Here is a 144,179-nt window from a genome sequence, read left to right on the forward strand (position 1 = left end):
GTTACATTCACTATTGAATCTAGTACTAAGTACTAGGATAGTGTTACATCTAAGATTTCTTATTGAAATGTTACATTTGCTATTGAATCTGAAGCACACATTGAGGGCCATGGGACATGTACATCCTGAAACTAAATATTCATGTAATTCTTATAATGCTAGTTTACTATGTTGATTTCACACTAGTGTAATAATTCTAGAGTAGTAGATTTTGAGGTGGAATTTTCTTCAGTTTTTAAGCTTTTTCATTCCATCTTTTAACTGCAAAATAAACTCTACAATTCCTGCTAGGCAATTGTAAATAGACATCTGTGATGCAGATCTGCCTCACAAAGTTGGGTTGGTGATACTTCCATTGGTGGGTTTTTCCCCTAATACATCCATGGTTTAGTATAGCCCAGAGAGTTGGCTTTCTGACTGAGTTACAATGACACAGTAAACTGTTGTGACAAAGAACGGCAGTGATATAGCAAACTGTTCTGATGAATGACATTTATTGTCAAGCCAAATAGCCAAGTCTCTCTAGACTTTACTTCTATAACTCTTTATCTCTTGATTATTGTCAAATCATATTAGACTGTATTGTAGGGATTATAAACACAGTCATGTTGCACTGCTACAATTTCAGCCATGTCTAGAGTACTCATCTATCCTTCAATACTGTCAAGGGCATTGTTGATGATAGGTAAGGTCATGATTAAACAACCAATGAGTTCCTCTGAGACAAAACTCTCATGACAGCATAGACATGGGATGTCATCATTTGGGCCTAATGTTTAGTCTAGTCAAAATCCAATCAAATTATTCTGCTAAACTAAACATTGCTGGAATATTTTTATATTGTGGATATTTTGCAAGAAGGGATGCGACCTTGGTCATGCAGGGTAGTCATGGATACGTGATCTGTGATGCACTTCGTATCTCTTAATAGGAAGTCAGAAATAACTCTTTTGATAAAGAAAGATTTCTTCTATAAAATAATTACCTAATGAGAAGGACCCTGTATGGTTATTGATAATAAGTACATATATACATGTGTTTTGCTGTCATTGTCTTAAAGTTGTACATGTATGTTGTCAGCCACACATAAAAAGGGAATTTGATATCTTTTTCACATCACTGCCTCAGGGTCCCTAGGGTAATTGATCGAAGATTTAGGTCATGTTGTGTTCAGAGAGGACTAGAAGTAGAAATTGAGTTGTGCTTTACCCATAGTGCAACACAATGGCTTGTAAATCAACAGCCTGGGGTCGTAGGTCAAGCTTAGTGTTTTGTTTTGTGACTTTCATTGGGGACATTAAAATGTGGAGAGATGCACAGATGATACAGTAAGTAAATTGTTTATGATGTACGACAGGTTTTACCCAGTGAAGCTGAAATTATAAAATTGTGCAAGACGTTCTGAGATGTACAAGAATAACATGTTGAGTATGATATACAAACTGATGCCTGCATACTGATTTCTTCATCTATGGAATATGATATTGTATGTTATTTTTATATTTAGAGAAAGGGAGATTGTTGTAAATATTTGATATATAGCTGTCTTTGGTAGATCATGATTGTGAGTAAGGGAATGGTGTAAAAGTCTCCAAAGAGGAAACAAATTTGATCTACACGACTACATATAAATATGCCAGACTACATGTACTACTAGTAGCACGCTTTGAGATTCTACACATGATCTATCATTGTTCAATACACTAGTTACTTCCATATGGTGGACTTCACAACTCATAAATGCTGCATACCTACACATAGCAGTTTACAAAAGCAATAAGCATTCCTTGATATCCTGCCTTCATTTTCATGATCTTTCCCACCAAAATTCTACGAACAAAAATTTTCCTTTTTTCATAACTTTTTGGAGCATATTGACTTGGTCTTAAACTGAAATAAGAAATATAATCTCCATATATGAAGTGATTCCAAAAATTTTGTTTAAGAAATGATGTTTTGCTTGGAAACAAGTTTTTAAAAAATTTTGACAAATTTTTGACAAATGTCAGATATAGTGCTGTATAGAGACAACTTTAGATTATAGACATATCATAATCTGCTGTAAATTAGGACAAAATTGTTGACTTTCCACCTACTTTTTTTGACATCACAGATGATGATTTCAAAAAATGAAGGAAAACAGCGTTTATATAGAATGGTTGACTTTTATACTTCAATGTGTACAGATTGTATACAGCTGTTGTTTAGCTTTCACCAAGAGGTCAATCCCTAATATGTTAAGTAGTGGAAGTAATCTCATCAATTTACAGACTATGTGAATAGCACAATAGTAAGAACCCTTTTAGTTACCAAGGAGATGTGTTTTGTTTGTCTGTGGATGAGTAACATATGTACATATGGTATGACTAGCTCAGAGTAGATTCTATTCCATTGTAGCATATTACTTGTACCATGGCATTGGTATAGCCATATTTAGGTATAGATGATATGATAGTGTGTGTATTTATGTGTGTGTATGTATATATGTATATGTATATGTGTACCAACCTTGACAATCCCAATTTAGTTGTCTGAAGATCGCTTGAAGTGTGAAACTCTGAGTAACGACTTATTACATCCTTATTCTTTTGAATTAAGTATATATACATGTATATATATATATGTATATCACAGTATATCACTGTTCACAGTGGCATACAAATACATACACAAATATATACATTCATACATATGTATATATATACACACAGATCTGATGCATATCTCTATGATAAATGACTTGCAGTAACTTTCATTTACTGATGGATGCTATGGGGTAGAAAATACATCTATCTTTAGTACAGTGCCTACGATATCTATCTAGTTACACAAAAAGACTACCTGACATTCAGATAATCTCCTACCCTGACATTTCATTTTCCGGTTCCACAAGATTACTTGGACATAAAATGTCAATTACAGTCCAGGGATCGCAATTATTTGAAAAAATCCATTTCCTGATAGAAGGTATTCCTAACTGTAATTAGGAAAATGACAGCAATTTATGTTTCAATTGGCTCCGATTAAAAGGTTAATATATACTCCGTTTCTTGAATATCAAAGTACATGTTTATTGTAAACCTGGACATTTTTGCTATTAAGGTCAAAAGACTTATTTTCACTTATTTCACTAGACATAAAACCGTAAAATTAAGTAGTAACTAAAATACATCCTTGCTCGTACATATATGTAAACACAATGTATCAGTTAAGTCTTTGACATCCAGCTGAAAACTGCAAAAAAACATAAAATTTTTGAATGGTGAAAATATCTCTGTTTAGAGTATTGTGTGAGTTCTACTTTACTACTGTACATAGGGATTGAATGTTAGGTATTCTGTTGAATCCAGATAGCTGATCTGAAGGCACTAACATCCATAGTGAGGGTTTAACTGTAATACAAATAATTCTGGTTTCTTTCCAAGTGAGTAAGGACATTGACTAGACGTGATGTGTGAAGATAAATGTTGTGTAAATCATAATATGGATTTTATTGGAATTAGACTAAAATTGACTTAGTCCAGAGACCTGCCCACATGTATCTGACTGGACATGCTGGTACAGCACATGTATTCTGGTGTACAACATTTACAAGCCCATAGACATAATATGTCCACATCATGTGACAAGTATCTGACTTGACATGCTGGTATTCTGGTGTACAACATTTACAAGCCCATAGACATATGTCCACATCATGTGACAAGTATCTGACTTGACATGCTGGTATTCTGGTGTACAACATTTACAAGCCCATAGACATAATATGTCCACATCAAGTGACTTGACATGCTGGTATTCTGGTGTACAACATTTACAAGCCAAATACTCATACTGAGATAACCATGGCTCTTGACTTACATACAGTTTTTAGTTGTTAGAGTCATTGACAAAATTTGAGAGCATCTTTTTAAAATCACACCGTAATCGAGGAACTACATTTTCTTATATAACGCCTGTAGGCAATATAAGTGTCACCTGCCAGGGAAGTTAGTATCCTGGATGTCCAACTTCCTATCAGCATTAATTGACAAGATACAATGTAACATGTAATGTATTGTAGCCCAGAGACTTGGCAATCTGAATTGAAAATATTGTAGCCCCAAGACTTGGCAATCTGAATTGAAAATATTGTAGCCCAGAGACTTGGCAATCTGAATTGAAAATATTGTAGCCCCGAGACTTGGCAATCTGAATTGAAAATATTGTAGCCCCGAGACTTGGCAATCTGAATTGAAAATATTGTAGCCCCGAGACTTGGCAATCTGAATTGAAAATATTGTAGCCCCGAGACTTGGCAATCTGACTTGAAAATATTGTAGCCCCGAGACTTGGCAATCTGACTTGAAAATATTGTAGCCCCGAGACTTGGCAATCTGACTTGAAAATATTGTTTGTAGAGCAGTTTTAAGCCAATATGATGAGTCAAATAGCCCTGACCCTCAGCTATATAAAACAATCCCAAATCCTTACAATAGATGTTTGGACATATAAAGGTTATTTTTGCCAGTGATGTTGTGTATCATGCAGCCTTTCACTTGTGAAAATACATTAGAAATTGGATATACATGTATAGCATCAAGAGTTAAAAAAGTGGATTTTATCACCTTAGATCAGATTGACACCCAAATATTTTATAATCCAAGTTATCCAAAATGTCACAACAGTGTTGAACCATATATCACTATATGTTTGTATATTTTGTATCATATAGTGAAAGTTATTGAGATATAACTAGAATATAGAAAATTACTCAGAGTAAGTGCACATTTTTTTGGCACATTTTTAGAACTCTGAAGAAGGGAAAATAAGTTTACCATAAAATGTAACCCTTGCAACAGAAATGGAGAAATATAATTTATTTCAAAATTGAACCTTGGTAGTTTTAATTTCAAATGACTTTGAGAGTGTGAAGTTGAAATTCATGTGATTGATCTATATTGCAGGCTTCATTTTAGAATTGTGTGGATATTGACAAAGGTTAAATCTGGTTTCATATTTAGTCGTATAGTTGATACGCCAATAAGGAAATGGATTGGCACCTTCTAAGAACAGCTGTTATATAGATAGAATGGCTTGATTTATAACGTGTCATTGTAATATCAAAACACAGCACATAGGAATATTGTGAGGCAATATTATTACTGTAAACCTGCACATTTTTACTAGAGACGTATTTTTGCCTATTTCACTGGATAACAAAAAAACACAAAAATAAAAAGTAGTGACTAAAATGCTTTCTTGTACATGAACAAAATTCATGTACATTTTGTACTAGTCCAGTAATTAGTAAAATTAGTCTTTGAGAACAAGCTGAAGACGTTAAAATTGCAAAATTTTCTAGTGGTTAAAATGTCTTGGTTTACTGTCAGACCACTAAGAGAATTCTTTTAGTAGTCTGAGGTTTACTCTATTTGATTCTTGTGTTTCTTATCTCAAATACATGTAGTGCTTCTTTTGTGACACCAAAAGATGAAAAACACACATTTTTTCCAAACCAAAACTTTCACCTGGAAATAATGACTCCTGAAACATGATGGCAATAAAATGATATTCATCAAGATAGAAATTAAATTTTTTTTTCATTTTCAAACAAATAATTGATCGCCATGGTTACATGGAGGAACAGAAATTAAGTATGTTGTCCTATGTCTTATACAGCTGTATTTGAACACAATGTGTAGACTTGTTCAGCATGTTTTATTTATTACGTTGCTTTTCTTTTATGAATTTTATAGTTTGTGTGGTGACATCAAGACTGGCTGCTACTACATGTTCATCATCTACAAATAGGAACATTATGTTGTGATTTAGACTGAGATTATTTCCACAGATAGACAATGTTTTTTCCAAAATTTTTTGAGTGAATGAATATTAGAAACATATAAATATATCGTTTTAGTGTTTTTTAGGCAAATTATTCGTAAATCTGTAATATTTTTTTGAAAGTGTTGTAGACTATGAGTGTTATTCTGTTAGTGTCTGTATTTTACATCTACATCGATATGTAAGACTCCGTGACTGCATCCATCATAAAACTGCTGGCTGTCTTTGTGGTGCTTTGAAAGATGCAGCATCGTTATTTTTACATTAAGTCAGTGGAAAATGTGCTTTGGTTCAAGAGAAAGTTAAGACTAGAACATTGATGTTTGTTCTTATATAATAAAATAACACAATAGTCCTGTCCTCAAGTGGAATTTGGAATCTGTTAAAAATTGAATTAAGGTCAGTTCTTCTGTTCCCACATGCACTAAAAATGGTTTTTAGCCATTTATGTTGAATCAGTTCGAAATCACCTCAAGGGGTGGGATAGTTTCAAACCAATACAATACAAAAAAGCAAAAGTGAATTGATGGAAAATCCATTTCTCAGTTTTTTCAGTGGAAAGAAGTCGATTTTGAAGCAATTTAACAGAATCAATTAAATTTGAATCAGTTGCAAATCAAATCAGATAGGAACAGGGCTAATACATATATTTGTAATCAATCTGTGTCTCACAGATGTCTTAGAGAATTAACATAAAAAATTGTAAGTTCTATATTGATTTCATGATTCAAGAAAAAAAAAATAAGTTGAAGGAATGTACAGAACTGTCCTATAATTGCATACATGCACAGGAATACCTTTTCCATTCAATTTGTGCAATAAAATTAACATCCAATAGTTGTATGGCCTACTATGTTTACATGAAATGCCAGGGGAACTGGAAATTTGTTTGTGGATATGAACTATTAAGTAAAGAGGTCCTACAACTGTTCTTATCAAATGATGAATTGTAGTATACCTCAGAGTCCACTTCACTGTCTAAGTGAGAACCCCTATAAATCTCTGTACTTCCAACATGTTGTGCCAAGAGTTATTAGTCCAATTCAGTTGTTTACTTTCCCTGTTTGTAACAGGTTACGTTCGTTCACGGTCTGGTGTCTGCAGTTGTATTAATCCAATTCAGTTGTTTACTTTCCCTGTTTGTAACAGGTTCCTGTTCCTCAATTTGTCAATGCTTCATTGTCGACAGTTGTAAGTGTTAAATGTTACAAAGTGATATATATAATAAAGCATCCCCTAGCTGCTATAAAACTGTCACTTTAGTTTTGTGATTGATACTTGTATTACAGCTTATCATAAAATAACAACTTCTGTGCAGCTTGGATTTGAAATGTGATCCAAACACTACTGCTGCTAAAGTAATTAATACGTGTAGTTTAATTTAGAGTATAAATATCACTTTGATACTGATCTATGAACATGTAAGAACATATTTATAGGTACTGGGATTTTATTCAACTCCCAAAAGTCATCAAGTTATGATATCATTGACAGTACTTAACATAAACATGATAAATTGTCTGTTTGCTGCACTGTTGAGACACATCGTTAGCTGGTCATACCTCCTAGCCCTATAGTCTGTTTGCTGCACTGTTGAGATACACTGTTAGCTGGTCATACCTCCTAGCCCTATAGTCTGTTTGCTGCACTGTTGAGACACAACGGTTAGCTGGTCATACCTCCTAGCCCTATAGTCTGTTTGCTGCACTGTTGAGATATATCATTAGCTGGTCATACCTCCTAGTCCTATAGTCTGTTTACTGCACTGTTGAGATACATTGTTAGCTGGTCATACCTCCTAGCCCTATAGTCTGTTTGCTGCACTGTTGAGACACATCGTTAGCTGGTCATACCTCCTAGCCCTATAGTCTGTTTGCTGCACTGTTGAGACACATCGTTAGCTGGTCATACCTCCTAGCCCTATAGTCTGTTTGCTGCACTGTTGAGATACATTGTTAGCTGGTCATACCTCCTAGCCCTATAGTCTGTTTGCTGCACTGTTGAGACACATTGTTAGCTGGTCATACCTCCTAGCCCTATAGTCTGTTTGCTGCACTATTGAGACACATCGTTAGCTGGTCATACCTCCTAGCCCTATAGTCTGTTTACTGCACTGTTGAGATACATTGTTAGCTGGTCATACCTCCTAGCCATGGTGAGCGAAGCGCAAATTGCACATCACAAATTGACAGGCTGTTGTCATCACTCATTAATATTCATTTGGTACAGCTGATTCAGTTTTGACTATGATATACAAATATCCAACCAGGACTCCACCTCCAGTCTATTTGAACTAAAATCACATGGGGACGCCACGATGTCATCATGTTTATATGAACGCCATAGTCGGGAGCACAGATATCTGTGCTCTTTAGATATGAAAGCAAGGGGCTTGACTAGACTGGGGTTGTAGTACATAATATGGTCCGTGTCAGGACCTAGACTACAGTATGACCAGATAGTGCTGTATCTCAACAGGCTATATTATAAAACCATAGGCCTCATAAAACATTCTACAGATGGCACTGCCAAAATGTGTTATTTATGACAGCAATAAGATATACTGTGGCTTATGAGTAGACTATAACTGATATCCTTTCATCATTTCATCACTGTTACTGTGACTACTAAATTTCCTATGTATATGCAGGGATGTAGAAAATAGCCAGAAGGGGAAAAAAATAAAATAACCATGTTTCAGTGATAAATTCCAGCTGAGAAAATTCTAAACATGGAAAAATAATTCTGAAACGTCGATATTTCTATCAAAATTTGGCAAGAATGGTGAAGTAAAGGTCACACAAAGCTATATTGAAGTCTGTAGATAAGATTAACGTGTCTTGCATCTTGACTTTAAGATATGCATGCTGTGTTTCTCAGCTCTATTACGATAGCGTGATACAAATGTCATATCTTACAGACAAGATTGCATCCATCTATCATTTAGCTCATAGCCGTGCCATGTTAACTATAACAGGATGATGTTTCATTTAATTGCCTTGTCAAGACTCTTGGCTATCTATCCTTCAACAGGCTTACTTACAGTATCTACATGTACCAATTTGTATTCATCGTGAGAGAGGGGATGGGTGGGGAGATGGGAGGGGGAGGGGGTGGGGCATCTCAGTGTACATTGTACCTGACCACATCAACTGCCATTGCAGTATATTATATATCCCATAGCCTGGTACTCTGTCTATTTGTTATTGTGGTAGTGTTTGACATTTATCTTTGGCTGATATTATTGTTAGATATTTATAAAGAGATAGTAGTTTGGTCTGTAATGTTGTGTCTATTTTTTTATGTCGTATCTCCATTTCTGTATTTTTCTTCACATTATTTCTGTAAACACATGTGCTGTTGAGTTGAAATCTGAAGTACCCAACTTTAATCTCACACCTAATCTGTAGGTTGACTTCCCAGTAGAAAGATTAAACAAAGTTATCACCAACTCATGATATTGTGAGTTTTCTCTGGAACGAGTTTTGAGGTCAGAGGTCATTTCGTCATTGAAAAATATGACAACATGGAAGCCTTTGCGTTGTTTTATTTAGTCTTTTAGAAAATATGATATCAGATCAGTTATTATCCATTAATTGACAAAAAACACTTTATTGATGTTACAATAGGACCTTTACTCATGGAGTCAAAATTGTTTTGGAAAAAACTTGTTTCCAAACTGTTTTGACTGTTGTGAGTACAATGTAGATATTTTCATTTTGTATCAATGCGTTCATTCTCATAGTTTATGAATGTGTTTTTCTCATTTTCATTCTTTTTTATTTTCTGTTTTCTTTCTTATAGATTCTACAGATTGTACATTCAACAATGTCCTCGGACATTAGGTAGACTTGACCATTTTGTTAACATTGTTTGAAGAAGAAGAATTGAAAAAATAAGATCGTGACTACAATTCCAAGGGAGATGATATTGAAAAAGTTTCAACGAGCGTTTAGCAACACTCGGGTGAGGTGCGCCACCCAACCAAACATTAAGAAAAGTATTATATTCTTGCTTTGTCTCAGCGTTGCATCGCTATGGATACTAGCAATTTATGTCTCAAATCCTAACTTTCACCATGGAGTTAATCGTGACCTTCACCCTGAAATCACTTGTAAGCTCCATCCAAGTGGACACAGTCGACAATTCAGTAACCGGGATAGACATAAACCCGATAACAGCTCAAATAAAAAAGCAAAAGCTCTCATCTTTGTGGAGAGCCAATACTCTAAACTTGGTCAGGATATTGTGACTTTACTAGAAGCAAACAGATTCAAGTATCATACAACTTTAGCAAATGATAAAAATCTGCCAACTTTGACAAATGTTGGTCAAGGAATCTATGCTGTCGTTATTTTTGAAAATCTTGAATCTTACATTTACATGGATGACTGGAACCGAGAACTGTTAGATAAGTACTGTCTGGAATACAATGTAGGAGTGATTATCTTTACAGCGGTCCGTGAAGAAACATACTTCCAAGCACAAGTAGGAGACTTGCCTCTGTACATACATACTAATCTTGGACTGAGAGACTATGAACTAAATCCATACAGTGATGTGTTTTATCTGACCAGACCAGGAGAAACTGTGTTCGGCTACCTACCAGGTGATGACTGGACTGTATTCCAATTTAATCATACTACGTATGAATCTATAGCGTATGCTAGGACAAGTACAACAGAGTATGTCAATCTGGGATATTCTCAGTTACTTCATACTACGGTTCTGCTAGATCATGGCTATATTGATGGTATTCAGAAAGTTTTCTTTGGAAGCGGTTTTCGTTTTTGGCTTCATAATTTGTTGTTTTTGGACAGTGTTTCGTACCTGTCTCACGGTATACTTAGTAAAACCCTAGACAGGCACTTTCTAATAGACATTGATGATATCTTTGTTGGAGCTCAAGGTATCAGAATGAAAGTCCAAGATGTAGAGGTGAGTGACCTTTATCTTATGACTTCTGACCCAGCATCAATTTTAGCTAAGAATCGTTTTGACTTTTCAAAAACAAAAGTAACAGTACAAGTTGAAAGAATTATTTCTGAGGTGCATTCTGTATTAATTATTCATTCAGACATGATTCAGTTGAATATATATTCCTTTGGGAATTATACTTTGACCCATTTTTTTCTCCCCTAAGGCATTGGTCAAGTCTCAAGAGATGTTGGCATCACAAATTCCTGGATTTCATTTCAATCTTGGATTCTCAGGAAAGTTTTATCACTCAGGTATGGATGAGGAAGATGATGGAGACGATGCTATTATACAATATGCACACAAGTTTTGGTGGTTTCCACATATGTGGAATCACATGCAACCTCACTTGGCTAACAATGAAACTCTTCTGAGAGCTGAGATGATAAAAAACAGACAGTTTGCAAAGGTAAGACTATGTACAAATAATAACCAATCTGTTATTTAGATTTTATATTTCATTTAGAATACTGGTACATAATAGAATTGTTTTGGGAACCCAGATAACAGAAATGGGAAAATGTGATAAAACAAAACTGACAATTTTTTGTACCACAGTTCTGATAAGAAACTCAGTAAAATGATAGTGGAAACTTTTGGAATTTCATCTACTTTCTGCACTGAGTAGGTGTAGGAAGAGTGTGTTAATTGTTATTCAATGTTGATATGTGTAATTTTATACATGAAGTGCAAGTTGATGAGGAACACCTGTTTCTTTTGTTTTTATGAATCATTTCTCTATTTGAACTGAAGGGGGCTCACTTTATAGTTGATAGGCGATAGTGTGCAAGAGTTATAAGGATTCACCTATGTTCCTCAGCAGTGTTGTGACCATTGTCATAAAAATATAAATATTTTTATGATTTAGTTTTAGTATTTTCTGTTTATTTCTTTGTTTGTATGTTTATTTACTTTTTCAGTTTTACTAATATACTTATATTTTCATGAATAAAAAAGATTTTTTCTATTCATCTTTTAAGATTAACGACCAAGAACAATGATGAGTATGAATAAATTATATTTATATCTACATACACTTCATTTCTAGGATCATGATATTCCAGTAGAAACAAACTATTCCGTTGCTCCTCATCATTCCGGTGTTTATCCGGTACATACTCAGTTATATGAAGCCTGGCGGAAAGTATGGAATGTTCAAGCTACAAGTACAGAGGAATATCCACATCTGAGACCAGCTATTAAGAGGAGAGGCTTTATACATAGAAATATAAAGGTGAACAAATAACAAACAAACAAAGCTATAAAGATGTAAAACTGACTTTATCAAATTTTTTACTTGGGGCCAATCAAGGTTTCAAATAAGTACATTTTATCTTGACTCCGGGTCAAATGTACTTTAATAAAACCTTGACTAAACTATACCTTTGTATTTCTTTGATGATATTGGAAATACTAGCCTGGTGTTGTAAGTACAGTTGATGGACGGACAGAAAATAAAAAGATAACCTGAGACACAATGTTTTTACAATTAGTTGAAGCCATTTATTACATACACACATAACATTTAAACTAAAAGTTAATATTTTAATTAACAATACAAAACAAAAGAAAAGAATGGAGACAATGCAGTAAATGAAAAGCACAAATCATGCTGACCATATTGAGTGAAAAAAGACAATGTAATGAAAACTGTTACAACCCAGTCTGAGTCAAAATAATTATCTTATCTGAATTCTTTAGAAGTGACCATAGCCACTTTGTTATTTTTTAATGGGTACTTTGGTTTTCAATCTTATACAATTGCTTGATTTGGTCTGCAAAATTTTTGGAATGGTGGTAGCCTAGTTGATCCTCTGGACTGCATACACACATTACATGATTTTTATATTAAACTGACTCATCTCTTCACTTTTGTACAGGTTTTACCACGACAGACTTGTGGTTTATTTACACATACTATTTATTTGAATAAGTACCCAGGAGGTCGGAGTAAGTTAGACAATAGCATTCATGGTGGAGAGTTATTTCAGGCTTTTGTAAATAATCCGGTAAGTTGTGATTTGTTACTTCATTCAGACGATTGTTCGATATTATATTATACCATTATATAGATGGCACAAATCGTGAGATCTGATTGGTCTAGACATCGAACTAGCGTGTCTAAAATGAGCGATAATGCACAGTTGCATGTGTCCAAATTTAGATATTCACTGTTCGTCTAGAACGTTGTAGTCCATGCAGGGATGGAGGCGCAAATGAAACCAGAAAATGTTGCGTCTTATCTTGTTTCCGATATTTTCAATATACTGGTATAATATAATAGCGATAAACCACGCTTGGGAATGGTATACCACTCGGTTTTGACCAGTGAACTCAATATATGCACTCGCTATCGCTCGTGCATATATTTCGTTCACTGGTCAAAACCTCTTGGTATACCATCCCCGGGGGGTGGTTTATTGCTTAAATGTTCAATTAGTGCAGCCGTTTTTACGTTTATATCAGCTCTTCAATACCATTAAACTATCACTGTCAGGGGTGAGCATATAATGTTGTGCTAGAGTAACCACTTTGACTATACGATGGAGATGATCGTAGTGATTGTAATGTGTATAGGAAACTAAACTATAGTGAAAGTGACTATACGATGGAGATGATCATAGTGATTGTAATGTGTATAGGAAACTAAACTATAGTGAAAGTGACTATACGATGGAGATGATCATAGTGATTGTAATGTGTATAGGAAACTAAACTATAGTGAAAGTGACTATATGGTGGAGATGATTGTAGTGATTGTAACATGTACAGGAAACTAGACTACTGATATTGATAAGAGTAACATTTCTGTTTACTAATTATGTTCTTCATTTTCTCTTTTCTTGACAGATAAATATTTTTATGACTCATTTGTCTAACTATGGTAATGATAGATTAGCGTTGTATACATTTGAAAGTGTTGTCAAGTTTCTTCAGTGTTGGACCAACTTACAGTTGAAAACTGTACCACCAGTAGACTTAGCTGACAAGTATTTCTCTTTGTATCCAGAAGAGAAGGACCCAGTTTGGCATGTAAGTTGTAAAGAGAGAGAAGTAGAGGGGGCAGTGTTTACACCATACTGACCAGTACAGGTCATGTAAGTTGTGGAAAGAGAGTATAAGGCAGTGTTCACTGCTAACTAGTGCTCCAAAGTAGTACTTTGTGTACTGTTCACCATAGTAATGGTAATTGTCATTACCTGTAATAGAATTTTGTCACATCATGTAAATAACGATCAATTTCTTTGTTGACACTCTGACTTCCACTCCATGCATTACTCATTACATTACTGTAGGTATACATGACGATCTCAGTAAGTCGGCCTAAAATGTTTCTTCTAGAAAACTGACGATTTAGAATTGAATGTGACTATAGTTTACTATATATAGTCTGAAGAGTCCCTTGCTAAGGTTCACTTTTCTTAGGAATTGTGTATTCAAACATAATGATGCCATTGTTTTTATGTTGTTTGCATAATTTATTTACGTGTTTATGGTCTGCATATGAATTCGTTTATTTACGTGTTTATCAATAATTGTTTACTTTCCTGTTACAGAATCCATGTGATGATAAACGTCATCTAGGAATTTGGTCAAAAGAAAAATCTTGTGAAAGACTTCCCAAATTTTTAGTAATTGGACCTCAAAAAACAGGTAGGAGTTCCATTGTTGTCTTGACTCTCACAGCTAGATGTTGTACTGCCCTCATTGGTCTTGATCTTGAAAGGGGTTTGCCAATGTGTGAGGTGCCCCAACATGATGTACTGCCCTCAACAGTCTTGATCTTGAAAGGGGTTTGCCAATGTGTGAGTGCACCCCAACATGATGTACTGCCCTCATTGGTCTTGATCTTGAAAGGGGTTTGCCAATGTGTGAGGGCACCCCAACATGATGTACTGCCCTCAACGGTCTTGATCTTGAAAGGAGTTTGCCAATGTGTGAGGGCACCCCAACATGATGTACTGCCCTCAATGGTCGTGATCTTGAAAGGGGTTCGCCAATGTGTGAGGGCACCCCAACATGATGTACCCTAAAGACTATCTCACCTTTTGTCACTGAGAAGCTCAGCAAGTGTTCCTTTTCTGACACCGTTCCTTCAATTTGGAACAGTCTTCCCCACAATCATCGTTACTCTCATTCTAAGTCTTCCTTCCACTCTGCCCTTAAAACGTACCTACGCATGTATTTTAACTCTCACTCATTTACATACTTCCCTCTACATCCTTCCATGTTTTCAAATTGCTTCTCAGTATCCTCGCATTTTGTAAGTAGTTCTGTGTCTACACCTGGAGCTCTTTGTATAACAGGCACGCACATTATAAGTTGTCTTTACAGACTTGGCAGTATTTAACATTCACACTTCCTGATTATAGCAATGCCATATTCAGGACTGATGTGCAATCACTGCTGTTCATAATTTCATTCATTACTTGTTTTGTTTCTTTCTCCAGGGACCACAGCTCTGTATACTTTTCTTAGTATGCATCCATCCATTTATAGTAATATTCCAAGTACCAAGACCTTTGAAGAAGTGCAGTTTTTTAATGGCGCCAACTATTACAGGGGTATTGATTGGTTAGTACAGAATCACATGATAATCATATGATCATTCAGTCTGATTCTCACTGGTCAGCAGATGCTCAAATCATGTGACAATCACATGATTAACATTACATTCTCACAGAACCTGATTTTCATTGGTTGAAAGCTTGTCATCTATACTATAAATTACTATTCACAAAGAAAACAATTTTGATCTGGTACTGTTAGATATACTTTTTTGAACCTTGTTTGGTGACTTTAAGAGTACATTTTACTTTCATAGTTACACTGTCAGCATATCTTATGTCTTTGTCCATTTCAAGGGGTGACCTAAAACCATAGCTAGAAAGTAAAGTCTAGAAACATGTTTATAATTCCTTGTATAAAGTTCTTAGACTGGTACTGATATTGTTATTATGTTTTGTTGTATTTTAGGTACATGGAATTCTTCCCACTTCCTAGAAATAGTTCTACTGATCATGTGTTTGAGAAAAGTGCAACATATTTTGATAATTCACAAGTACCTCTCAGAGCCCATGCCCTGCTACCTCGTGTTAAGATAGTAACCATTTTAATCAGTCCATCCAAACGTGCATATTCCTGGTATCAGGTGAGTACAATGCAGTCTGTACACTAGACTGTAAGATATGTAATGTTATTCAGCCCTATAACCACCGTAAGATATGTTGTGTTGTTCAGCCCTGTCAGGCTTCTAAACCACTGTAAGATATGTCGTGTTGTTCAACCCTGTCAGGCTTCTAAACCACTGTAAGATATGTCATGTTGTTCAGTCCTATCAGACTTCTAAACCACTGTAACATATGTTGTGTTGTTCAGTCCTATCAGACTTCTGTGAGTGTTAGGTGATAGCATGGGACAAGTTGTATCTTACTGACTATCGGTACACCTGATGTGAAACTAATTGTACGATAAATTGTTAAAGGCCAACATGAACTGCCCCCGCCACAGAAATGTTAATAATGATGTTTTCTACTCAGTTCACTATTTATTCAGAGACACACTATATATGAAATATGAGAGCCATTTGTGTCATTTTCAATGTAATGGGGAAAACAGGAGCCATGCTCCTTATGTTAGTTTGAATTTCCCACATTTGAAAATATATACCAGTATTATGTGTAAATGAAGATTGTTTTATCTTGTAGCATTTGAGAGCACATGAAGACCCAGTAGCCTTGAATCATAGTTTCTATGAGATAGTGACAGCTAAGGAAGGTAGTCCCAAAGCTATTCTGGATTTACGGAATCGTTGTCTACATCCTGGCATGTATGCTGTACACTTAGAACGATGGTTGTCTTACTACCCTCCTAATCAAGTAAGTATATAAATATGAACATAACTGAAAACGGGATGGTCTCAACAAAACTCAAGTGTATATATATATATATATATATATATATATATATATATATATATATATATATATATATATATATATATATATATATATATATATATATATATATATATATATATATATATATATATATATCCCCTTTACATTGAAATATATATATATATATATATATATATATATATATATATATATATATATATATATATATATATATATATATATATATATATACTTTAAGTTGAAATCAATATAATATCTATGATATGTTGATTTCTGTCTTTACAGTTACTGATATTAGATGGTGATATGTTGAAGAATGACCCAGTGTCAATCATGAATAAAGTTCAGCGTTTCTTGAAAATCAAACCATATTATGATTACAACAAACATCTCAAGTAAGTACAAGTATGATATGTAATAAGGGATGGACGGATGGATGGATTTTGGATTGGTTTATTTGTTAATGAGTTGATGAGTGGGTAAATGGATTTTGGATGGGTTGAATGGTGAATAGATGGACAGATGATTGAGTTGATAAAGTGGTAGATGGTTAGGTGGGTTGGTTGGTGGGTTGGTTGGTTGGTGGGTTGGTGGGTGGGTGGGTTGGTTGGTGGGTGGGTTGGTTGGTGGGTTGGTTGGTTGGTTGGTTGGTTGGTTGGTTGATAAAGTAGTTGGTGGATTAGTGGATGGATGAATACATTTTAGAAATGTAAAATCAAATCATATCATTCAAGAAAGTAAAAACTGTTCCCTGTGATTCTTCTTTTCAGATTTGACAGCAAGAAAGGTTTTTATTGCCAGGTAATGAGTGAAGGAAAAACTAAATGTTTGGGAAAGAGTAAAGGTCGTTTTTATCCCCCAATGGAGACACTGGCACAGAAATACCTACAACAATACTACAGAGCACACACCATAGATCTGTCTAAGTTACTAACAAAACTTGGACAAGCAACACCACAATGGTTAGAAGAAGAACTCAAAGAAATGTAGATGTCAATGGATAGCTGCAGATGAAGTCAAGAGGGGGTGTGATAATTTACAGAATGGCAGATGAACTGATGGGATGTGACACTTCATGGAATGGCAACAGATGATATGAAGGGTTGGTTGAGACACTTCCTAGAATGGCAGCAGATGAAATGATGTGGTGTGACACCTCCTAGAATGGCAGCAGATGAACTGATGGGGTGTGACACTTCCTAGAATAACAGTATGTGGAATGAAGAGATGAGATACTTCCTAGAATTGTGGCCAATGAAGTGAAGGGTTGTGACACTTCTTGGAATGGCTTCAAATGAAGTGACAAGTGCATAGATGAAGGAGATTTGAATTCTGCAAGATCAAGGAGTTGTGACACTTCCTGGCACAGCTGCAAACTGCCTAGAGAAGGTGAACACACTATAGGACAACCATGGATGTATCCATGAAGGTGTGACACTACAGAGCCTGACATCTGTCAGTGACCATGACAGTGTTGAAGTGGAAGAGTTTGAAGTCATAGAAACAACTAATATATATGTCTCTCCACAGACAGTAGATCAGAATGTGTATTATGATGTATGTAGAATGAACTCTTTGACATATCACACTAAACAAAACACTCAGTGAAACAAATAGAGGAGAATCTAAGGATTGTAGATTTTTAGCAGTGAAGTAAACCAAACAAGAGATAGAGATAGACAGCATGTAAGAATGATGAATTTGTCAAGAGTAGAGACTTGGCATAGATAGACATCGTTGTTACTGGTAATCATTTGTTCAAGCTTTTTATATAGCAAAGGTTTGGGCAACTCAATCTACTATATTTTGATTGTTCAGCAAAGGTCCATCCTTCCGAGATACAGGTCGCAAAATGTCTGGCAGAACTACAGAAAAAGTTGGTTTAGAACAATAGAATATTCCTATCCAATTCTTATAGCCACTGATATGATATCACTAATGTGCGTACCAGGATTGAAAACCCTGGCATTTAACATATAAAGTGGTTGTTTTGTACATCCAAAAACTATCACAATAGCTTGTCAGCCATTTTTTTTCATCTAACTGCCACTGTATAAATAAGCCATACAGTTATATCAATACAGGTGAAAGGAAAAGTTTTTAGAGATATTTTGATTTAAAATCTTTGATGTAAAAATAATTTTCATTATTATTAATCAGTATTTACTTGTATTGTTAGTATTAATGTTGTCTTGTGTTTATAATAGAGGAACTTTATCTAACCATAAATATTGGACAGACATGTCTATGGTCTAACATAAAATTAGAACTTCTAGCTTTGAGGCGAGTCAACACAAATGATGTGGCAGCTTCTGAAAGCCCAATCCTATAATTCAAGGTTGATGACATTTTTTTTTTACAAAATTGCAGAGTAATAATATTACTTTATAAATATTACTCTAACAATATTTCTATATTTATGGATGATTTTAACTCATGGGTAACAAGCCACAGAAAAATTGAAAATTTTCCAGAATAGTTGTAGAGTAGTAGAGTGCTAGGAACATCTTTTATTGACTGGACTCTGAGGAAATACTTGGGTTTATATTATTGCAAATCCTGGTATAATTCCAATGGTTTTCACCATCCATATCTAAATAGTGTACTTCTACAGGGGATGTTGGGTTGTTATTTGTAATCTCATATAATGGAGGGTTGGAAGTGGGATGAGGGGTGGCAGAAGTTGGTATGTAGGTTTAGAGAAATGTACAGTTTTAACATATTAAGAAATGATGTTTTATTATCTGAATCCTATTTTGGTACACATACACATATCTAAAATGTTTGGTGCTACAAGATTGTAAGACGGACATGGTACATGATGAAATACGAATGATACAGAAGTACTACTGTGGGAAAAGTTACTGTAGACATGCTGGAACAAACTCAGTGGAAAGCTACTTTTGTGACCAGTTTAAACCAGATCAGACCACTTTTAACTGGTTGACACCATTGATGATTATCGTAACATTTAGCAATATGAAATTTCATACCTTCAAATGCCTAATGTTGGTGGCGCTATACTGCAAGCAGATGGTGTAGAGCGCCACCAACGGCCAAACATTGTATTTGAACTCTTTCATTTGGATGTTCTAGCCCTTGGATCACATCAGCTTTATAAATGTACCACTATAAAATAATAATATAACCATAATGTCATAATGATGAGTTTAGTATGTGTCAGATACATCATGTTAGTCTGCCCTCAATGGTCTTGTTGGCTGATGATTGAGGGCGCCCTGACATGTGGTTTCTTACAGATGAGTTTATGACTGTTCAGCTGTCCATGGTAACTGTTCTACAGTAGTATGTATGATGGATGTAAGATAACTGAAAGGGTAGCTAGCTATAACAACTTTTGTTTTTAAAATTAATAATGGCATCATTTTAACAAATTTCTGTAAGAGGAGATATATTATCTGCTTTGTTTTCTAGTTCTTTTGAAGCACATGATATTCATGCTGCTAAGTATATTATTGAATATTATGGTGCTTGTTCTGTGTCATTTCTGTGTAAGATGCTCATCAAGAAGTTTATACTGTAATGAAAGATTTAAAAACTGAAAGTGGCCAAAGTATATTTATCTATTGTATTTGGAGTACAGTATGAGAGAAGTACTTTAAACTTTATTATTAATTGTTACAGAGAAATATGTAGATCAAAGTCTTTCCATAATTTCAATTTTGTGCATAGGATCCTCTGGTCCGTCTGTCTCTGTGCCAACAGGAACGAGTGCATAGATGTTGTCAACCGGTCAAAATCAATTATTCTTACATGATTCAATATACACGTGTAATCTTGCCAGTTTCAAATTGGATGAGTTTAGATAGATGACAATGTACATCAGTGTGGTAGAGAGACCTATGTGGTAGAGAGACCTGTGTAGCATAGAGATGACCTATGAGGCAGAGACCTGTGTAGACATAGTAAACAATGATCCAGTTACAAATGTCTCTGTATAACATGTGAGATAGGATCACTGTATAAAAACCAACAGACAACAAAATCAACTCAATTTCATAATTGGTGAAAATCCTCAGATTGAGATGTACATTTACTGATACACATCTCTACCTTGTATTTGTCATCTGATCCATAGTAGATCCATTTGGTGTTTGCATTCTCAAATCACAGCAGTCAAAAACTAGACAATGTATTGGTCTTATACAAAAAAATCAATCTTTACTAGGGTCCAAACAACAAGGTACAACACAAAGACTATATCTTAACCTATCCATGTGTTGAAACTCAGACTATAATCTAAATTGTTCCATTTGAGTGATAAAAATGCCTCAAATATGTGAGAAAACACAGCTATATTTTGTTGTAATGACTTTCAGGACATGGATAGGAAGATTGTTATTTGTATTCATATCACATTTTTCTGGGTTTTGTTTTGCACTTTCTCAGAGAATAGCATACCCTTCAGAGTTCACTGATACTCAATTTATTGTTTCAGGACTTTGAACTTCAGTGTCCTGTCAACAATAACTGAGTATTTACAAAAATCAAAAGGTGTAAACTACAAAACGAAAATATCCTTCAAATGGAAATTCATCTGTGTTGGTAAACCATAGTATTGAATTTAACTTTTGTTCCAAACACAACTTTAACATTTTACCTGAAATTTTTGACTGCACACTTCAGTCTTTGTCAACAGACTGACCCAATATTCAGTACATGTGATCGTATGGACATGTTAGCCTAGTAATGGTCATAGGTGCCTGGAAGTATATATATCATCCTCCGTCTCTGTTTAATGATGGTATAAGTGTCTGGATGTAGATGGATTCTTTCACTCCCCGTTCAGAATGTCTAGTTTCTGAAGTGTGCAGTCAAAAATTTCAGGTAAAATTTTCAAGTAGTGTTTGGAACAAAAGTTAAATTGAATACTATAAAAATATTTTAATGGCTTTGAGGGTTGTTGGTCTGGCAAATAGTTTGTTTCCTTAATTGATATCAGTACAAGTAGATTAGTACATTGTAACTGCTTTGTTGTCTTTATGTTTTCTTTGTTGCACTATCATCATTTTTTGTGCTGTTGTCTTGTGTCTTCCCTGAATTTGAGATATTTTCACCTTCAGTCCTCAAGGCCCAGATCTGGAACAAGAAAACAGAAAAGATCACCTGATCAAAATATATTTAAAATACAGAATTCAGTTCTGCTTGAAAGTAAAAACTCAAAAGACGTCATGATTCAGTAAAGCAAAGATAATATTACATAATGTTCAAAATGATAGAGAAACTTACCTGGACATAAGCCTCCGATAATGTGATCATCTGTGGTAGAATTTCTGTGACATGAAGATCCTGTATTTCATACCACTTACCAGAGCCCTGAAAATTAACACACACAATATATTTTACATGGAACAGATTTAGAAGACATACAACCTGCAAAAATACACCAATATGTTTGCTTGAATAAAGTGAACCAAGGGAAGACTTAACACGCAGACAAAATTAGGTAAAAAGAACAATACAACTGATACAAGAACAATGGTGGGTGTTTCTGATATCGGTGCACATGACATTTATTATCAGTTTGTTTATTTCTGTGGAAGTTACACTATAACAGTATTAGTCAAACTCAATTGTTATAATGTAGCATTCTATCTGTAAACAGAGTTATTGGATGTGGGGCTTCTGTGGTGTTTATACTTTGATAAGTTACTGACACTAATTATATTGTATGTCTTTGCATAAATTTGTCTTATTCCTGCTTACCATGAGCAAGCAAATACACTGGTGTTATATACTATAGTAAGAACAGTACTCGAGAGTACCTTTTCAGTATGCAGCAAAATCGAGGCCCAAAGAATACACCCAGTTTGTGCTCGATTAAATGGCTTACCTTATGTAATATATGAACTCTGAAAGTACCCTTCCTAGGATCACCTTCATGGACAACGTTAGCCATCAAGTCATATACTGTATATTTGTGTCTCTTTTGGACTTCAGGATCTTTAACCAGGAATTCACGGAAATCTACATTTCTGAAATGGACAAGGAAAGAATACTGATACAAGTCTCTCCACAGGGATATTTCTAGAAAAATTATGATTAATATAAACTGCATCAGTGTGCCCTCTAGTGATAGACAAATTTTGTTGTTGCAAGTTAAAATGATAAAAACTAGCATTTCTTGTGAGTCACCACATAGTAAGAGATAGGGGAACACCAAATTTGGTATGTCACAAGAAATTGTGTGCGTCAATGGCATGTCAAACTGGCTTAGAGGGCACACTGACTGTGCATGAAATAATAGTTAAAAGGGATGTTTAGAACAGTAGCCTCTTTTTACATATACAAATGTACACACTCAAGTATTGTTGACAGCCTACATTATGCTCAAATGAACTTTTAAGGAAATATTTGTGAAGGGCATTGGATACAGTCCAAGCAGCAAGGAGTATTTCACAGTTACTGTATTTCAACATACACTGTAGATAGTATGGAATCCATGACACTACAGCATTTCATTTCCTAACATGACTTAAGTACAGGGAGGGCATCATGGACTACAGACCACATGAGTACTTACTTGACTGGAAAATTGACGATCGTTGGATTCTTCTCAACAAAGAATATGTTCTTTGTGAATCGCTTGATGTACAGTATGAGATATTTGGGAAGATGTGTAAGGCCAAATCTTTTCATGGTGGAGTCCTTGTATGTTTTATATTCCTAGGTAGATGAATTACAACAAAACATGAATTAGCAGAAAATAATATTACACCCCTATGGTGAATGACAACAGAAACAGGGACACTGGCCCACCAAACAAACGTCTACAGTTAGCTGATTACATTGCCACCTAGTGGTAAGTTGTAACAGGTGAACAGCATTCTGGAGAGGACCGCTATACAGGCCTCGTCATACTGCCACCTAGTGGTAAGTTGTAACAGGTGAACAGCATTCTGGAGAGGACCGCTATACAGGCCGCGTCATACTGCCACCTAGTGGTAAGTTGTAACAGGTGAACATGTTTACCACATAGTCAAAGAAACCACCATCTTCTATTTTGGTGGGTGATTACATAAATGGTTTGCTACACTTGTTGACTCCACCTACCTTTTCAGAAATGCCATCAAATTTACTAAGCAGTGTATGTAGAGGTACTTGTATGATATTTTGATCTCCACCTACCTTTTCAGAAATGCCATCAAATTTACTAAGCAAAGTATGTAGAGGTACTTGTGGTATGATATTTTGTTCTAACTCATCTTTAAACAGTGGTGCTGGTGGTATGTCCAATGTCAGATATAGAAATGGCGATGTTGACGTCTTCTCTATAGATGTAAAGAAAATCAAAATCCATAGTCAGCTCTTGTCATGACATGTAGAATTACTAGACATGTACCGACGAGTGCACATACTAGTGGTAGTTTCACTGCAGTGCAATACTGAACACATTATTGCATACCTGCATGCAAATGATATACATTCTAGCTAAATGAGTAATTATGAACCAAAAGTTGTTCATGCAAGTGAGTAAACCTCCAACTGTTAGAATGATGTAAACAGAGTATAAGTTAGCATCCTGATATGACAAATATATCATACTTGAAATTAAAGGGGCACAAGCTGAGTTTATACATATTTGGGCATAGTTTATCCATACTTGGGCATAGTTTATACATATTTGGGCATAGTTTATACATATATGGTCATAGTTTTTCTTAGTATTTTACTTACTGAAGCATACTTATCACAACTCACAATTGACTGAACTCAAACCTGGTATTACGATATAACCTATAAATGATCTGATGACGTAATTTATTATACGTATCAAAAAATGTTCATGTAATCCCTATTATGCAGTTGACTGTTCTAATAATGGCAGAAGACAATCATGATTTTATAGAAGACATGCATTGACATTAACATTATACTGGAATGTAGTTAAGTATTGTCACTTGAGTAAAAAGGTTATCAACTCAGCTTGTACCACTTTATAAGCCCCCAATAAATACTAATTATTATTGGGCAGAATTCTGTGATTGATTAACAAAGACATGATGTTAATGATTATGTGGGTGACTTTGGATGAATGTGAAATTTCATCTCAGGACCTCATTAAACTGGACACGAGAAGAAATTTGAAGCCATGACAGCCACTAGACTAATATCTTATCCAATATACCTTGGTATTCTTCACTCTGTAGCAATGCTTGTTTTTCAAGTTCTTCTACATCAGCTGGAGGTAACTTTCTTTCAAAAATCTTCATGGCTCCTTGGAATGTCTTATATAGAATACTACTGTTACGTTTCTTACCACCATTTAAGGCTTGGTGAAGTGTGTTCAAAAACCAGGACATAAATTCCACTGGGTCACCTGACAAGGAAAGATACACAAATATTTGATTTATGAATGGAAATAGTAGCTTGCTACTGAATGTCATTTTGTCTCTGCAAATACCTTACAACCTACTGAATTAAACAGAGACCATACAGGGAAATTAAAAGTTACTTTCACAAACACACATACCTTGTTCTGTAATCTGAAAGGTCTTCTTACTACATAATACTACAGCTTGTAACATTTCATGTGGACTGACGTGAGCTTTAAAGTTCCTTGGGTTCCACATTTTCCTCATCAACTCTCCAAATCTTTGTGACAATAAAATAAGTATGTCTCCTGGTGGTCTCTTGATGTGGGCGTAGTTTTCCTCTCGTAGGAAGTAATTCCTTAGTGGAGGAACATGTGCAAATGCCTGTAAAAAGACGACAATACAACATATATTAGATTTCATTACCAGCTGGTTATGATGGAATTTAAAAATATATCATAGATCTTATAGTTTAGGATATCGTTAATCAAAGGCACATCGTCCAGGTAGGGATTTCCTTATATCAAAGGCTCAGTTCAAATCACTATTAAAATTTAGATGTGAAAACAGTATAAAAGAGATACAAAACTCTGTTTTAACTCAGCTCTGTCTTTTGGAATGTTTTCCTATGTTTGCAAATGATTTTGTTTTGGCCAAGATTTAATATGACATAATATGTAGGTACATGTGACAAAAAGTGTTGTTTTTTGTAGAATAAGTAACAAACAAACAAACCAACATTTGAAGCATTGATATGTGGTATACTTACATGTAGTACTACATTACAGTAGTCATTAGCTTTGATGTTATTGAGACCAACAACTCCAGGAAGGTACGTACTACCATCATATGCTCTGGATAACTTGGCAGTCTTATCTAGATGGGTGATGTGGTCTACAGAAAATGTGGGTTGCAGTACATACTGTAAAGAAAATGACAAATTTGATTAGATAGGTCTAGATGTGGGATGTGTTTGCCTGAAAATACACACTTCAGTCACTTTAGTACACATGATAAATTTTCAAAGGTGATAGATAACCGAGTTGGGTTTCCTAATATTCCTATTGAAAATATTGATTTCATTATTAAAATCAAGGAAATTTCAAAATATGATTAGATAACTTGATAGTATTTTCAGCATTTTTTGCCAGAGATCTTGGTCACCGTTGGTGGAGGGTCTATGGTTTTAGTACACATCAATGTAAATTTCTTAGTAAAACTTGGCAGCCTGCTGTAAATGTGTAATATCAAGGTGCATAGTAGATCCATTCTTGTCAACCACAGAACTGTAACACAAAAGATTCCCTCCACCCTTCCCATCCTGTAAATCTTCTAGAACTTTCTCGCTCTGTGTAAGCATAAAGTTAAAATAATGATAGAGCTGACAGAACATTGACAGAGAGTTTAAGTCCTTACCTTTATGTCATCTAAAGATGAATCTATCACTTCATAGTTGTCAGGTAGGCAGTAAAATTTAAGAGTATGTAGATTTAAAAACACATGATGATCCACTTCTACACTATGTGTGTAGGCGTGTGATTTCAATCCTCGTCCTGAAAGACAAGATAATCTGATCATTTACACTTGACACAATTAAAGTGACCATATGGATGAGGAGTGGGCATTATTTTTGGACTTTTAATTTATGAAACAATTTTATCATGGCTTCCTACTTGGAAAATCGATGTAAAACAACATGGACCAAGTTTGTGTTTGTGGCTCAATACATTGCAAAAGCTAAATAAATTTTACTGGTGAACAATTATATTCTTGCAAGTTGGAGCGTATTTTTCCACTGACGTACGAAAAACTGAACATGATGACACATCTTGTACTGTGCCATAGAGAGGGCAGTGCTTTTAAAATTTTTACGATGATACACTCCTGAAGGTATTTTAATTTATCAGTTTTGTTTTGAATATGATGATATCTTACCTTGAAAATACTTTCCACACACCAAACATGCATATACATTAATATGGGATAAAGACACTGAACATAACTTCTCAAAATCAAAATCAAGCACATTTCTGTTGAAGAGAAAACAGATGTATAAACAATTAGTGAAAGTGGTGTTTTATAGTCTTGGCCAAATATTCTACTCTAATATTGATGCATGCAAAGCTTTGTGTTTGAAAGCAAGGAAGGTTAATGATTCCAAATGTCTTCCTGAAACTGAGGGTAATCTTTACAAAAGTATTTCCTGACACAAACACAAAGAGAAAGTGTAGTGATGTGTAGTCCATTGTCTATGGCAAAAATATCTGAGTAGCTTTATATAGTAGATCACACATATTGTATATATTGACACAGATTATCTGTGATATTGATATCAATAGAGTGAAGTATTGTTTGATGTTTGCACTCCTGTTAACCATGACCTCAAACACTTTGTAAAGAACGATAAGGTAAGAGAGTGAGTACATATCTTTCAGTCTGATCTGACTGGACTGCACTTTTAGCATTGGTTTGGTCTTCCTCAATGTTATCAAAATTGACAAACAAATTGTACAATTATTGCAGCTACCTACCTCTGTATATTGATAACCAAATTTGAATTCCTAATGTCATATTTTGCTGATTGGACTCACTCAATTCACAAATTAAGCAGAGATAGAGAATCTGTGTTTGGGTTATTTTGAGTAGATGCTGGTATGCTGTGATGAGTGTTTTTATGTTATGATTTAGTGACAAAACACATACCTGTTAATTGTATCCAAATATGGACAGTTCCTACTATCAAACGACTGTTTCTTGATGACTAAAAGACAAAGTTTATATTGATATTCAATCAAACATAATATCAAAATACTAAACAGTGACAAATCAATTCTCTCATTCCTTCCATCATTGGTACACACACAAAATTCACGTTTCTTGCGCCATGCCAGTGAAATTTCCCACTGTCATATCTTCAAATATGATGACTTCTAAGAACAACATCAACAATAACATAGGGTGAGTTCAAGATAAAACGGTTTGCTATCCTTTAGCTAAATGTCCACGTCGCTGGCGCTATACTGCGCAAGCTCTCCTAGTAAATGAAACCTAGCACAGTTACAGAGCAGCGACGTAGACATTTTAGCGAACATTTAGCAAAACGTTTTTTTCTGAAGTCGCCCAGTAACCGGCGAGATAACTGCATGGGTTCTGTGAAAAGCTGGGTCACGATAGAAAGTGATAAATGCAAAGTTATGAGTTATGCAATTTTCGTGTGGTGCTTACTATACCCGTACAAATAACTAGTATGTAATGTTTCGACTTTCATGTTGTAAATGCTTCTGTACCTATGCGAGTTTCACTGTCTCCGATCTCTTCTTCGACCAAAACACGTTTCCTCTTCTTTGAAGCCATTTTGAAATGCTGTGTGCTCTACGTCATCGCTTTCGGGGCATAACACAGTTTCAAACTTTGGATGAAAGTTTCATTTCCGATGCAAACATTGACAAAAATTCCTTTCAGCTGAGACACTTGAGAAATGCTTCTATGCTAAAACGTCGGAGAGTAGACTATTTCATACAATATACAGAGTTACGAGACAATCTACCAAAAAAGCTACAAAGGTCAAAGGTGAGTGCACATTTCCGGTATTTTTTCAAAACGAAAATGGCGGCTGACAAGGGAGAAACGAGAACCGGCAAAATTGATATGGGACACGGTTTCATGAGGCATATAGTTAAGAATCAGGTGGACCGGTAGGTGTGAGAAATAAAAAAAGGCAATTTAATGATATCGAGGCTGTAGAAACAGGTTTGTTACTGTCCAAATACGAGAATGCAAAACTAAAAGAAAACAAACATTCGAACAAAGTCTTCAAGTTCAAGTCATGATTTCCTGTTTATATGTGTGATACAGGAAATTGTTATGGCTGTCAGGGAATTTTTCATAGTAAAGGCGCTTTGTTTTAACTTTTAATGTTTAAATATGCTAAAATTCCCTTACTACAATTATTGCAGCTAAGTAAGTTAGAGCATACATCTATGGTTAGAGACCACGTTGGCATCCGGACTAAGACACAGTTATCTTGTATCGGCGTAAATTTTATTCAGCTTTGGTTGTTTCCCAGATATATGAAGTGGTTATTTTATGGCCATTTCCAGTTTGATCCCATCGTCGCAAACCACGGCAACGTTCTTAACTAGCCTCCCACTTTTATTTCGAAATGTAGTGGTAGAAATAATAACTCTGGTTTGCGAGAATGGTTTGATCCTTGCCATCACAATGTTATGGGGTAATATTCAGTGTGAAAGCATAGACTAATAAGACACTGTAGATGAAGTTCCTAAAATAAAGGGATTTAATTCCTCTTGAAACATTTTTCTGTGTGTATATTTGAATAATATATATATATATATATATATATATATATATATATATATATATATATATATATATATATATATATAACTCGGTGAGTATCAATCTGCTATAAGACAGTGCTCTATACCGCAGTGGCAGAGCGTAATAGTTTTGGTAGTACTGGAACTCTTTCTTGGGTGTAACTCGGAGTTTCACGCATATTGCGATGATCGCAATATGCGTGATGTCTGATGATCGCAATATGCGTGAAACTCCGAGTTACACCCAAGAAAGAGTTCCAGTACTACCAAAACTATATATATATATATATATATATATACAGGTTTTGAAAATTTGTTCAAATTTTCAAAACCTGTATATAATTCGCTCTACTACCCGTATTGAGCACTTTTATGTGGTTTTATCTACATCCAGTCAATTATATATATATATATATATATATATATATATATATATATATATATATATATATATATATATATATATATATATATATATATATATATATTTTTTTTTTTTTTTTTTTTTTTTCTCCCTTGAATTTTAATGATATTGGGTATAATGCTTTGTAGATATGTAAATCATCCCCTTTCATTTTTCTACCCTAGAGATGACTATGACAAAGAAGTCAAGCTTGCTAAAATGCAACAAAAACCACATCGTCGTACTCCAGGAACTGGTCGGCCAAAGAAACCTGATTTGGCATATTACACTCCGCCAAGTAGAAAAACAGGTGATTATTTGACCTCTTGACCTCACAACTAGAGATAGGAATGTTGTATTCAGATACCACTTTTGTAGACAGGCTATATCAGATACCACTTTTGTAAACAGGCTATATGAGATACCACTTTTGTAGACAGGCTATATCAGATACCACTTTTGTAGACAGGCTATATCAGATACCACTTTTGTAGACAGGCTATATCAGATACCGCTTTTGTAGACAGGCTATATCAGATACCACTTTTGTAGACAGGCTATATCAGATGCCACTTTTGTAGACAGGTTATATCAGATACCACTTTTGTAGACAGACTATATCAGATATCACTTTTGTAGACAGGCTATATCAGATACCACTTTAGTAGACAGGCTGTATCAGATACCACTTTTGTAGACAGACTATATCAGATATCACTTTTGTAGACAGGCTATATCAGATACCACTTTTGTAGACAGGCTATACCAGATACCACTTCAAGGAAAGAGAAGTGAAGATACTTTCATTACACTATTCTTGGACTATTCAAATCTCAAATACTTTCTTCTTGCTTGAATTTCAGAATGTACAACAGACTGTCTTTTCAAACTTGAATTTGAGTCTGATTCTGGAGAAATATATGACTTTGAGGTTATCAAGGTACTGGTAAATATTTGCAGTGTGTAATGTCCTCTGTGTGTGTGTGTGTGTATGTATGTATGTGTGTGTGTGTGTGTGTGTGTGTGTGTGTGTGTGTGTGTGTGCGTGTGTGTGTGTGTGTGTGTGTGTGTGCGTGTGTGCGTGCGTGCGTGCATGCGTTCGTGCATGCATGCGTGTGTGTGTGTGTGCGTGCATGCGTGTGTTGTGTGTGTCAGGGTTTGTATATAAACAAGTGTTCAACCATGGTTTGTAGAGACAGTCTCTAAATTAATCAACAAGTCTACTACTGAATAGGGGCTCAATTAGAAATCTAATGTGTTGTCTTATTGTGTCCACTGTCATATCTCTCATCACTTTGCCACCTTGTATGTTCAATTTAGGGAACATGTTATAGCTACATTTGTGATATCAGATGCTTGAAATAATACATGTAGTAATCTGCAAATGACAGGAAAATAGTATACTTTTCCAAGACATATTCACATTTTGATATCTTATAAAATCATCTCAACAGACTGTAGACTTAATTCCAGTTATTGGTTGTATTCATATAATCTACCCATCAAAGTGTATTCAGATGAGATTGTATCAAAGTACATGTTATGACTATTTAGTCGACATTGACTGACCTGTGACCTTTTTTCTCATATGACCTTATCTTTTCCAACCTTTGACCCCTGACCTTTGTATTATATTTCCCCATATAACCCCAGGGTGAAAATGCTGCAGTTATTGCTAAGAGACTTGGTGATGAGATTGGCTTGGATTCAACTCTTATAAAAGCTTTAGAAGTGAAAATTAATGAAGAAATAGAGAAGAGAAATGATAGATGATGAACATCGAATGTCTTGCCATGCCAAGATAATGTTAAGCTTTGGTATATCATTCAATGTCAGAACAATTTCGTCCATGTTTTAAGTCCAAGATATTGTACCGGTCAGTCCATGTTTTAAGTCCAAGATATTGTACCGGTCAGTATATTTGGGATGTTTTATCTCTCAGATTCTGGTTAGAAGGAGAAAGTAAGATTACTTTTTGCAAAATTTTGTTAAAAAGTAGGTTATGGCTACAGAAAGACACTTTTGCCTTGTTTACTTTTCTGGTAAAAAGAAAGTTATAACTACACATGATGTTTATGTATTGTAGATTGCTGATTATGTTCACAAAATTTTACAAAAAAGAAATTTCTAAAGTGAAGTACAAATGTCTTTCATTGTCTTCCAAAGACAAAAAGGTTTTGAATTCCAAGGAACAAAGTAAGTTATTCATTTATTTATGACTCCTAAGTGCTTATTACCTTTAGATAAATAGTCATGAATATACAGTGTTAATTAGTTAATGTTTCATTTTGTAAATATGTTCTCAACTCACTCACTCCATTTTGAAAATATGTTCCTTTCATTTTCTAAACATCACAGGGATGAAGCCCCACTAGATAAAATTGTGTGGTTCTGATTATGCTCAATTTTAGAATAGGTGGGGGTTGGCAAATATTTTTATTTATTTTTATGTGCGAGTCAAGTGTCTAGTTCAGGTATGGTAGTTATGTTTTCTGTTGTTTTCGATTTGGTCTCTGTTTTATTTGTTTCTTCTCCACTATTTGTTGTGAGACAATTTTCGCAAAGTCATCACCATAAATGAATGTCATCCAGTGCAGTAGTTTGTATGGTATGCTGTCATCCAGTGCAGTAGTTTGTATGGTATACTGTCATCCAGTGCAGTAGTCTGCATGGTATACTGTCATCCAGTGCAGTAGTCTGCATGGTATGCTGTCATCCAGTGCAGTAGTCTGCATGGTATACTGTCATCCAGTGCAGTAGTCTGCATGGTATGCTGTCATCCAGTGCAGTAGTCTGCATGGTATACTGTCATCCAGTGCAGTAGTCTGCATGGTATACTGTCATCCAGTGCAGTAGTCTGCATGGTATGCTGTCATCCAGTGCAGTAGTCTGCATGGTATGCTGTCATCCAGTGCAGTAGTCTGCATGGTATACTGTCATCCAGTGCAGTAGTCTGCATGGTATACTGTCATCCAGTGCAGTAGTCTGCATGGTATACTGTCATCCAGTGCAGTAGTCTGCATGGTATACTGTGATGAAATAGTGCAAGGAGCAAGACCGACCAATGATAGCCTACCTGCACATTTGAAAGACTAGCGCTCCTACACTATTTCAGCTATCCTAACTGTAGCCTACCTGTAGTCTTAAAGGACTAACACTACTACGCTATTTCAGCTATCCTAACTGTAGCCTACCTGTAGTCTTAAAGGACTAACACTACTACACTATTTCAGCTATCCTAACTGTAGTCTACCTGTAGTCTTGAAGGACTAACACTACTACACTATTTCAGCTATCCTAACTGTAGTCTTGAAGGATTAACACTACCACACTATTTCAGCTATCCTAACTGTAGCCTACCTGTAGTCTTGAAGGACTCACACTACCACACTATTTCAGCTATCCTAACTGTAGCCTACCTGTAGTCTTGAAGGACTAACACTACTAAACTATTTCAGCTATCCTAACTGTAGTCTACCTGTAGTCTTGAAGGACTAACACTACTACACTATTTCAGCTATCCTAACTGACATTTTGATTTTAGAATTTTCAGAGGAGCGAATATTCAAAAATCAAAATAGCATTTAGGATAGCTGAAATAGTGTGGTAGCATTAGTCTTTCAAGGTGGTCCACATCAGATAACAACTGTGTATTTATTTTATATCCATTTTGTATATTTGTATTATATGTTCTATGAAAGTGTAGCTTATTTTTGTTATTTGGTGAAAGAAATTTCATTCATTCATTCATTCATTCATTGTCTGCAGGTAGGCTAGGCCAGTGAGGTACGTGTCACAACGTAACTTAGTCTACCAATGCAGTAAATCATGTAATTCTTGCATAGTGCTTCATCATCATATTACTTTACTTTGAACACAGCTTACAAACTTGCATTTGTATATTTATTTTTTAAAATCTGTCTCGTAAAATGGCAGAAAATATAAAATTTATATTTGTAAATGAAAAGCCGTGAATAAAGCTACCTCAGTGTATTTGTATATATTTTTACTGTGTACAGTACAGATGCTTCTTTCAGAACCTAAATGCTTACATGAATGGAATTTTTTTGCAAGTACATGATAATTTGACATCAACAGGGTGGATGTACTGTATTTTCAGTGAGGAAAATGGAATATATGCGTGTTTGTTACAATATTGAGATGGAAATTGAATCTAGGATTTTATGTTGTGGGGTTTTATCAACATAACTATACAAGCATGTTCTCCTTACTCATATGGTGTACCTGTCCAACATTTTGGAGAGGGAGTGGTTGTTGTTCTAGTAACTACCTAGTCAGACACTGGGGGCGCTGTTACTGAAATCCTAAATGAATGCCATTATATTATAACACTGAGGGCGCCCTTATTGTCCCTACATGTATGGATACAGATTGGGGGCTTGTGAATCATCACATGTACAGAATTTCTCAAGCAGACTTGCAATACTGCTTGTTGCATCATTTAGGAGTAAATAGAATTGTGGCTCCATATGACATCTTAGTTAAAATCATTTGATGTGTACAATTGTTCTGGAGCTGTCTATCAGGGGTCAGAACAAGAATTGTCAGCTTGCTTCTCTGATATAGGAAAATAATCAACATTTTCCATGTTATTCTTTTCCAGGATACATAATCTTAATTTATTGGAATTCAGGGTTATTAACAAAGCCCACATGGTGGGGAAAACAGGACCAAGGAGCACAAAAGTAAAAGAAAAATGACTTGTTTTATTTGAACAAGAAATGTACAGAATTTATACAGGGTTCTACAAAATGAAAATACATGTATTAGTATCAATTCTACCTAAATTCACTCACATGGCATTCATATGAAGATTAATTATTTGACAGGATATGTCTATCATGACGATTATTAACAGTGGCTTAATAACTCCCTAGCTCTACTTAGATGATCACAAGTTACTCCCTAGCTGTAAACAACTGAAGAAAAAACGGTTGGTTCTACATTGGATTGCTCACAAGTTACTTCCTAGCTCTATATTGTTGATCACAAGTTACTGCTAAGGTGCAACAGCTCAAAATGTTCCAAGAGAAAGTTACTCCACAGCTTGACAAGGACAAATGAAGAATTCATTTCAGAATAAGTCACACAGTGTCAATTTTTTTTGTGTCAAAAGGACCAAGTGATGACGTCATTCATCAATATAAATAGTTGTTGACATATATCACTTATAAAATGTCAGTTTTGTAAGTTCACATACAAAGATCAATATCAGTTATCATGTTTAGTCGTCATCTTCCAACTTTGGTGCCAAGTAGTACCTGATGTGGCCCATGTCAGCAATCTTGTATTCAACAACTGCAAAATAACCAGACAATTTGTTAGGGGTGAATGAAGAGGCCATCACGTCTTGAAGTAATTTGGAAATCAATCATTGATAGTTGATGTATAAAACAAATTTGTTAGTATTTCACAAGATTGCAAATATTAGTGCCGTTTTTTGGGTGAATTAAATATTTTATTTGAAATTACTTCTTTTATGACAACTGTGAAATAGATGATTTTTTTAAAATTAGTGTTCATATCAAGTTTTTTAAAACATATGGCTGGGTGGGGGAGGAGAGAAGCTGGACACTTAAACAGTGATATAACCTTCACTGAGTGATAACATCATGTAGTTTGTAGATCAGATGCTGATGTTAACTTGTTGAGGATGAGAACTTTTTTCAGACTTACCTAGGGGGACTTCACTTGACATGGATAGTGTTACTTGAGGTGACAATGGTGTTGCCTTGGTAAAGAAGTTCAAATAACGCAGTGCAAAGGTCAGCTGAACTTTTTCTTGAAGAGTGATGGATACCTGCAAATTAGAAAATGCCATATTTGAAATTAGTTGAATGAAATACACATAAAAAGGACCCTCCAACAAATATGCTGCATCCATAGATTTGAAATGTGTCTTAAAACATGCCATCTCAAAATCTGTGTAATTTCCTTCAATAAATCTACTTGTGAAAATCCTCATCTTTGTTATCAGAGAAAAAGCCACTCAAAATGCTGAATGCAAAACTAGGTTTTCATTTTTTGATAGTGTAGTGGAGGTATACGGACTTAATGACAGTACATAATGAACGACAAAAAAAGAAAAGAAGAAAAATCAGGTTAAGCTTACTTGTTCCTCGTCTTTGTCAACACTAGTATTTTGTTTCAATGTAATATTGCCTGTACCGAGTTCACCGCTGGCAGAGAACTGTACACCTTCCTTGTTGCAGGAAATAATGACGGAATCTCCAATTTGACTGAGATCCCGACAAATTCTTTGGAATTCAGCTGCTGGCATTGTAATAACTGCACTATAATCAGTCTCCTGTTGATTTGATAAAAAGATAGATATCACAATAAGTAAAACTAGGCATGAAATATTTGACTATCTTCAATGTCAGACTGCTATAAATTGTAATGGGTTAAACAACATTGTAATTTCTATCTAAGGTTTGTGGAGATCTATGGGTTGGTAACTGGTACTGTGCCTTCTAAGCTTACTTGTACACCAGAGTATTTATCCTATTCACTAACATACAATGCAACTAACAAGAAAATCTACTCCAGTTTTTATCATTTTGACTCACCATAAAATAATGTTTTTTCACAGCATTCACACTGGTATCCAAATCTATATAGTCTGTGATTGTACAGTTCAAGATAGGTTGTGTATGAGAAGGCAATAATGAATGGTCAGATCAAACACTTTGTAGCATTTCATTCCAAGACAGTACTTTATTTCTGTTTGTATAAATAATATTCTTTTATATCTCAATCTCGTAATGTTGGGAAAAAATGGTGAAAGTTTAGGGAAACAAATATATACTTACAGGAATACCTAGATGTTCTACATCAATGTCCATTAACTTCAATTCATAGTCGGATACTTTTTCTTGGTTTGGTGATTCAAACAGGAATGTGACTGTGTCTCCATTGTCAGGTGATTTAATTGTAATAGAGTCATCATTACCAGCACACTTCAATATCTTTGACATACTGAAATAACAAAGTTAAAACTCTTCAATTAGACACTTTTTCAAGTCCAGAATACAAAACTCAAAACTAATTCTAAATACAGAATGACTTGAGTAGACATAACATTGACATTCAAAAATGTTTGGAATATTTTCTTTATTTGGTGACAAATCAAAATAAAAAGTTTTGATCTCAATATACTTTTGATATAAAAATCCTTGTTTCCAATGATTGATAATGATATCATGTGTGGGGGGGGGGGGGGAGAAATTATTTCCCTGCTAGAAGCAAATTGTATATACTAAAATACATACCTTCCAAGGTTCATTCCCAATGTAATATTTCTGTCACACCTGAAGTTCTGAAATCCATCACATTTTAGCAGCAATGAACATAAACTAACGTGACTACTGTCCATAGCTTGCAATGACATACCTGAAATAGACAACATTAACAGTTTCAATTATTTTTGTTTACTTAGATGACAGATGTCGGCTATTCATGCTTTTCTTTCTATACAAACCGCTTCACAGCTAGCTGAGCTTTTGTTACTGAGTAGTACAGTTATCTATGCAAATGAAGTGTATAACCTTTGACACATAAAATGGCGCGGAAATCCAATGTCAAATTCCTTTCACGACAAAAGAACTTGCCAGCTGCTTCTCGAGCGGATTTTTTGAAATGGTAGAATTTTGAAGGCAAATAAGAGAACTTGTAATATCACTTTTGTAATTAGAGTTTACGCCAACTGAAGTAATTGCAGCTGATATCCATTGCGATTAATGGCGTCGATTGACACTGGGCAGGAAATTTTTGCTTCGATGTGTACTTTGAGGTTGTTTTTGTTCTAAACTGTAAGTTGCAAATGTGCAGCAATAATCACGTTCAAATCCTGTCTTTCAGATCTTTACCTAAAGGCGAATTTTAGTGTATTGCAGTAATCACACGGTGATCGTCCTTACAAACTAGTTGATTTTTTTTATCGCAATAGTGTACCGCCTTCTCTTGCAACGAATTGTTAGTTCAATTTCTGCGTTTCAGTTTTAAATACTCGCACTATGAATAACAGCACATCGTGATCTTACTACCCGACCACCCAGATATGCACAAAAATGATAAATTTGACCAAACTTACCCGTTGAAGAACAATCCCAATTGCCATCGACAACTAGATCTTTGACAGCTTCCAAAACTTTCTTGAGGAGAGATCCCTGTACCAATTTAGCCTCAAACATTTTTGACTGCGATTCTAAGATAACAATGTCAATAAAAAAGAATTCCTATATATTTTAGGATTGATTTTAGACCAGATGATCGTTGATTTTGACAAGAATTTGAAGGATGGCGGTAGATGGATCTTGACACTATTCTCACTATGGCGCAGTTGTAAATAATGACGAAGGAATAGCGCGCCAAGTAAATCAAATGGCGGGAAGTGGTGCATATGATTATATGAGGTCTCCTGATTGGTCAACCAGTACTAATAATAGCACATGCCTGACGTAGGGGTGAGTCATCAAAACAAGAAGGGACAGGCATGTGAAAATATGCTTACATTCGCATAAAATCAAACGCATTGTAACTGCTCGTATAAAATACGTACAACATTTTAACATCATGTTATTGTAGATATTGTGTAAAAGTCACATGGATGAAAGGAATATTCATGATTTCTACAAACTATCACAGGTGGACGATGCCAATATTTTGCAGGCGGGAGAGTGACAATGGTGCATCTAGCCCCATTTACTAATGGTATAGCCAGTTCTTCCTGAATCAATACATTTCAGCAAACAAGTCTTGGGAAGGAAGAAACACTGAAATAATTTGAGTTAGTGTTAAAAATCATAAAGTATATGTATAGTAGAACACTCTTCACAATGCCTGTAATGGTAATGATGTAGGAACATTACAGCGGCCGAGGCCTAGCCTAGCCGACGAGCAAGCGTTAATAATACTTCCGGGTAGCCCGGTACGTGTGCTGTCAACAAGTCCATGGTCCATGCATGGAAATACTGCGTCTCGGCGGCTATGAAAAATATCTTTATAGGCTGTGAATAACACAGTAACTTTTATAGTTGTAGTGAAAAGTGATAGTAATAATAGTAACGTAGAGAGAAATAATGGGTACATATATGTAGTCTTTGGTTTTCTCTTAAGTTTAGGGCAGCCAAATGAAAATGCCCAACAGATATCGTGTATCCATGATGTGTCCATATTTTTTCCTCTTTCTCTAAATGTGTCCATATTATATTTATAATCCAGCAAGTACCAAAGAGTCAGTTTACAAAGACCAATGCCCTATTTATTTTGAAATACTTTAATTGGAAAAATCTTTTCGGAGCTAATTTTTCACTGAGTTGTGTTTTTTTTTTGAATGTCCCTCATCATAAATATTGAAGAGTGTTTCGTACAATCAGACCACTAAGAGTAAGGCTAAGATAATTATCTTATTGATCAGAGCTTGAAGTAATAATCAGAACATACGTTGGCGAGCGACACTCTTTTTTCGACGTCGATGTTAACCTTGCATGGATATTGTCAATCAGAGTTGTCAATTTGGTATCGTTTGGATAAACTGTTAATTCTAAGATTTACTACTGAACTGAGCGAGGTATCTTCCTGTAACCCCTCTACTCATACTCCATGTACAAAGGAAGCAACTTACCAACTCGTCATGTAAATACATGCACGTGTATAGAAGACTGTATTTTATTAGTATGCCCATAATTTACACTGTAGTGTAACACTAAGTTTCTATATGGTGTGTATGAATGAATGAATAAATGAATGAATGAATGAATGAATGAATGAATGAATGAATGAATGAATGAATGAATGAATGAATGGGTGGGTGGGTGGGTGGGTGAAAGAATGAATTATAGTTAGTTTCATATGCCTTTTATCTAAAATAACAATTCAATCACGTGACAACCTTTTGATCCGAACAGTGATGTATCAAAATGTACATTGGTTTGGAGGGTACACTTTGGAAAATGCTGTTTTGAGGGGTATACTGCTGGGGTAACTGTGACTTTGGCCTTCGCCAGTGGGGGGGGGGGTGCGAAAACCAATTTGCTCGGCACTATTAAAATCTTCGACCTCGGTGATCATTCCCTAGGCGCATTGTAGCCCCTTCCATATAAAATGATATAATAAGCATACATTTTTCCACGACCAGTCGCAGAAGCATCACCTTCGCTAGCATCTGTGCACTATAGTACCCATTTACTCCTGGCGACCTTGTGTTTGTCCTTTTGTAAGAAGAAGTGCTGAGTGGTTATTATTTTTAGATGCATGACGCCCTCTAGTGACATTCATATGCGAAAGCCCATATACGAAAGTTAAAGTTTTTCTGTTTTTTTTTTATCTTGCGTGCTCAGGTAGGGCTGAAGGATCCATGTGATACTGTCAGTCAGAGCCTTTCTACACTTCTACGTGGGACAGAAGAGGGGAAGGAGTGCTCGTGATTTATTTGTGAGGGAGAGAAAGTGGTGAATTTATACATTGCCATCAAAAATGTACTTCACAGGGAATCACAGCTTTATTCAACTAAATATACCTCACGATAAAATAACGACTAAGGTAAAGTAGATTCCTAAGGTGTTACTGGTGGCAAGATAACTTCAGGTTATGATTCTTTTAGTTTTTCTCAATAAGATGAATGTCATTGTCTTATATTCTTTATCCAGAGTTATCGAAAATATTATTTCAAGTAATAATTTATTATTCTAAGATATACAGTTTGATAAGTCATACATGGAATTACTTCGCTTGACAAAATATGGAAGTTGGTATTTGGAAATTAAGATTTTGAAATTGCACAATTTTCAAATAGTATATTATTATTTGAAATAATTAGTCACAACTTGAATTCGTCTATTGGCCTTTCACAGTTTTTTTCGAAATTTGAAAGTTTAGATTACTGATCATAACTGTACACTGTAACAGTAAAGCCAGCATGCAGTCAGGGTATGGGTTGTTGTTATATCAAATGTTTACCCCCATTCGATAATAGTTGTACCCATTCTCCATATATGGGAAGATCTGCTGAAATAATCTGCACGAAGATTACCGAATATTACCGAAGATGAAGCGGTTTCACATGAACTGAGGAACTTGAAATGTTTTCAAGTTTACGTACGAAAATACAAGTGTTCTTCGATCGTTCTACCCAATTCTTACATACGTTAATAGTGAACATCTAGAGGATCAAACTGGTAAGTTTTAAGGTCAGGCTTTCTCATAAATATGTACAGTATTTTGTCTCGAAGACGGTGAGTGACGGGGCATGTGCTTGTGTTTACTGTATCAATGTTTGTCATGTGGTGAAACAAGGCACAGTGTGTAAATTGAGATAAGAAATGATACTGTGGGTCTGTAAAACTCATCAAGGCCTTGCCCGTGGAGCCCTCCCGGTCCATTCCGTGTCAATCGATGCAACGTTTCGTGGCAGCTTTGAAAGCATTTAAATTTCAGGGGGGATGATGCACGATACGAAAGGAAGGCGTGCAGCGGTAAATTGTATCTGAGGGACGATCGACCAGCAGGGAAGTTTTGATCGGAAGCAGAATAGAGGATCATGATATATGTGGATTGTTTTCGTAAAAAATAGCAAGTTGGTTGCCAGTTTGACGTGGACTCTTCTCATCTCAAGTACAAGTTGAAGGCAAGTATTTGGATTGTAGTGAGCCCGCGGTTTTTGAATACAAAAAAGTGTTGCAACTTGCATGCTATGATTTTGTAACAATTCCCTCCCATTAGCATTACATTGATTACGTGGGATTAGCCTAGATCGTGTGGGGATTTTGAGGATAGACGCATGGATTAACATTGGATTCAAAGCTTGTGTATTTTCGTACGTAAACTTGAGGATTTTGACTATAGTCCATAGTCAAGGAAGCTAACTTGGGAATCAGTGGGATGGAATATCTTGCTCAAACACATCTTCACGTTGTGAATGGTAATCCCAAGTTTTTGTAAAAAAAAAATAAAGAGTCAAGTACTAGCGTTTTTGAGAATTATTGTCATTGACAAATGTCCAATTTACACTAATAAAGATGTTAACTTTGAGAATCAAATATTTTCAATTTGTGGGAATGTGTGTGCTTCACTCATCCCATTTGTATCTAGTGGTTTCACTTTGTGTGTGTTTGCAATTTTTATCCAATTTTTTTTTTCTTCAGACATTTGTTAGCCATTTTGATAGACTTCAGCTTTCCACAAATGCTTTTCATACTTTCAAACTTTGCACAAAGATGTGTAAAAGAAAGATCTCTAAACCATACTAGCATTAGCAGCCAATCGTATTTTGTGGTTTTTGTATAGGGGTCTATGGTTTGACCTACCTTCCCTGATTGAAGCCACCAGGTTTCTGTAAGAAATCAATATTTAGACAAAATCTTAAGAATATTGAATAAGGGTAAACATTACATTATGTGCATATGCTGTAACCATGGATACATCCTGCTGTAACCAAGTCAACCACTGAATTACTCACACTGCTCAAAACTAAAGTTTTTATGGTATCTTCATAAAATTCATGTAAGATTTGTTGATTTTCTAAGATAGGAATCATTAATAGACAAGTCAATTTTCAATAATTACTTGTTTTCTGCAGTACCATCATAAAATACTCTTGAGTGTTTGACATAGGCTAGTTGGTACTTGCTTTTGACTAGTGTGTTATATTTTATCCAATTATTGTAGTCTGTGCTGACTTTCACATACTTTGATGGTACATACATATATAGATAATAGAAGGTAGAAACGTGATGTCAAAATGTTGCAGAGTAAGCAGTTAGTAAAAAATTGTAATGTGACTCATTACATACCACACAATGCTTTGAAGTGCAAGATTACTGGCCATTTCATTTACTGTAGCTTTAGGTTCTTTGTATGTAGTGTCATAGTATTTTCTTGTATTGCGTGTTGGGGTGTTCATCTTGTATTGTGTGTTGGGGTGTTCAGTTGGTAAATTCCACCGATCATCTTTGGAATGGACATGTAAACTTTTCCCAACATCTTTAGGCATTTCACTTTTTGTCAACCTTCATCATCCAAATTGTGGATTAATGTGTACTATCGGTCGTCTTCTGTTTTTAAAGTATGTTGAAAGTAAAACAGTGATTCGGAATGAACTCATGAAGAGATGGTTCCAACTTTAGGATAACTTGACTTGAAGTTGTACCACATGCAAGCCATGTTGAAAGAAAAAGGGATCTATATTCTAGTCATTATGTGTCGCTGTATTTACATTTTTCATTCATGAAATATTAGTTAAACATTCATAGTTGCCCTTGCTCTTATGAAATATACTTGTGATTCAAAAGAAACGGTATTGTCACTCATTTATCAATTTTGACAAGGTGACTTACTTTCCTTTCAAATTTTCCTGGGCTGAATAAAGAAAAAATATATGGGAATAATATCTTACTGTGTTCTATTACAGAGGGAAAGAAAGGGAAGATAAGTCTAGTGATTGGAGGGTGAAAGATGTCAGGAAGAGGACAATCTGGTTATGGACGTGGTGGCCGAGGAGCGGCATTATTTGAACTGATCAAGGAACCGGCTAGAAAACCAGGCCAACAACCACAAGAAGCTGCTCAGCAACCTCAACCTAGGGTTACACCACCACAACAGGTACTGGGCAGTGATTTGCTATTGTAATGTGCAATACTGTATCCAAAAATTCATGTCACTCTTTATTCCTGAAATTCTATGCTAAATGTTTTGTAATAGTAACACAAATGATAACCAAAACTTGCTCTATACCCAAATCATGTTCTCTTCAGGAATATGTTGGCAGAGGAGCTATTCCATTTGGTAGGGCTAGTGGTACTGCACCTCAGGTACATGTTGGTAGAGGTGTTGCAGGTACTGCACCTCAGGTACAGGTTGGTAGAGGTGTTGCAGGTTTTGTCCATGGAGAGCAGCCACAGCGACAGCAGCTTCCACCAGGAGCTATACCTAAAAGACGTTCACCACCAAGATCTCCAGAGGAACTTCCACCCAAAGATGTTTCCCCATCTCAGAGAGTGGTAAAATCACCTGGTACACCCATGGGACGTGGCATTACAGCATTATCCCCAAAATTGCAATCGCCAACACTAACAGCAGGTATGGTATTCAACCAATTAACAAACTATAGAGCATTATCCCCAAAATTGCAATCGCCAACACTAACAGCTGGTATGGTGTTCAACCAATTATCAAACTATAGAGCATTTACAGAAAATGCTCTGAAGCTTTATAAGCATAGGTCAAGATTGCAACTGAGGCGGAATTTTTTTCAGCCAGTATGTTGGAAACTATTGGAATGAATTACATGATTATGTGGTGACTTCTAGAACAATAAATGCTTTCAAGGCAAATTTGGAGTTAGGGTTATTTGATATGAATAGGGATATACCCCCGCCATACCTAATAGGGATATACCCCCTAACATACCTAATAGGGATATACCCCCGCCATACCTAATAGGGATATACCCCCTAACATACCTAATAGGGATATACCCCCGCCATACCTAATAGGGATATACCCCCTAACATACCTAATAGGGATATACCCCCTAACATACCTAATAGGGATATACCCCCTAACATACCTAATAGGGATATACCCCCGCCATACCTAATAGGGATATACCCCCTAACATACCTAATAGGGATATACCCCCGCCATACCTAATAGGGATATACCCCCTAACATACCTAATAGGGATATACCCCCGCCATACCTAATAGGGATATACCCCCTAACATACCTAATAGGGATATACCCCCGCCATACCTAATAGGGATATACCCCCTAACATACCTAATAGGGATATACCCCCGCCATACCTAATAGGGATATACCCCCTAACATACCTAATAGGGATATACCCCCGCCATACCTAATAGGGATATACCCCCTAACATACCTAATAGGGATATACCCCCGCCATACCTAATAGGGATATACCCCCTAACATACCTAATAGGGATATACCCCCGCCATACCTAATAGGGATATACCCCCTAACATACCTAATAGGGATATACCCCCTAACATACCTAATAGGGATATACCCCCTAACATACTTAATTTGTGTCAATGACCATGAGTGAACATTCTTCATTTCCAGGTGGTGATGCTCCCATGGCAACAGAGTCTCCCAAATCCCCAGCTGGACGAGGTCTGACAGGACTTGGTATAGGACGTGGTATGACATCACCTCCAGCTCAAATGCCCCGTCCAGTCACAGGTGCTGGTGATGCTTCACAACCACAAACTGGACAGAAGCATGAACCTTCTGTAGAGGCACCAGTAAAGGAACTCGAAGAGTTAAAGTTACAAGAACAGCGTGAAAAAGTTTCCAAAACTGGAAAAACTGGCAGACCGTGAGTTCATACTATATGCTGTGTTTATATGTGTTTTTGTAAATCAGTAACTTACTTTCAGATGTTTTCACCATGGTGACACATTACACTCTATGTGGGTGCTATGTAGATCAAGTCTACCTCAGCTTCCAAATTACTTTGTTGGATTCCCACTCAAAATTATGATACAGTGTAAGGGAAACTACACCAGTTTTACCAGATTTCTCCCATCCTGTAACTGAGGGTTTCTCAAACTTTGCAAAAACTCTGATCAATTTGATGAGGACCTACATATCGCATGTAAACTAATCTTTTATTGTCTTAACTTTTTTTGTAAACGTCAGAAAATTTAAGAGCAACATTTTTCAAAGTTTGCACATCTTGTGAAATTATCTTTCATTCATTTGTACGTCATGCTACCATTATCAATCTTTTGTATTTTCATCGTAGGACATCGGTTGCATGTAACTACATTCGTATGAAATGTAAGTTTGACGCAATCTACCAGTATGCCGTGTCTTTTGCACCTCAAGTGGACAGTAAAAGTATGCGATTTCAGTTGATGAATGTACACAGGGAAGTGATTGGACAAGTGAAAGCCTTTGATGGCAGTATTTTATTCCTTCCTCGTAGACTAGAAGAAACTGTGAGTTATCTTTTGATAAGTCTGTTTTCTTATTTTTGAATGTAGAAATATTGTTTGTTGTCTGTAAGATATGAAATTCATTCCATGCTATTAGCCAGTACTCGGCACTTAGAAGCCTGATAGGGCTGAACAATGCAACTTAGAAGCCTGATAGGGCTGAACAATGTGACTTAGAAGCCTGATAGGGCTGAACAACGCGACTTAGAAGCCTGATAGGGCTGAACAACGCGACTTAGAAGCCTGATAGGGCTGAACAACGCGACTTAGAAGCCTGATAGGGCTGAACAATGCAACTTAGAAGCCTGATAGGGCTGAACAATGCAACTTAAAAGCCTGATAGGACTGAACAATGCAACTTAGAAGCCTGATAGGGCTGAACAACGCGACTTAGAAGCCTGATAGGGCTGAACAATGCAACTTAGAAGCCTGATAGGGCTGAACAATGCAACTTAGAAGCCTGATAGGGCTGAACAATGCAACTTAAAAGCCTGATAGGACTGAACAATGCAACTTAGAAGCCTGATAGGGCTGAACAACGCGACTTAGAAGCCTGATAGGGCTGAACAACGCGACTTAGAAGCCTGATAGGGCTGAACAACGCGACTTAGAAGCCTGATAGGGCTGAACAATGCAACTTAGAAGCCTGATAGGGCTGAACAATGCAACTTAGAAGCCTGATAGGGCTGAACAACGCAATATATCTTATAGTCTAAATGTTGTGTGAGGAAATGAATTTCAGCAAAGTGATGACTTCAGATTTCAAAATCCTACTGTTCAGTTCTGAAAATTCCTATTGTTTACCTCACTTTTTTCCAGTATGTGCTTTGAAATCTTTCTGTTCAATTATATTCATCCAAGTAAGCCAATAGACCTGTTGCTGGTTCCAAGATGCATTGCACGTCTCTCCATGCAATGCCGTGTATTGTGTATGTGCTGAGGGGTTTGCACATACTTCTCAGGGGGATGGTTGTCACCTGACCATACCCTGGGATCACCTAAAGTCACTGTCTGTCATTGATGACATTTAGTCATTGTTCTATAAAATCACTCATAATCAAAGAGGTCAACATGTCTTTCCATTATATCCTGATAATAATGTTATTTCAAATGTAATAAAGACAAAACAAGACTAAATCTAAGAACACAAGTGACGTCATCTCACGCAATGCATCTTGGAACTGGAACATCGTCCGTAAACAAGACTTGTCGTAGATGAGATTTACAGAAACTTGTGTCGTGTTTTTATTACAGACTACAATATTGAGATCAAATCGTCCAACTGATAATAGTGAAGTAGTGATCAGAGTGGGACTAACCAAGATATTACGACCTGAAGAATGTTTGCAGCCATATAACGTTATCTTTAGGAAGTAAGTGTAAAGTTGAAATAAAGGAACCCAGATTCATGTTTACATACTCTCATGACGTTATGTGATGATGTGAACACTAATCCAATAATGTTCGTTTGAAATACAACAAGCCAACTACTTTTGACCGAAATGGTCAAAATTTGTTACTTTATGGTTTTTTGTATCGTTTGTGCTTGAATTGTAAACATTGTCATAGCAATGACTAATGTGCTACACTTTGGAACAAGTTATCATTTGTGTCAGGAATTGTAACAATTGCCCTAGCAGTTTGTATTGTGCTACACTTTGGAACAACGTAACATTTTGCCAAGAATTGTAACAATCGTCATAGAAAATTGTACTGTTTGTACTCATACAGAATCTAACATTGTAATAACTATTGATAATGTACAGGATAATGAGAATCTTAGATATGAAGCAAGTATCAAGACATTACTATGATCCACACAAAGCTGTCTCTGTGCCACAACACAAGTAAGTTTAAACATTATCTCATGAAATCTTTATATAGAATTACTATATACATGTATCAGAGAGAAGTTATTTTCTACTGAAAGCATAGAGAATTGGGATCGAGTCTTGGGCCATTAACAATTTGTGATATGCAAATTAGGATAGACTCATAGTTTCCATCTTAGCATTAGTGGCGACTTTTATTATAAATGTAGTACTTCTGATTCTGCATTGCTGCTGAAATATTTTTTGAGTGCGGATAGATTTATTTACACATAATGTCTTGATGTGTAATTACATGTTTTATTTGAAAGCTATCTTCACCTCTAGATTATAATGTCTTGATCTATAATTGTTTAATCTGAAAGCTATCCCTATCTCTAGATTAACATCTCATTTGATGAATTTCCAGGTTAGAAATTTGGCCAGGATATATTACTTCACTGCGAGAGTATGAAGGTGGTTTGTTATTACTGACAGATGTCTCCCATAAAGTACTAAGACATGAGAATGTACTCGACTTTATGTAAGTATTCTTAGGTGTGCTGTTATTGACTGATGTCTCCCATAAAGTACTGCGACATGAGAATGTACTCGACTTTATGTAAGTATTCTTAGGTGTGCTGTTATTGACTGATGTCTCCCATAAAGTACTGCGACATGAGAATGTACTCGACTTTATGTAAGTATTCTTAGGTGTGCTGTTATTGACTGATGTCTCCCATAAAGTACTGCGACATGAGAATGTACTAGAGTATAGTCTTAATCGTTGATAGACCTTAAGCATTTATTGTTGTAGTAAACATACAGTATAGCCTTGCTTTGTTTTGGATATTTGGATCCATGGAAACCATACCATCAGAAATGTGTAGGTATACCCACACAAGTAAAAACAAAGATTTGGATACACAGACAAACACACTCATGTACACACATACGCACACGCATGCACACACACACACACACACACACACACACACACAGTGATGGCACGGTATCCCACATCTTGTTAATACACACCATTACTGTTTTGTACACCAACAGGTACAGCCTATATCGGAAGTCCAACTCATTTCAGGAAGACTGTACTCGTCAGCTAGTTGGTAATATTGTACTTACACGATACAATAATAAGACATACCGCATAGATGATATCGCCTGGGATAAGAATCCATTGTCTAAATTTAACTATGGACATCAGGGAGAAGAAATGACATTTGTAGATTACTACATGTAAGTTTTTAACTGAAGTTGTAAACTTGATTGATATCTCTTTTCATATATGTGTGTAACTTGATGAGGCCTTGTTTGCAATATTTTGACCATATATGGAATGTATTGACCATATATGGAGTAATTTGTCCAGCTGTGGAAGATATTGACCATATATGGATTTATATTGTCCAAATATGGAATATGTAGAGCATATATGGAATATATTTTTGAATAGAAAATGCTGCAAAAAAAATTGTGAATAAATAAATATACAGTGCCAAAGTTGCAGACAATGCAGAATCTAAAATATTAGTAAAAGCATCTTCATTTCAAATAAATATTCACCAGATAACTGTCTGTTGACAACACAATGGCCACGTCTTTAATTAAATAATACTCTATATGCAATGATGAAAACTTGATGAAAGAACAGGTGATGATTTCTTCAACTTTTTAGCATTTTTCTTGAAGTTGAACTACTTTCTTGAATTCAGGTTGGTTTTGCTGACGTTCTAAATGCCATAAAATAAACTTTGTGATTTTGTGATTTACAGGAAAGCCTACAATAAAGAGATACAGGATCTTGAACAACCTTTGCTGATTAGTCGACCTAAGAGAAGAAATCAAGATGGAGAAGCTGAAGTGATATGTCTCATTCCAGAATTATCTAATCTGACTGGACTTACTGATGAAATGAGACAGGATTTTAGAGTTATGAAGGTAGGTTGAATAGTGGTAGGGGTAGTGGTAGGGGATAAAATGTATTTACCTCATTCCAGAATTAGTCATTAATACAGGACTCCAAGATGAAATGAGATGATTTCAGAGTTATAAAGGTAGAGTTGGTTGAACAGTGGTAGTGGTAGTGGTAGGGGTAGGGGATAAAAAGTATTTATCTCATTCCAGAATTAGTCATTAATACAGGACTCCAAGATGAAATGAGATGATTTCAGAGTTATAAAGGTAGAGTTGGTTGAACAGTGGTAGTGGTAGTGGTAGGGGTAGGGGATAAAAAGTATTTATCTCATTCCAGAATTAGTTATTAATACAGGACTCCAAGATGAAATGAGATGATTTCAGAGTTATAAAGGTAGAGTTGGTTGAACAGTGGTAGTGGTAGTGGTAGGGGTAGGGGATAAAAAGTATTTATCTCATTCCAGAATTAGTTATTAATACAGGACTCCAAGATGAAATGAGATGATTTCAGAGTTATAAAGGTAGAGTTGGTTGAACAGTGGTAGTGGTAGTGGTAGGGGTAGGGGATAAAAAGTATTTATCTCATTCCAGAATTAGTCATTAATACAGGACTCCAAGATGAAATGAGATGATTTCAGAGTTATAAAGGTAGAGTTTGATAGGGGTAGGAGGTGGGGGATGGAAGTTATTTGTATCATTCCAATCTTACAGGACTCAAATGAGACAGGTCTTAGGGAGGATACAGGACTCACTGATGAAATAAGACAGGACTTAGGGTCAGGAAGGGAGGGTATGGGAGGGGATGGAAGTTATTTGCCTTATTCCAGAATTAGCCAATGTTATAAGACTTACATTTTATGTATTGTATGTCACTCCAACACAACACCCCCCCCCCCCCCCGCAACTATTTATTGTCCTGTAAATTTGACACACTTGTTCCTCTCCATGTACATGACCCTTCTTATCCTGAACTGTAAAACAATTTGTATGTATTATTGCATCATGCAATGTACAAGATTTCATATTCCATCAGGACATTGCAAGCAAGTGTAACTCCAACAGAGATGAGATGACTCCCCTCCCCCCATCCCATCTCACTGATCCCATTGCCCATTTATTTTCTCACTTTCCCTCATCACCCCTAACCTGAAATCATTTGTATGTATCATATAATTTGTACAATTTCATATTTCGTATGAATTTATATTTTGTCAGGACATTGCAAGCCACACTAGGATATCTCCAACAGAGAGAGTCAGATCCATGAGGAAATTTATGGAGAATATTGAATCATCACCTGAAGCAACCAATGAACTGGCTAAATGGGGACTTGAACTTGACATGGACATACTAAAGGTGAAAAGTCATATGTTGTCTAAAGGTGAAAGGTCGTATATTTGTCTCAAGTCATGTATTGTCTACGTGCTGTAGATTATTACATGTGTTACAATGATTGCTTGCATATGTAGTATTGGTAGTTGAATTACTGCAATCATTGCATAAATGCATGCATGCAAATGTAATCGTTTTGTTTATGTGAAATCTGTTATTACTTGTAATTTAGTACAATACGGTTTGAATCTTTGACTAGTTTCGTACCATGAGTTGGCTTTTTTTAAGAGGTTTGAATTAAATTTCACGCACTGACTTGACTAACTATTTATGTTCATTTCTTAATATAGACTGAAGCCCGTACCTTGCCACAGGAGAAGATAATTTTTCAGAATAAAACTATCACTGCATCTCCTGAAGCTGACTGGGGCAGAGAAGCAACCAGAGAATCTGTGATTACACCAGTAAGTCGAAATGGGTACTAGTAGAAGTTAATTCACCAACAGGAGGGGAAGTCATGTCGACCAAAAGATCACATCATTATTTTTATGACATACCTAGGTGGATTAGATTTATTTGAGGTAACAGGAAGTGAAAGGCTTATATTAGCGTAATGTGATGTTTTCCTGGTATCTTTTAATTTTTAGGTTCACCTTCAATGTTGGATGGTTGTCTTTACCAAGAGAGACTTAAACAGAGCCATGGACTATATACAGATGATGAAGAAAGTTGCCCCTCCTATGGGAATACGTGTCAACAACCCATTGCAGTTAGAACTTAGGGATGACAGGACAGAAACGTATTTGAGAACCATCAGGGAAAGTCTAAATGAACAGGTAAGGTATGACAGGACTGAGAACCATCAGGGAAAGTCTAAATGAATAGGTAAGGTATGACAGGACTGAGAACCATCAGGGAAAGTCTAAATGAACAGGTAAGGTATGACAGGACTGAGAACCATCAGGGAAAGTCTAAATGAACAGGTAAGGTATGACAGGACTGAGAACCATCAGGGAAAGTCTAAATGAACAGGTAAGAGGTGACAACAGAAACATACCTGAGAACCATTAGGGACATTCTGAATGATCATGTAAGAAATGACGGGACTGAAACATACCGGAGAACTAGAACTACATGGTAAAGTTAGAATGAACAGGTAAGAAATGACGCGACAAAAATGTACTTGAGAACCATCCGGGAAAGTCTACAAGAACATGTTTGATTAATCATGTGTCTCTGGTTTCTATGGAAATGTTTTGTGATGATAGACAAAGCCAACATAGGTATGCTATTTACTGTGTCATTTGTATATTTCAGCCTCAGTAGAAGTAACTCGACTGTAATTACATTCGTAATAATGAAACTTTTGTCTTTGAATTTGTTTTACATCTTAGATCCAAATGGTTGTGATAATATTCCCCACATCTCGTGATGACAGATACAATGCTATTAAGAAACTCTGCTGTATAGAGTCACCGGTTCCATCACAGGTATGCCTGCTATAACTAGTGTGTGTGCTAAGGTTTGGTAACCCAGGTAACAGAAGAAAATCTGGTAAAACTTACATAGAATTTCATACTTTGTCCTGAACTCTAGTGAAATATATACCATTATACCTTAGTACAGCAAACTATATAAATGGGTACCTGGTAGGATGTGATTGTTATGTGACAGACTTAAATCGATATACTCCACTTTCTGCATAGTTTGTAAAGAACACTGACGGGGCGCCCTCACACATCAGTCAGCTTCTTTCATGGATAGAGCCAGCCAGTGAGGAGGGGAGGGGGGGGGGGGGGACTTGACATATCTTGACAGTCTAATTTCTGCAGTGGCAACTTAGATTTCTTACAGTCCAGGGTTAAGAAAGTATAATATAATTAACCATTAATATTCATTTTATACCATTTTGAGTTCTTCATGGAAAACATTTATGTGAAAGTGCATCATTCTAAATTGATGAAGACTCTAACCAAACTTTTGTAAGATGGAATACGAGTTAAAGTAGATTGTTTGAATGCCTTTGTTGTGTCTTTTTGGTAGGTCATCATTTCCCGAACTATTAGCCAACAACAGAAGCTTCGATCCGTGACACAGAAAGTTGCTCTTCAGATCAACTGTAAGCTGGGTGGAGAACTCTGGGCATTAGAAATACCATTGGTACGTATAGGTTTTCTAATCTTACCAAAAGCAATTGTATTATGACCAGTGTTTGTGATAAACACTTTACCCGTAGTTGCATGCAAGCAGTCATGTTATCTGTATTTGATCTCTACAGAAACAATTGATGGTAGTTGGTATTGATGTTTACCATGATGCTACACATGGAAGCAGATCAGTGGGTGCTATGGTTGCTAGTACTAACAAGTAAGTGTCTACTAGTATGTGCTGTGGGTACGAGTGCTAACAAGTAAGTGTCTGCTAGTATGTGCTATGGTTGCTAGTACTAACAAGTAAGTGTCTACTAGTATGTGCTATGGTTGCCAGTACTAACAAGTAAGTCTTGTATTATGTTCAGTGGTTGTTGATATTTTGAATCCACTGATTTTCACTTAATTACACCATGCACGAGCCAAGTTGAACGAAAATATTGAATATATACTCTGGTTGTTAGCTCCGCTGTCAGCGAAAGCTGAAAGCGTAGCTTTAGGTATAGGTGGGTATTGAGGTATAGAGAGTAGAGTGAATCATAGGTGTCCGTCAAACTTTTATATTTTTACTATCTACTCCATAAGTGACAGTCGGAATTCTTCGATATTTGGTGTGCATGTTCCCTGGGGGGAGGCTATTCAGATTTGTTCATGCCAAGTTGATCTGTGCCATTTTCAATTTTTTATGATTTTTTTTCATAAAATGTCATTTTCATCAACTCCTTGAAAACCTCTTATTAGATTGCTTTGATATCTGGCGTGTTGATGCGCAGGGGGTAGCTTACTCAGATTTGTTAATTTCAAGTCAGCACATCCTCATTTTTATTTTTTATGATTTTTTTTTTGTAATTTGAAAAAAAAATGAATATGTTAATGAGCATAATGACCGACGCCATATTGGAAATCAGTCGACGAGACTTTAAGTAAACTGCCACTTTTCAAAAGACACTATTGACGTCAAACAAGCAATGTAATATGTGCTATAGTCATAATTCTACGCATTGGGCGCCCAAATGACAAGCGTTTGTTCGAAACAGGGTTGTAAACTTCAAATCCAATTCTGCACCCTTCTACATTATCAGCCAATCCGCAACATCCTCATTTGCATACTCTATCCTGATTCGACCAGAAGCTGAAGGTGACCTCATTCGACCGAGCGATTTTCCACAGCAAGTATCTTGAGTATCAACACAGGACGTTCTTAGTACTCACTAAAATCACACTTCAGACCCACTATAAAAGTGTGATGTTTTCAGATAACATGTAACTTGTGGTTAATTCTATATTGTCGTGCAATTTGGAATGACAGTGAACCAGAATTCAGACAACTTGCGTAAGGAAGGGCATGCCAGGCATGCGGTTGAAGTTTAAATATGGCCGACAGTTCACATGTAAAGTTAAACGACATGAACGTGTCTTGCCTTTCCAAAATGCAAATATTTGGCAAGTAAAAATAATTAAAATAATTACAACTTTAATTTCAGACTTTGCATTATGTTTTGCGTATCTTTCCCCGTTTTACATGTAAATCCGAAAAGGTTCTCTCTCATCATGTCATCAGTGTCAGTGATCATACCGCGCGGGGTAGTCCTCGGGTGCACGAGTCTGTATTACTGACTTGACTCTAAACACCGGAGGGGGAGGGACAATGTGAGTCCCGAATTCCTCCGTATGCAAGCAGGACTACGTGCGGGGCTGCTTTGAGTACGAGCGAAGTGAGGCATGTTGAGGTATTTTGTTGAGAATTATAAATATTGCGAAATGTCAAGTACAAGGTTTAAATACAATGGAATGGTGAAAAAAATGGCAGAGTCTGCTGACAGGCGCCGGTCACAAAAAACACTGTGAATTAAAATATCAGACGATGTACATGTATGTATTAATCGCCGACAATCCACCCGTATGCACGAGGGACTAACCCGGAAGCAAGTCGTTGTCAGCCATACGTTACAGTGGTAACATCGTCCGAGAAATCGCTGCGTTCAGAGTGTCACTGTCATTATTCACAGAATTGTTGTTTTCGAGTGAAAACCCGTCTTGAATTGTATAACTCTAACAAATGAAGACATGTCAAGTTATATTTTGAAAGTTGTATCGCTAGTTTGAGACGATTTTCTCACGTACTATAGTACTATCGAGGCTTACTTGGAAGTAGTAGGACCTTCCAGTTCATCGGGAAGTTTAGCCAGTCCGATAATTCTTTCTGGTTTAGTTTACAACACTTTTGATCACGCAGATTTTGTTGTTGTGATGAAAAGAAATTAAAAAAAGATCATTTCAACCATTTCGTTGTGTTTTCTTTGTGAAAGGTAACCGAACATGAACGAGTGTTACCACTGTAACGTATGGCTGAGAATGACTCTCTTCCGGGTACTTGAGATTGTCGCCGTACGGAAACTAAGATGGCGATTAATACATTTCTTCCCTATATATATCTACCACAACTAGAACAAGTTGAATGTTGTTGACTTTGTAAATTTGTTAGAAAATTGAAATTCAAATTGCCTCAAATATTTTAGATCCCTAGTTTATTTCATTCTTCATTAAAATTTTCCAGGGTTACAGCTGTAAGACACTGGAATTACTTATAGCCAACCTCAAAATCCTCTTTTTTTCTTTTTCTTGTGTGCATTTCCCAGTCATTTTTTTCTGAGATTTTGTGCAATTTTTCATAACAGTAGATTTTTGTTATAAAATGGTGACTATGGTATAAAAGTACAATACATTACCAACTTCTGTGTAAAATGTGTTTTATAGTGAGACATCATATGAAACCACTAACCACTTTATTGCATCGCTAAAACAAAACTGCATAGTGACTCGAAGAGCTGAAGACCTGAACCACTTCTACATGTCACCAAAATAAAAAATTAAATTAAAAAAAAAACAGCGGAGCTATTCTGACCGATAGGTCGCTTGTTCTATGTCACGACAACATGCGTCTTCATCACTGTTTATGTTGATTTTTCTGTGATATTACTAGTGCTGGTATAATTATGTTATTCTCTGATATTTTTCTTCATTCAGCCGGAAATGCTAGTGACCTAAGGGTTGTCACCACTCGTCCAGCGACTTGCAGTGACAAAGGCCCCTTAGGTCACTTGTATTTTCCTTTGCTTGAACGAAGAAAAGTATAGGGGAATGACATCTAATTATACCAAGACCAGGTGATTGTTGAAATGATCATGCTCATAAAATGAAACTTATGATGTCTTTTGAATTCCTATTTGATCACTAGTTCCCTGACCAGATGGTTTTCCAGGGTTTGCCTCCAGTTACCCCAGCAGGAATTGATGGATGGTCTCAAACTATGTTTGACTGCTGCACTCAGGAAATACCATGAGGTGAATTTATTGCCAATGTATTGCATAATTTTCTCTTCGTTAAATAGAGTGTTTTTGTTTAAGTGTGGTGGTGGTGGGTGGGTGGGTGTGTGTGTGTGTGGGTGTGGGTGGGTGGGTGGGTGTGTGTGTGCGTGTGTGTGTGGGTGGGTGGGTGGGTGTGTGTGTGGGTGGGTGGGTGTGTGTGTGGGTGTGGGTGGGTGGAGGGGTGTGTGTGTGGGTGTGTGTGGGTGCTTGGGTGGGGGGGGGGGGTGATGACCAATAGTTCAATGTAGGATAAAAACCAAATTCTGTTAGGCCTTTAATGCCAGTTTTACCATATTTCCCCATCTCTGTTACTGGGGTTCTCCAACCATAGCAAAATCACTATAGTATGAAGTCTTCCAAAACAACAGAACCCCTTGGGTTATCTATCATTCTGTCTGTCTGTATCTAAATGTTGTAAGTGTAGTGTATCTGTGTGTCTGTGTCTGTGTTATACTGTATGGTCACATTCTTTCGTGTCCAAAGAACGATCACAACCTCTATTGCATATTGTTTGCATGCAGGTATGCAGTGATTTTTTCAGTATTGCACTGCAGTGTAAATACCACTAGTATGTGCATACATAATTGCAAGTAATCTCTGGTACCTATATAACTATTGTACTTTATTAGCATGTAGATATATCTATTATTTTATTACAGGTTAACCATACACTTCCAGATCGTATTATTGTGTTTCGTGATGGTGTTGGAGAGGGTCAGTTAACTTTTGTTAGCAACTACGAAGTGACACAGTTAAAGGAATGTTTTGGTCACTTTGGTGAAACTTATGATCCTAAACTAGCCGTAGTAGTCGTACAGAAGAGAATTAATACCAGGATCTTTGCAGAATATGTAAGTGTTCCATCCATCACTGATACAACCCATAATACCCAGAGTTTGTAAGTGTTCAACCCATCACTGATATAACCCATAATACCCAGAGTTTGTAAGTGTTCAACCCATCACTGATATAACCCATAATACCCAGAGTTTGTAAGTGTTCTATCCATCACTGATACAACCCATAATACCCAGAGTTTGTAAGTGTTCCATCCATCAAAGATACAACCCGTAATACCCAAGTGTTCCGTCCGTCAGTGATACAACCCATAACACCCATAGTTTGTAAGTATTTACTGTCCGAAATGACAATATTTCACTATCTGATTGTTAATTGTTGTAACCCTGAACACTGTAATGTACATGACATTTGTTCTCACCACAGAATGGACAGTTTGACAACCCTAGACCTGGTCTTGTAATGGATCACACAGTGACTATGAACAACTGGTATGACTATTTCCTAGTTAGTCAACATGTACGCCAAGGTACAGTCTCACCTACTCACTATATAGTAGTCTACGATGGCTCCAATCTTAAACCAGACCACATGCAGAGGTAAGTTAATTCAATATATAACCAGCTCCTGCCTCACCCCTTTTCAGGCATAGCCTCGAGGGGCTATAATGCGATTGGTTTGTCCATCCAACTATTTCATTCATTAGTTGCACAGAAATAAAGTAGTTAATCCTCTTTCTACCAGTGGGATATTTGTTTGTACACAAAAAAACCACAAGTTGAGAAAAAACAGCGTTAAGGAATTGAGAGGTGTGTGGGTAACTTCTCTTGAGACTTGTCTTCCTCTTGTAGATAGTGTGATGGCCATTTTCATCATAAAAAATCCTCAATTTATACAATATCTGTAAAATCATTGTAATATAGAGACTCAATATAAAGGCCCATGATTCAATCCCAGGTTCCCACGTTAGAGCTAACTGATCAGCGGATTCATAGGAATTAGATAATATCATTATAGCCCTCAATGGGCATCACCTGGAGGGGGCTATGGTAACAACCTGTGTCTGTCCACCCGTCTGTGGACAGCCGTATGATACCGATGAGTCCATTTCAACCAAACCTGGCACAACTGTCAATCACCATATAGCTATAGCTGATCAGTGGATTGATAGGGAGTAGATAAGATCATTATTTGTTCAACAGTTTGTATAACTGCCGGACAACTGTTTTTCTTGCCTAAATTTTTGACTGCAACCGGGCATTGGTTTCTAAGTGTCCAATACTTACAGTAGCTGAGATGAAAGTTCAGGTATGTGAGTGCACTTTGTTGGGGAATTGTATCATTATGGAAAATTTGTCTTTTAATGTGAAGACTAAACATCAGAAATATTGTAACATTAATTATTTTTTATTTCCAATTTGTCAGTGAATGTGAAGACCATACATCAGAAATGTTGTAATATTTGATGTGTTTTACTTCCAGGTTATCATATAAGTTGACCCATCTATACTACAACTGGCCAGGCACTGTTCGTGTACCAGCACCGTGTCAGTATGCTCACAAATTAGCTTACCTGGTAGGACAGAACATTCACAAGGAACCATCTCATGAATTATCAGACAGACTCTTCTTTCTGTAAGACTGCCCTCTGTGGTCATCATGAGAGTCATTGGTAATGTTATTAAAATGTGTCTGGGCAAGGTACCTTGAATCAAGATACTGCCAATTGTGGAACAGTTACTGGAAAAAGTGTACTGTAAGGCCTGATAAACACTATTGTTTGGTTCCGGTTACCAGACCCCACCTAGTTTTTCACTGCCAACCCTAAACTTTGTTTTACATATTCAAGAAAAAATTATAAAATTGCAAACACTATGAAGTCTCGCAAGATATAGTGGATGCAAAAACTGACATCAACTTGAAAAGACAATATAAAACTGTTCTTCCAATCTGTAATGGCTGTACATTTAATGGGAAGAAATCAATAACACTGAGATCATATGGAAAACAAAGGAACACATATCTACCTGAACTAGACAGTCACAGATGAAAATACATATATATATATAGAAAATAATGCAACATCTATGTACCCCACCTATTCTAAAATTGAGTGTAATCGGAATCACACAATCTTGTTTGTTAGGCCTAACCACTGATTAAATTAGTGTTTTTGTTACGACTGCAGTAGGTAGGTCAAATCTACCTAGTTTACTCAGGTACGTGAGTGTGGCTATCAAACAAAATTATGAAATGCATTATGGGGAAAGTATACCAGTTTTACCATATTTTCCCTTGTGTTACCATGGTTACCAACTTAACAAAAACACATACCTCTGAATACATTACATGTGTACAAATTTCAAGAAAATCTCAGTAGCTGTAACTTCTGTTATCAGTGTGATGTAATTATTTAAAAGGTGCACAAAATCCAGTGACATCATCAAAAAGTGTTCACATCTACAGTATGAGGTCACAGAAGGGTGTATTCTACTCTTGGTACCTGTATTTCCATTTCAACATTATTACCATATGCCACTTCCTTGTTTAGTCCATATCACTATGTTTCTTATCTGCTTTGTTGCAAAAGTTGTGGGTATCTATGGTAACGGGTAGCTATGGTAACATTGATCATAGTCTAGTGTTATCCATGGCATTGAATCTCTAGATCTCTCTTTAAGTCTAGTCCAGTGAATTCCTGAGATGAAAGGTTAAATTCAATCTAAGTTACCCAATCAGTCATCATCCCCATGTTAATCAATCGCAGAATTCTCCCCGTTAGTGTTTACTGGAGGCAGTTATAACATGTCCAAATATGGTATATTTGTATCAGGATGCTATTTATACATTGTTTACACATCATTCTAACAGGCAGAGGTTTCATTTGCATGAACAACTTTTACTTCATAATTTGTCATTGAGTTAGACAAGGTGATGAGATGATTCAATACCACAGGTAGCATCTAGACTACATTGATTGCAAAGAACAGCAGTAATTTGTTTTTATTCAGAATTGCTGTGTCTAGTTATATCAGAAAGGTCGGTCATTCCGATCGCAATAAATGTGAATAAAACTGCATTTATCATATCATTCCACATCAGGACGAATGAAAATAATTGTTTGGTTCCGGTTACCCGACCCCACCTAACTTTTCACTGCCAACCCTAAACTTTTTTTTACTTATTCAAGAAAAAAATAATAAAAATCCCAAAAAATTGTGGTCTCATGAGAAATAGTGGATGTGGAAACTGACATCAACTTAAAAAGACACTCTAAAACTATTATTCCAATCTGTAATGGCTGTACATCTGATAGGAAGAAATAAACAACACAGAGACCATTTGGAAAACAATGACACAGAAAAAAAAAATAAAATAAAATAAAAAATCTACCTACCCCACCTATTCTAAAATTAAGTGTAACCACGCAATTTTTTTTATTAGGCCTCACAAGTAATAAGTTGAAACATTACAAGGAATAATTAATGTTGGCATTGGTATAACAAAAAGATATGCATATCAAATTACCTATTTTACATATTTTCAGCAGTTGTTACTTTGTTTATGTTATTTATTCAGTGTCACTTTTTTATACAGGGTATTTTTTTAAAAAAGAGAATTTTGTATCTCTTATTGGAGTAAATTATGTTTCTTATATATTTGTTATTCAAAACTTGTTTTGTACAGAACATATTATCTAGGTAATAGAATCATTGAGTATTGTTAGGTTAAATTGGTTCAGGGTTATAGTACAGTGTAGAGGAGAATTAGTTTGTAAGATATGCTGTGATGGGGCACCCTCACACATTCCTGCAGGCCAGTGAGGGGAGAATTAGTTTGTAAGGTACGTGGTGACGGGGCACCCTCACACATTGGTCAATACGTACCTGCAGGCCAGTGAGGGGAGAATTAGTTTGTAAGGTATGTGGTGACGGGGTACCCTCACACATCGGTCAATTCCTGCAGGCCAGTGAGGGTAGAACCACATGACATATCTTATAGTCTTGAGAGAGTTAGTTCATAAGGTACATGGTGACCGGGCGCCTTCACACATTGGTCAAGTGCCACGATGTATCTTATAGTCAAGAGGAGAATCTGTTAGCTAAACCACAGAGTTTCAGGATGGCAGTCATCTCACAATGACGACAACAGCAGATAAACTATCAGCACGCTAACATAGACACAAACTAAACCTAATATTGCAGCATGTTGATGCAAGTGCACTGTCAGTTAAAAATATTGGGAGGGTAGGGTTGAAGGAGGGTAACGACTGGAAGGAGGCACTGCATATATGGAGAGTGAAATATTAAACAGGACTACCATAGAGGGCGCACTGTCAGTGTAGATGTTTGTAACATTAAAACTAATTTGTAGCAAGGAGTATCCTCAGAATTTTTCAAATCATTGGCAGTGTAAAATATCATACTAACTGCTCTTTCAAGTACAATGATGTAGAATGAAATAATTGTATGTTAGGGATTCTTTTTAAGCTTTTCCCACGGGAATGTCACAAATTGGTTTTAGTATTGTGGTATTGAAAGGAAATACTTAAGTATTTTGTAAACAGTTTTATTGGGAAGAAGTTAAAATCATGAGGAAAAATCCAGCCACTGAAAGAAAGAATTATAGTTTGTGAAGTTGTTTTTACATACACATATAGTTTTCTATACTCTGATGGCTGTTTTAGTATTGGTTGAAGGAATTAACCAAGATGATGTTGTGAATGAATTTTACTTTCTGAGGTGATCCTTTGAAAACATGACATGCACAACAGGTTGAATATTATTCCAATGTAAAGTTAAAGTACGACTCTGTAGTTTCATAAAAGTAGTTGTGAAAAAAACAAACTGTATCATTCAAGTATTCTGAGACAGAAAATGTTGTGTTATAGTGATATTTGCATATCGTTTAGTAAGTTTCATTTCAATGTCTAGCCCAAAGACTTACTCAAAGTTCAAATGAACCAAGAGTAGGAATGGGATGAAGCAAGATAATAGTTATAAATCCACTCCATATTTTTAGAAGAGAGAGAGAGAGAGAGGTGATCAGTGAAAGTATGGAGTGTGATAGATCTTTGCATTTTCAGATGTTTTATTTTTGTGGCATTATAGAACAAAGTACATGTCCATTTTAATTTGTCACCAAATCAGTGCCAAGTACAACAGTGGCAGTCAAGGTTTCCATTTACAAAGATAGATACGTACTAGGAATGTTGTTGCCACAAGTAGACATAAACTATTGAATGGATATTGGTTTAATTGTACTTGTACTGAGTAGGATAGCATTTCTGATGACTTCTACAATCTTGCAGTGTACATTTTGGGAATTCCAGTGGTTACACTATTTTTGATTCCAGGGTGATTATATCCACACTACAAAGTAACCACCATTACCCATTTGTGTAATCTATAATAATACCACATAGAACAATTATAGTTTTAGTTAGAATACCCTGAAGGTGGGACTATTACAATGGTCTCCGTGCATCTGTCAGTCTATCCATAATATGTCATTACTTAGACATGCAATATCAGATTTCTTTCAAACCTGGCACAAAGGTGATATATCCTAGTACACAGAAACCTCAATTGCCACTCTGTTTATTGTGTTCATTTTTTATCATGATAGTAGTAGTAGTTTGTTTTTTTTGTCCAGTAGAGCCTAACAATGTTTCAGCTCAGGTCACTACTTACTTTATCAGATTTAAGGAGTCAGAAACTGTACCGTCCATTAGAGTAGATGCAGTTTCTGAAAACAGGTTGAAAAAATTGTCAAAAAGTAAGATTGATAGTCGTAAGACATAGAATGTTCTTAAAGTGGCCATATGGATGAGAATTTGGTATTTATTTTGGATTTTTATTTCATAAAACAGCTTCACTAAGTTTTTCTACTTGAAAAAATAATGTGAAATAACATATACCAAGTCCATGTTCACAACTCAATAAACGGCAAAACATTAAACAATGTGTAAAATGTTTGTTATTGTACGTACAATAACAAACTTTTTGCACTTTTTGCATCTTTTTGCAATGTATTGAGTTATGAACATGGACTTGGTATATGTTATTTCACATTATTTTTTCAAGTAGAAAAATTTAGTGAAGCTTTTTTATCAAATAAAAATCCAAAGTAAATACCAAATTCTCATCCATATGGCCACTTTAAGTGTCAGTATCTGTTCTAGTTAATAGTGGAAAGCAATTATTTTTGTTATCAATATTTTATATATAAATTGAAATTTTTTTTAACATATATATATTTATACATTTGAAGATAAGCAGCATATGCCATGACTTACATATCTCAGATTTATTTTTGGATAAAGAGGAAACATGGCAAGATTTTCTGACTTAGTAAGGGGTAGTTCTGCATTTTGGGAACAGTATCCTGTTTGAACACTTGGGTTCCAGTGAGCACTTCACTGTGTTTGCTTCATGAGGGTGTTAATACATTCCAATCAAGAAATAGGTTTGTTATAAGATATTGACCAGATGTGAATACATATAGATATTAGACTTGCTGAATGTCATCAGTAAGTTAAAGGACAACACCACTCCAGGAAATAGTGACATTTTCATAAACAATGGGTTCTGGAGTGTCATTTCAGGACTTTTACATCACCTACAATTATTTGCAATTTCATAGAAACATAAAGTTGATCTCGCGCATTTATAGAGTTTCTTTGTTAAGGACTATTGCATCATGGGAGATAGCAGAAATAATGTAGTCAGGTTGCACACTGAATATTCAGGAGTCCAAAATACCGCCTCGACCCTTCAATGTAAAAGATCTCATGAATATTCAGTGTGCAACTTCACTACATTATTTCTGCTGACTCCCATGATGCAATGTCCCAGAAGATACCTATAAGTGCACAAGATTAACTTAATGTTTTTCTGAAATCACAAATAAATGTAGGTGATGTAAAATCATGAAAAGGCTCTCCAGAATCCATACTTTTTGATAATTCAATTTCCTGGAGTAGTGTACCCCTTAAAATTGTGGTAATGGATGTCCCTGGTGATTGTCGCCAGTCCAATTACCCCCCCCCCCCCCCCCCCCCCCCCCATTTCCTTACGCAATGCAGTGTTCATTAGGCCCCAGTTATCATACTTTATCAGATAAGTAGCTTGATGCATTAGCTGTTTTTATAAGTTTCCAATCCTGTGTCTTTTAGACTTTTGTCATTATTCAGACTTCTATCAAAATACCTGATATGTCTGAAAAGTTTGTTCAAGTAAAGATGAAAGTTTAACTGCAGATAAAGATGTAACTGCAGATCTTTTAATTTCTTAATTTTGTATTCATGTTATTAAAGTTGTTGTTTCGAAGTTCTGTGTGAAGTCTGGTTTAATTTAGTCTTGTAGTAAGACCTGAGAACTGTGCTTTGAGAGTAGCCTAATAAAGCTGAAAGGTAACTGCCAACCCACTTAAGACAGTATACTCCATTTTAACAGTAGCAAAAAATGAATTTTAATGTTTATTCAACATCGTCTGAAGCACTAGAAAGTAATCAGTCACTTTATTGCGTCTTCTTCCATAGTATTCTGTGATGGGATTTCCTACTCGGCTCTAACAGTTCAAATACAACAGTTAACAGTGAAGTAAACTTTGCACTGCTAACATTGTTTACACTCTAGTCAATGACTACTTTGCACTATTAACATTGTTTACATTCTATTCAATGACTATTTACTTACTTTGCACTGCTATAATTGTTTACACTCTAGTCAATGACTACTTTGCACTATTAACATTGTTTACATTCTAGTCAATGACTATTTACTTACTTTACACTGCTAACATTGTTTACACTCTAGTCAATGACTACTTTGCACTATTAACATTTTTATATTCTAGTCAATGACTACTTTGCACTGTTAACATTGTTTATATTCTAGTCAATGACTATTTACTTACTTTGCACTGCTAACATTGTTTACAGATTGAGAGATGCCACATACTGGGTTGATGGTTGAAGCAATTGAAACAGTATACATGTACATTTGATATGAGTGCTATAAATGATTGTGGTATTAACATCATGCCAACACTTTAGATAAGAGTTGCAAGACCTAGAAATATTATTGTATGTATACATGATGTAAACAGGTTACTAAATGAACACATGGCGTAAAAAAAGTTACTAAAAATGCAGATGTGAATCACAAAGTGGTGATGGTAAATCAGCACTGATGATAATTTATTATTTTCTTAAACATCACAGTTGGTTCTTGTTAATTCCTCTCAAACACTGCCTAGTTTCTCTATCTTGAAACCTTTGTGTATTTATTATCGTGCAGTTTATCATTCATAGACTTGATATGGCTTTACGCCATGCACATAACCATATTATATACAGATAATGCAACAAAATACACATACAGATAATTCAACAAAGTAAATATATACAAATAATGCAACAAAGAAAATACATTGTATACAAATAATGCAACAAAATATACAAAAGATTTGAAAGTAAACTTAACAGCAGATTTACCCTGTTTGCAATATTTTATATTTGGTAAAGTGCTCTTCAATACTGTTTTACTTTTTCAAGTCAGAAAACAATCCCACATACGGCAAGAGATTACCTTCTTTGATAATGTATATACATTGTATATCAATAATGTATATACATCGTATATCAATAATGTATATACACCGTATTTTGATAATGTATATACACCGTTTATCTTCTGAGATTAGCTGTCTATGAAAAATGGAGAACTTGTAAACATATTCTATTGCTCACTAAACTGTATTTAAAGAACCAATTACTATAACATGCTTGGAACATTTACATAATAAATGCAGTTATATGCTAATTATGAGGGATCTACCATTTAATTATGGGGAGGACAGGTGTGCATGGTTTCCAACAATTCATAACAATTCAGGAAATGAGCTGCTAAAAAAGTTGCATATAAAAAAGTTGCTCTTTATTTTTTAAAAAATGAAAATTTGATAAATGAAAAGAGAAATGAAAATTCATTCAGACTACACAAAAGTATACTCCATGGAAAAAGATTTAGATGAAAAAATTGATAGTTTTATAAATTTTATAACTTTCTGATGGAGTTTGATTGTATTGTATTCTAATATATATATACAGTTAATTAAAGGAAAGATCTAATGAAACACATTTGGACTTTTAGATAGCCTGTGTGTGTATTTAATCAATTACAATGAAATGTATTAAAGCTGTGTGGCTTAAAATGTCAAAATTCTGCTATGTTGAGCCTCACTGTGTAGCCATTTTGGGAACTTTTGCCGCAATCCGGGATGCTGGGAAACTTCCCTGCTTGTATAAAACCACAAATAATAAAAATTCCCCTTTTATGAATGTTTAATTAGGTTAAAGCTTGATTTTCTCTTCAATCTTTCATCTAAGTTCAAAGTACAGCGCATTTTAAAAAAGAAAAGAAATACATTTATGTAAAGTGTGCATTTGTCACATGTTGTGATGTAAAAATATCTTGAAAACCAACTTTTGATAAAAGTCGAAAAACTTTACAAATTTTATAAAAGCTTGACTTCTAAAAGCCTGAAATAAATCTTTACTTGCATGTACAGTCAATTACAAAATACCATGCAGCTTTTCTGTTTGATACAACCACCCGGAAACCAACAACAAACTGCATATGCCACACTTCAATAGCAAGATCGCATTTTGAAATGATGGGTTGGTCAGTCAGTTGGTTAAACATTTTTAAATTAAAGTAAAAAAAAAAGAAGATATATGTGTACATGATGATACTTTCAATTCATAATCATATTTTAACATTCTAAATGACAAATTCAGTAATAAATGATAATTTTCACTCAGATCTGCACTTGGTTTGCCATCATACAATTAGTAACATGATTTTTTTCTAATCCTGCCATAGAGAGCATTTAAAAATATTTTGCCAGATAGAAAAGTTATAGGGCCATAGGGTCAGTGAGGTGATGAGAAACAGAGAATTAAGTAAGGCCACCTTTAACCAGAATTAAGTTGATCTCTACATCATAAACACAGAGAAGATATGCATCTACATTGTACAATACAGAAGTATCCAACTATGGAATATAAGTTGAAATGAAATATCATACTTTTTTATTCCTCTAATACTGGTAGTTAAAAGAAAAGAGAAGAAAACTTGAACCTGCAAGTGTAAGAATAGGACGGACATTGATGGAAATAGTTTGTTTTTCTTTGGTGAACTTCCCTTGTGTAAATACTTAATAATCAGGTACTGGTGAAACTCTGCAAAAAGAAACATACAAGATGATATAATTAGTTGAGAGATTTTGTCAAGTGTTTTCATATTTGATTTGTAGTTGTGTTAAATTGGTTACAAACAATTATCAGAATGGTGACGTGCTGGAATTGGCAGTTCATATGGTTTGGATAAAGAGGGGAGGGTATATAAGAGAAGGATGGAGGTATTTGAGGGGAGAGAAGTGAAATTGATGAAGGGGGGAAAGTGTTATCAATGAGGGGACAGGATAGGCGAGGGGAAGGGAATTGAGGGAGAGGTAATATCAAAGAGGGGAGAGGATAGATATGAAATCAAACATAAATAAAATAGTAACTGGCCTCAGATTGTGAATTAGATATGAAATCCAACTTACTTGTACTCTGTTGCTTTTAACTGTAGACCTATTCGACTACGATTACTAGATGCTGTAGACGGTCTAGAACGCCCGTCATATGAGTAGCCTGCAGAGGAACGTCTATCTGGGGTATACCCTGCTGATCGTCTACCATTATCATTGGGAGTAGAAGTACGGAAATCATGAACTGTTTGAGGACGCATTGGGAAGAGAGAACTTTCTGAATTAGACATATATGGACTCCTCTGTGGTGGAGGGTACCTAAATAATAAAAAAAAAAACAATGCTGTAAAACTATGAGGGTACCTAAATAATAAACAAACAAACAACACTGTATAACTAGATATGTGAGGGTACCTAAATAATAAACAAACAAACAACACTAAAACTAAACACATTTGTTGGTTTTATTACAACTAGGCATTTATTCCATTTCCTCACTTGATACGTCAATTTTCTTTTCTTTTCAACTTTTGGCAAATAAATATGTATTTATTTATATATGTACAACTTAAGTAATTTTCACTGTACTATAACACATCTGTATATATATGGTATATATATACTGTATACTGTACATCATTGTGATCCTAACACATCTGTGTATATATGGTATATATACTGTATACATACCATGGATTTTGATATAAATGAGTGTGTCTGTCTTCAGCAGCTTGTCGGAATTCTCCCGTCTGTCAAATCAAAATATATTAAAATTAATATCAGATAATCTAAGGATTATGAAATTCTCATACTTTACATTATGAAATCAAGTCATTATGTAAATGTACACACACAGTAGAGATGAACACAGGAGTGTACACAAAATAATCATCAAAACACAAAATACTTCACACATAGTACCCCTTTCATGGTACAAAATGTACAATATTGGAAAATTGAATTCCCAAGTTTTCAGTTTGAAATGTTGAATATTTTATTTATCAACATGACGATTCTAGATTAACAAAAGATCAAAATGTCCCTTTTTGAAATAAATTTTATCAACATTTTTAAAAATATTTTTGATGAGAAATTATTAACGTTAGTGACTCAAAAAAAAAGATAATATAAAATGATGTAATCTTATGCCAAACGAATTTGTTATAAAGGTAAAACACCTTAAAAATATGAAGATAGAATGGTCTTCATTTACATACAATCATTGCCTATATAAACAAACACTGTTAGCACAGAACGATCAATAATTTATAAAGGGTACAGTTTTAATCACTGTTGCCATGGAAACCACCTAGCCCCGGATATTAATAATAATTGTGTTGTATCAAATTTACTACTAATTACAAGCATGTTGTTGAATAATTGATGTTGTGGCCTGTAGGTAATCTGATATGTAACAGTAAGGCTGAAATTAGTAGTAGTACATATGTCCTGAAATTAGTAGTAGTAGTACATTTATCCTGAAATTAAGGACACAAGTAAGTTTATATTATATTTGGGTGTAATTTTTGCTATATATTTTAACAAGGTACTCACAGTATTATACTTTCTGAAGAATACTTAACAGTCATTTGCAATCAAACATGTAACATTAACACTTTTTATTTCCAGTTTAATTTTTTCCTTACCTTAATTTGCATATCAGTTCCAAGTAATTGTCTGTCTGCATACCAAGGAACACCCCAGCCTATTTCACCAACCCGTCGTGATTTGGGTCTTGGATGAGGAGTTCCTGGAGCTGCTCGAAGTAAATACTGGGCTTCACTAGAACTTTCTCTGGACATAGTTCCAATTCCTACTTGTCTATCATGAGTGACAACTTGGACTCTATAATCACCTATTCCATCAGGACCTAAGAAAAAGAACAAAAAATTAACATTTTAATAGTTCTCTTTTTTTTAAAAAATGTTTCACAATCCATGAGATATTTAGCTAGGAAATGAAAGTCATTATGCTCAGATTATTTTGTAGAAAGCAAAAATTAATGAGTATTTGTACTTCAGTGACCACAGATCAGTATTTTTGCATTTTGTGCAATAATGGTTATCAATACATTTATAGTGAAAATGAGTGACATGTAATGTTATACCAATCATAGAAATCTCTATATTTGTATTCACTATGATAAAGCAAACAGCTATAGATATTGTGACAATTTGTCACAAACATTATCAGTTTTCTTTCTGATTTGGGCAATAAATGTGTTATTGTTTTCCCAGTCCACCACCCCCCCCAGAAAAAAACAAAAACAAAAACAAAAAACAACAACAACAACAACAACAACAAAACCCCTCCCCCAAAAACCAAAAAACCAACAATAAAAACACTCAGCTGTCATGGCAATAGAATATTTGTAACCCTTTAGGGTATCAGGTTTTAAAGGGGTAATGGTTTTTAGCGGTCTAGACGGTGTCTAAACAACCATGGAACATAGTAACAGGGGCGTTCATTGTAACCATGGTGATGGTGAAGTTAAGTAAATATGTCAGTGATTACTATATATCAAACAAGATAAGAAATAACAGAAACAATACCAATGGAATAATTTGTGTGTCTACGTACATGTTAGAATGTAAGATATGTTATGCTGGATGCAGGTTCCTCACTAAATGCAATAACCTCCAGTTTTGGTGTAGTGCCAGTGTTGTGCATAATACTATCTTTGGTTTGTGTACATACACACATACAGTTGCCAATATATATCCAAGGTTCTTAGGGGGGATTACCCTTTATTATAACCGGTGGCAACCTGTATCTACAAGGTGCCAGCCCAACTAAAATGTGGTTGCCATTATCAAAACTGCTGACAACCTGTATCTACAAGGTGCCAGCCCAACTAAAATGTGGTTGCCATTATCAAAACTGCTGACAACCTGTATCTACAAGGTGCCAGCCCAACTAAAATGTGGTTGCCATTATCAAAACTGCTGACAGCCTGTACCTACAAGGTGCCGACCCGATTAAAATGTGGTTGCCATATGGAAAATATTTTCAAATGAAATTTCCAAATATAAGAAAGGTGATCTCTTTGTATTCATCAATAATTAATAAAATAATAGAACAGGTAGGAATAATGTGATGTAACCCTAGACTCACTTTAATAAACTATAGAATCTAAATCAATATACATAGACTATATTTTTTAGAGTATATTTTATTTGACATGAAATTCTGTCATACAAGATCGTAATTTATGGTCAATGATATACAGATACAATGTAACTACACAACAATAAAATAACACTCAACTACTAATGATTTGAAAAAAGTTAAACCGATTTATGAATTTGAGTAATAGTGTTACTTAGTGTTACCTTGGAGTCAGTATAATTACTCCAAGTGTTATATATAAATATACAACAGACTTGAAACTAGGGATGTCTCTATGGCCTAGATAATCATTGTATTTATTTATTTATTTATTTATTTATTTATTTATTTATTTATTTATTTATTTATTTATTTATTTATATGAGTATTTCATATTGAGTAGATCAGGAATCTTTTTAGTTCAATTTGCAGGTTAACAAAGCATACAACTCCGAAAAAAAATTGCTTGCCTTACAAAATATATACAGGCGCCGGACAGACAAGGCAGGCATTAATTCCAAACTCTGTCTGTTTTATACGACTACTCTAAAAGAGTTATGGCCAACAGATAAAGTGTAAATATATAAGGTTGCTAAGGTAGCCTAGTAACTGAAGAATTTATTGTAGAAAATGGATTACAAAGTACAATAAGGCAATTTACAATGTGCCACTAAGTACTGTAACAATTGTCACCATTGAAATTCTATACTATTTTAAACTTACTCAGAGTTCTAGCCATAAAGATCCATTTACTCTTTGTGTTCAAACTTATAAACATAAACTCTTCTGTTCTGACATTGTTGGAAGTAATCCCTGTCCAGCCAATCAATATACCAATCAATAGAAATACCTATACAACTGAATTTGTGAAAACAGTCTGATAACCAAGATCAAAGATCATTGTGCATACAATTCAACCAATCTGAAGGCAGTCTGTGAAGTATGAAGTAAACCAGATAGGAAATTTGTCAAGAGGTTACAGAAAAAAATGATAGCGAAAGATTTTAATTAATTTTGCTGGAGAGTAATAAAGGAGTTAAACTTTGCATGGACCAATGAAATGATCAAATATCACAAAGCAAACTGCAGTGAACTTTCACACTTTAACACAGTTTGAAGAATCCGTTAAAAGTCGCACAATTCCAGCGTAGTGGTAGTTATTCAAGATCTTATTGTACGCCCAGACAAAGACAGGTATGCATGGTAGCCTCCTAAAGGGAATCTTATCTGTCCTTGTATCAATACTCACACTAACTGTACAATTGCTGCTATTGAATAGTCTGAAAACACCCTACTAACTCAACAGGCATTCTCTACTTGTTCTACTTCTAATCAATTCTAGCCAAAAATCTTTTTACAACTTCTGTGTACTTGAGACATCAGAATAATGGCAAAGACCCTGACAATAGTGTTATATCTTGTACCATCATGTTAAACATAATAGAATTCCATCGCTGTAATGTCTTGTACCGTTATACATTAGAATTCCATTGCTGCATGACTTGTACAGTTATGTTAAACATAATAGAATTCCATCATTGCATGACTTGTACAGTTATGTTAAACATAATAGAATTCCATCATTGCATGACTTGTACAGCTATGTTAAACATAATAGAATTCCATCACTGCATGTCTTGTAGTTATGTTAAACATAATAGAATTCCATCATTGCATGACTTGTACAGTTATGTTAAACATAATAGAATTCCATCACTGCATGACTTGTACAGCTATGTTAAACATAATAGAATTCCAACATGCATGACTTGTACAGCTATGTTAAACATAATAGAATACCATCACTGCATGACTTGTACAGCTATGTTAAACATAATAGAATACCATCACTGCATGACTTGTACAGCTATGTTAAACATAATAGAATTCCATCGCTGTAATGTCTCATACAGCTATGTTAAACATAATAGAATTCCATCTCTCTATAAACACAGTACCACCATCCACATTCTCGCAAGCCAGAGCACATACATTTCTGCAGAATGAAATCATAGCCTCTTTCTTGGTGGGTACATTTTTTGGGTATGTTACGGATGAAGAAGCCTGTGACATTTATGACATTGAACAAATGTTAAGTATGAATCAAACAATTTTTAAAAATAAAACCTTTGAATTGATCATCGTGCTCAGAGTTTCTGATAGTTTCCCCTAAAATGTCATATCATTTGGACCAAGGACATCATTTGACTGTTTCTTTGTAGACTTGTGATTAAAGGTGTGAGTTATTATACAGTACCTATAAAATACAACAGCTGCCAACGTTTCAAGTTATTCAAGATTTTTTTACAATTGAAAGTAAGATGGTGTGTAATACGGACACTTCTGCAGTTGAGCTGAAAGGAAGGGGAGACAATTTGGAGAAGGGGAGGGTAGGACTGAATTTTAGACCACTACATGTAGTGTAACTTTTGTTAGTGTAACAGATGGACAGACATGGATGGACAGATGGAAAAAACGAACCAATATATAACCTCCTTGAAGAGTCATAGTTTGGGGCTAAAAACGTAGATTGGTAATTGAAAAAGTGGTTAGAAATGGGAGGATTATGCATAGCTTGAAGAAAAACAAATACAGCACAAAGCTATGGTTTCCAAGATATTTCCTAAAATGTCAATAGTTATTATCCTGGGTAATACCACATGCCCCTGGTTTGTATCAAATACAAATATAGTAGATGGATTAATATTACTACCTAGTTACATTACATCACTCAACATTGTATGTACTGTGTGTTGTTCTCTGAGTCTACTTCAACAAATACACACAGACTTAACACCTGTTATACAACAGTTTTACTGGTAAATAATATACAAAAAGTTCACATCAATTTTTTCATTTCCACTCTAATACTATAAGTAGCCAATTGATTTCTTGTATTAATTAAAAATATGTAAAGATGATTCCAGTTATGTTTTTTTAATGGTTTACATGATGTTTACATTCTAATTCTAATTGCAACTTAATCAAAATGCTTTTATTTATTTTTTTAAAAACATGCTGCAGAGCAAAACTTGTCAAAGATTCAACCATTTTGGTACTCATTTATTGCTGAAAAGTTTCCATGGTAACACCATTCATGTTGAAAAGTTTTGAATGGAAGGTTTTTTGAATGCAATTTGTAAGATCAGAATTTTGAATTATTTTGTGAACTAAAACAAAATCTAAAGATATAGGTTTGTCATTTGTCTATGTCATGATAACACGGACTTAATAAAATCTACTTATTTATCATTTTTCAATGTAATGGAAAAAAATCACACCTGAAAGCTAAAGAAAAAAAAATAAATATATTTAGCAAGAATATTAGTGGCTGCTTTTCTATACTATTGAAACCTTTAATGACTTGGTTTATGTGCTCAGACCAGTGATCTGAAACACCGTAAATATAGAGTATCAGGCTTAATGCTTTTAAGGGTCCAGAAAGGACAATATTTTTTTTCTTGTCAATAGAGAGTCTCTGCTTTAGGTCAAAATGCCTTCTAACTGCCAAATACAACGTTTATCAAAGTGACAAACAACACACCTTTGTCTGCCAACAAGTTCTCCCTCTCCTTCCCTTTACAAATTAATTAAAATGTAACACCTTTGTTTTAGCTAATTGGTAGGGTGCTAATAGATGCCAATCTAATCATTTATTTACAAGTTATGTTATATAATGCTTAAATAACTAAAACAGTAATTACTATTTTAAACAAAAACATGAATCATAAGACATAAAATAATATACCATAAATAAAAATATTTAATCTATCAAACCGTAACACATGCGTGAAGCAATCATCTTGAAATGCTATGTTTGTTCTAAGGTAATACTAATAATATGTATATTTCCTGCCCGAATTACGGTGCAAGTACCTTACACGAGTAAATATAATTTTGTATCACAATGGGCTTCAAAAAGTTTGATCAAATTTTGTATGATTCCTTTGGGTAGGTTTCCTCCATTCGTATCTTTTCTGTAAGGTGTTTGGTAGTTTTCTGGTCGGTTTGTTTAACGAGGTAATTGCCTTTGAAGATGTAACAACTTTATCGATTTTAGCATCTACTTTCTAAAGCTCGGCGAATGAAGTTGACTTGCGAACGAAAACATCGCAGCGGGAGTGGGGAGGTGTGACTGATACAAGTAACTTGAACTTGTTATTAGCGATTGAACCATGTATAAAAAGTCATACTGTCACACCGGCAAACTCAAAACCATACCGCGACACCGGCCGGCGCGGCAAACCCTTCCATACAGCGCGATCACGACATTTTAGCACAGTGTGTGTCAACAGCAGCCAATCGATCCCATCTGCAGACAGATCGCGATGGATTAACGTCAAAATAAAACGAAATGTACAAAAAATCTTACCTGTGAAAAGGACAGCACCTTTACCCATGGCACGACCACCGTATTTTGCTCGCCAGGTAGAATTTGAATTAACTGTCGATAAAGAACTTCGCCGCGAGAATGGTAAAACATGGACATCGGACGACATGGTTGTAATTTTGACAACTGACTATTCATGCGACTAATGAAAACATGGCTCAGTGCGGATGATCACCTGCCTTCGACGCTACTCGGTTACTAGAGGGCGTTGCTAGGTGCGCTATTATTCCAACAAGGGGTACATTAAACGTAAACAATTCATAAAGTTTTTGAGCTGGCAATTTCTCTTTATGAAGAGGCAGAATACGATCAAAGAAGCGTAAAAGCACAGAGAGATAGCAAAAGAGTCGGTTTCAAGTCAAACATTTCGGAGACAAAATGCGGTTAGTATGGTCTACGGTTCATGGAAGTGTTCTGCACTGCTGGACACCCCTATGAATAATAGAACTACTTCTAGCCACACTCACATGTTTGTTTAAATTTTGCATGCTAACTTGATATTTTTTTTTAATTTTTGATTTTAAAAATTACTAGTTACTCAATATAGCGTTTTCAGGTACCTTTGTTTAAAATGCTAGCATTCCAGCGGTATCATAACATACAATATGCATCTAAGAAAATTCTTACTTTGTACGAGGTAATAACACTGAGGGCGCTTTACACATCAATGAAAAAAATGGAGTTGTAAACAGAGTGAACTTCCGCGTCTCTGCTCTGCAACTTTTGTACATTTTGAAGTATGGGTAACTATTTTTCAGGATGGCGAGAGGCAGACGAACAAAAAATATCCAAAAAGAGACCTCATGAAGAAATTGACAGCGAAACTGACAGTGACTCGGACCCAGAGTACTTGCATACACCTAAAAGGTACTGTATATGTATAGTTTATTCAGCAGACTACACATGGAGCTTGTCAAATATTCAAAGTGTACAAAAACGGCCAGAATTTTAAAATATTATGAAAAGTTGTTACTGTGACAAAATTTGTGGCGTGGCATTTCTTGTGATACCTTTTCTACATGGTACAATCTTTCGGAATACATTTTTCTCTGCAAAATTCATATATCAAACCAAGTTGAACAAATGCACACATCGAGAGCTTGGCCCGGACATGGAAGTATTAACCCATACTTCCATGGCCCGGGGAATTACGATACATGTATATTTGTTTAAATTTTTTTTTAATTGTTATTTATTTAGCTATTTATTTTTTTAAATTATTATTACTATTTTATTGATTTTGACTTTTTAAAAAGATTTGATAATTTCTTTTACTTTAGTATTTTTACTTGTTTCGTCTGTGTTTTGTAACCAAAATAGTAGTTCCTCTGGGAATTGTTATGTGTTCGAATAAATTATACCTATTTAATATTTAGGGTACAGGTCAAGTGATCCTCCGACAACATTATGTTGAGTGTCTGAGGATGAACATGTTAGCTGTTCACATTCACCACAGTACGCTGGTCGATGGTCCATGGGATTAAATAAAACCGAATCAACCATGGATGTATTAGTACTATAATTACATGTAGTCCAATGACGCTGTGACTTCAGTACGGAGTCAGATATTTTTGGTCGTTACATGTAGCATGAAGTAATGAGATTCAATTAACCCCTACATCTAAACTGTACTCTAATATTTTGGTTGGTTGTTTTTAAGTTACAAACAGTACAATCAGGTTTGTTTTCAAATTCAACTTTTTATGACTGCTTTTGACATGTTAGAAAATTATTGTAGAGTCTAGACCACTTGTTTTCTGTACAAACTGTATGTTGTTCAAAATGGAGTGGTAACATCAGAGGGTCCATCTATCCTTCAATCAATCAATCAATCAATCAATCAGTCAGTCAGTCAGTCAGTCAGTCAGTCATAGAAGGATCATGTCTCACTCCACTTACCATCTCAGTGATCTATGACTTGATAATACAGAAATATCTTGTTACTATCTTTAATATACAGGAAGAAACTACAGACAACATCAAAATACATCTTTGAAACTTTATTTATAAATGGTCAGAACAGTGATGTGACTATCAGTGCATTGGGAAAGAACTGGAATTTACACAAAGTATATCTATGTCAGGTAAGATTATGTAAACTAAGAAATGTTTTTGAGCCAAGTAATGTTGTTTGCAGCGTACAATGACTTGTGTTATGATTACTAGTATTTGAAAGTCAAACTGATAAATATTGCATGTTCCTTTTAATTGTTGATGACAAATGTTATAGTTTTGGTAAAGGGAATAAAGGCAAGACTGATTTCATCCTAGCTGCTTTAGTTATTGTCCAGTAAATCACTTTCACTACCTCTGCATTGTGTGACTTCTCTAAAAATAAGAGAAATGAAAGTATTCAAATCAGCTAGGAAGAGACAAGCTGTAAACTGGGGTAGGGAATTCTGGGTATTTAAACAGCGGAGGTGTTTATTTACTTGCTTATGTCACCAGTGCCCATATCAATCGGTTTGTCTAAATGTTTCTGTCTTAAATCTGCATGGAAATTAGGTGTAAGACATCACATGACCATAGAGTAGAAACAATAGATATAGTCAGTAATAATACATTCTTGTACAATGACCAAGGATTCTTATATGGTGTAGTGGTCACCTAGCGGTAAAGCCAGCAAATGGACAGTTTGACAAAACCTGTCGACCTGAACAGGTGGACCGTTGCTTGTAAATGATAAGAATTCTTGGTCATGGTACAAGTACAGATTATTACTATGTTTTACCGACCTGATGAACGTATCAATAGATATGGTCATTAATGGTCTTGGTGACATCAGAAATGTAATTTAGCACCACTCTTGGTTGAATATCCAGAAATCATTACTCTATAGAGTGACCCATGGCCGGCTGATTTGATCCATTTATTTCTCATATTTTTGGAGAAGTCACGCTATGTAGAGGTGGCTAAAATGAATTTTTGTGACTTACTGGACATTAACTGTGCAACTAGGACAAAATCAGCCACCTCTTTGTTCCCCTTTTATGTCAGTGTCTTATATTGTTGATCTACAAACTAACTAACTGACTGACGGGACTGACAGACAAACTGACTGACAGACAAACTGACTGACTGACTGACAGACTGACAGACTGACAGACAGACAAACTGACTGACAGACAAACTGACTGACTGACTGACTGACTGAATGACTGACTGACTGACAGACTGACAGACAAACTGACTGACAGACTGACTGACTGACAGACAAACTGATTGACAGACAAACTGACTGACTGACTGACTGACTGACTGACTGACAGACTGACAGACAAACTGACTGACAGACTGACTGACTGACTGACTGACTGACTGACTGACAGACAAACTGACAGACTGACTGACAGACTGACAGACAAACTGACTGACAGACTGACTGACTGACTGACTGACAGACAAACTGACTGACAGACAAACTGACTGACTGACTGACTGACTGACTGACTGACTGACAGACTGACAGACAAACTGACTGACAGACTGACTGACTGACTGACTGACTGACTGACTGACAGACAAACTGACAGACTGACTGACTGACTGACTGACTGACTAACTAACTAACTAACTAACTAGGCTCACTGGTTTTTGTTTTCATATGATACATGTAAACTTTCACTGTTCTCTTTTCTTCTTTTTTTTTAAATTCAATTATTTTTCACTCACTCTATCTATTTTGTGTACTTTGTCTTTCAGTCTGGTTATTTTTCCAGCATGTTCAGTGGATCATGGAGAGAGTCCAATGCAACTATGATAAACATTGACATACCTGATGATACTATTGATGTAGAAGGTATTGGCATCATATTATATATAGATATTATGTTTTTGTGAAAATTATACTAACTATTATCTTTATTTCAAGTATGATCTTAATTAAAAATAGAACAAATAAATGCAAAAGGATCTTGTAATGCTAGTCTGAGAAAATTCTTACTTGAGTACGAAGTCAAATATATCTACTGGTAGTCAGTATGACTCTATTCTCAATCAGATCCAAGTGGTGTCAAACTTGTGAACCATGCAGTTAAATAAACAATGATACATTGGGTCCTCCTTCACTGACAAGCCATCACTACATTTTTGTAAGTCCATGTAATAAGGTCATGTGCATGTGTACAAATTACACTTCCCAATTAGTGTACAAGGACACAAGTCACAACATCCATGTTAAGACAGTCAACTCAGAATTGAAAAAGAGTTGACAAGAGTTCACTCTGTTTTGATTACAGCTTTGACAGTTACCCTAGGCTCCCTTTACAGAGATGATGTCTTAATAAGTCCATCACGAGTAGTATCTATACTGGCTGCAGCAACTCTACTACAGTTAGTAAGTAACTTACTTACAGTGTCTTGATTACTGGATTCTATTGACTGATTGCCAAGGTTGATTTACAGATACATACACACACATATACATGTATATGCATCATGCATGCATACATACATACATACATACATACATACATACATACATACATACATACATACATACATACATACATACATACATACATACATACATACATACATACATACATACATATATACATACATACATACATACATACATACATACATACATACATACATACATACATACGCACGCACACACGCGCACACACACACACACTCACACACACACACACACACACACACATCCACACCACCATCTCTGATCTAAATTGTCATTTTATATGGGATAAAAAAAATTGAAAACAATAAATACTATGTCAGTATAGATAAATTATAAAGTTACTCTTACTTGTACATGTATAGTAATTAGCATCTTGTACAATTATGTTAATGTAAACCAACCTTAAAATGTTAGTCTAATGTTGTATAAAAGTGATTGTTGATGAGATGTCTGTGAAACTTTGGGATACACTTCCTAGAAATTGTTTGATTTTGTCACTAGCAATTTTCATTAGCAAGATCAATAATTATGAAGACAGAGTTTATGAACACTCATTCTTGCAACTCACAGAAAAGTTATTCCAAGTTATTCTAAACCTAATTTTTATATGTTTGACTTTCAGGATGGTTTGATTAATCAGTGTGCAGATATCATGACAGAAACAACTAGGTGAGTGTTGAAGTGGAAAATGTGATGGCAGTTGCCATGATATTCAAGAGGGATGAGTCTTTGAAAGTGGAAAATGTGATGGCAGTTGCCATGATATTCAAGAGGGATGAGTCTTTGAAAGTGGAAAATGTGATGGCAGTTGCCATGATATTCAAGAAGGATGAGTCTTTCTTGACATCTTGCTAGAACTTTATTTTATAAAAAATAATCTGATCCCCAAGTACAGGCATCATCATATACCTACCCCCAAGAACAGGCATCACAGCATAATGACTCCCTAATACAGGCATACTGCCTGACTGTTATTCTCATTGTATGTTTGCAGACCTTTTTACCTTACAAATATTGATTGATTGATTGATTGATTGATTGATTGCTTTATGTGTATTGTTATTGCCAGTGCAAAGACAGTGTGTGCTTACCATGCAGCAGCCACAGCCTATGGTCTTACAGATGTAGCAAGCAAGTAAGTGTTTGACGTTAATTTATTTAACTTTTACTTGACATGATCCAGTCTGGATTACAACTAAAACATATCATTCCCTTTGCTGTGAATTTGACAGACGGCAAAATTTATTCCATATAGTCACAACCCAGTCAGGAGGAATGGTGTTATTTTGACTTCAATCTGAGAATCATGCAGGATCATTCACACACATTTGACCATCCAGTTAGTTAGGGGGAGTGGTGTTATTTTGACTTCACTCTGTGAATCAAGCAAGGGGCATTCACAAACATTTCTATGACATGCTTGAGTCAATATACATGTACAAAATGTACTTCAAACCATGCACAAAGATGAGACAGGGTGTGAGTGTCATATTTAGAGCCCAGGTTGGCAAAGGAGAAATAAGTCAAAGTCATAACAGAAATGAAATTTGCAGACATTATATAATCATGTAAAGGGGTGTTTTTCAATCCCAGGTCATCACATTAGTGGGTTCTACAGCTAATAGACATTTTCTAATCCATAAAGATTAACTCTTTACCACCTTGTACATCAATCCCTTACAACTTTTTGTATACAAAAACCCATCAGTTTATCATGTTGCAACATGGGGTAATGGTACAATATCACATGCATGAACTCTCTCACATATTTATGTAGTTAAAATATCTTTGGTATCTATATCACTGTTAAACACCAGTAGTGGATATTTTGACACAACAGCAAACTAACAATAAGGCATTCAATTTGTTACCCTTGATGGGCATATCTTCAGGGAACTTCAGGAAAATGAAGATTGTTTATATCTAACTATAGTAAAACCCCAATTATCCAAAGCATGATTAATCAAATTGTTTGGTTATCTGAATGTGCATCACGTCCCCCAAAGTTTTTATTTTCATTGTACTTCATGCATCCGATCGGTCTTCCTATTTCTGTGTACAATATACAGCAATGATCTGTATTTGAAAAAGCTTTTTCTTCACTTTTATTTTAAAACAAAGGATCTGCATTCAAAAGATGTGTCAACAAAGAAATAGGAGCTGGAACTTTTGTTTGTAGATTTCTTTTACGTATATTTATGATACTGTAGTCAATATTAGGATATAGAAATCTGTAATACTCTCTAAAACGGCAGTTTCATAGATGCTGTATGAGTGTGTTACACATTTAAAGTCATCTGCCCCCCCATTTATAGCCATGTTAGCCCTTTAATATTTGTTGTCATTGTCCTATTTTGACAGATGTATATCTTGGTTAGAGAGAAATGTGATGTTAGCACAAAGTGTCTCTTTTCTCAGGGAACTAAGGTAAGATACACTACAGTATTGTAAGTATCATTACAAAAAGACATCATGTATACACACAATGTACACACACACGCTCACACATACTTACAATATACGCGTTACACATGTACAATGTACACACACACATAAAATGTACATGTATGCTTGCTTGCGTATCGACATGTGTGTACGTAACGTAAATACATTTACATACATGTACATACCACACACACACGCACACGCACACACACACACACACACACACACACACACATATGGCTTGCTGTCCATATGTAAACAGTCATGAATCAGCTACAAACTTTATTACTTGTTTGTCAACAATACGTAACCTTATGGAATCTTGATAGCGTTTGTAATCATGAAGTAGTCCTACATACTTCAATGACTACAACAACATCTCAAAGATAAGCCAAAGACGTATGTTTGTAACATTTTTATCATAACTTGGTAAACCTTCTGTTCTGATCATAACACTTCTTTTATTCTTGGTACAGTCTAGAACTAATGGAGATATTGACAAAATCTTCAAATCTTTTTGTGTTACAAGTTGAAATGGACGTCTACACAATGGTCAAAAAGGTTTGTGAATTTCCATCAATTTTATTTATAAATCAATCACAGTTAACTGAGTTATGAAAGAAATTTAGATATGAGCATGAGTTGAAGAATGATATATGTTTAGGTGATGTAAAACCATAAAAAAAACCTCTCCAGAACCCAAAGTTCATGAAAATGTCTTTCCCGGTATTTCCCAGAGAGGCATACCCCTTTAAGGAGTGGGTGGGCTTAACTAGGAAAAGTTGACATAATGAAAATCTCAAGAATAAATAAGTACATCATGTTTAATTATGATTCTGTTATTTTCAGTGGGTTTTTCTTAAACTTGTACCATCATGGAACGGTAGCCTTAAACAGTTGAATGCAGACTCCGATGCTTTCTACAGAAGTTTTGGTAAGGCAATGTTAATCTATTTTGGCTTACACTTCCAGTTAAAAATACTGAAATACTGTATCTGTCCAAATAGCACCCTCTAGTGGCCAAACTAAGCAATGATTTATCTTGGCACTGACTTGAATATCGCATGTTATTGTCATAATGTAAGACTTTATATTACCTAGTATTGAAAACTACTGTACTGTAAGTCATGCACAGCAATTCTTCCTATGTTTGGTGTTACCGTAACAACAAATGTTCTCACAATCCTTTTCATCTGAGCATGCTCAGTGTGTAATCAAATTGCCTTATATAACAGCTGTTTTGCTAAGGTTTGGAAACCCTGATATTAAACAGAGTTTCATTTCTTACAATTGTATGCATATGAGGAGCTCAAAAGGAATAGACACAACTATGATTTTCAAGATAAATTCATTTGATAAAACCCATGTATATAAACAACTACACTGTACTCTCTTTGAAAAGTTGAATTCAACCAACCAATCTGGTATCTGATTACAGGAGGTTGTACAATACAATGATGTCTTAGACTGACTGAAATTGATGTTTTTAGAATAGCTGTACACAGACCCTAATAACATCAACTTCATTAGAGCTAAGGCATCGTTGTAGTTTATGACCTCCTGTTATCAGTTACCACACTTGTCATTGATTGTTTGAATTCAACTTTTCAAAGAGTTTCATTGTTTATATACAAGGGTCTTATCAATTGAGTTTATCTGGAAAATCACAATTGTGTCTACGCTGGTCATATGAATTCAGTTGTAGATACATACGACATTACAAGAACCCACTATAATTACTCTAATGTATGATTACAGGACCTGGTGAACTTCTACTGTCAGACAGAGGCAAACCATATGTACAAGTGTTCAATGGAGTTAGATATCAACATGTCATTAATGACTTCAATTCAACAAGATTATTAGACAGAGATAGAATTATACCTCAAGGTAAGTTACAAGTCATACATGTACTTCTGGTCTTCAAATACTTACATGTAGATATTCCTACAAAATTGATGTTGGATTTATGTCATAATGTTCCAAGTATGATTCCACAGATTACAACAATACAAGCCGAAGGAAAGTATTTTTAGTCCACGGAATCATACTCAGAGCATTATGATGTAAAACTACCATTGATTTGATGGGATTATATATTTATCACATATTTAAGACGATCCATATATTTTTAAAGTATGTTCTTACATCCATCACTGTGTTACCATGGCAAACTACAAGATATATTAGACAGATATATTTCTGATATATTACCCTCCAAAGAAGTCTGTATACAATGTATTTGATTACAAGGCAGAGTTTTAACTGCAAGTACTAAAGGCATTTATGACACGTTGTGTTTATATAGCCTTCAGTGATTGGCTTAGATTGCATCACATGATATGTACTGTTGACTCATAGTGACCTCAATTTGCATATAGGGGCCTTTATTTGTATTCTATTTTTCCTAGGGCAATATTCATGTAGCACTGAAATCTTATCGAGGATATGCTTTGACTGTAGAAAGAATACATGCATAAGAATGTGATATGTAATAAAACACTTATTGCCTGGCCTTATTTGGGCACTAGTAGACATCATATTACCCCTCGTGCTGTTATGTAACAACTATTTCCCTCAGATTTTAGCCTCAGGAAATAGTTGTTACATAACAGCCTTCGGGGTAGTAGATGTCTACTAGTGCCCAAATAAGGCAAGGCAATAAATGTATTATATTTTGACTGTTTCAGAGTGGTTATTACCAATCTACAAGAACCAATGGCAGTGTATGCTAGCTGTAGAACTAGGAACTGATAAAGGGTAAGGAATTTATTTATTAAAAAAATTCAAAATTTATGCTGTTCGAAGGCAGGATGATGTTGCCCTAATACAATGAGATATATATCAAAATAATAAAGATTGTGACTTTGAAAATAAGTATTACCGTGTTTGTTTAATAGAGTGCATTATGTTTTTTCCTGTGTTTCGTCCACAGACCAACTAATGATCATTTATCCATTGAATCTCTTTGTAAACATGGAATGAGATGTGGCAGAATAATAAATAAAGACGGAGATGTAAGTTTATGGATTTCCTCTTCTTCTTATCCTGTTTTCATCTTTTTTAACTTTTCATACACAAATTCTCTTCTTCCACTTCAAACAAATCACTTGTCCTTCTTCAGTGTCTAAGTGGATCTGACAGAATGATCCAAATTTGCTGGAGGTGTTCAGGTGTAAATATCACTAGTATGTGCATGCACTTGTACAAGTAATCATTGGTACATATGTATTGCACTGTAGTGTAAATACCACTAGTATGTGCATGCACTGATACAAGTAATCATTGGTACATATGTATTGCACTGTAGTGTAAATACCACTAGTATGTGCATGCACTGATACAAGTAATCATTTTTACATATGTATTGCACTGTAGTGTAAATACCACTAGTATGTGCATGCACTGATACAAGTAATCATTGGTACATATGTATTGCACTGTAGTGTAAATATCACTAGTATGTGCATGCGCTGATACAAGTAATCATTTTTACATATGTATTGCACTGTAGTGTGAATATCACTAGTATGTGCATGCACTGATACAAGTAATCATTGGTACATATGTATTGCACTGTAGTGTGAATACCACTAGTATGTGCATGCACTGATACAAGTAATCATTGGTACATATGTATTGCACTGTAGTGTGAATACCACTAGTATGTGCATGCACTGATACAAGTAATCATTGGTACATATGTATTGCACTGTAGTGTGAATACCACTAGTATGTGCATGCACTGATACAAGTAATCATTGGTACATATGTATTGCACTGTAGTGTGAATACCACTAGTATGTGCATGCACTGATACAAGTAATCATTGGTACATATGTATTGCACTGTAGTGTGAATACCACTAGTATGTGCATGCACTTATACAAGTAATCATTGGTACATATGTATTGCACTGTAGTGTAAATACCACTAGTATGTGCATGCACTGATACAAGTAATCATTGGTACATATGTATTGCACTGTAGTGTAAATACCACTAGTATGTGCATGCACTGATACAAGTAAATATTGGTACATATGTATTGCACTGTAGTGTAAATACCACTAGTATGTGTATGCACTGATACAAGTAATCATTGGTACATATGTATTGCACTGTAGTGTAAATACCACTAGTATGTGCATGCACTGATACAAGTAATCATTGGTACATATGTATATCACTGTAGTGTAAATACCACTAGTATGTGCATGCACTGATACAAGTAATCATTTGTACATATGTATTGCACTGTAGTGTAAATACCACTAGTATGTGCATGCACTGATACAAGTAATCATTGGTACATACGTAATAATTACCAGTATCAAATAAGCATCAGTAGACATGATTTTACTCTCAAAAAGGGAAATATTTCTTACTGATTTTGACTCATCTAAGTGGGTTGAGTCATTGCTATAATCTAATCTTAGATTTGAATACATTTGTGAGTTCAAAGCTAGAACATTCTCGAAATCAACCAAGTGAAAGTCCTAAGTTATCCTAGTAGAGATCTTTCATCTACCTCAGTTCCTTATGCAGCATGCAGTCCCCAGTACCACTAAATGCACTGGTCAATAAATCCTTCACATCACATAGAAAATCTCTGTCCTGACAAATTCTGAGCTAGTTAGCATCTCTAACTATTCAATCATCATACATACCTGGCACAACAATTAATTACACTTCTTCAACTCCTTGGGAGCACACAATCCATTGCAGTCTCTGTAAGTGCGTAGTATTAAAACATTCACATTGCAACCTCTATCCTACAAGATCCCCATTTATACAGTTGGGATGACTGGGGCACTATGTGGTTCAAATCTCATCAAGAGACTTTCCCACTTTACTTAGAGAGAAATGGCAGTAATGAGTCTGATCAAATTGGCAATGTACGGATTTTTAACCATACTGAAACGAATGGCAGTAGTGAGTCTGATCAAATTGGCAGTGTACGGATTCTTAAACATTCAGTGACTGTGACACAGCGTACTTTTGTTTTGAACTGATAGTATTGTTGGCGATGGACAGGCTACAACTATGGGCTGGATCTTCTTATCATGTTTTCAAATAGGTAAGTATATCAATACATTGTTACAAGTATTTTCTCGTTGAGTGAAGTGAAATATTTGGCAAAAATGTACCTGATAAAGGTTGATTCCTGAAAAATTAGATTAAATAATGACATTTTTTTACTCATTTTTAGCATTGCAGAACTAACAATTTGAAAACAAGTTATGTTGTAGGAAATGAATCCGTAATGTCAGACTGTATAACACATCAGTTGTATACTCTCATATTTAAAGTGGCCATATGGATGAGGATTGGGTATTTATTTTGGATTTTTAATTTATGAAATATTTTATCATGGCTTCCTACTTGAAAAATCAATGTGAAACAACATTGACAAAATGTGTGTCTGTGTTTATAACTCAATAAATTACAAAAGATAAAAAAATGTATAAAATGTTATTGTACATACAATAACAAACTTTTTACACATTTTAGCCAGTATTGAGTTACAAACACAGACTTTTTCAATGTTGTTTCACATTGATTTTTCAAGTAGGAAGCCATGATAAAATAGTTTTATAGATTAAAAACCGAAACGAATACCCAAAGCCTCATCCATATGATCACTTTAAGGAGAAACTTTGACTTTGTTCCATGTAGTAATGTACATCCATGTTATGTCTTACAGGTTAATAGTTTGTAAAAGAAACACAGTCAGTCACCCAGTAGTCAATTCAGTCAGCCTTGTTCCTAAAAGAAGTGTTATGTTTAGGTAAATAATATCAAATACTGTTAGAAGTTCAAAAGTAGCTTAGCACTAGTCTCTTGGCAGATTCTTTTTATTTAGTCTCAAAATCTTCAAATCTTTTGAGTTTGTTAATTCATTCCGAGGATGCGTTCACCCCACTGTTTTATACACTCACTCACTCAGGTCATTATTTCACATAAAAGAACATACTTGTGTTAAACAAAATATTTTATTCATATAAGGAATGAAAAAAACCCACAGACTTGGATTACCTACCTACCTACCTACCTACCTACCAACATGATACATACATACATACATACATACATACATACATACATACATACATGTACATACATACATACATACATACATACATACATACATACATACATACATACATACATACATACATACATACATACATACATACATACATACATACATACATACATACATACATACATACATACATACATACATACATACATACATACATACATACATACATACATACATACATACATACATACATACATACATAAATACATACATACATACATACATACATACATGTACATACATACACACACACTCACACACACTCACACACACGCACACACACACACACATACACACACACACACACACACACACACACACACACACACACTCATGCATGCATGCATGCTGCATATGTTAGCGTGTGTATGTTAATAATATCACCTGAACCCTGGTAAAATGACTCAGGAACTCATGAGTTACAATATACCACCGTATACAAAACTACTGGTAAATTAATAATCCACTAAGTGTGTCCCATTTCTGTTGTGATATTAACAGAGTATGTGTGGTGTCATACGACAGTATGGGTCAAATCAGATATGAGAAGAACAGTGGACTCTTCAAAGTCAACCTTGGCAAAGATCAGGTTAGTGTACAAACACCCCCAGTAGCTGCAATGGCAAAACATTTCATGCTGAAAATTGTAATGTATTATTTGAGGGTTTCAACCTTCTAGCTTTGTTCACTTGCTGCCACTAGAGGGCGTAGTAGCAGAAAAAAAACATTTTATGTTATTTGAAATTCAACCTCAGCATCAGTCAAACAATTTAGTTCTCTCAAAAATGTTTTCTTTTGTCAATCAGTTGCTAAAGTTACCACATACCACTGAAGTAAATCTCAAACTATTTTTGTCTCACTGTCTGTTAAATACATATCTGATATCTACTCTAGCGTCTCATGTAGCCTGTACCATAACATAGAACATTGTATTCCAATCTGTAATTTTGCCTGTGCCCAATATTATATATATCATATTCTACCTACTTTATATGTTCCTGCAAACAAAGTCCTTGAATTTTCAATCATCTCTGGACATGATTTGAAAAAAAGTTCTTGAAACATGAGGAAATGCACTTTCTGACTATCAACTCAACTGTACTGTGTGATGATGTTCACCACTGTTTTGTATGTTTACTGTCTCTAGGAAACTGTTGTCATGGGTGTGGACAGACATGTTCCATTTCCTTTACAAGTCAGTTTTAATGTAGCCTGCATCACACCAAAAGAAGGGGAGCCAATCAGCTTAGCCATACCAAAGGAAATCAGCCAAGCAAATGAGGATACAGTCAGTCAATCAAATGAGGATACAGTTGGCCAATCAAATGTAGATAAAGTCAACCAATCAAATGTGGATAAAGTAGATTTAACAGATGATGATGTGAGTGATGCAACAGGTGCAAATGATGTTTTTATGTAAAATAGATAATTCATATCTGAACTCATTGATGGGGATGTACAAGGTTTATTTGCTATGACTTAGAATAGCTGAAAACCCAAATGTGTAATTCCGTCATTTAGCAGCAGTTTTGAGTCAGGTAGTCATCTCAGACAAAAACATATGACATGAAATGGAGAGTGAATTGTAAATATTGTTCATTCTACCATAGTTGTCTATAATCCCACCAGTTCATCTAATGCGTACCTGACAGACGTATTAAAACATTACAAACAATGTGAAGGATAAATTTCCACATGAGCAGCTTTTGTAGAAGTGTTTACTTTCATTTGACAAGGGTAGATTTGGTAGCATTGTTTCTTTGGGGAATATGTGGCAAAGTAAAGGAAGAGATGCGTCTAAGTTTATACACAAATATAAAGTTTGAGGGCGCCCTTCTCTTCATAATACTTTTGGCTTGCATTGGTGCAGTGAATCATCTAATTTTCTGTGTACTTCCTTCTTGCTTCAAGTTAATGTTACTGTATATGAATGTACAGAGAACATTATAAAAGTATTGTTGTTACTGACTTGAAAAAGGGTTTATGGACAAGCTATGACAACAAAAAATCATTTACTATATTTTTATAAACCATGAATTTGTTTTTATTTTGCTATTGAATGCCATTTTTGAAAAACAAAAATGCTTATTAAGTTGAATATTTATTGTAACATAATTTAGACTCTTCATATAAGCCAAACAAAGGTGCTGTTATGCAGTTTGTGATATATTACAGGAGAAATGAAGATGCCTTGGTGTTTCACTTTTGAATTAGGATGTTTTTTACACACACATACATACACACATACACACACACACACACACACACACACACACACACACACACACTTTATCCTTATAAAAGTGAGAGTGTGTACTTCATTCAAACTTGACACAAATGTGATACCAAAAGGTGACAGTGTGTTCAGTGTGCACAAAAACAGCAGGTACTGTAACAGAAGGCATAATTTTACAAGTCTGTCTTGAGTACATGTCCTGTATATTTCCCACAATAACCTGCAGTGCTAAGTGTGGCTTGATAAACACGTTTGATGTAACATTTCACGAACCTTGACTTCCCATTTCATAAAAAATATCAGCTATTTATTGCAAAATTGTCCAGTTTACCAATAACTAGTTATTAGAAACTGTTTCATTACTGCAAACTTACCTAGGTAACTGAGGGCTGACATTTTTGGGTAGCAAGTCATATTCCTATGTGTCGTGCATTAAGTGAACTTTGACATTGTAGGGAATTATGGGAAACCTAACATGGCAGCCAAAATGAACATAGTAAGAAGTTGATGTATGAAGCTTTGTGCTTTATTCTTTATTACTGTGTACCATGAATAGATTTTTAAATGGTGTACTGTGTGAATTGTATTAAATGCAGAAGAACCAACAACAAACCACACCAAGTAAGGGGAATAGAACTTCTAATTAACTCTGAAATGAATGTTTACACATATTTATTGCATTAAATTTCTCAAATTTACTATTTGATAATATGAGAATGTGGAGGATAAATACACTGATATTGAAAATGTAAGTTTATTCTTTTTGAGGAAAGTTATAGATATATATCTGTAAGATAGTAGTATACGAAAAAATAAAGTCATGTTTTTTTCAGCACACTTACAGAAGGTGTGGTGTTTATGTGATTTGCTGTAACTATTACAAGCTCACTTGCATTCTCTCTTCTATTTCTGTGACGTCAGTGGACCAAACTTTGATATACTTCGTCAAATATCATATTTCAAAAGTAGCCCACCCTGCCGTGATTTCATTTGAATATTTCACCAAATAAATATATTTTACAATGATAATGTAGCTTTCTAAATAGTTATCTCAAAACTTTTGTCTTCTGGATAGAATGTTACATTACCCACTATCAGCGACTACACATACACCAAGGCTCTCGTTGGGATGTTTTCAGTCCATCGAATTTCGAATATTTGTCTTCAAAGTGTGGTGCCATTTATTTTAATGTTTCTCGTGAGTGGTATGAGCCAATCCAGATTGTGAGTCTGACCTGTTTTCTTAAACAACGCCCTCATTGGCGAGATCAGGAAAATAGCACGTTGTCAGTGATGACAAGGCTGTGACACACAAGTGCGTAAATTATAATGTATCATTCAGACTTTTAAATCAAGTGGTTTATCGTGCCATTTTACTTTAATATCACATCTTCAGACTCCAGCCTGTAAAAAGTAAGATGAAGAATTGAAAACATAAACCAACATGTTCACAGAATCATTTTAAATCGACCAACAGACTCATCAGTTTGTAAGATGTTACTTGAGAAACAATTGTTATATAGAAATGATGTAGTGACTGCACATGTGAATATTTTGAGCGCATATATACGTGACGTAGTTCGAATCCACTCTTGATATCCGAACGGATTTTCCTTGACCCCCTTTGGTTCGAATTTTGGTCGAAATGAGTGCAATGAGACAATTTACATGGTTACGTGTTGTTGAGTCCACAATAATGTGTACATATGTTAAATATATCTACAACTTATGATGTCGAATAAATGCACTCCATAGATACATACCATAATAATTTGCTCCCTCACACGTTTCCCCTACGTCCTCTTGGGGGTACGTGTGCACTGCCGTTGCCGCAAACGGGCTCGGTGTTTTTACGACCGCTACTCCATGCCAATAGGCAGTGAAGCAAAACAAGTTCTTAATGATATGATATAAATAACCCGAAAACATTGACCCGTGAAAAGTTAGAAAGTGGTTTAGTTTTTCCCCGGCCGTAAATTAAATCTGTTGATTTTTATGTCTTTCATGCATCTTGTAGACAAATGCCGTCATTTTTTTTTCTTTTTAGAGACATGTTTCACAGGTGCGTTGTATAGTCCATGCTTTCATGTGCCTTCGAAATAGTTTTAAGGGAACGAGCAGAATTTACGGGGGAGGGGGCTGAGCAGAAAATATCATAGTCAAAACAAAGAATTTGCACCCCCATTTGCTGTCTCAAAAAAAGTCATGCCCATGCACATTCTGGAAATATACAATCATGGTACACTACATTAAAATAACAGTGGCAATCGATTTCTGATGAAGTGAACAATTTTGCAAACGTACGTGGTATAAAACGACTTCCCTGAGATTTTGTTGAAAGTGAACTTCTCCCCCCCCCCCTCCGCCGTATATTGTTTGTTCCATAATTAGTCCGACAGTAGCGATGTATAGATAGAGACAATCTATGGTTAAACAATATCTGACGTCATGACTTATCGACAGTACTGTCACGCTGGTCACCACGATGAAGTCCGCAAACCGCTCGGGAACCGCCTCAGGGACCATATTCAAACTTTATCCCGTCAATAAAAAGTTGATGATTTATGAGACCGTCAACAAACATTGGAACTTATATGATACTAAAATAACTACCAATCGGTAAAAACTGCATTCAGTAAGGGTTGTTTAGGCATAATTATAAAAGCCTGATTTCCATGCAAAGCACGGTCCGGTCAAAATGTGAATAAAATTGCCGGTACGTGTGTGTAACTTATTTTCTCATTTCATATTCGTTTTAGATCGTAATCTTCGTACGAGCAATTCGTAGTTATTTAACGGTTTAAAATTTTCCCTAAAATGAACGCTTTTAAGAAAAAAAAGTATCAGAAAGATAGGTAACGAATTGAATTCTCGGATTTAATCGGAGACATCGTTTCTGTAACCTTTGCCGGGGGTCATGTTGCAAGCTTAATCGACGAAGGGAAATTTTTTAAAAACCTCCAATTGCTGTTTCCGGGCCAATAAAGTGGATTGTCAGTAGAAATATAAACGTATCTCGATACATAGATCACAGTAATTAAAGTAATAAATATATAATGGTTATATATAGTCCATCGTTTCGTCATACAACCCCTGTTCATCCATAATTTGGTCAAGATAAATTTCCTAAGTTGAATTTATTGATCGTTCAATATTTCAAATTATGTATTGTATTGCATGTACAGAGTTCTGCACGACTTCGTCTTCGATCGAAGTGACCCAGGGGTCAACTGCCTATTATGCTTGCCTGATTGGTTTTGATCTTATCGCCATATTTATCTCTTCTATCTTTCTGACTTTTCTATACACATTAAAGACCGCTCCCGTATGCATTTGTTCTCATCGGAATAAAATTGTCTAAAAAAGGCCATTTGGAGTCAATCAGAGCGATCAGGCGGAACGACAACTCTGACAGGGTGGCTATTAAGGGAATAGTAATTTTTTGAATGCCCTAAACATGGTCAAATGTATTTATCACCGCCCTTCTGCATATACACGTGTAATATGAGTAGCAATCTCACCGGTATGCATACACGTACCTAAATAGGTCGGACTGACAAGTTGATAATTATTTCATTCATTTAGATATTATTTTTATACAATATACAATCTTCTATTCTAAAATATCTCTGTAAAAAATGAAATAATTAGAAAATAAAGTAAATTTAACTGCTATTTTTAATCACTACATTTATTATGATATCTATGCAATTATTTTTTGTATTGTATTATAATAATAATTATGAATTATTATATTATAATCTATTCTATGCTATGTTATGTTCTATTTTCACCAATGAATAATTGTTTACTGACTAATGTTAAATATTTCTCTTCTCTCTTTTCTTTTCTCTCATTCTCCTTCACTTTTCTTCTCTCCTCGTCGTGCTCCTGTTGCCTCTCAATCTCTTCTCATTTCGTCTACTTTCCTCTCCTCTCCTCTCCCATTCATCAGCAGTCGAACCAGCTAGGCCAGACTCCTTCTTACTGTGCATATGACCACTTAAACGTGATGAAATCACCACCTTGTTCAACTGTAGTAGGTGAGAATGGATCTTGTGAATATCTTACTATTCAATTAACCATCTTATGATACCTTGCACTAATTTAGTAAGTACCCGAGTGAATAGCAGTGACATTGTCTGAAGTGATACCTAATTTAACCGCATACGCTTATCAAGAATCTACCCCCCCCCCCTCCTTCAACGTCTTCTATCTAATTTCCATCGTGTTGTATGTGTATGTTACCTAAACTCGAAGTCCGAATATCATCAAACTATCACATACGTTTTGTGACCAAGAAGTATATATGTCACTGGGTCGAAGCAATTTCTCAACAACGAAGAAATATAAAATCAAACTCCGACCTACCTACCCTAAATTCAGAAGCCATGTTATCGGAAACAAACATTTTTCTTTTCTTTTTACCTAAATAATCACTTCCTGGAGATTTCATTGATTTACCTCTGTGTTTGATAATAACAATGCACAGTTCAAAATCTTTTGATTATTTATACTCTTAGTTGTTCCTCGCTCTTTGTCTTCACATTCCCAGCTAATGATTGGTTAGCTTCATATTAACGAACATATGAATTTCAAACGTCTTATTTCTAGTACTGGCTACTGTTGTACATGTAGTTTTGGGTCCTTCGATGTGTAGGTGGAGTTTTTATTAGTTTTCATTTAAATCGTAAGCTCACCTCATGATGATCAAATTTAAGACACTTTACCCAGGATTCGGTACATCATCGCAAATGACCACTTTACCGCAACGAAGAAAACTTCTACAGGGGATACTAAACCCATTCCAAATCAATATAGTCGTACAGGATATCTACATGTGATACTAAACCCATTCCAAGTCAATATAGTCGTACAGGATATCTACATGGGATACTAAACCCTTTCCAAATCAATATAGTCATACAGGATATCTACACGGGATACTAAACCCATTCCAAGTCAATATAGTCATACAGGATATCTACATGTGATACTAAACCCTTTCCAAATCAATATAGTCGTACATGATATCTACATGGGATACTAAACCCTTTCCAAATCAATATAGTCGTACATGATATCTACATGGGATACTAAACCCTTTCCAAATCAATATAGTCGTACATGATATCTACATGGGATACTATACCCATTCCAAATCAATATAGTCGTACAGGATATCTACATGGGATACTAAACCCTTTCCAAATTAATATAGTCGTACATGATATCTACATGGGATACTAAACCCTTTCCAATTCAATATAGTCGTACAGGATATCTACATGGGATACTAAACCCTTTCCAATTCAATATAGTCGTACATGATATCTACATGGGATACTATACCCATTCCAAATCAATATAGTCGTACAGGATATCTACATGTGATACTAAACCCTTTCCAATTCAATATAGTCGTACAGGATATCTACATGTGATACTAAACCCTTTCCAAATCAATATAGTCGTACAGGATATATCTACATGTGATACTAAACCCATTCCAAATCGATATAGTCGTACAGGATATCTACACGGGATACTAAACCCATTCCAAATCAATATAGTCGTACAGGATATCTACACGGGATACTAAACCCATTCCAAATCAATATAGTCGTACAGGATATCTACATGGGATACTAAACCCATTCCAAATCGATATAGTCGTACAGGATATCTACACGGGATACTAAACCCATTCCAAATCAATATAGTCGTACAGGATATCTACACGGGATACTAAACCCTTTCCAAATCAATATAGTCGTACAGGATATCTACATGGGATACTAAACCCTTTCCAAATCAATATAGTCGTACAGGATATCTACATGTGATACTAAACCCATTCCAAATCGATATAGTCGTACAGGATATCTACATGGGATACTAAACCCTTTCCAAATCAATATAGTTGTACATGATATCTACATGTGATACTAAACCCATTCCAAATCGATATAGTCGTACAGGATATCTACATGTGATACTAAACCCCTTCCAAATCAATATAGTCGTACAGGATATCTACAGGGGATACTAAATCCTTTCCAAATCAATATAGTCGTACATGATATCTACATGGGAAATGAAAGGGGCACAAGTTGAGTATATACTACATATTTAAAGTCACTCTTAGTATTCCATTTTACTGGAGCATACGTAACTTATCACCTGCAATTGACTGAACTCAAACCGGATATAAAAAAGTCAAGGAATCTACACTAGACAATCAACTGTTGTGACAAAACCAGAAGGCAGTTGTAATGTCATAGAAGGCATACATTGGCATTAACATTATACTAGAATAGTTTAATTGAGGTTTTATGTCAGTATTTTCATTTGAGTAAAAGGTTTATAAACTCGGTTTGTACCACTTTAACACATCTGAGTGATACCAAACTCATATCCATAGTCGTGATTAAACTACTTATCGGTGATCAGTTTTAATTTACAAACCCTGACGTTAATCCATCTTCGTTAATTCATATATAATACTTTGGAGATCAATAATAAATATTACCTTAATCAGATATCAATTTTTTCCCAATCGCCATTAATCACATTTTTACAAATTTATTGGAAATACTAATTTCGATTTATATGACTCTGACCTCTACCCCTCAGGACTTTATCACAACTCCACATCACTTATTCAGATAATACATTCTATCTAAATGAAATTTATATTCATTAAGGTTTTTATCGTTCAGAGTTTATCGTCTCCCGTGGCTAATATTATTCAATATTTTTTCTTTGACGACAGAGATTGCATTCCCAGGGCAATTTCAATTTTTCTCAGTGAATTTTCCTATTTCTTTCTAACAAATAGGTTGTTATAATCTTGGATGCCGCGATATTAAAACGACTAAAACAAATCTATAGCAACATGGAGAGATAAGCGGTTAGAAATAAAATTAATCGTGCGAGGGCGCGATTTCAATTCGTCCCGCTGCCACACAGCGCACAACGTATACATTATTCACGACACACGAGAATCTTGAAAATTGTCAAGCTATTTAAGACACTGCCAACTTGAATAGAGGAGCCACAAAACCATACAGAGCGTGAAAAATATGTTAAAAACACACATGCACTTTACGAGTCATCTTTATGAAATGTAAAGAGATAAGAAAACGCACAAATAATCATGGACAACTTGAAAGATTGAGGGCGTCATTATTTTCAAAGTTAATGTTCTTCCTGTCGACAGCATGATCTAGCACGTCATGTTTTCGAATATTTGGTCATATTTATTTTAGAATAAAAATCTGAGATAAAAGCTTGCATGGCTCAATGATCGTAGAATAACTGTACGTGCATAAACCATGAATTGTTAGAAGTAATTACATAGTACTTCTAATGTAGATATCATCAATACATTAATCAACAAAATAATGCATTGCCAGACTTCACTAGAATTATCAAATAAATCATGGCTTTATACGTTCCAAGATCTTCAAAAATCCAATGACAATACTCCATTACACTAACGAAGTAGAAAGTCTACTGGAAAAGGTGGACACCGCCTTCCACCACCACCATCCCCATCACCAAATGTTCGTCCTTATCAGAGGTTGGACATTCTCCAGAGAATTTGCGGTTGACCAAAACACGAGAAAGCCACGTGGTTCATGTTGAGAATAATACTCTGTGTGTGTGTGTGTGGGTGGGGGGGGGGGGGTATTATAAATTATCTTTTGTCTGTAAGTATAACTTCCATAATGACATAATGCAGAGTCCAATGATGGGTCAATGCTATCTGACGCAGGTAACGATTGAAGTCCAGACAATGTCTATCATACACACATATTCAGAGTTATAGCTTGCACCGAGTTCGTGATTTGTACATAGCCCTTATTTTAATAAGGGACCCCTTTATTTCCAAGCTTGATTAATTCGCAAGACAAATACAAAGTCGTTGTTCATTTATAGACGTTGTGCTGATGGTGGCAAATGTGTTCATAGACAAAAAATCATATAGAAAATGTTATGTCTATGTAATCTCTGTCTCTCTCTCTGTCTCTCTCTCTCTCTCTCTCTCTCTCTCTCTCTCTCACCCTCTCTCTCTCTCTCTCTCTCTCTCTCTCTCTCTCTCTCTCATATACACGTATCACACACTCCATGTCTGCACGTGTGTGTCTGTGCTTGTGCACGCGTTTGCGTATCTTTTTCTGTATCTGTCTCTCAACCCCCCCCCCCCCCTTCAGCCAGCTAGCCATGTATCGAACTGCGACTACAAGTACATTATGTTATGACAGATAGATGTATGTTGTCTCTTCATCGTTCAAGTCATTGCATCCATACTGGGTTAAATGACAATTAACCTCGTAGTCTGTCGGATGCAGGCAGATTTTATGAACACGAAGGTGTTGCAAATGAGCCCATCAAAGGAAGATAATTTATTGTCCCTGGCTTTTAAATTTGACTGATAGCATCTTTACGACCCTAAGGACACGTGACAATTCATCCGTCAACAACGTTTGACGTTGGGGAAACGAGAACTGTAGAGTTGTCACTTCTTAGAATATAGCTTTCACGTTAGGATCTGTGATGTCAACGTTGTCCATTTCAAGGCTTCATACAAATTTTTGTTTTCAAATTATGTTAATTTCATCGTCCTTTTGTCGTTGCTTGTCAAATTGTCCCAATTTCGACATTTTCTGAATTTTTCATCTTCTTTGTTGTCTTTTGTGAAATTTGTCGTTGTCAAATTGACTAATTTTGTCACTTTCATCATTCGCTTTCTCCCTTTTTTGTGACAATTTTACTATTTTGTTATTGTTGCTGTTTAGTCAAATTGTCAAACGATTATTTATATATATATATATATATATATATATATATATATATATATATATATATATATATATATATATATATATATACATGTCACAAAGGTCACCAATTTTAAATAAATGGTCCAACCAGAAATCTACAACCCTTCAAGTTCTTATGGAACTGTGACAATTCAAAGAATAGTCCAACCACAACCCTTCTCACTGAACTGTTACAACTCAATGAACCATAGAATTAAAACCCTTCTCACTGAACTGTTACGAATGAATGGCCCAACCATAGAATTACAACCCTTCTCACTGAACTGTTTCAACTCAGGGAATGGTCAAACCTCAAAATTAGGGGACCATCGTTGTAAAACATGTAGCCTCACTACGGCAACAGTTGAACATACTCCCAAACAGGACTTGTGGAAGCTGTCTGTCTGTCTGTCTGTCTGTCTGTCTGTCTGTCTGTCTGTCTGTCTGTCTGTCTGTCTGTCTGTCTGTCTGTCTGTCTGTCTGTCTGTCTGTCTGTCTGTCTGTCTGTCTGTCTGTCTGTCTGTCTGTCTGTCTGTCTGCCTGTCTGTCTGTCTGTCTGCCACAGCTCCTAAAATATGGCCCTCCCCTGAGAACATATTTGTAAAAAGTGACCCCCATTCCCTGGCCCTCCCCCTTGTAATTACTGAAGGCTCCCTTACTGTGCTAGGCGTCTCGGATATAATATGGGACGATGAAACCCCAACTTGTATTACTAGGAGCAAAATTTGAAAGATATTTTAAGACGTTTAGTTTCCAGGGAATTTAGTCCCCGAGCGAGGCGGATTCTACCTCTGACAACTTTCCATACAATCTACATACTAGTGAATAGTAGATGGTGCTATGCATAGAATTCCACGTCTACGATTTGGCCGCTGCATAAATGAAACATTTCACTGGAAAAGATTGTATAGAGTCAATGAATGTATGTTTTAAATGTTTGTCATAGATCGAACCAAGCGTTGGAAATGGCTGGCTGCAATGCATCGATGAAGAAATCAAAATCTCTGTCTGGGATTTTTTTTTATTTCCGTGGAAAAAGATTTAGTCCACTTGGAATCTGTAAATGTCCATGTATCATGTCCTTATTGTGCCTGGAAGTTTACAATAATCTTACGATACACAAACAATTATCTTGACCCCATCTGACAAACCCGTCTAGAATCATAACATGGCAAATTCATTCTTTCCATCCGACTGACTATCACATAACGATTTTCATTGTTAACGCGGGAAAAGTTATCTGACGAAAAACGTCAACCAGAATGTTTTACCTCAGGCATTGGGCGCGTTCCTGTTGCAGAAAACAATTTCTGGCGGTAGTCTTTAATATTTGATGACGTATGGTATGACTGGTGAGGAATTATTCATGAAGTGAGCTATCAATGATTTGATATGTAGTAAATATTTGAATAGCTACATACTTGGTGTATTTTACACGAGTTAGTGAAGTACTGAGGCGTACACAAATCAGATTTCCTCAAAGATGCAAGGGGTCACCCACTTCTGAAGATAGCCTGTGAACCCCAGCGTTTAGGTACAATTGAATCCTTTCGAATAGAGCTTAATGGAGAACAACCAAGACCTCTGGTCTTCACAAATCACAACCTATTCAAACATTTCCTTATGGATACCTCACCTCAAAGATAGCAAAATCGCTTTTCTCACCCCGCGGGTGATTTTGATATTTTTTTAGAATTCAAAATCAGCGAAAATGGTGAAGTTATCATTTGCGATAAATGCTTGTAGGGGTATATCATTTAATCAACTATACTTCACTCCAAGATAACACGAAAGTTGACCCACGTTTTCGTCAGAAAATACCCAGTAAAAGTAGTGTTTGTTTTTTAATTGCTGTACTTACGATGTTATCGCCTAAACCAAGACACTTTAGAATTCGATAAAAGACATTGTAATAGTGATAAAGTAACATCATCTTCCTCTTTGCTTTTAGAAATTATCTACTGCGATGTACAGACAAGAACATTCCAAAGTGCTGGGGGAGGGGTGATCACGTGACGAGTTCTGACATCACATTCATTTATCGCCTTCAGTTTATACAAAGGTGACTTGCAGATAAATCGGGAATACTCAACTTTTTTTTTATTTTTTTTATAAATATTGATTTCGGTGACGCTGGTGACTTTCATTCTTCACACTGTTGCTTTACTAATACTAGTCGAAGTATATTTCTGGTAATTGCATATTGTATTCAATAATGTGAACATCATGCATGGCCGTATTAAAATTGGTTAATAGATAATAATGACAGACAGACAGACAGACAGACAGACAGACAGACAGACAGACAGACAGACAGACACATATGTACACACAGACATACGTACATACATACATACATACATACATACATACATACATACATACATACATACATACATACATAGAAGGAACCGAACAACACATTATTAAAGCATCAACGCATTTAATTTACAAAATACAGAACACCTAAGTTTACATATCACCATATATACGCAATTATTATTCACTAGATTTAGACTATTAATACGTTATAAGCCATAGGTCGTATAAGCTGTGAAGTTTTTCTATTGTGTTGCCGTGGTGATAGATAACACAGTTTAGAGGTCAAAATGTCATCCCAGTTGGAAATGGCTAGTCGAATTGGTCATAATCTCTTCAGTTTTATTTTTAAAAAATCAATGTTAGGTATTTATAAAGTTCTGTTGACTTTTCAAAATATTCTTCGGAGTTTTTGTTTGTGGTCATTGGCTTTACTTGGCTTGTCTTGGAAGTTTTGATAGCATCGGCTTGGGTTGTCTTGAGAGTTTTGATTGGTCGTCGGCTAGGGTTGTCTTGAGGGTTTTGATTGGTCGTCGGTTAGGGTTATCTTCAGAGTTTTGATTTGTGATCATCGGCTGGAGTTGTCTTCGGTGTAATTGACGCCATCAGGGCCTGTGTATATTCTTTAGCCTTTTGTCGAAGCAGTGCAACACTTGAAGGTCTGTGATAAACACTGATTTGTTGACCAGTGTATGGACTGACAAATGCACAGTTACACTCAGACTCGTTACAACCATTGACTGCAGCTGAAATAGAATAGAAATACACATTATATAGCATTCTTACAACTACAGTGTAGTTTAGTAATGCAATGTCTGCACTATATCCCGTTCACACCAATCACCTGTTTATAAACTTACCATTAAAGAAAATTTGTTTGGCCTGACGTAGGTAAATGCAGCTGAATAACTACAAACTCCGGAAGAATGAAAAAGCACAAAATTAAAAATGGGGGAAAAACTCACTCTACAATTGTTGCATCTATGCTGCACAATGCTTTAAAATAACCCATGTTATTTATTCTGTGCTTTATTCAATTTTTGATTAAATGTTAATAGAAATGCATATTTTTTCTAGTATAGAGAATTTATCATACCAGATACTTCACCGCACCAGTTCAATATAAAGTCGATGCAATTGTGTAAATAGTGTACTCGTGAAACAAAGGGTTAAATACTTGAAGTGGTGTAATATAAGTTCACGAATTAACTTTTCACTCTTGATGGTCGGAGTGCCATACAAATAGAAAAACACCTTAAGACTGTATACGATTACTGTATGTCACCACTTCTTGCATGCTTTGTTGGTATATTTCTATTTGAAACTTGGTTGATAACAATTCTGTTATTAACATTTTCTTTTCTTTTCAATTTAATTTCAAACTCGTTGATTCTTGACAGACAGTTGACAATGAATTTCCTCTAGGGTGACACTGGTCCCATGAAACAAGTTTGTGTCTATCGCCCTCAGGTTTTACGAAGGGGAGTATGTGTGCGTGTGGACTGACAATTACCTCTGTGTATTGGGTGTAGAATTTCACTGCTTTGTGGACAGACTGGTTTCCAGCTACATTGTCTGCACAAAATGGCGGCTGTTGATTCTTTTCTGTTGTCTACTGGCATGCTTGGGATCTCCGTGCCAGACGATGAAAGTGTCTCGCTGTAATACAATGAAAATGAGCCAAATTAAATGAAGTTTTTATTCAATGATTCTTTTTTCGACAGAATAACTCTTATTTGATATTCTTTGATCTAATATTTGTGGAAATTAAGACTATGATGCAATCCCTGCTATTTTCTATGTATTCATTTGTGTTCTACAGTGTTACTCACTCTGGGAGCCTGAAGGACTGTATAACTCGATTCAGTTTATATTTTACCATCCTACAAATCATGCCACCACTGGTAAACCACAGGGGCGTGTAATATTTCTTAGATTGTTGTTTTCCAGGTCTACAGACTAAATATAACAACCTTTTGAATATATATTCCTAGAATCCTACCTGTACAGGGGAAGAGATAGTATACGTAGTACTATAGAGATTGATACATTTGTAGCAGCAAGATTCGTATGATATTTTTCTAAGAAAACGGAAATATAAGCAATAATACACGCCCCTGTGTGGTAAACCGTCAACATTATGCATTTTCATGATTCAAAATTTTGTTCATCAAAGTAAGATTGATGAATCTTCAATTCATGATATTGAGCTATTTATTTAAGGATCTTTCAAAAATCATCCAAAAAACGGATTCACATTTTTTGGGGCATAGAATCCTACACACTTGTTTTGTGTACATTTTTGTTGTGAGACATTTTAATTCTTATCCTACAAAACCGATTTTACGTTTGTACCATGGTAATGTTTGTACCCTGTAAATACAAACATTTATATAAAAAAATGTCGTCAAATGGAGAAATTGAAGAATTTTCGCAATAGTAAATGCATGGCACTTACATAAAGTAAATCGTCAACAAAAGAACTATTTTTCCTTACTACATACTGGCTTTGTATTAATAGCACTACATATTACTACATACTAATTTGAAATTGATTGCACAGGTCTGAAACATTTTCAATTTTGGACAATTTAGTTAGAAAGGGGAGGGGGTAGTGGGTGTTTGGGTGTGTGTGTGTGTGGGGGGGGGTCTGTGGCCTAACTAAAAGAATTTAGTTTTTTTTTATCCTACATGGAACTATTGATCTCATTCCTATATATGCTACCAGGCAGATGAGATCAGTTTACGAATGGGAACTTGCTACTACATACCGTGTTCCGTGTTCATTCGTTTCATTATGTCTGCCTTCTAGAGCAATGGCATCGCAATCTTCCTGTGATGAAGGCCCTGCTGAATGCCCACTGTTTGACAAGGACAGTGACGTCACAGTTTTGTTATCACAACTATCGTAAACTTTGCTCTCAATTTCTGGTTCATCCTCCATTGTATCCTCCGTGACATTTATGACGTCATCATCATCCATATTTTCCACGTCTTCAGTACAATTCGGATGTTCAGTGAAAGAGCCCTTTTCTGTTTCATTTTCGTTCTCAGACGTTGACGACTCTTCTCGTTTGTTTTTTCCCGCCTTTCTCCATTTTGCACGTCTGTTCTGAAACCAAACCTAGCGGAGGGAAATAGTTTAAAATGAATCTATTAGGATTTCATGTACATAGATTTCATTTCGAGATTAATTTCTTTAACAATTTAAAATGTTTGATAAACAAATTATAACTTTAATGCATATCAATCAAAATGAATCAGTCAGATAATTCCGTCATATTGAATTTAATTTAGCTTTGCCCGGGAGTTTAACACAGGTATATGAGAGTAAAATACGTTTTACAGTGTTGTTTTCATAAAATGTTACAGATACCATCTTTTAACAAAGTAAGCTTTAGCAGAAACTATTATTATACGTGTATGTATGTATGTATGTATGTATGTATGTATGTATGTATGTATGTATGTATGTATGTATGTATGTATGTATGTAACATGTATGTATGTATGTATGTATGTATGTATGTATGTATGTATGTATGTATGTATGTATGTATGTATGTATGTATGTATGCATGTATGCATGCATGCATGCATGTATGTATGTATGTATGTATGTATGTATGTATGTATGTATGTATGTATGTATGTATCATGTATGTATGTATGTATGTATGTATGTATGTATGTATGTATGTATGTATGTATGTATGTATGTATGTATGTATGTATGTATGTATGTATGTATGCATGTATGCATGCATGTATGTATGTATGTATGTATGTATGTATGTATGTATCATGTATGTATGTATGTATGTATGTATGTATGTATGTATGTATGTATGTATGTATGTATGTATGTATGTATGTATGTACATGTATGTATGTATGTATGTATGTATGTATGTATGTATGTATGTATACATACATACATACATACATACATACATACATACATACATACATACATACATACATACATATACATGCAAAACACACCAGTCTCCAAGGGCTTATTCCCAACGTTTCGCTCAAGTAACCAATTTGAATTTAACTAATGTTTACTAAATGAAGTTTTCTTAGGACATTGCAAGTACGGTAAGCTTTGAATAACGTGTCTCCAGTTTTAAGACCTTAATACTACACACAGTCATTAAAGTCACGATGTTTTATCTATACTATCGTTTAAGATAATAACAAATGATTGCGTACACAATTGCCATATTAACATGACCTTTAAGCATTGCACGATTTCCGATCATTATGTGTAAAGGCCTACCCTACAGGTATACCCATAAACTCGTTGGATTCTCTCGAAATCGTAATGGGATTTACAAATATTTGCACCCAATGGAATAAATACTGTTTGATAGATTTCTTTTCTAACTATCTTTGTAGTTGAAAATGGTGGAAGGAAAGGGGTTAATTACAGTGTTTGGGAAATTTAGGTATAAAATTTGGCGGGAAGTTTTGGCGGGAAGATGACGCAATCTAAAGAAAGAGTTAATGATTTGTAAAATTAGACTTGATAAGATATTCTGTATCTGTCATTGGAGAACAATTTCATTACTCGAGTTTAAACTCCGAATTACAGTATTGGGCAAAATAATAGTTATATCTTGCCAATGTCGGTAAATGTCAATTGCTGGCGGCACGACATCTTTATTAAATTCTGTAGGTCAACACGGTCTAATAATGACCCCTAAATGCGGAGGGATATTGAATAAAGATTGTACCTCCAGGGTCCGACGAATTATTTTAGCTCATCTGCGTAGATTCTCAATTGTGAAGTTAATCTGTGTAGATACTGTATACGTTTAAGAGAAGTAAGTAACCCCATGGAGTGATTGTCGTCAAGAAAATATATACTAGTACTCTAATAAATTTGACAGAAGTTCACAAATGTGAGTATGCAGTTCTCAAACAAATTGTTTTCAAAAAGAAATCAAACGCATGGGCCTGTCACAGTAAAAATAGAACTCAAAATTTTGTTCAAGTTCACAGCATGATATTTTGCTCCCCCAACCCCCTCCTCAGGTTCAAGACATTGTTTAACAAAATCAAGTCTTTTTAACTTGTCGAATTCTTTAATAGCGCGTAATTTAATGAAAAGAATTCTATGATCTTATCGTTTCGAATTTATGAAACTGTTCGTGAAACATTCTTGTATTGCATTGTATTGTATTGTATTGTATTGTATTGTATTGTATTGTATTGTATTGTATTGTATTGTATTGTATTGTATTGTATTGTATTGTATTGTATTGTATTGATTGTATTGTATTGTATTGTATTGTATTGTATTGATTGTATTGTATTGTATTACTAAAACTTTTTTGCAGGATACACTCCCATATACAAAAACACAGCTACACTATTGCATTGTATTGTATTGTATTGTATTGTATTGTATTGTATTGTATTGTATTGTATTGTATTGTATTGTATTGTATTGTATTGTATTGTATTGTATTGCATTGCATTGTATTGTATTGTATTGTATTGTATTGTATTGTTTGTATTGTATTGTATTGCATTGCATTGCATTGCATCAATTTGTAATTAATGATAATTAACGATGTAATTAATTAATGATAACAAATGAAAGTGGTTGACCTAAAACTCACACGAAAGTCTACGATTTGACAAGGACTCCTAAAACGAGGAAACACTCTATAAATGCTAGTCAGTAGAATGCTGGAGTTAAATGAATATGAAAACTCACAGACAGAAAGACTGACAGACAAACAGGCAGACAGACAGACAGACAGACAGACAGACAGACAGACAGGCAGGCAGGCAGGCAGGCAGACAGACAGACAGACAGACAGACAGACAGACAGACAGACAGGCTGGCAGAGATACAGACAGACTGACAGACACTCATTGTTAGAATCAAAATCTAAATGTGTTTAAAATGTTAATTATGGCACCAGAATTTGTACCAGTTTTACCAACAAAACAAATACTATCATATACAATAACTCGAAGTCTGTGATTAGTGACAGAGACAGTTTACTGCAAAACTTCCAGATAGTCTGTACAGTGAATAGTATTCTATGCAATGAAGTCTATGATAAGTGACAGAGACAGTTGACTGTAAAACTACCAGGTAGTCTGTACAGTGAATAGTATTCTATGCAATGAAGTCTGTGATAAGTGACAGAGACAGTTTACTGCAAAACTTCCAGGTAGTCTGTACAGTGAATAGTATTCTATGCAATGAAGTCTATGATAAGTGACAGAGACAGTTGACTGTAAAACTTCCAGGTAGTCTGTACAGTGAATAGTATTCTATGCAATGAAGTCTATGATAAGTGACAGAGACAGTTGACTGCAAAGCTTCCCGATAGTCTGTACAGTGACTAATGTAGTTATGAGAAAATATGTGATTCATCAATGTGTACTTGGAACTACGATAGTTTATTTGTCTGTCCATATAAACTACTAGTAATTACTCTGTCACGTGTTACACCTAGGAGCGAAATATAAAGTGACCATATATAAGACAAGTTGGTATTTTATAGTTTGGATTTTTTATCATAAAACAACTCTACTTTGTTTTACTACTTTTAAAAAACCCAGTGTGATACAACATCATGTTTGTAACTCATTAAATTACAAAAAGCTAGAAAGTGTCTGAAAAGAAAGTATATAATTATATACTCAGTATATGTAAAAATGTTTATGCTGGAGTAAAGAACGCTCATGAGTCTATGAGTCGTCTGGTGATCGCAACAGCGTGAAACACTGTGTAACGGCTCCTGTGTATTATTTTGATTGATACTGTGATATATAATATCACAGTATCAAGCAAAATAATACACACTACGGTATGTATATATATATATATATATATATATATATATATATATATATATATATATATATATATATATATATATATATATATCGTATAGACCAATCTATATATATATATTATATATATACCTCGTTGTCTGATGATATATACGAGGTATATATATATATAATATATAATATATATATATATATATATATATATATATATATATATATATATATATATATATATATATATATATATATATATATATATATATATATATATATATATATATATATACCGTATAGTGTCATAGCTGAACTTCAAGAAGTGAAATTTCCGATTGAAATAATATGTTAGATTCCCTGTGAGGAGATCTGAAGGCGAGACCTATTTAGATAAAACCCAAACAATCACGACACTTCAGAAATGAATAATAATAATATTATGAAGAAGACTACAGCGTGATTGGTCTATAATTTCCAATTAGTAGCCGAGGTCGATGACGCTTCTTGTTTACTCGATGTGTTGAAATGAGCACAATATAAAGAAGGCTTCACGGAAATTATTTATACACTGTCATTTAATTTGTCTTTTTAATTAAATTTGTCGACTGTGATTAGATATATCAACAGTCTATCGTCGACCATTAACTGTCCGTTGTCGGGTACAAAGCTAATATGTCTAATATTGAAGTATTCGGACAAATTAACGATACACGGTTAACGATGTGATGTGGCGGAATTGCAAATAAATGATATCCGTGAAATCTCATTGTGCGTGCATGGTAATACTTGGAAAGTCACAATGAAAATGTTCATTTGCATTTTAAATTTTAGCTTTGAGTTGTACAATAACACGACGCGGCGAATGGCTTTACTACTTTACTAAAAATTGAAAAATATGAAAAATATGACATATTAATATACACACGTATCAAATTTCATCATAACATAAACAAACAATATTTTAATGTTTTTGCTGATATGTTGAATATATAAAGAACAAACTGTGAAAATATGGAGTCAATACCTTGATTTTTAACAAAGTTATGACATTTTTACTAAGTAAAGAATGGGGATGAAAAATAGCCTGTGCAACAACCTTAACTTTATCCATAACCAAAAAATAATTGTTTGGTTCCGGTTACCCGACCCCACCTAGCTTTTCACTCCTGACCCTAAACCTTTTTTTTACGTATTCGAGAAAAAAATAATAAAAACGCAAAAGTTGTGAAGTCTCGCGATAAATAGTTGATAGTGAAACTGACATCAACTTAAAAAGACAAAATAAAAATGTTCTTCCTGTCATGGCTATACATCTGATGAGAAGAAATAACAACACAGAGACTATTTGGACAACAATGGAAAGCCTGAACTAGATACAAAGAAACAAAATATAATAAAATAAAATAAAAAAATCTACCTACCCCACCTAATAGTATTCTAAAACTTAACGTAATCCGCATCACACAATTTTTTTTATTAGGCCTAACATAAACTGCGATTTTTACATTGTAAATGTATTACCAAGACTTTGCTACGAATTGATCAATATTTCAGTTTGTTTGAACTTACAATTTGTAACAAATTGTTCACATTAAAAGCACAGTTGATTGACCAATCACGTTGGATTAATTGACAGGTGCCATTGAGAAATCAGCTAGCATGTTGTGCCAGATGTGCCAACAATACATGCACGTTTCACAGCATACTAGTATTACTACAACAACTCATGCACGTGTCACAGCTTAAGATAAACAAAATATGCCAACACTAACATCAATTTCGTTTCTGATTCTTCTGCATAAATTTTGTTTAGAAACATTCAAATTTGATGTAGAGGCTGTTTATGAGACACGTGCACATCACGCAGACGAAGTATACCGTACGTAGGGATGGCACGTCTGAAGAGAAAGCTCTGAAAACCCAGGGAACAATATCAACGGGGGGAAGCGCTGACATCATCGAGAAGATTGGCCATCCTTTACAACAATTTTGGGTAAAAAATGACGTTGATTTGTGTCGTCAAATGTTGCCATGATAACCGAATAATGTCCCACCATAAATACTACAGTTTCCTGGCGTAATACTGCAAACTGAATCACTCTCATATACTTGCAACAAATATCAAAATATTTCCACAGCTAATTTTTTTCAATAATTAAGAGGTGAATTTTGGTTGCAGACGATGAATTGTGACTGTTATGTGACAAATTGTCATAGTTGTTATTTGTGACATTCCATATTTTGTGATCGACATCATAGAATTATGTGGTCATTGGTCACGTGAGGTTATGTTTTCTACTCCATACTAATTTTAGTTAATTTGAGATTAATTCCCAGACAGCTTGCTTTTATCTTCTCTATACTTCACACGGAAAAGTCACAACTTTAACGACAAATTGAATATAGTTTCGAAATACAAGCAAAAAATCTAGGCACGAAAATCTGGCGCGACAATTCAGAAAGTATATATATATATAGCAGATTGATACTCACCGAGTTATATATATATATATATATATATATATATATATATATATATATATATATATATATATATATATATATATATATATATCGATTATTTGAATTTGAATTAAAAAATTGTAGGCTACCATTTTTGGCGCGCAACAACTCGTCACTTATGGAACTTCTGTAATCATATGTGTTCGAGAGTTGACGCCACATTGATGTCTGTCAGCAGAGTGCTTATCCAAAAAATTGACGTGGGATTTAACAAAGTGTTGTTATGAAACTCATCATCCCTTCAACTTATGACCTTTGTCTTACAGGGTCAAGAAAACTCTCTCGGTTTACATATTGTTGAAAGCTGCACAGCCTGTGAAGTATCTGGCCATGCATACACCGTAACTATAAAGTCTCTATGTCATGGTAAGTGGTGCCGTCTTGTCGACTCGCTAGTTAATCCGTAAATTTTCAATGATTAAAGTCATCGGATTACAAAACCGGATTAGCCTTTGGTCACCCGATTTGAGTAGTGTCACCAAAGCTGTCATTTAACTTTGGGTTTCTCCTCCTACGTGGTATTTGGACTGATGTTGCAACGTCTTCACTTCGGATCTCGATTGCTCTTATTCTGTTACTGCAGTCTAACCAAATTTATTTGCAAATGTTTGATAATTGAATGAAACGTTCAGCCTAATCGTATAACATGTTTATTAGATTATTTAAACTCAATTATTTTATCAGCCCTATGCACCTGTGTCGTTTGTACCCTTGGGGTCTGCACAACCAAACAGTAATTAATGCACTTTTGATCCAAGATGGCCGCCTTTGATAAATCTTTTATCTAATGCAACTGTGTATACGTAACACTGAGATATGCATTACACCGACGGACAACATGGTTTATTTCTTTACTCATTTCACGATTGTCGCGTTTCGATATGAGGTCGCTTGAATATCACCACTGTTATCGCTCTGACACTGGAAACATTTATATATTGTTTGACTAAATGCCAACATTTACTGATTTTTTTCACCAAAACTCTAGCGTGGTTTATTCAAAAGTGAATTGCCATGGGAAATTAATATGTAAAGGGGAGATAGTCGTGTTGCTATCTTTCATGTTTCGTCCCCTTTCAATAGTTTAGCGAAAGAAATGTGAACATTGAACTCAAGTTTTTGAGCTTTGTCCTGAGTTACATGCACTATCATGACTTGAATTTGAACATACATTCTGACATCAACTTCTAAAGCTGTGATAAATTGTCACGGAAAAATATGACTAAGCGCATGCGCATAGTAGATCGTAAATCTGACACGAAACTTACCTGTACACGTGCTTCTGTTAAATTTATTTTCATCGCCAAGTCCTCTCGAGTGAACACGTCTGGGTAGTGAGTTTTTGTAAAAGTGGCTTCCAATTCCTCCAGCTATATACAAACAAGACATATAAATTTAAGCCTTGATAAGGGAAAGACATGTTAAGATAGTCCCTTGCACACTTACAAATACACACACACACACACACACACACACGCGCGCGCGCGCGCGCGCATATATATATATATATAAACGAAGACACAGACATGAGCATACAAACACACAGACGAGTGAATAGTTATGTACACACACAATCTGATTAAAATCTGATGTAGTGAAATTGGCGCGATGATTTATCCCTGTACCACTTTATAGGCACAAGGCGCTTACAGAACAAAAAAAAAGAACAAACTACAATAAAAAGTAGGAGGTAATAAACAGATTGGTATATACACTATATACACACTCGTGGGCACTGGAGCCCCTAAATATGAATATTTTACAAAAATAACTTCCTAGTTTTGTACTGACATTTTGTGAAAAGGATGACGTCATTCCGTTCATCATACTTTGATAATCTGCATTTTCAACGGCGTTCCATTGTCACTTGTTTCGTCTTTAAGGTCCTTTGAGTTTTAATTTGAAGTTTGAACGTTGAAAAGTCGGATGGGATGATGAAATAAGTCCAAAGAGCTAGACATCACTTGCTTACTCTTTCACAACGTATTATTGAAAACAAATCCGACACATATAATTGAATCATGGAGTATCATAAGTAAATGATATTGGACAAGACGTCATCTGAGGAGAGTTCAAGGATCTTCAATTATAGATGAATTATCAAACTTTCACTTATCAGTTTGCACATATCAAACTTTTGCATATCGCTTTCCATATTTCAACTTTCTTGTAAATTAGAATGATCAGTTCCTTATTTATGAAAAGGTATTAAAATAGGACCTCAGTCGTTGTCACATACACTGAACAATCCATATGATCTGTGAGTCCAAAATTCTGTCGTCAAAATTAGTTTGAATTTTCTGTCATTTTTTCATCTCACTTTACCGTCATTAAAGTAGAAATACTCCAAATTATGAATGACCATCAACAAAAACAAATCCAAAGGTAATCACATAAATAATCGTCAGTTATATAGTTTTAGTAAATTAGTATCAACATTTGACCTGTAAGGATATTTACTAAACAATAAACGAAACTAAGTAATTACATTCCCGCCAAAAATTTGAGAATAACAATTCTGTTTTTCTGTCGCCTTGTTAGCATATTTTGACTCAAATTCAGACTAAATATGTCTTAAATGACAGCAAAAATCCTTAAATAATACATGTGTATCAAAATGTTACCGTTAAGGTGATGGTAATCTTTACTAAGCAATTCACAAAAATAAGTCTCTATATCGTTTGTGCTGTAATGAAAAAGTTCGTCACGTGCACTGTTAACGAACTCATGACAGACAAAAATGATTCTGATGTGGAAATATCGGCTGGCTAAAAGAGCGAGACGGTGAAAGTTAAAGATACGTATCTATAATTTTATTAGTGATAATAACAATTTGATATGTGATTTGTATTCTGATCAGAACTTTGACGGTGCTGTTAACACGTCGTCAGTGACTTTAGCATCGTATATCGTCTAACACCGTGCGCAGACGACACTACACTGACATATCGTACAAAATTGATGTTTATAAATCTCATAATACAACACGTTGTTGGTAATAACTAATACCGGTGTTTCCTTCGTTCTCGTTTGGCGAAGATCATATATCCATGGAAAGCTTTTGACACGAACAAGAGGTGTAAAAACACCGTTAGCACGCTTTTAGTTGGCAAACATGCCCTCGACTTATGGGGGTTAATCCCAATCTATAGCATATATAACATCACGTTATGATGCTGACACCGAGAAGACGATAAATTGACGTAGAGGTCGCCATAAAAGTGACATCTTATGATTTATTAATGTAGTCTTAGTGATCTGATTTCGGAAATTCTGCTAGCAGGATTTGTATCCACAGAGGAGTGCTACCTAGAATGCATCATCTTACAACCATAGCCCCCAACTATAACTTAGACTATGTTTTCTTTAAATAGCCATCAATAGGCACGTACAAACCATTGCATTGAATAAATGGCTGATAACATAAAAGATACCCCATTCGTTGCAACATACTCTTGATGTTAACGAATAAACATTAGAGCATCAAATGTAATTTAACGATAAAACTCCCTGATTGGCATCATTAATCATATTGATAAGGAATAGCTTGTCCGTGTCAAAATGTATGGCGTGAAATCTCTCTTAAGACTACATGACATGTAACTTGCGTCATCTGCTGGACAGACAAAGACCCAGACACAGACACAGACACAGACTCTCTCTATCTATCTATCTATCTATCTCTCTCTCTTCTCTCTCTCCCTGTCTCTCCCTCCCTCCCTCCCCCTCTCTCTCTCTCTCTCTCTCTCTCTCTCTCTCTCTCTCTCTCTCTCTCTCTCTCTCTCTCTCCCTCTCCCTCCCTCCCTCCCTCCCTCTCTCTCTCTCTCTCTCTCTCTCTCTCTCTCTCTCTCTCGTCTCCTCTCTCTCTCTCTCTCTCTCTCTCTCTCTCTCTCTCTCTCTCTCTCTCTCTCTCTCTCTCTCTCTCTCTCTCTCCCTCCCCAATTCACATATCAGTAACAAATGAAAAGGACTTGTATAGAGAAATTGCAGAGGACAAAACCCTGAACACTATATATATATATATAGAGATATATATATATATATATATATGATTGAATCAGACGTAACTAATATACACTCAAATATCAAAGTTTCATACTTTAAGCTAAACCTATTTTTCGTAACCCCGGTGGCGTTTGTGTTGGTACCGTCTTGTGTTTTTTCCCATCTAGTCTTACCTAGTCAATTTGTTAATGCGTTCATACCATGTTTTCCTTATCAAGTGTTAGTGCCATGCTTACCTTGTCAAGTGTTCTTACACTGCTTACCTTGTCAAGTGTTCTTACACTGCTTACCTTGTCAAGTGTTCTTACAATGCTTACCTGTAGAGTTGAAAACGTTGTTCTATTGCGTCGTTGTTTTCTGCGTAGAAAGATATCATCGATTTCATTACCATAGGGTATCGTCGAATCTAAAATATATAAATATATATAATTTACAAAAGTTAAAATAAATTTAGACGAACACAAATGACCATGACTAAACTTTACATTCAAGTGAGATCCTCGCGATCGTCTTCTGCCTAAGCTTACAGTGTATATAATAGAGATGTTGTAAAATAACCAAGTAAAATAATTACATATTTATGTGAATTACTTTGCAATAACATGTGATTTTTACTTGTTGGCTGCATGATTATAAGGAGTCGAAATCTAAATCATATTTGAAAAGATTGCAGTAATGAAATAAGATTAACTCGTTTCATTTTAAAGCCGTTATTCTGAAATGATATCAATATTGCAGTTGTCAAGTTTGTCTGTTTATCGCGTCGGTTAATCAATATGCATGGATTGCCAAGTAGTAATTTGCATATTGCTTTTTTTTGGTTTAGTTCAGGCATCGCTTGGATATCATTTTCATACGAAATATTACTACAGTTTTAAATGTGTTGAATGCGATGATAGTAGTTGACTGTGTATGTAAATACGAAATGAAAGTAACATATTTTATCACGTAACTAAGTGTGTGATGTATACAAACTAAAATTAATATTTTATCAAGTGTGGTAAAGTGTCGTACCGCCCTCTATGTAGTGTGTACAACTACAAGTTGTCTATTTATTTATTTGTCTATTTATTTGTCTGTTTATTTGTCTGTCTGTCTGTCTGTCTGTCTGTCTGTCTGTCTGTCTGTCTGTCTGTCTGTCTGTCTGTCTGTCTGTCTGTCTGTCTGTCTGTTTTGTTTGTTCGTTTGTTTGTTTGTTTTCTGGGATTATGTAACAGTGTTCATTTTGTGAGAGTACACGGATTGCATGTCAATATACGATTCGTGTTCAGTCCTTTAACTGAGTGGATTATTCATGGACAAGGAGAAAGAAAGTTACACAAGTACTCATCAGTAAGAACAGCAAGGCGTAACGACAAAAACAGTCTTAACAACAACAACAACAACAACAACAATAACAATAACAACGTCATCATCATCGTCAAAGAAAGAATTATGAGGGAAACAAGTTACATAATGTTTAGTGGTTTACATTCATTAAAAATAATGTCAAACAATGCTAGGCTCGATGTAAGCCTGTTTACAAGATTGAATTTGTTTTTCATCACAAATATGACACGGGGTGATGAAAGAAAGAGAACGAAGATTCACTCTATCGAGTAATAATTGTATATGATAACTAAATGAATGTTACAAAATGTAACAGTATGACTTGCATTATAGGGAATGACCACAGTTCACGTCAGTCCTACAGCCAGATGTTAAAATATCGCTCTGTAACGTATTTTTGTTATCACCTTAGTCAACAAACAAACAAACAATCATTCATGAGGGTAGCAATCCGGAGTCGGTAGGCCACGACTTGAGCGGTTGAGAATACGCACTGGAAGATAGATAACTGAGATATGTGTCTGTGTCTTCAAGTTTGAATGTATTGGTCACAAAATCCTACCACACCATCGAACCATTTTTATTCTACGTCTAAATAGCTGGTGAAAGCTCTAATGTGTATAGTTGTTGATCATCTAATTGGCATGGTTTAGTAATTAGAATAATTCTGTATGAAACAAAGGGAGTCTTTCAACGTGGTAAATGTACAGATTACACCCCTTTAAGAACGACTCAAATGGATTTGATTAAAATTCTGATCACGTCCATAAGAGACCAATATCTTGCTCACAAATAATCACCTTCTAGAGGGAAATTTGATTAGAACTGAAATTACTATAAATAACTTTCTTTTAATTCCAAAAGAACAGGACACTAGATGTGCTACTTTACCTGAAATTGTCAAAAAGAAATCTCGGCTTGTTCAGAAACTGTCTTTTGCAACAAATAAAATGATGGCAATTAGGCTCTCGTACCACAGTCATGTTTCTTGAAATCGAGCGGGAAAGCAATTTTAATCCCACGGGAAATGGGGTGAAATTAATTCAATTTGTCGAGACCACCGGTAATTTTCGATTATTGGATGGGTGTGAAAATGAAACGATCAAACATACCGGCTGACGACTTCCCACTCACCGTTTTGCAGTCTCCAAATTAAATTTGAAATTAACAACGACATTAGTGTTTTATAATGGCTGCCAAGATATTGCGCGGGAAAAGTTTAATGATAGAGCGTGTAGCGTCCCAACGTGACCACTGATTGAACTTGATTCTTGTCTCACTTTATACCATGTTATAAGGGGTTGGTGGTGGTTGGGAGGGAGGTGATATGTAATTTGAATGATGGTGGGTTTACTTTCTTTAAACCATAGATAATCCTTATACCAATCTAGACCTGTATTCAAACATTCGTAATAACCCTAATTTCAGTTTTGTTCATTTAGCTTGAGATCTGAAATAGTCTTGAGTAATCAATGCATATTTTGGCCGAGAATATTCTTCAGTTTTGCCCAAACCCTCTCCAGTATAAACTGTTAAATCTTTACACCCATATGATATTCCATATATCTGAGTAATGCCTTGCATTATATAAATTGTCTCACTTTTAAAATCATATTTTTCATATTTCGCTGAACAAACTCTAGAATAGTTCAAGCCTGTTTATAGACACCGGTGAGTGGTGAAAGTAAATCAGTCTGGACTCTTCGTCTTCTTGATTAAATGTCAAACTTTAATCCGTTTTCACTATCCAACAGTGCATCACTGTACAGTCGGTTATGTTTCGCATCGAATCTGAATCTGTTCACGGGTTGGTTGGACTGACTGCCCCAAACCATGTAACCGCTTGTAGTGTTTTGTGGTATTCTGTACAGTGAATAGTACTTATGTATACTGCGTACAGGTTCTACATTGAGTTTAAACAGTTAACTTGGAAAAAATATTGTATAATGATGTAAAACTTTCACAGATGAAAACCATGTAGTTTTCGAGATATAACCGTTACCCATATTGTGTATAGTTTTTGAAGAATAGTGATATGATGAAAAACAAACAAAAAAAACTGAACAATGACGTAACTTATTCACGACCCCCCCCCCATCCCCCCAAATAAAAATATTAGGGCCTTGTGGTTGGCCTCACAATAAATACTAGTATCATTTTTTCAGGAAGAGTTTAAAGTTCATGGCCCAAAGTTAATCATGATTGTAATAACAGTTTTAAATATGGTAACGCCTTTGAGTCGGTTCTCAGAAAACTATGTTACTATAGCGATGAAAGTGACGATCTATTTACTATAGCAAATGAAAGATTGGCGATTTATCTATATGAATGAAGGAATGTATTCCATATTTTATTGTTTTATAGACATTTTCAGAAGTGAGATAAACTTGTATGGAAATGTGAAAACAACAAAATTTATGTTCAGGTTTGTTACACCGTTTCCTCGTTATGTCCTCTGAATACAAGGACTTATCCATTTTGATCTATTTTTTTCATAAATATTCATTTTATTTCATTTCCAGTTTTTTTCATATTGTAAATTTAATTTAAAAAAAATAGTTTTGTCTAACGATTCAGTGTTTAGAGGTTATCTACACTGTGTAGGATATTGACAACGATGATATTTCAACATTTACATTTCTATAAATTAGAAACTCTATCAAAAATGAGAATTTCCGCGATGCAATTATTTAGTCTATGACATATACATTTTCAAAGCTAGGGAAGTGACTAAGCAACAAGGAGTGAAAATTCTCAGTACAAACATTTTTTACATAAATACGATATCTGTAGACAAGGTATACACTATATGCTAGAACAAAATGCCAGGAGAAGAATTCCATCATTGTCGCATTTTGGAAATAAAATAATGTCAATGAAACAATAGAAAGTTGCACCTTCTGGGTAGACATGTATCATTTTATGTAAAAACTATCATACTTAGCTCGGTACGGAAACATTACCAATTTTCTGTTCTCCACTAAAGGATGATCTGAAAACCATACATTGGTGTATACATTGATGTGAAAATCATACATTGGTGTATACATTGATCTGGAAAACCATACAAATACTTCCATGATTGCACATGGACGCTTGGAAAGTGCGTATATCAAGGAGGCGCGAAGTTATTTGGAGTAGATAAGTCAGTTGAAAAGATGACATTTTATAAGGACATGATACGTGTGTTCAGAGGCCCCGTCATATCAACGTAGGAACGGATAAAAATGATATCGTTACAGAATAAAATATCACAAGGACTACTGTATACACATACAATAGAGACAACAAGTAACACCAAATAAACAAACAAACAAACAAACAAACAAACAAACAAACAAACAAAATCCAAGTTGTTGGAAAAAGAACAATTTCATGTCTGAATGAATGAATGAATGAATGAATGAATGAATGAATGAATGAATGAATGAATGAATGAATGAATGATTTTTTTTCGCCAGATAATAAAAATAAGCTGCACTTTCACAGAAACATATGATACAAATATACGAAACGAATACAAAAGAAATAGACAATTGTTATCTGATGTGGACCATGGAAAGAGCGGAACTAGTCTTGCCGGCTGGCCCGTACAATTGTCTACATTTCGAAACGAATCCGACTTTCTAAACTTAAACTGCCGCTGATCGATCTGTTCAATATTTTCAAAACGTGATTAAGCTTATCACATTTAAATTCGAATTCTAACGACTGATTAAAACAAAACAAGGCTAAGCTTAAAAATACAAATAAACAGTATTAAAAAAAAAATGGAATATCCAAATGTGAAATACAAGAAATTTAGTGTAGTGTGTGCAACAGAAATAAATGCTGTAATAGTTACTTTGCTCAAGAGAAATCCAACCTATTCTCGGTAAAAATCAAGTGAAGACCTACTCTGTAATGTTTGAAGAGAAACATAGCATTTCAAAATCTAGCCACAGTCTATTTTAGTATAACAACCATACACTGTACTAATAACCGTAGGGGAAAAAAATAACAACAACCAAATCTCTGTTATACGTTTGTGTAACAAAGTTGAACTGCTTTGATATCAAACAACTTTGTCCCAAGGCACACAGACACTATCGATATAATAGAAAAAAGGAACAATCGGAATTTAAGCGACATTTTGTTTTCTTACAATACGGAATCGTAAGGCTGGATGCATAATTCTTCGGTAAATACAGTAAAAAAGTTTTTGTCAGAAAGAAAGAAAGAAAGAAAGAAAGAACGATATATACTAGATGGACAGAGATGTCAAGAAATATCTCAAATGGGAAACGAAACTAAGTAAAGATACATCCTATCGTATCATGAGATCAACATACATAATGAAACTTTGAACAAACAAAACTTACTGAATAGAATAACTACATATACATATGAGAAGTGGATAACTAAAAGAAAAATTATATATATCATTACAATATGATTGCATAACTCCTCATATCAAATTATACAACCCTTGGGAAATTAAAAAAACAACAACAACACAGACATAAAGCCAAGTGAAAGACTCATCTGACAGCGAGTCAGTATGTATGTATGTATGTATGTATGTATGTATGTATGTATGTATGTATGTATGTATGTATGTATGTATGTATGTATGTATGTATGTGTGTGTGTGTGTGTGTGTGTGTGTGTATGTATGTATGTATGTATGTATGTATGTATGTATGTATGTATGTATGTATGTATGTATGTATGTATGTATGTATGTATGTATGTATGTGTGTGTGTATGTATGTATGTGTGTGTATATGTGTGTATATGTATAAATCGATAAGATACAAGTCTGATAGCAAGTTAGATACCATTGATTAAAAGAGTCACATAGTTTTTCTTAGATTGTTGTTTGCATGTCTACGGGCTAAATATAACAATGTTTTGATATGAATAAATTTCCCCTATCTTTATGGAAAAAACAGAAAAGTTTGCTTTGGCGTATATGAATATATTTGTAGTAGCAGGAAAACAACAACATAAGCAATAATACGTGTCCCTGTGGCCTTGATACCGGAATCATGCAAGATTTACAGTGAGACAAAAGACAAACTAACAGTTGACCTTACATGGCCTGCGTACACCTATGCGTACACCTCTGTGTACACCGATACTGTGACCTTTGACCTTTGACCTTTTGAATCCACGGTTTTTGTATTATGTAACAGATGGTTTTTCATTTGGTATTATTTCACTTTATATTACAATGTACATGACATGTTATTATTTTAATTGTAATCATTATAATATTAATCAGATATTTTGATTGACATTTTTCACATTGAAAGTCCAAAAGAATGTATGGGGTCACTTGTAAATTGTCAATTGCGTAATTCGCTCATTTATGTTAAGTATTATTCATATTAACGGTTTAGTTTACATAATTGGCTGATTTATTAATTGAATATTCATATTCAATCAGTTGATTTACATAATTGACTGATTTATTAATTGAATATTCATATTCAATCAGTCGATTTACATAATTGACTGATTTATTAATTGAATATTCATATTCAATCAGTTGATTTACATAATTGACTGATTTATTAATTGAATATTCATATTCATTCAGTTGATTTACATAATTGACTGATTTATATAATTTGCTCCTCATGTTCAGTTAACTAATTTACATTATTAGCTATACATTGTCGTTAGTTTCACTATATAGTCATTTAGATATCTAGTATTACTCAGAACCTAATTGTTACAGAGACAATCATAAAATCTATGAACACCTCGGAAACTGTAACTCCCGTATTTTTAAATTTAATTGCCTAACTAACCATATATGTTCAGTTTTTTCTCGTAATTGTTGCTTTGTTCTACATGTAGTTCAGTCGACCGTTCCTCGGTCTTACAAGATACAAGACAACTTTATTATCTCATGTAGAGAAATTACGGTGATGTGGATCCATACATTAAACATTTATTAAAATAAAGATACAATAAATACAAAATAAAATGTACACACTGTTTATGTCTTTAAAATGAAATATGATCTTTGACCTCTCTAGGTCAGATAAAATGATAAAAACAAAGCAACACAGAGCAGATATCTTTAAAATGCAATAATTTAGTTTGGTTTAAAAGTCTTATTGAAGTGGGCACAAAACTTGATTTGGTTCTGACTGTTCTGAATTTTGGGACACGAAATCTTAATTAGTGTTCAAATAATGTTTGGTCCATACCCCCAAAATTCCAATTGTAAACAACAGTGGCGATGATTGGCAAATAAATATGGTGCAAGAAGCACTCACAATTCCTGACACTTTAACAATAATAATTTTTAGTGACTTGTTGGCAAGGAAGATAAAAGAATGCTGACATTTCTGTCAGATTGGTCAAAATCAAAATATTTAGGAACATTAATTTTGAGGAAGTGTTGTTGAGTAAAGAATTTATGGAGTCAGTCTACTTTAGAACTATCAATTTATCCAACAACAACAACAACAACAACAACAACAACAACAACAACAACAACAACAACAACAACACAAAGTATATAGGGTTGTTTTGAATATTTCATATTATTCCTGGTTTGATTTTATAGAAAGTATGATAAATAAGTCAGTGCGATTTAGGTTTTAGTCTAGAATATTGACTATGATTACTGGTATGAAACCATAGCCTCATAGGTCAGACTCGATCTCATCACCAGTGTGGAGTGCTCTCAACTCGGACTCCTCTTTGATTACTATGCAAGGCAGAATAGAGGCAACAACCATGCACGACACAGTGAATCAGCAATCAAGGTTCTACTCTGATGCATATCAAATTAGTGTTAACTCCCAAAATTACTCGCAAATTTCCTTTCCAAATTTAATTTAATATCGAGTCACAGAATCCTTGCCCTAATCCAATTTTGATTAATATTCTTCAATCATTTCATTTTCCTCACTAATTCATTTACGTTACTCATCAAATCAAAGTGGCCAAATTGCCACGGCTTTTTTTACGGTAACTGCGTGTGACTGGTGACTTCGTATTGATACCTCCCGTTGTTTAGGAGTATATGGTGTACGTGTGGTCGATGAGGACACGACCGGCGTTAAATGTTCACAAGTTGATTTCCGATACTCCACGAAGACAGAGAAGTGAATGCTGTATCTGGGCTAGCAACGTGCAGCATGAGCGTGTTTTCGGCCTGTTTAAGTTCATAAAATATCGACAGCAAGTTAAAGCTTTGTTTTCAGTTGTTTGTCCTCAATAGGCACAGTGTCATACACTCATATAATGATTCACTCTTAAAAATCGACAGGACAGTATACGTTTCACACGATAAATGATGTAAAACCAAGACTGTCACATGATACGCGGACTATTCTCAATTACAACAATGTAGTTAACGGAGAATATATGATAAACCCTTTACCCGACAGTTTTTGCTCCTGGAGTTTTCCCGATGTCAATAAAAACATGGGGTTGGAAAAGGTTATACACTCGAAATGCTGTTGTATTTCTCCATCAATATGTGGTATAAATTAATACTCCGGATCGTCGACGGCATGAATTGGGAATTAGATATTTGAGAACAGAATTTTAAGATCAACATCTCTGCTTTTACTTGATAACGAATAACTTCAAAAACCTGGGGCCAAGGTATGTCTTGACAAATTTACTATTCCAAAGTGATATTATCTACTGCGAAAGAAGCTTGTAACATCCCTTATCCTTCTGAAATTACATTTATCATCATAGTCTGGTCGCTGTGACAAATTATTGTAATAAAAATTGGATTACTGGAAACCAAATTATATTAAGGGGTTGCAGTGCACGGTCTCCTACGAACTGTTCATTTGTGTTGTGTGTACACCACGTATTTCTTGCCATGAACCGTGCAGTAAACGTCTAACCAGGTAATTATTTAGGGTAATTTTAAACAAACAATCCAATAGAAAAAACAAAATATTTGAACAAAAACAAGTATTAGACCACAATCAGAGTGTTTGGTCCATTGAATTAACCAATTTAAGAACGTGTACACACACATTAATTACGAACTAGAGTCGAAAAGAAAGTTAATACACGATAGTAAGATGCATTTATTGAAAACAGAAATCTGACAAAGCGTAATGTAATACAACAGATACAGCCAAAATCTGCATGATTTTCTTTTCAAAACCCAAACAACACTTCTTCAACTTCGAAACATTTTTTATTTTTTTTATTCGACTAGCGCTCTTTAGGTGTATGAAAGGCCACCGTGTTAAAATCAGAATAAATCGTTACAGCACTCACATTTCAAACCAATTAACTGATGGGTTTCGCTTCACCTTGGCTTTGAAATTTCACTACGTAAACACACTTTTATATTTTCAGACCAAAATTCGTTAAACGTAGTTACATATAATATATACTTACATAAGGAAGATGCTCCTGAGTTGATTTGTGTATTGCAATACGGATACGTCGGCGGCAAGGAATAGTGATAACAAAACATTCTGCTAACAAGAAGACTTGTTTGAAAATGAAGAATTCCCAACACTTTTCGCTGGAGTAAAAAGGCTTTCAACCGTTCGGAAACAAATTGACGGCGTGGCAGCTATACGCTTATACGAGTGAACAATTCATGCACTACGTTCAGTAATGACGGAATAACGTTAGAGACCTTCTTAATTCCCATGATTCATTGCAGTGGGCGTCCTTCTGTTGTCACGGTGATCATCGCGCTAATTAGGACAAAGAATTGATGACAAATACAGAAATAAGAAATAAGAAGAATGTACTTTTCCAAGAGTTTTTCTTTTTAAAAAGAGTATCTGACGTAGTTGGGCGATATTAACGGTGACGTGACGTTATGGAGTGAGAACTCGACGACAGTGCAGCGTCAAAGTCATTTTCCTGTATGGCCGATCGGATGTCGTGCCCCATTACGTACTGCACATATCTCTGATAGTATTATCTCATATAACCTATTATTTTACAATGAGTCAGAATTTTCTGTTGGCTTCATAGTTTCTTGACCAAATTAAAGACGAATATTTAGTATTTTTGTAAATTGTATTCAAGTCAGATCAAACCTATTGGCGGGTAAATAGTTGACGATATGTAGTAAATTGTAAAACTGTGCAAGCTCAAGTAGAAGACGAATTGTCTATTCTAGGCTTAACTGACGTTTGTACCGTTCGATTAATCTGAAAATTTTCAACTGATACCACTACAACATACAGATTAACAAGTTGTCAAATATTCATGTAGATCTCATGTAGGGCTCCCTTTCATCAGAGTTGTTGAAAAATTGATAAAATCATAAAATTAGAGAACACTAAAAAAACGACAGATGGGGTTTCAGAAATGATGGATTAACAAATTGACCTTTTTTCAGTATCAGTTCACCGCAGTCTATCTTATAATTACTAGCATTACTTCAATTCTTCGACTGATCCTAGTTTTAAGCATGTTAGTAATACAGCTGATGGCATTTTATCGGATTACCGTCCGCACTACACCAATGTGGAGGCTGATTTCTACTGATATAGTGCTACTTCATCAGATAATGACGCGTTTTTGTCAACATCCTTTATGCAAACCTATATCCCTCAAAATAGGGCCCTTTTGAACGGCAACGTTTTAAAAGTCGTTTCCGCCTGGCACTGTCGTGTCGGATTCTGACTTCTGTCCAGGTTAATATCTAAGAAAACTTTATCAAGTCACCTTCATTATGGACCCGTCAGCCTGATAATGATACGTTTTGTTCAACGTCTGTAATACGCAGTTATCCGTCAAATTTATAGTGTATTTTTTATCATTTGGCGCCAAACAAAAAAACCCACAAAAACAGTTGTTGAATTTCTTCTTTGATTCAGCAGTATATTTTGCAGGATTCGAATTAAATCCTAATTCTACTACATACATATATAGACCATAATTTCTGTTTCAACTGTGAATATGTATGTCAATGGTTAATTTCATTGGTAAATATTTGTTTCTGTTCACAAATGAAATTATTGACACATTCACGGGTGTCATCTTTAAAGTCAGATTTCTATAGATACGTCTAGGCTGATGTAATGTCTGATATAAAATTGGTAGTCGATATAAAGTGTTATTATCCGCACATAAAAGTAAATATGTGTGTGTGTGTGTGTGTGTGTGTGCATCTACAAACTCGACATCTTGTATTTAAGGCCTAATATAAAAATTGCGTGGTTCCAATTACGCTCAATTTTAGAATAGGTGGGGTAGCTTGATTTTTTATTTTAATCTATTACATTTTTTTTCATGTGTGAGTGTCTAGTTCAGTTAGTTATGTTTTCCGTTGTTTTCCAAATGGTCTCTGTGTTATTGGTTTCTTCTCATCAGATGTACAGCCATTACAGATTGAAAGAACAGTTTCATATTGTCATTTGATGTCAGTTTCCGCATCCACTATTTCTGGCGAGTCTTCACAATTTTCGCGATTTTATAATTTTTTTTCTCGAGGATCGTCAGTGAAAACTAGGTGGAGTCGGGTAGCCGGAACCAAACCATTTTTTAGGCCTAAGTACTGTACAATAAAAAAAAACTTTCCACACACTTCTTAGAGTTTTGCAATTTGTTGAGTTACAAACATGAAAATGTTTTTCCACATTATTTTTTGAAGTGTGAAAACATAGCAAAGTTGTTTTGTCAAATAGAAATCCAAAATAGATACCCTGTTGTCATCCACACGTTCACTTTAAAAATTAATGTCTGAACTAGACGTACCTGTGACGTATTCCAGACCGGAACTGACGTATTCTAGACCGAGACTGACATACATGGTTGGCATGTTTGTTTGTTTGTTTTTGTTTTAATTAGGATATACTGTTCGTTATGATTCACAGTCACGTGGTTAAAAAAGACAAAATTAGTTCAGGACATCATCGATTTGTATATAAAACTATTATTATGAATTCCTTTTACTGTGATTTATTCATAATAGTTGGTAGCTCTCGTTGCAAGTTTCGTTAATCATACATTTTTGGCAAAAAAATTATACAAAAATCATAATAGAAGACGTTTACTCTTCAAAATAACCAAAATAAATTATGTAGAACAACCAAACGTTCTGTAAGCTTAGATAAACTGAAGAAAAAAAACAATGTTTGATTTGAATTACATGTAAAACTAACAGTATAGATAGACTATGACATTATACTGGTATCAGGTGATAAACGTAATATGTCAAAGGTCAAACCTAGTCACGTAAAGAGGAACGTAAACATGATAAGGACACACCCGTAAATGGAAGAATGCAAAAATGAATGCGTGCATGAATGAATGAATGGACGAATGAATGAATGGATGAATGGACGAATGAATGAATGGAGGGGGACGAATGAATGGATGGATTAATGACAGCGAGCGAGTGAGTGAGTGAGATAGTGAGTGAGTGAAGGAAGGAAGGAATGAATGAATGAATACATAAATGAATGCATAAATAAATAAATAATGAATGAATGAATGAATGGATGGATAACTCAATAACTATTATAGGGATATTCCTTTGAATTCTGTGTGTGTGTGTGTGTGTGTGTGTGTGTGTGTGTGTGTGTGTGTGTGTGTGTGTTTCCCTGCTTGTTTGTTTGTCTGCTTGCTTGCTTGTGTGTGTGTGTGTGTTTTGCTTTCGTTTTGGTCTGTTATTTCAAGTTTTTTTGGGTTTTTTTTGGTTATTTTTTATATCATATTACTGTATATGTTTTCCTTGGGCCTCGAACTCGACTAGTTTGAACAAACTACTTTTGTGGTCCAGCCAGAAGTTCAAGTTATTCTGTTATATATACTTTTCCTAATTGGTGATGTGATTACTTGATTATTTCATTTTCCTCACTTGATATGTAAAAATATTTCAACCTCTGGCAAATAAATAATATATATATATATATATATATATATATATATATATATATATATATATATATATATATATATATATATATATATATATATATATATATAACGTAAGTAAGTCTTTTCTCATGACAAGCCAAACTTGATTCTAAACCGATTAACATTAAAGTTATGTAAGTACGTTAACTTTTCTATGTGATACTAAATACAATTCTTGTCATAAATGACAAAAAAGAGCGACATAGAGATAAACAAGTTATGTAATACACAAAGTTCTTGTTCAACTAATATTTACATGGTCAGTCAATAGTACAATCCTCCTAGTAAAAATAATCCATATGGATGATGAATATTCACTTTTTCAAGATATATGTTAACACTTCTTTTTTGTAATGGACGCTTTCCAGACCAGCTTCTCTTGTACCCGAAATGCTACCTGTTTGACTTGTTACGGTTTAACCACTCCATATACACACGGGAGGAAGTTTAAATTAATTTTAAATATTGTCAAATGGCTGACATGTTCTAAATGTGTAGCCATATTATAGCCTCGTCAATCACATAAATGTCCCTCGGAGAAAAATGCGCATGCGCTTTAGATTATTGTAGTACTTTATAGGGTTAATAAAATTCAATGCTCCAATGGTCATTCTATATTTTGTGTGTAGGTGTATTCTGCACAAACAAGATTTCAAAACCGATTTCCATGGTAACTGCCTGTCAAAGTCCATAAATATTATAAAAACAAATAATACATGTGTAGTATTATGATATAACTATGTCATATTGTACATATCTATGTATTTCAATTTTAGAGTTATCAACTTACTACGAACATTATATGCGTTTCTACAAATGTACTATTTGACCATAAAATTGTTGAATTTTCAACCCTAATGTATCCATGAGATTAGACCAAAGGCTTTTGAATACAATGATTAAATATTAAATAGAGTTAGTGATATTACTAGTGGAAAATGATGAAATTGAATTAAGGATGTCGGAGTAAATAATTAATTTCTTAATTAGAATAGTTGAACTCTTGATTTTCCACATGAGTGTTTTCATTTCCTTTAATATTTCTATATCCATACTTTATTGAAATTTAATTATACATGATGCTATCTTTAATCGCCCGGAATTAGCTGGACCCTTCACATGAAGGAAATAGATGGGTTTGCTATTTGATGCTTAGAGACGTTTGACCGCGGTATGTTAGTTTTATGGTACATGTATGTGTACTTACAAGTTCATTTCCAGCAAACTGTATAAACATTTGTAACTCTGTGTACGTACATGCAAGTTCATGTGAAACAAATTGTTCTAAACTCATCATATATATGTACATGCAAGTCCATTTCTTACAAACTGTTCTGAGTCAGTATATGTACATGCAAGTCCATTTTTTACGTTACCCCAGTATATGTACATTGAAATTCACTTCGAACTGTGATGTAACTCGATATATGTACATGTACGTGGTCATACAAGTTCATTTCCAACGAATTGATGTACCGCAGTATTTGTAGACGGAAATCCATTTCCAATGATCTGTTGTAAGTTAGTCTATGAATTGGTCATTTTTTCATTACGCAGATTACAACTGCAACGTTATAGTAATTAATTAATTAAAATTATAGTAATCAGAATTCAGTAAATGTTCAAACAACGAGATAAGTAATTCACAGTTTTAGACCAGACACTATATTTTAAAAGTTGTTGAATAAGAACGGGCGACTAAAATTATTAACAGTCTAAGATTTGTAGAGAATTAATGTTTGATATTAAAATGAGTCATGTACTTTATAATTCATTCCTTCATTCATTCGTTCGTTCGTTCATTCATTCGTTCGTTCATTCATTCATTCATTCATTCATTCATTCATTCATTCATTCAGTCAGTCAGTCAGTCAGTCAGTCAGTCAGTCAGTCAGTCAGTCAGTCAGCCAGCCAGCCAGTCATTCATTCATTCAGTCAGTCAGTCAGTCAGTCAGTCAGTCAGTCAGTCAGTCAGAAAGTCAGTCAGTCAGTCAGTCAGTCAGTCAGAGTCAGTCAGTCAGTCAGAGTCAGTCAGTCAGTCAGTCAGTCAGTCAGTCAGTCAGTCAGTCAGCCAGCCAGTCAGTCAGTCAGTCAGCCAGCCAGCCAGCCTGAGTCAGTCAGTCAGTCAGTCAGTCAGTCAGTCAGTCAGTCAGTCAGTCAGTCAGTCAGTCAGTCAGTCAGTCAGTCAGTCAGCCAGTCAGTCAGTCAGTCAGTCAGTCAGTCAGTCATTCATTCATTAATTCAGTCAGTCAGTCAGTCAGTCAGTCAGTCAGTCAGTCAGTCAGTCAGTCATGAGTCAGTCAGTCAGTCAGTCAGTCAGCCAGTCAGTCAGTCACAGTTACTCAGTCTGAGTCAGTCAGCCTGACTCAGTCAGTCAGTCAGTCAGTCAGTCAGTCAGTCAGTCAGTCAGTCAGTCTGTTCTTATATAGAGGGCATATAAGAACAAATAAATACCCCCCCCCCCCCTATTTATTTGAGTTTTCTGAAGGGGGGGGCGATTTTATTAAAAATATCAAGATGTAATTAATGAAAACCACAAATCTGCCCGTTGGCTGCACCTGACTACCAGCTTCTACAGCTAATGTCAGTAGTGGGAATATATATGCATCTAAGTGGGCCCAATGAGAAACTTTCGCATATTTTACGACTCTTTACTCAAGCTTGTAATTGTGTTAGTAGTTAGTAGAATTAATTGGCCTTCGAGCTACGATATTCATTTAGTAAATTGATGTATAAGTAGCATTGTACAAATTACGACTGTCTTCTCCTTTTTAGAGGATTTACTTCCTAGATCATCACCTTTTTCTTGTAGAGATAGCATGTAATTACATAACATCATTGTCTCTTGCCTGATGTCAACATTTGTTTTTTTGACGGCATATGATAAATGAGCATTTTCTTTTAAAAGTCAAGGGCAATTGTAAAATGTGTAATTGGTTAGTTAGGGTTCATTTGTTATTAACTGGAAAGAAGAAGGTGATTGTTACATGAATGAATTCGTGCGTGATATCATTGACAGTCGTATAACAGAGCAGGTTCTTACAGGGATGATATAAATCGACCTTGAGACTAACTTTTGATTTATAAGCTATGGTATGGGGTCTGTGGTGCCCTCCCCTACGTTACATGGTTCCTCCCATAGAGAACGTGGGGGACTGCGCATCGATTTGATGGGTATACTTTTGGACCAAAAATACTGAAGTGTTTTCCGCGGATCGAATGAAAAATTCACGAATTGAACCCTACTTATGTCCTGTATCTTGAATAATGCCACATTGGAAAAGGGTCTTACAGCACTGGGTCTGGTGTCATCACACCCCAACAGATATATCTGTTACAGCACTGGTCTAGTGTCATTCAATTCAGATATCACAGAATACACCCCAACAGGTCTGTTAAAGCACTGGTCTAGTAGTGTCATGCAGGATAGCATAGAATACATCCCGACAGGTATGTTACAGCACAGGTCTAGTAGTGTCATGCAGGATAGCATAGAATACACCCCAACACGTCTGTTACAGCACTGGTCTAGTAGTGTCATTCAGGATATCACAGAATACACCCCAACACGTCTGTTACAGCACTGGTCTAGTAGTGTCATTCAGGATATCACAGAATACACCCCAACACGTCTGTTACAGCACAGGTCTAGTAGTGTCATGCAGGATAGCATAGAATACACCCCAATAGGTCTGTTACAGCACTGGTCTAGTAGTGTCATTCAGGATATCACAGAATACACCCCAACACGTCTGTTACAGCACTGGTCTAGTAGTGTCATGCAGGATAGCATAGAATACACTCAGCGTGGCGTTTGATTTGTGAATTTGTCATTCTAAAATGAGATTGAAATATTTATCACTGGCGATCTCATCAATATGGCTTTGCAGGGTTTTTTTTCAAACACCGTGTATAAAATATTTGTGTAGTCTCCAATTTTGTCAATGGGAGGAATGATGGAAGATGTGACGAAAGCACTGTAGACCCCGTAGTAGTGTATAAATCGCGAACAAAGGTAAAAACGGTAGTGGCGTATAAATCGCGAGCCACATGTATAATATACCGAGAGACAAACCTTTCAGTATTCCTCTGTTCAACAACATTACGGCGATAAACAAATTTGGCTTCAAGTTGCTTTTTGCAGGAGCCGAAGCAATCTTATACGTTGATCTTATCTTTGAGATTTGAAGGGTTGTGTAATGAGCAGTAAGATTGGAAAGGAGTGCATAAAATAAGTCAATATCTATGATAAATAATGTCAGTGACCTCCTTAATAGATCATCAGAAATACAAATGCTTTACCTTAAAAGTAATTGAAGTGTGTGTGTTTTCTGAACGTGTCCCCTAACACATACAATTCTACTGAGTTAACAATAATGATTAATTTGTTGAATAAGATTTCAATTCAGATCTTAGAATTAATGATGATGCAAATTTTAGACAATCTAGTTTTTAACGTTGGCACTTTTTCATTGTCAAAAAAATGTCGTTTAAAGTGTATAGTACAATATTTGGAAGAAATAATGAAATTGTGATTTGTCTTATTTTGTAAGCCTTAGTGAACTATAGCAAATAATAGTACATGTATATTCATATTACGATTTCGGCTACATCGAATCTCCAATAATGTATACAATAGTCACTAAAAGTATTATTAGATCCGAGTTTGCAGCCTTGTAGGCTGTTATAAATGTTCCTGGACAGAGGCTGTCACATGACAGGTTACGTAACTTTATTGCCATTGTGCCACACATCTATCTAGCCTACCTCTTGTCTTGGGGGACGGCTGACACCATTTCATTGATCATAATTGACACTTTTATTATTGTCTATTTGCATACATATATAGTCTAACCCCAAACTTCACTGCATTATACAGTGTAAAAACTCACCGTCAACATCCAACACATTAACCTGTGAAAAGGCATTTTTTTGTATGTTACTTCAACTGTTAAACCCTGCCATTAATACAAAGTATTCGTATCTGCTCAAGCCGTACTATAAATGAATAGGTCTGTAAGCAGCATCTGGGTGGTTGTAGCGTAAACTTGCACTTCCTGGGATGGTCGAATATATCCACAGCCCAGGGTAGCCTTCCTGTAGACTTGGAGGACTGCTACTACACTATTTCAGCTATACTAATTGTAGCCTATCTGTAAACTTGAAGAACTAACGCTACTACATTATTTTCCATATCCTAACTGACATTTATATATTTTCTTTAATTTTCGTTCGTCCATCTCGTCTACAAATGAACTTTACAACCGCCAGTATTTCCCTGGCATTCCTCCAGACAACCTGATTGGTCGAATACATAATTAGACATTTAAGTGTCACTTGCTAAATCATGCATGTAGTCACCAAACTATATTTACACCCTGTGGTTTTATGTAATTCCTTCACATAATAGGTTGAATTAAAATGGGTTTTAGTTCTGATTACCCGAAATAACTATTAATACTTGTCCTGACTATATTTTTAAAAACGGTAATTGGAAATACAACATTTTTATTATTTGATGTAAGAAAATCTGGTCATTGACTTGAAAATTGAAATTATGAGCATGACGTCTAAATGAAGTCTGGCTCATAAATATTTTCTAAAAATGACGTGCGCCGGTCATGAGGTAACGTTATCGATATGACACAAAATACGCATAGATATATATTAAACACTGATAATGCAGTTTTTTAGGTTTTTTTTTCATTCGCAAAAATGACTAAAAACGAACCGATCTAGTTATGCTACAGACAAATTGACACCTCTTCAGAAAAAAAAACTACCTTCAAATTGATAAAGTGGCGCGAAAAATAATGAACGACGGGACGTTTCAGCTCTCAAAATGTTATCCGATTCAGGGGTAAGAGTTGTCGTCAAATGTTGAACGATGGGTAGTTTAATTTTCTTGAAAACATTCTTATAGTTGTTTGACAACAACTTGCAGCATCATTTCCACGGTGACTGTGTTGTCTTACAAACCAAATTAGAAATGAACGCTATCCAGGGTTAGACCCAGGAGAGAATGATTGTACGCCCTCATTGGCTGACCGTAATACGCATGATACGGGTTAGTTCTGCTGAGATTAAGAGTTGATGTCATCAAACTAGTGCAAGTTAAGAACACTGTCGGAAAATGATAGATGAATGAATGGAAATCGATCTGTAATGAAACCTTCAAATTCAGTGGCGGCAGTTAGAGCTATTCGCCTACAATACGATGAAGAATTCGTACTTTGAACGACGGCTTTCATATCAGAAAATGTCGCATTACGTCATGAAATAGAACTATGAAATGAAAAACATTGATCATAATGCATGATATAAAGTCACTGACATTTTGTCATTAAATTAGGGGGTCTTGCGGATTACACTGACGATTTATAACGGGACTCACATAATAGTCTGGTATAATGAATCCGTTCACTCAATATATTAACAGTATTAGCACACTGGTCTAATCGGATCAACAATAATGGAAAATTTTCGTCTGAAATAAAATATTAACAAATTAAGCGCTTAAGGAGATGATAGGCAAATGTGCGAACAGCCGGTTAGACGAAAACACACAACTAGAGGCTGGGTCCAGTGAGACAACTATGTCGATAGCGGTTGAAAGTAAACCGTTGTCAACAAAGGGGAAATTTTGATCATGAATTGAGCATGAAAATCGAAACTAATACGCTTATCTGATATGGGGGGGGGGGACTTTGCCAGAGGTTACCAACACCAGGTTTACATTTTCTTTGTTATTTATGACCTTACCAACACCAGGTGTACATTTTGTTTATTAGTTATGACCTTACCAACACCAGGTGTACATTTTGTTTGTTAGTTATGACCTTACCAACACCAGGTGTACATTTTGTTTGTTAGTTATGACCTTACCAACACCAGGTGTATATTTTGTTTGTTAGTTATGACCTTACCAACACCAGGTGTACATTTTGTTTGTTAGTTATGACCTTACCAACACCAGGTGTATATTTTCGTTGTTATTTATGACCTTACCAACACCAGGTGTATATTTTGTTTGTTTGTTAGTTATGACCTGCGTCTTTAGAGTGAGTTTACGAGAACTTAGGGTGATAACGTTTTCGAGCCTTTTCCAGAAAATGTCTTTATTAAATTCTGAGTTAGATCGTTTCTTCTCTTCACAGTAATTGTCGATTTGCTAGCATGACGTAAGGCAAGATAATTTTATTTCAGAACAAAGTATCAATTTTCAACAACAGTGACGGGATTGAGTGTAGCATAGAAAAGGTCATTGAAATAAAGTTAGATTTGTAAAAATTAAATTCTCATAATTCTCGAATTTATTTGCAACATCTTGTTGCTGAAGGTTTTGAATGTCTGCAATCATTTTAGAAATTAAAAACAAAGTTCTCGTCAATAACTGGAGAACAACGTAGTAAATGATGTCTCATGACCCCGAAGTAAGTGTCAACGCCTGTGTTTTGATTTCATCGAGGGCTCGGATATTGACTAGAATTGAGCGGTGCTGCATTGCTCCGCGGCATTGGCGACGAGTTACAGGATTTCCACCAGCATAACCCGATTACCTCCATGAAATCAAATTAGTGTTTCAGGCGAAAGAACAGCAGAAATTTCATTAAGGTGATTCAATTTGTCGCCGTGATTAAATTTGGACGTATGTCAGTGGAGGGTCCCGTTTGCCTTTTGATGTGTGTGATATCTAGCCGTCTAGCAATATACACTCCAGGTAACGGCTGTATACTGACACTCTGTCAAAAATTACAGTTGACCAATAGGTGGCATATATTAACTGACGCTCCTTAGCAGTCGGCAAAATATGATAATAGCGTTAAAAACCCACAACACACGAACTTGAATTTACTTTGAACTCTCACAAGTCCTATAATAGAATTAAACTGTACACGTGGCTGCCATTTTTCCCCGTATTTACGAAATAAAACAATATTTAGTATTTATAATTTTTGTGTGCCACGAAGTTTATTATACAACAATCTCATTCTACTCATCAACTCATTTATCACCACCACCACCACCACCACCACCACCACCACCCCCACCACCACCACCACCACCACCACCACCACCACCACAACAACAACAACAACAACAACGACAACAACAACACAGTCATCATCATCATCATCATCATCATCATCATCATCATTATTATTATAATCATTATCATCATCAGTGACATCGTAAAAATGTTAAAGACAAACAAACATGTCAATCAAAGTCTGAAATATTATTATTTTTCTTGATTGTGAATATTGAAAGCTGATCAACTCCAACCTAAGGCACTCAGCAGAGTTATCTCAACAGTGACTTTTCGCCCCAAGTTTCATGAAAATTTCTCTCAGTCTTGATGAATTTTTGATGACCGGCTTGGGGATGTTGGAAAACCAATCGGATATCGATAAGCACTTTGCAGTCAGTAATACACAGAGTAAAGTAAACAGATTGACTTGTCATCAGTTCTAATCAAATCATCAGTAGGTCTCTGGCTTGCTCACATGGCGTGATTTTCCTTCACTAATTCTGACACTGACGTGGTAAGGTCAGAGGATCTAATATTTCGTGGCCGTGGTGTTACGCAGTGTTCTCCATGTCCTTGGGAGATAAATAATATCCCCAAATAGGGAAGCGATTTACAGATTTCACTGGAAAAAGGCACTTTTGAAATTAGCTAGAATTGAAGGTGTACTACTTGCATGTTATATGACGGATAGTATTCCCCGTGGCCAGAATGTTAGAATATTGATATTTATATTCGCACACATATATGTCGAGTTAACAACCACACTGGCACCAGTTGTAATATAGCCATGCTATACGTTACATAGCCAGACACACGAATAGGGATTCAAACACCAGTGATGATATTATAGAGGGTATTACAGTGTACGTAAACAGGAGATGTGGGACTTATTAAGTGTGCTATGTGCTTGACCTTTTACTTGTTGGAGTTGGCCTGGGGCGTGGAGTATTTGACGTAAGACCAACATCACAGTATGAACAAAAGATCTATGCAGAGTTAGTCTCCTGAACATGTTTGAATGTCTGGGATTCTTGACAATAACAACCAACAATTACAGAATTAATGCAAGTAAATCAGGTTAGACAGTATAGAACTGACTGTTAGCAAGACGGGCCAACAAGTACAGAATTAATGCAAGTAAATCAGGTTAGACAGTATAGAACTGACTGTTAGCAAGACGGGCCAACAAGTACAGAATTAATGCAAGTAAATCAGGTTAGACAGTATAGAACTGACTGTTAGCAAGACGGGCCAACAAGTACAGAATTAATGCAAGTAAATCAGGTTAGACAGTATAGGACTGACTGTTAGCAAGACGGGCCAACAAGTACAGAATTAATGCAAGTAAATCAGGTTAGACAGTATAGAACTGACTGTTAGCAAGACGGGCCAACAAGTACAGAATTAATGCAAGTAAATCAGGTTAGACAGTACAGGACTAACTGTTAGCAAGACGGGCCAACAATTACAGAATTAATGCAAGTAAATCAGGTTAGACAGTATAGAACTGACTGTTAGCAAGACGGGCCAACAATTACAGAATTAATGCAAGTAAATCAGGTTAGACAGTATAGAACTGACTGTTAGCAAGACGGGCCAACAAGTACAGAATTAATGCAAGTAAATCAGGTTAGACAGTATAGGACTGACTGTTAGCAAGACGGGCCAACAAGTATAGAATTAATGCAAGTAAAACAGTGTGAGAGAGTACAGAACTCTTTATACTTTATACCGTCTAACAACATAAACAGAGTGTGTTTGTTCTGTAGTAGTCCAATCACAGTTCCCATTAATGCCATTGAGCAGAAAATATTTCAGTTTATGTATCTTTTATATCGTATGAATTGTACATATTAGTATTTTATTGGCACTTTATTTATGCAAACATTAACCGCAAAAATAAAAACATTTAATCCGAGTGAAAATAAATAGCATTTATTCCACAAAATTGTTTTCTATTTCCTCTAAGATTTCCCTGTGTTTCTCAAGAGTATCACTAAAATTATAATTTGACAATCATAAACTTTCATTTTTTTTTCTCGAAATTCAAAGTAATGATTTTTTTTTAAATCGTCCAATATCATATTGTCACCATTATGAATTCAACGTATATGTAATGTTTGCTACTCAAATTATTATTAGGGCGATGTCGGGCGTTCGAAACTAATTTTTTTTCGACAAAGATACTCTTCCGTTTACGGTAACCTGTTATTGCAATACTAATGGGATAATATCAACCACTGATTAATATATACAATGTCTAATTATTCCTATTTTAACAATTTGTAGTTGTCTGATCGAAAAACGATACTACAGTTACAAATTAGTTCAGTTTTAAAATGGCGACACATTCAAAACCAAGCTTTCACTTAAGATTTAAGTGGCAATATGGATGAGGATTAGGTAGTTATTTTAGATTTTTAATTTATAAAACAATTTTATCATGGCTTCCTACTTAACAAGTCAATATGAAACAACATATGCCAAGTCTTTGTTTGTAGTTCAATTAATTGCAAAAACATAAAACATGTGTAAAATGTTTGTTATTGTACGCACAATGACAAACATTTTTTTACACATTTTTTGACCACTAATTAACATATACAAGTAAGTAACTAACTGACCAATCATTAGTGACTATATATGTTTGGTTACTTGATGATAAAACTCCTAGTGGCAGCTAGTTTAATACTGTATTTCTCTACTGTGACAATAAAGAAGACTTACATGTCAGTTGATGATATCTGAATTTGTATACATTTAATTGAAAGGTGGAGGGAAGGTTTTCATTATTGTTTTTAACCACAAATGATCAATTCATAGTTGCCCTGACCATTGTGGGAGGTTTATTTTATCATTAGCTCCTGATTAGGTATTACAATAACCACAGATAATCCCATAGTCATTTGCATCTGTGCATGCTCAGTCTGGATTGCAAGTTCCCTATTAAGGAAAGCTTTGTTTACAAATCTGGCATTCAACATGGCGCAGAAAAACAATATACATTAGTCCAGTCAGTATTCCTTGTATTTTGAAGTAATAATTGTGAAGTGTCATTCGTCGCAAAACCCTCAGTAAAATGAAAATATGCCTGAAAAATATTGTTTGGTTCCAGTTTAATACCCGACCCCCACCTAGTTTTTTACTGACGACAATAAACTTTTTTTACGTACTCGAGAAAAAAATAATAAAATTGCGAAAATTGTGAAGTCTCACGAGAAATAGTGGATGCGGAAACTGATATCAACCTAAAAAGACAATGTATAATCAAACATTTTTTGTTAGGCCTTATGGTGATTTTTCACTTGAATCAGTCTTTTCTTAATTTTGTTAGATGTAATTCTACATGGTAAAAGTAACATTTGTCGCTTTCATTAAAAAAAAATAGTTTTGTTATTGTTGCCACCTCTTCTCAGAAATTCTCTGACATTCTAGTTGTATTCTTGAAATTCTAATATACGTTATACTATTCTAATGGTTGGAGTAGATGAATGCAGTCATTTTATTGAAATACATTATAAAGCCCTGGTTGTCCTATCTGTACACTTTTTTTCCTGATTTGAACTCAATTTGCCATAATTTCAGAGTGGTATTTCAATATGTTTCAGTCTATTTGCTAGACACTTACTATAAATGACCACATTATAAAACAGAATCCACGAAATAGACTTAAACGCTACACGATTACAATATCTTAGAATTGTGAAATAAAAGAAAAGACAATGTACTTGGTAGCTAGGTTTGGTATTCAAGTAAATATAGAGAACGTAGCAAGGTTCAGCAGTGTGAATTCTATACTGGAGTAAAGTGTTCATCCTTGCAAGATCTAGGTATGGAACTTCAACGTGACAACAACTACCGGCTAAAGGTCAACAGTTTAAACAGCATAGAGCTAAATTTGTACCGTTGCTTCCTCGAATCAATTTCAAACTGAATTGCCTTGTCATTTTAGTCCAATTTTCCTAAGAAATTAGAGAGAACGCGTGCTCGACCCCCATGCGAAAATATGACCCTCCGGGTAAAAACTTAACGAAAGTGCGGATAGATGCACGCCGGGGGTGATGTTTACAATTCCGAGGACAGAAGGTATACTCAACTCTATTTCTAAATTGAACTTCTTGTCTACCCAAGTATAATCGCTTCGTCGTGAACCGACTTCTGATAAGTCAGTAAATGTCAGTGGCTTACGGCAAATCGTGATTATTAAATTGTGTGGGTCAAGCAATTTTAATAATCGTCATAACAAAGACGGAAATGGAGTCTAATACTCGCCGACGGCAAGAGGTGGGAGATCGGATCATCTCCTCTGTACTCCGCTCATCAATTCATCGACGATTAAAACATAAGAATTATCAGCTATTCCAAACGAAATAAAATTATCTGTTTTTCTTGTAAGGGCTGAATAACGAGTGATAGTTTTCGTCTGGTTGCAACGTGCTAATTTCAGGATTCCCACAAAGTGATTCTAAGTTTGTACGACGAATGAAAACACTTCTCTTTCACTTGAAGTAAACCCAGGCTTTAGTTGTCAGTCAATCTGATGGTAGAATATTATCGAGTACACATAATGATGATTTAAGCTATAAAATCTATGTTTCTGTAATTTTTATGAAAACTCTTATCAAATGTGTATAGGGATTGATTAGAACAAATAACACCCCATCTTTCCTATCATGTTCATTGTCTGTAAGCTTATCTTTGGTTTAGTTTTGATTGCAACTTTTGGTAAAACCTTAAAATGTACTATGACAATGTCATTATAATGAAACCTCCGATCAAAGTTAGCTGTTTTATCAAACAGTTAATGGCTACTGCAATAACCAAAATATTTATGTCCAGAAAATAACACACCCTGTCATTCTTAATTTTTAACATCTGTAAATAGATTCTTCGTGTGTATATTTCCAAGGCTAATCAGTGAATATTGTTGAGTCAATTTACATACATTACATAATCGTCAAGGCAGACGAGACGGTATTAAAAATCCCGTATGTCTAGTAGTATGATAGGCGTCTATTATTACCAAAGCAGACGAAATCACAAATTATTGTCGTTTGACGACTGTCTAATAGATTTATCAGTTAATGTTTTTGCAATTGAGCGGAATGTCTATCTAAATAGAATAACTTGTTTATTTGATTATCCAAACTCAATTATTTCATCAACCATATGCACCTGTGCTGCTGGATCCCGCGAGATAACCTCCATCCGTACCGCGTGGTCCCGCGAGACTTCTACTGACTATATCTAATGCATTTGCGATTTGCCTGCGCTCCTGCGCATCAATTTTTCATAGACGCGGGCTTTGCTGAGATAGAAGGCAAGTTGCAATAAAGTTCTCATAGATTTAGTCGACTTTTTGTGGTAATTGCAATACAAGGGTGATGACTGAGGCGTGTCCCGGTTTCCCGTCAAGACAGGATTCCATTATGACGATCTTTATAATGAAAGCCGTCACGGCCAAACGAAAATACTCATTTGTGTAACGGTATCAACTATCTCTCAAACGCCAACTTGAATCTGGGGTACGGCATGACTCAACTTTACATGTCGTTTAACTTTCTCTGCATAAAAATCCATTGCTTGTTGACAATAACGTGTACTCAAAATCGTAGACTGTAAAATGATAGTCACGTGGTACAGTCCGATTACTTTGCGAACCATGACGCTAGCGCTACATTTATCCCAAATTCATTATCGTGAATTGGCAAGAAAAAAAATCGAACAAGCATGTTTATTTTAAACTTAAAGATTTGATGTACAAGTCCCTCCTTGATAGTGGCCAAGTATCTGCTCACAATTCTGCCGACTACAATTTGATCAAATTTTGTCCAACTTTGATAAGAATCTCATAGATTTGTATTTCAATCGCAGCAAATAACCGACCACCTGCTGTACTTGTAATCGTCAAATATTGGACAAGTAGGTTCCCGCCAAAATAGTTTGATGGAAATATCTATTTGTCGGTTTGTGCATTAGTTATTTTCCGAAGTGATTTTATGAAAGTGTTTTTAGTGACGTAATGATAGTACATTTATTGGTATTTTTTGATAATTTTAAGATCGACTTTTATAGTGTTCGCTTAATCTCAGAAAAATCCATCTGTTTGTGAAAACAGGATTAAGTGAATTGGATTATTCTAAAGAAATTATAGAAGGATATGTTTACTGATACTATGCTACATTTTACGGGGAAATAATAATAAAAGTTAATTGTTTCAAAAATGAAATTTAGAATTGACTGGGTTAGATATATTGATAAAACTACTTAAGCTATACACACATTTTTATTGGAATTATCACCTGTGAGAAAGACGACTTTCGTATTATTCAAACACAGAATTATTTAAATTGGATCCCTTTGAATTGATAAGCATTTATTGTTTTCCTTTTAATATTAGCTGAATTTCTGTGTCGGTTTGTTCAAATTATAACGAACTGATTAAATTCTTGATAGAAAATTAGAGTAAATTAGACCCGTTGAATTCACTATGACCGTTTTATGAATTGGTTTCCCTTTATTGGATGGGTGTGAATGGTTGATAGAAATAAATACCGACAGAGAAAGAAAGAGAGAGAGAGTCCAGTCTATTTCTTATTAGCCCAAATTGCAATACAATCACTGTACTGACATTGAATGGGGCTAATTACAATAATTAAGTTTATTTGATTGGTCAATTAAGTGCACGTGTTTGTTTCATATCCGCTGTAAGGAGATATAGGATAGTAGAAGTACTTTCATTCATATCGATAACTTTAATGCTTTGTCAACCACAAACGTTAATTTCAATTATGTTAATAACGCAACGGTGCTGTCTATTTGGTTATAGCCAATTGTATAGGAGGGGGAAATGGTATATTAAATTGATAGCATAGCATTATATCTGATCGTGTCTGTCTGTCTGTCTGTCTGTCTGTCTGTCTGTCTGTCTGTCTGTCTGTCTGTCTGTCTGTCTGTCTGTCTGTCTCTGTTTGTTTAAATGTGTATGCGTGTGGGTGTATGTATGTATGTATGTATGTATGTATGTATGTATGTATGTATGTGTGTGTGTGTGTGTGTGTGTGTGTGTGTGTGTGTGTGTGTGTGTGTGTGTGTGTGTGTGTGTGTGTGTGTGTGTGTGTGTGTGTGTGTGTGTGTAAGCTCCATCCTACCAGGGTCATTTCTCCATTGCTTGCTATAATACTTCGTACAACCATAGAATGATCGTGAATATTTTTATCTCGGTGATTTAAAGGGGAATGTAGGAAAAGTCGATTTTTAACTGAAAATCATGTACCTTCGTAGTGCTCATTGCGTGTATATCGTGTTTTAAATTTAAACTCAACATTTATTTGATATTTCCAGCTGACAAACTGTCGGCGATCCTAAAAACGAGATTAGAAAATATAGTATTTTTTACTCCACGTCGTTTTTTTGACAATCTACCTTGCAGCTTCATATATTTTAAAATGCGAAACTCTGGCCAGTTCTTCTTCAATCGTATGTATTACAGCATTTGAATTATAATGGCAAATTGTAACATGAATAACTCGCCATAATACAATAAGTCTGTAATATGTATATGAAATAATAAGAGAGTGGTTGTTTTGAATGAGAGACAACCCTTACTAGTGTGTCTTTTTAACGTCCAAAATAAGGTTTGTTGTTCTAAATTGAAGTGGAACTTAATTCCCCCAATTTGAGTCATGCAAAAGCACGGTAATGCTGAGACTAATTATTATGATTTGGAGAAATCAACAATGCATGAAATGGACACCTTGTGAAATGTCTATCAACGTGCTGGCATATAATACACACACAAGAAATAACTCACCTAATATAATAAGGAATAAACTCTACTTTATTTTAATAACTTTTCATTTTGTGAAGTGGCCTCGACTGTCAGATTTTGTAATTTTGTAATGATCACTTAACAGTAGCGTAAAATCTAATTAATAGAGGTGATTGAGTTTTTCTGTATTACTATCACCCTATTATACTTCATTACTCAGCTAATCTCGACATGTTGACACCATTCGTCAAGTCATGATGG

At 35.2% G+C, this 144,179-nt stretch overlaps 8 protein-coding genes and 1 long non-coding RNA gene across 10 annotated transcripts in view; 5 read left to right on the plus strand and 4 right to left on the minus strand.

The window, feature by feature from the left end:
- Positions 1 to 26,825, plus strand: part of LOC144452564 (bifunctional heparan sulfate N-deacetylase/N-sulfotransferase-like) — a 33,213-nt gene extending 6,388 nt beyond the window's left edge. The window contains exons 2-13 of one of the 2 annotated variants that reach the window (XR_013482357.1): positions 9,631 to 10,764; positions 10,970 to 11,212; positions 11,852 to 12,037; positions 12,684 to 12,812; positions 13,654 to 13,836; positions 14,361 to 14,457; positions 15,255 to 15,378; positions 15,781 to 15,955; positions 16,512 to 16,682; positions 17,010 to 17,119; positions 17,495 to 23,842; positions 23,918 to 26,825. Coding sequence is in view for 1 of the 2 variants with exons in the window: in XM_078143674.1 (XP_077999800.1) it covers positions 9,751 to 10,764; positions 10,970 to 11,212; positions 11,852 to 12,037; positions 12,684 to 12,812; positions 13,654 to 13,836; positions 14,361 to 14,457; positions 15,255 to 15,378; positions 15,781 to 15,955; positions 16,512 to 16,682; positions 17,010 to 17,119; positions 17,495 to 17,714 (2,652 nt within the window). In the remaining variant the exon portion in view is untranslated. Of the gene's footprint in view, positions 1 to 9,630; positions 10,765 to 10,969; positions 11,213 to 11,851; positions 12,038 to 12,683; positions 12,813 to 13,653; positions 13,837 to 14,360; positions 14,458 to 15,254; positions 15,379 to 15,780; positions 15,956 to 16,511; positions 16,683 to 17,009; positions 17,120 to 17,494 lie in introns of both variants that reach the window. The other variant, XM_078143674.1, reaches the window with a different exon arrangement.
- LOC144452566 (ubiquitin carboxyl-terminal hydrolase 39-like) lies at positions 20,920 to 28,414 on the minus strand. Its single transcript, XM_078143675.1, has 12 exons — positions 28,348 to 28,414; positions 27,764 to 27,821; positions 26,996 to 27,090; positions 26,477 to 26,613; positions 25,830 to 25,982; positions 25,219 to 25,444; positions 24,874 to 25,065; positions 23,874 to 24,016; positions 23,269 to 23,411; positions 22,579 to 22,720; positions 21,975 to 22,061; positions 20,920 to 21,824 (listed from the first exon to the last, which is right to left on the minus strand). Exons 1-12 carry the CDS (start codon positions 28,412 to 28,414, stop codon positions 21,726 to 21,728), a joined length of 1,542 nt encoding a protein of 513 aa, XP_077999801.1. The 3' UTR covers positions 20,920 to 21,725.
- A 193-nt stretch (positions 28,415 to 28,607) lies between these two features.
- LOC144452353 (UPF0561 protein C2orf68 homolog) lies at positions 28,608 to 31,712 on the plus strand. The gene is made up of 4 exons (XM_078143442.1): positions 28,608 to 28,755; positions 29,989 to 30,113; positions 30,667 to 30,749; positions 31,457 to 31,712. The coding sequence occupies exons 1-4, from the start codon at positions 28,667 to 28,669 to the stop codon at positions 31,574 to 31,576; spliced, it is 417 nt and encodes a 138-aa protein (XP_077999568.1). The 5' UTR covers positions 28,608 to 28,666; the 3' UTR covers positions 31,577 to 31,712.
- Positions 31,713 to 34,554: 2,842 nt separating this feature from the next.
- Positions 34,555 to 38,159, minus strand: LOC144452044 (proliferating cell nuclear antigen-like). The gene is made up of 6 exons (XM_078143053.1): positions 37,917 to 38,159; positions 37,096 to 37,216; positions 36,637 to 36,802; positions 35,937 to 36,131; positions 35,501 to 35,624; positions 34,555 to 35,122 (listed from the first exon to the last, which is right to left on the minus strand). The coding sequence occupies exons 1-6, from the start codon at positions 38,014 to 38,016 to the stop codon at positions 35,049 to 35,051; spliced, it is 780 nt and encodes a 259-aa protein (XP_077999179.1). The 5' UTR covers positions 38,017 to 38,159; the 3' UTR covers positions 34,555 to 35,048.
- A 2,733-nt stretch (positions 38,160 to 40,892) lies between these two features.
- Positions 40,893 to 43,754, plus strand: LOC144452377 (uncharacterized). Its single transcript, XR_013482350.1, has 4 exons — positions 40,893 to 41,001; positions 43,233 to 43,423; positions 43,576 to 43,657; positions 43,717 to 43,754. It is a non-coding gene; the product is annotated as an uncharacterized LOC144452377 (long non-coding RNA).
- A 1,429-nt stretch (positions 43,755 to 45,183) lies between these two features.
- LOC144452378 (piwi-like protein 2) lies at positions 45,184 to 59,082 on the plus strand. The gene is made up of 17 exons (XM_078143470.1): positions 45,184 to 45,206; positions 45,598 to 45,793; positions 47,045 to 47,163; positions 47,557 to 47,637; positions 48,029 to 48,142; positions 48,661 to 48,849; positions 49,386 to 49,551; positions 50,743 to 50,883; positions 51,210 to 51,323; positions 51,507 to 51,695; positions 52,254 to 52,349; positions 52,903 to 53,019; positions 53,138 to 53,226; positions 56,248 to 56,353; positions 57,037 to 57,228; positions 57,602 to 57,774; positions 58,658 to 59,082. Exons 1-17 carry the CDS (start codon positions 45,184 to 45,186, stop codon positions 58,812 to 58,814), a joined length of 2,262 nt encoding a protein of 753 aa, XP_077999596.1. The 3' UTR covers positions 58,815 to 59,082.
- Positions 59,083 to 64,670: 5,588 nt separating this feature from the next.
- On the minus strand, positions 64,671 to 75,390 carry LOC144452171 (uncharacterized). The gene is made up of 5 exons (XM_078143213.1): positions 75,198 to 75,390; positions 69,364 to 69,587; positions 68,408 to 68,466; positions 67,793 to 68,035; positions 64,671 to 67,424 (listed from the first exon to the last, which is right to left on the minus strand). Exons 1-5 carry the CDS (start codon positions 75,322 to 75,324, stop codon positions 67,400 to 67,402), a joined length of 678 nt encoding a protein of 225 aa, XP_077999339.1. The 5' UTR covers positions 75,325 to 75,390; the 3' UTR covers positions 64,671 to 67,399.
- A 507-nt stretch (positions 75,391 to 75,897) lies between these two features.
- LOC144452225 (germ cell-less protein-like 1) lies at positions 75,898 to 90,365 on the plus strand. The gene is made up of 16 exons (XM_078143276.1): positions 75,898 to 76,082; positions 77,176 to 77,299; positions 78,918 to 79,014; positions 79,454 to 79,551; positions 80,261 to 80,307; positions 80,708 to 80,773; positions 82,000 to 82,065; positions 82,560 to 82,644; positions 82,933 to 83,017; positions 83,842 to 83,973; positions 84,774 to 84,843; positions 85,019 to 85,100; positions 87,101 to 87,162; positions 87,790 to 87,873; positions 88,693 to 88,780; positions 89,339 to 90,365. The coding sequence occupies exons 1-16, from the start codon at positions 75,955 to 75,957 to the stop codon at positions 89,609 to 89,611; spliced, it is 1,587 nt and encodes a 528-aa protein (XP_077999402.1). The 5' UTR covers positions 75,898 to 75,954; the 3' UTR covers positions 89,612 to 90,365.
- Positions 90,366 to 102,017: 11,652 nt separating this feature from the next.
- LOC144452379 (uncharacterized) lies at positions 102,018 to 116,828 on the minus strand. Its single transcript, XM_078143471.1, has 6 exons — positions 116,813 to 116,828; positions 115,239 to 115,327; positions 112,185 to 112,286; positions 104,346 to 104,698; positions 103,088 to 103,233; positions 102,018 to 102,320 (listed from the first exon to the last, which is right to left on the minus strand). The coding sequence occupies exons 1-6, from the start codon at positions 116,826 to 116,828 to the stop codon at positions 102,124 to 102,126; spliced, it is 903 nt and encodes a 300-aa protein (XP_077999597.1). The 3' UTR covers positions 102,018 to 102,123.
- Between the last annotated feature and the right edge of the window lie 27,351 nt (positions 116,829 to 144,179).

This window comes from Glandiceps talaboti, chromosome 22 (assembly GCF_964340395.1).
Source record: "Glandiceps talaboti chromosome 22, keGlaTala1.1, whole genome shotgun sequence".
Lineage (NCBI taxonomy): Eukaryota > Metazoa > Hemichordata > Enteropneusta > Spengelidae > Glandiceps > Glandiceps talaboti.

Coding starts and splice junctions, on each gene's coding strand:
- LOC144452044 (XM_078143053.1), bottom strand. CDS start 38,016: ATGTTTGAGGCTAAATTGGTACAGGGATCTCTCCTCAAGAAAGTTTTG. Junction 36,803..37,095: donor TTGGGAATGAACCTTGGAAG/GTATGTATTTTA, acceptor TTGTTATTTCAG/TATGTCAAAGATATTGAAGT. Junction 35,123..35,500: donor GTCAAGTGAAGTCCCCCTAG/GTAAGTCTGAAA, acceptor GTTATTTTGCAG/TTGTTGAATACAAGATTGCT.
- LOC144452378 (XM_078143470.1), top strand. CDS start 45,184: ATGCTGTGTTTATATGTGTTTTT. Junction 48,143..48,660: donor GAGAATGTACTCGACTTTAT/GTAAGTATTCTT, acceptor GTACACCAACAG/GTACAGCCTATATCGGAAGT. Junction 51,324..51,506: donor GAGAATCTGTGATTACACCA/GTAAGTCGAAAT, acceptor TTTAATTTTTAG/GTTCACCTTCAATGTTGGAT.
- LOC144452353 (XM_078143442.1), top strand. CDS start 28,667: ATGGCGGCTGACAAGGGAGAAACGAGAACCGGCAAAATTGATATGGGA. Junction 30,114..30,666: donor TCCGCCAAGTAGAAAAACAG/GTGATTATTTGA, acceptor CTTGAATTTCAG/AATGTACAACAGACTGTCTT. Junction 30,750..31,456: donor TTGAGGTTATCAAGGTACTG/GTAAATATTTGC, acceptor ATATAACCCCAG/GGTGAAAATGCTGCAGTTAT.
- LOC144452566 (XM_078143675.1), bottom strand. CDS start 28,414: ATGGCTTCAAAGAAGAGGAAACGTGTTTTGGTCGAAGAAGAGATCGGA. Junction 26,614..26,995: donor GTGTGGAAAGTATTTTCAAG/GTAAGATATCAT, acceptor CTTGTCTTTCAG/GACGAGGATTGAAATCACAC. Junction 22,721..23,268: donor ATCGTCAATTTTCCAGTCAA/GTAAGTACTCAT, acceptor TGTCCATTTCAG/AAATGTAGATTTCCGTGAAT.
- LOC144452379 (XM_078143471.1), bottom strand. Junction 112,287..115,238: donor CAACGTTTTCAACTCTACAG/GTAAGCATTGTA, acceptor GTTTGTATATAG/CTGGAGGAATTGGAAGCCAC. Junction 103,234..104,345: donor ACGAATGAACACGGAACACG/GTATGTAGTAGC, acceptor ATTGTATTACAG/CGAGACACTTTCATCGTCTG.
- LOC144452171 (XM_078143213.1), bottom strand. CDS start 75,324: ATGTCGTCCGATGTCCATGTTTTACCATTCTCGCGGCGAAGTTCTTTA. Junction 68,467..69,363: donor GAACTGATATGCAAATTAAG/GTAAGGAAAAAA, acceptor TTGATTTGACAG/ACGGGAGAATTCCGACAAGC. Junction 68,036..68,407: donor CATTTATATCAAAATCCATG/GTATGTATACAG, acceptor TTTATTATTTAG/GTACCCTCCACCACAGAGGA.
- LOC144452225 (XM_078143276.1), top strand. CDS start 75,955: ATGGGTAACTATTTTTCAGGATGGCGAGAGGCAGACGAACAAAAAATA. Junction 80,774..81,999: donor CTTACAGATGTAGCAAGCAA/GTAAGTGTTTGA, acceptor CTATTTTGACAG/ATGTATATCTTGGTTAGAGA. Junction 85,101..87,100: donor TAATAAATAAAGACGGAGAT/GTAAGTTTATGG, acceptor TTGAACTGATAG/TATTGTTGGCGATGGACAGG.